This window comes from Crocodylus siamensis, chromosome 6 (assembly GCF_052110815.1).
Source record: "Crocodylus siamensis isolate JL-2025a chromosome 6, ASM5211081v1, whole genome shotgun sequence".
NCBI classification, from domain to species: Eukaryota; Metazoa; Chordata; order Crocodylia; family Crocodylidae; genus Crocodylus; species Crocodylus siamensis.
Window position 1 is genome coordinate 31,873,842 of NC_143400.1, and position 141,693 is coordinate 32,015,534.

General features: G+C 48.3%; 9 protein-coding genes and 2 pseudogenes across 15 annotated transcripts in view; 4 read left to right on the plus strand and 7 right to left on the minus strand.

Annotated features, from left to right (window-relative positions):
• The first annotated feature begins 1,915 nt into the window (after positions 1-1,915).
• LOC149862178 (uncharacterized) lies at positions 1,916-4,456 on the plus strand. Its single transcript, XM_090052771.1, has 2 exons — positions 1,916-2,059; positions 2,297-4,456. Exon 2 carries the CDS (start codon positions 2,303-2,305, stop codon positions 3,242-3,244), a length of 942 nt encoding a protein of 313 aa, XP_089908897.1. The 5' UTR covers positions 1,916-2,059; positions 2,297-2,302; the 3' UTR covers positions 3,245-4,456.
• Positions 4,457-5,692: 1,236 nt separating this feature from the next.
• Positions 5,693-15,055, plus strand: LOC149862179 (uncharacterized). Its single transcript, XM_090053865.1, has 3 exons — positions 5,693-5,965; positions 6,255-8,374; positions 14,922-15,055. The coding sequence occupies exons 1-2, from the start codon at positions 5,693-5,695 to the stop codon at positions 7,287-7,289; spliced, it is 1,308 nt and encodes a 435-aa protein (XP_089909991.1). The 3' UTR covers positions 7,290-8,374; positions 14,922-15,055.
• On the minus strand, positions 8,381-30,916 carry KHNYN (KH and NYN domain containing). Of its 7 annotated transcripts, none has more exons than XM_090051629.1 (8): positions 30,799-30,916; positions 26,458-26,749; positions 18,598-20,219; positions 16,345-16,475; positions 16,120-16,216; positions 15,232-15,339; positions 14,905-15,006; positions 8,381-14,619 (listed from the first exon to the last, which is right to left on the minus strand). In XM_090051629.1, the coding sequence occupies exons 2-8, from the start codon at positions 26,704-26,706 to the stop codon at positions 14,280-14,282; spliced, it is 2,649 nt and encodes an 882-aa protein (XP_089907755.1). In that variant the 5' UTR covers positions 26,707-26,749; positions 30,799-30,916; the 3' UTR covers positions 8,381-14,279. The 7 variants fall into 7 exon arrangements, with proteins under 7 accessions (XP_089907755.1, XP_089907754.1, XP_089907756.1 ...); XM_090051628.1 differs by lacking the exon at positions 30,799-30,916 and adding an exon at positions 30,647-30,734; XM_090051630.1 differs by lacking the exon at positions 30,799-30,916 and adding an exon at positions 29,509-29,523.
• Positions 30,917-33,349: 2,433 nt separating this feature from the next.
• Positions 33,350-38,352, minus strand: LOC149862181 (uncharacterized). Its single transcript, XM_090052894.1, has 2 exons — positions 38,290-38,352; positions 33,350-35,392 (listed from the first exon to the last, which is right to left on the minus strand). The coding sequence occupies exon 2, from the start codon at positions 35,377-35,379 to the stop codon at positions 34,348-34,350; it is 1,032 nt and encodes a 343-aa protein (XP_089909020.1). The 5' UTR covers positions 35,380-35,392; positions 38,290-38,352; the 3' UTR covers positions 33,350-34,347.
• A 25,549-nt stretch (positions 38,353-63,901) lies between these two features.
• Positions 63,902-65,788, plus strand: LOC149862182 (ribonuclease-like). The gene is made up of 2 exons (XM_090052707.1): positions 63,902-64,075; positions 65,000-65,788. Exons 1-2 carry the CDS (start codon positions 63,931-63,933, stop codon positions 65,467-65,469), a joined length of 615 nt encoding a protein of 204 aa, XP_089908833.1. The 5' UTR covers positions 63,902-63,930; the 3' UTR covers positions 65,470-65,788.
• Positions 65,789-88,042: 22,254 nt separating this feature from the next.
• On the minus strand, positions 88,043-88,975 carry LOC149862183 (olfactory receptor 13H1-like). The gene has a single exon (XM_090052933.1). The coding sequence runs from the start codon at positions 88,973-88,975 to the stop codon at positions 88,043-88,045; it is 933 nt and encodes a 310-aa protein (XP_089909059.1).
• A 7,270-nt stretch (positions 88,976-96,245) lies between these two features.
• On the minus strand, positions 96,246-97,178 carry LOC149862184 (olfactory receptor 13H1-like). The gene has a single exon (XM_090052716.1). The coding sequence runs from the start codon at positions 97,176-97,178 to the stop codon at positions 96,246-96,248; it is 933 nt and encodes a 310-aa protein (XP_089908842.1).
• Positions 97,179-114,960: 17,782 nt separating this feature from the next.
• LOC149862185 (olfactory receptor 13H1-like) lies at positions 114,961-115,893 on the plus strand (annotated as a pseudogene).
• Positions 115,894-119,551: 3,658 nt separating this feature from the next.
• On the minus strand, positions 119,552-120,493 carry LOC149862186 (olfactory receptor 13H1-like). Its single transcript, XM_090053866.1, has one exon. It carries the CDS (start codon positions 120,491-120,493, stop codon positions 119,552-119,554), a length of 942 nt encoding a protein of 313 aa, XP_089909992.1.
• Positions 120,494-130,331: 9,838 nt separating this feature from the next.
• On the minus strand, positions 130,332-131,262 carry LOC149862187 (olfactory receptor 13H1-like; annotated as a pseudogene).
• A 9,541-nt stretch (positions 131,263-140,803) lies between these two features.
• Positions 140,804-141,693, minus strand: part of LOC149862188 (olfactory receptor 13H1-like) — a 936-nt gene continuing 46 nt past the window's right edge. Inside the window, exon 1 of the mRNA XM_090052748.1 lies at positions 140,804-141,693. This exon is cut by the window's right edge and continues 46 nt beyond it. Within this exon, the coding sequence (XP_089908874.1) occupies positions 140,804-141,693 (890 nt within the window).

Genomic DNA, 141,693 nt, shown 5'->3' on the forward strand with positions numbered 1-141,693 from the left:
CTGGGGGACCCCACTGCCCACATCCCTCCAGGTTGAATAAGACCCATCCACCACCACTCTCTGGATGCAGGCCTCCAGCCAGTTAGTGACCCATCTGACTGTGCAGGTGTTGCCACAGTCTCCTAGTTTTTTAATGAGAACAGAGTGAGAGACAGTGTCGAAGGCCTTCCTAAAGTCCAGAAATACTATATTCACCATGACACTTGCATCCAGGGATTTTGTGGCCTGGTCACAGAAGGCCACCAGCTTGGTCTGACAGGACCTGCCTCTAATGAACCTGTGTTGGTTGCCCCTAAACATAATCTCCCCCGCAGGCCCCTCGCAGACACGTGCCAAGATAATTTTCTCAAGAAGCTTCCCCAGGACTGAGATAAGACTAACAGGCCTATAGTTTCCTGGGTCCTCCTTCCTCCCTTTTTATAATAATCAATACAATCAACTGCCTCAGTTTTGACCCTGCTGTGGCTTAACACATACATGTGACACAAGTTTTCCTATCAGGATTTTAGGGTACAGTTTCCCTAAACTCCCTGTACCTATCTCCTTGAAACTTAACAGGCTTTGTGGCCTCTACAGGGGCTAGCACACCTGCAGTTTTGACCCCCTGTGGCTCAACACATACATGGGACATGAGTTTTGCTTTCAGGATTTTGGGGTGCAATTTCTCCGACCCCCCTGCACCTATGTCCTTGAAATATGGCAGACTCTGTGGCCTCATCAGGGGTTAGCATGCCTGTAGTTTTGACACTGCTGTGGCTTAACACATACACATGACACAAATTTGGCTCTCAAGATTTTGGGGTACAGTTTCTCTACACCCTCTGCAGCTATATTCCTGAAACTTGGCATACTTTATTTCCTCAGAAGGGGCTACCGTTTCTGCAAGTTTTATCTAAATTTGTCCAGAAAGGACAAAGTTATAGGAGGTTTTGTCCTTCCCCATTATAGCTTATGGGCAAAACGTCGAAACAACATTGAAACAGCAAAACGTTTCAACTTGCCCCATTTCGTTTCAAGGCTGTTTTGACCATATCTGTTTCATTTTGATTTTGCTGTTTCGACCTTGAAACAGGTTGAAACAGTGTTGAAACAAAACTGGTGGCGAAATTTCGCACCACCCTATTATTAAATCCCCTCTCAGTCTTCTCTTATCCAGACAAAATAAACCCCGTTACCTCAGTCTCTCATCATAAACCATGTTCCCATCCCTCTAACCATTTTCATTGAACTCTCTATCATTCACATCCTTTTCATAGTGTGGGGCCCAAATCTGGACACAGTACTCCAGATGTGGCCTCACCAGTACCAAAGGGGCCAAAGGGAACTATTTCTTACTGGTGCAGCTGACCTTTTCATCCCCGCACATGGCATGAGGCTGAGTCATATGCAACCTGGAGACAGGGAGATGGAGTTGCAAGTAATTAGGATCTCCCTACCCTGTGGCTGGCTCAGAAATGGTCATAATTTGGAGAAGCGAGACCCACCCTACACCTCTCTGAGTCCGTTCATCCTGCTGCCCAATGGGTGCCTGGATCAGTGCCGGTACCTCTAGAGGAGAAAGGCCCCCTGCTTCAGTTTTCAGCTCCTTCAGAAACCAGAAAAATCTTCAAGCCTGATTCTGATCCCATGACTTGCAACTTATTTACAAGTGGCATTGGCCTGGGACAAGCTGATAGCAGCAGCTGTTGGCATGTGGGGAGGGCAGATAAAACCATGGGTGCAATGATGCTATCTATGTAAGAGGCAGGACAGAGGGGAGGGCGGTACTAGCTCTACATAGAGCTGGATGCAGATTTGTCTGAAGGGGAACAGGAGAAGGGCTGAAAAGCAGAAAGGGGGAAGGACTGAGAGAGAGAAGGCTACTGGAGGAGGTGAAATCAGTGAGAAAAGGGAGAGAAGTCATCAGTAGATAAGTAAACAACTTTAGTCACTCTCTTTCCTGAGGGTATCTGAGCTAGTTCATCTCTCAGGTCTGCTACCCCCGGGTGGATCTTCCCACAGAAAAGACATCTTTTTTTCTTGCAGGGCAAGAAATATCTTCAGAGGGCACCCCCCTGGGGTGAGTGGCAGGAGATCTGTGCTTGGGATGTGGTAGCACAATGCTGTGGGTTAAGAGTGACGGGCACTGGCAAAGCTTGGGTGTGAGGGGCTCTTGGATCACAGAATGAGATAGCAGGGGCCTGTGGGGAGGACAGGGGAGATGAAAAGGACTCGAGTTGGGTGGTCTGAGGACATTAGGCAAAGTTTTGATGGTTGGAAAATTCTTTCTCCCAAAATCTTTGTCTTCCACCCACAGGCAGCAATGGCATCCTTCACAACTGCCCCTGTAGTCCACATCTTCAGCAGCCCTGATGGGGACATCATCGTCCGCTCTGACCTTGGTTGCTACCTGTTCCTTTCTGCCCTCCCCACCTCACCCTGCATCAAGATGCACCCCTTGCACTCCTCCCTTCATGGCGGGGACTACTACTTTGGTTCCCATTGGCACCCCTACCTATATGTTATCCATGGCAATACGTATGTGAATGCCAGAGACCTGAGTGAGGGGCCAGTCACGCAGGCCCAGCAGCTCCACCCCACATGCTGTGGGGGGCACCGGTACTTTGCCATCCCTGAAGGGTTCCTCATTGCCTTCCCAAATACTTTGCGGGTTGTGAAGGACCTGAGAACTGGGCAGGCCCTGAAACTGCCCCACCCACCTGAAGAACATGGAGTCCAAACTTATCTTTACTTCTATCTCCCGGACCATGTTAACAACAGCTTCTTCTCTTTGAACCCAGACGTGAAGGACTTCCTCCCTGGGGGACTCGGCCGAGCCCAAGGCACCTGGGAGCTCATTGAGGTCCTCCACAATAACTCTAACTCCCTCATCAGCCAGTCTTTCAAGGTACTCTGCAAAGTGGGCTTCGCGCAGGAGATATTGGCTAAAGTTGGGCGTGACTGGCATATTTCTTTGCCAGGTTGTGATGAGCCAGAAGCCCTGAGCAGGATTCTGGCCAAAGCCCAATTTTCCTTGCCAGCTCAGTACGGTGGGTTGGGGCTCAACACAGAGCAAGAAGACTGGTCCCACCTTAGGGAGGAGGAAAAAATCCTTAAGCTTTCACTGAAACCCCAACAGAAGGCCTACATATGGCAGTATCAGCTCAGCCTGGGCAACAAAATCATTTTGTTCTGTCATGATCTCCAGGTGACCCATGATTCCAGAGCACCATTGGAGGTGCCCCTGCCTTCTTCATCTTCTTAGCCCCTCCCTGGGACCTCTTGGTGTGGCTTGAGTGACATTCAGCTGTGCCGTGTGAGAAGTAACACCTGTTGGTCATAACTTGAAAATTAGTCCTTAAGAAGCAAGCCTGGGAATCAGATCCTTCTGGGTTCTTTGGAAAGAGAAAAGCTCTTTGAGTGCAGGAGGAGCCTTTTCCTGCTACACATGGGTAGCCTTTCAGCTGGCATCATTGCTAACGTGTACCCTTTGCACTGTCATAGTTTGGAAAGCCAATAAGGAGGAGTTGGAGGCCACTTCAGAGCCACAAAATTGCCACACATTGACCCTAAGACTGGGTTATCCTTTATGAAACAGGGACAGTGTGTCCTGGACTCTGAATATCCCACTGTGGCTATTGCTATTACTCGCAGGACCATGTGACTGTGAAGCTCAGCTAGAACCAAATTAAATGACTTTTTTGCTACGCTTGCTTCATGGGCACACGCACTGGGCCAGGAACAAGGAGATGCGTGAGTTCTCAAACTACTTCTGTTTGTGGTGGTAACTCCGTGTAGTTTGTGCTCCCCACGTAGAGGTTGCAGGCGTTGAAACTGGTATTCTGAATACAAAAGCAGCCCCCGTGCCCCAAATCCCACCCAGGCTGCTTCTCAGACAAGGCTAGAGTTTCAAGCTGGAGAAGATAACAACATATTCCTGTTCTCACTTCTGTTAGCTCTGCCAGTCTGCACCATAGCAGGTGGGACAAGTTTTGAACATCTGTATTTCTACCACAGCTGGCACAATGAGCCTCTAGACTAGGTCTTGAGTCGTTACCATAATGCAAATCATGTGGAAAAATGATGAGTGAGGATTGAAGCCCTAAGCTAAAGGCATTGGTAGAGGACTGATGTGTTGGCAGAATTGAAACAAGGCCCCTGCGAGTTCCAAGCCATCCAAAGCTGAAACCAGCTTTCACCCTCAAGAAAAGCAGAATCACTGGACGGCCTTGAAAATCCCCAGTGTGCGATTGTAAATCCTGAGATTATATTCACTTTTGAAAACGATCATCATTAAATATCTCCAGACTGCATTTTTACATCAGCCGGTTATGTTTGAAAGTCCTGCGGGTGGGACTGATGAGCCCAACATTGTATTGGGCAAGTGAGACTTGCGTGTAACTCATTAGATTGGGTTTGCAACTTGTGAGATATTAAAAACAAAGCAAATCAAAATAAAGACACGTTGGCTTTGGGATTCTCTCTAGTTGCCTCTTGTTATTGTGCCTGTTGGTGGAGGGGGGTCACATCCTCCTTATTTCCATAAGGTCAGCAGGAGAGAGGTATAGAACTGCAGAGACACTGAAGGGGCTGCGGTTCTCTCCCCTTTTTAGACTTGAGGCACCGCACAAAAAGTCCAGCTCTGAAGTTGCACTTGGTTTTTGACTACAGGAAAGCAATAGAGCAATTCTTGTGTTGCAAAGAGCTCAGAAAGACCATCACAGGTCAGAATGTTTTTAATGCTATGACTTCCTATTTGACATATTTGGGTTTATCCTATGAATCATGCTTGCACACCTCTCACAGTGCTAACATTGTGTGGCACCCTTGAAAAGATCTTAAGACACCCTGATTGAGCATCGCTGGTATAGACAGAGCAGTAGCAGTACATGGACAAGGAGGTGGAGATGTTGGGAGGTAGATGTGGGGTGCAGGCCCATGGGAGAAGATGCTGGGGGAGCCCAAGGGGCCACATGGGACCATGTAAGGAGACATGCAGAAAGAGGATATGGGTAAAGGTGCAAGCACAGCATCGTCTTATTCCCCCCACCCCTGAAGCCCATTCTGCCCTCTCCATCCCCAGCATCCCTCACAACAGGGCTGTGGGAAGGGGCATCACCTCTGGACAAATCTGGAGGCTGGGGAATAAGGAACAGGACTAGAATACCTGGATCAAGGACCACTTCCACCAGAGCCAACATCATGGATGTTTCTCCAGGTGAGCTGCAGGACTACATGACGGACACACTTTCCTGGGGGACAGACACCCTCCTCCCCAACACACCCAGGCAGAAAGTCCCCATATATGTGAAGAGAGCGGGGGTGGGTTTTCTAGGTTCACAGTCACAGATACTAGGGGCAGCAGGGCCCTCCGTGGATCATCGAGTCCGACCCCCTGCTCTGGGCAGGAAAAAGTGCTGGGGTCAGGTGAACCCAACCAGGTGCTTGTCCAGGCCCTTCTTAAAAAACGCAAGGCACAGACCCCGGAGGGGTGAGGGGGTCCCTGCCCTAGTGGGCATTTCCCCTTCCCCTCTGGTGTCGGCAGCCAGGAAGTGAACCCAGGTCTGGTGTGGCAGAGAGAGGGCTGCCCCTGAACCACCAGCGCCTTGCAGCGGGGACGGGAGCCCCCCCAGGGGGCTGCTCACGGTAAGATGTTGGGCTGGGGGGGGGGGCTCCTGCAGCGGGAGCGGCCTCCAGGTCCCACGCGTAAGAGATGGGGGCCGAAGGGGGCTGGCTCCCAGCTGCCTACTCCAACGCCCTTCCCCGGGGCCGGGGAGACCCCAGGTGTCCCGACACTGCCCCCAGTCCCCCCCGGACCCAGAGAAAGCAAGAGCCGGGGGCTCCAAGCCCCACCGAGACCAGGCCCGCGCCCTTCCCAGAGCGAAACCAAGACAACCCCGAGCGGCCCCGCCCCTTCCGCTGCCGCTTCCGGGCGGGCGGGGAAGGGGCCAGGGCGCAGGCGCAGGCGCGGCGGAGCGCGGTTCAGGTGGGTCCGCGGCCGCGGCGGGAGGCGGGCGCCCCGGGTGGGTGCCGAGCGGCCCCCTGCCCTGCTGCCCGGGCTGGGCTAGAGGAGCGAGCAGACGGGTCCGGGTTGCCGCCGGCCCCCTCCCCTCCCCGCGCCCAGGCAGTGCCTGTATCATCCCCTGCCCCTCGGCTCCCCACGCCCCGCAGCTAGTCTTTTCTGCCGCCCCGCCCAGCTCGCCCCTCCTGCCCCGGAGCTGGTCCGGGCTCCACCGGGCCTCACTCCTAGTCTTTGGGTCTGTCTCTGTGCCCAGATGGCCGGGATCCCCCCACGGGCCCTTTCTCCCGGCACTGACGTCTTTGCCACCCGCCACGGCTGCTTCGTGGTCCGGTCCGACCTGGGCTGCTTCCTCCGGGCGTCCGACAGCCACGCGCCGGCGACCGTGGAGGTGGGGAGCCTGCACCCGGCGTGCCAGGGCGGGGAGCACTATCTAGGAGACCCCACCACGGGCTCCTCTGTCTGCATCGTCCGGGGAGATGTCGTCCACCGAGCTACAGACCTAAGCACAGCCCCTTCTCCCAACCCTCTCCCGCTCCATCCCAAGTGCAGTGGTGGGGACCACTATGCCTCTGGAGGAGGGCGCTTCTTCATCATCTTCCTTGCCCGTGGAGTGGTCTTATCTGTGGCTGACCTGACCACAGGGGCTGAGGCTAAGGAGTCGCCACTGCTGCCCGCAGCCCTCCGTGGGCTCTACTACTACGCCTCGGCTGAAGGCCTCCTGACTTTCCTAGATGTCGATGGGGAATGTGGGCTGTGCAGCCACCTCTTCTCCAATGCAGACTGCCACGAGGTCCTCCCTGTGCACCCAGATGTGACTAGCTTCTTTCCTGGTGGCTTGGCATTGGTCCATGGGCCTGCCTTTGGCGCCTGGGAATGTGTCAAGTTGATCCAGAATGACACCGATGTACCAGTCCCTGGGAGCCATGACATAACCCGGAAGGTGGGGCACATCCAGGAGAAGTTGGCCAACTGGACAGATTCCACTGCCAGTTTTGCTAGGGCCGCAGACCTCGCTGTAGCCTTGCTTCAGGCCCAGTTCTCTCTGCCCGCCACTTACGGTGGCTTGGGATTGCAGACAGAGCAGGAGGAGTGGGAGGCGGTAGCCGAGGAGGATGAGTCTCTTCGGGTCATCCTGCAGCCCAGGCAAAAGCTGTACTGGTGGCAGTATACCTTGGGTTTGGGCCACAAGTCCTTGCTCTTCTGCCGTTCCCTGAAGGTCACCCGAAGCCCTGCGCCACCCACTCATGTCCCGCTGCCCCAGGCAGATGTGAGGCCTCCTGGGATCTAACTGCAGAGGACAAGCAATGCAATGGTTTTGGCTGCTGTTGAATAATAAATGCTGATGTGTCTGCTGTGAAGGCTGCATCTGGGTGCAGGTGGACAGGCCTATGCAAGCTGGGGAATCTGAGGCACAGTGGTTGTCAGGCCTATAACCTAAGGTTTGGTCCTCCCCATGCTGATAGCAGCATGCCTGGCTGGAAGAGGCCCACCACTCCCACCCTCATGGGCTGTCAGGGCTGTTGAGAATCAGCTGCTGAGGCTGGGTCTCTGGGTCTACTCTTAAGCCCTTAAGACTTGGATGGTGTGTGAGGGTGGATCCATGCCCACAGTGTGTGATTGGTTCCTCATGCCAGGGATGTTTGGCTCCAAGAGTTTTGGCTCTAAACGCTAGATTCCCCATGTCCTTTCTCCAGCTGAGGATATCTTGTCTCCAGGCTTCTTCCCTAATCACTGGACTCCTGGCAGCCAAGCCTCATTTCCCTGCTCTTCAGCATAGACTTAGGAGCCCTGGCTTCTATCCATGTTTCCAGGGGGGCCTTCACACCCCTCATATTGGCCTCAGCAGGACTCCTAGGTCTGTGCTGCTCCAACCATAGTAGATGGATTCCTCTCTAGCCACTGGGCTGACCCAGTTCTAGGGCTGGTTTCTGGGGGAGGGGGCAAAGACAAAGGCAGGGGCCTTTTTTGGGAGGGATTGACCTTTGAGATGCTGGTTAGTGGTGCAACATAGTTCTGCTGGTGGAGACAGACACGGAGATCATGAGAGATCTGGTGTCTGGGTACTTCTGTTTTCTCCAAAGAACTGATCTAGGTGGATGTTGGAGCTGTCCTACTGCCTGCCTTCTCTAGGAGGATTCTGGTATCTGCTCTGGCCAGATCCTGGAGATGGAGGTGATCTGAGTCAGAGCTCCCCCATCCTTTAGGTGTTTCCATTCATGCTTCCACCAAGAACTGGGCTGAAAGGCGATGTTAAAGCCCCTGACACTACTCATCTCCCCTAGGTCTCACTAGTAGCGCTGGAGATGGAGAGGTGCAGATGCTGGGAGAGGCCCCACGTCCATCTTGTCCTGGTCCTTGCTGCAAGCTGTGGTGGTAATGCCTGCCTGGACTTGGCCGCTCCAGGGCTATCACTAGCCATGCATTTGTATCGTCAATTGTACTCGGCACTAACTAGTCAAAGATGCTTCTCCCCATCTTTGTGCTCCTAGCTGCCCTTCTTTGCATCTGTGCTTTGCATATTCTGAGCACCAGCAATTAAACTGGTTTCTGCCCAAAAAGATCTCCAGCTAGAGGCAAGCACCCCATCTTTCTACAAGGGTTGGGAGTCATGGGTTCCCTGCACGGGGTAATTGTCCTCCTCTGCCCTTCCAAATGCCTGGGTCTTACCTTTCCTGGTCTATCCCTTGACAGCTGGGAACTGTGGACCCCTTATCATCCCAGATGCCTAGATCTCGTTTCCTGTGCCAGCCTGGCTCTACACTGCGCTATGCAAACACTTTTTCAGGGTGGTGCCAGGGCTGCCCTGGCTCCTACATTAGGCAGGTGAATGATCTTGCGCTCCTGGTCTGCACCCAAGACAAAGGGGCTGATGTCAAGGAGGGGCCTACACCAGCACTACTCTCCTGGAGGATGGGTAAGGGCAGGGCCCAATCTGAGAGCCCTGGGCAGAGGCTCAGTTTCCTGAAGCTGGCTGCCTGTTGGCAGGGAGGAGGAGGTGGGGATGGTGGGAGAGGGGCATCAGCTGAGAACCTATAAGTTGGTATGGACCTCAAGACCCTTGGCTTTTCATTCCAGCTGTGGGAAAGGACCAAACTTGAGTGGATTGGGGAGGGGATGTATGTGGGTGGGAGGTTAGGGGACAGAAGTGGGTGCTATCCAGTGCTACCCCCCAGAGGTGCAGCACAGCTCCAAGCTAGAGGAAGGCATGGGTCTGTGAGAATAAGGAGCTGATACATCATCAGTGGGTTAAATGTGCTTTGTGGTCACAGCAAGGACAAGTTGGTAGTTTCATAGTTTCTAGGGTTGGAAGAGACCTGAGCAGATCATCTAGTCCAACCCCCTGCCATGGCAGGAAAGAGTACTGGGGTCAAATGACCCCAGCAAGGTGTTCATCTAACCTCCTCTTAAAGACCCCCAGGGTAGGAGCCTGCACCACTTCTCTTGGAAGTTGGTTCCAGACCCTAGCTGCCCTGACCGTGGTAGCTCAGGATGGGGCCCAAAAAGGGGAGTGGGAGTGGAAGGAGATGGCATGTGGACTCCTTAAGCAGTGTGCCACCAACGTCCAGTTCTCACAGGGTCTTCACTAGGCAGGTGGTGAAGAATGAAGCCAGCTCTCCCGGTGCCTCTATCCCCTGCTGTCCTAATACTTTCCCTCCTTCCCCTGGCCGAGCTGCATGTGCACTATGCCCAAAGCTCACAGGGTAAGTCAGACCACCTCATCTGCCACTTGGTAGCATTCTTGTAGGTGACATGGGAGCATCAGTGCCAGAGGACTGAGGTGCAGGAGACCAACAGGGGCTAGGCCCAAGAGGACCACACCTTCCAGATTTGAGTGAAGATTGAGATGGGGGGAAGGGAGCGGGGGCGGGGGCTGGCCCCATGGAGCACATATGCATGATGAGTTGCTGGACTGAGTACAGTTTATACTTTTGGGACAGCCAGGAAAGGCAGGTCTCTATGGCAGTGGCTGGATTTGATGCTGCTCTTGGCTGGGCTTTGCCTCAGAGCTGGTTGCATATTTTGAAAAAAACTCACAAAACAAAAAAACCTTTCTCTTTTTTCTCTGTAACTTAAGTTCCCCCATCTGTATGATGGGCACTATAACCCCATCTCACCCATGCACTTCCTTGTCTGCTGAAACAGGGGATTCTTAAGAGCAAGGGGCCATCTCTCACTGTGTGCGGCTGCCAGCACACTGAGGCTCCCAGTTTGGGTTTTGGGGTTCAAAGAATCATAGAAAATGAAGTTTGAAAGGGACTTCAGGAGGTCATCTAGTCCAACCCCCTGCTCAAAGCAGGACTGTACCGTTAGATCATCTCAGTCAAGGCTTTGTTTAGCTGGGTCTTAAACACCTCCAAGGATGGAGAGTCCACAACCTCCCTGGGTAACCTGTTCCAGCGCTTTACTACCCTCCTAGTGAGAGAGTTTTTCCTAATATCTGTACTTCCCTTGCTGCAACTTGAACCCATTGCTCCTTGTTTTGTTATCTGCCACCACTGAGAACAGTCCAGCTTAGGAGCTAGGATCTAAGAGTTCAAGAAGCTGAGAGTTTATTTACCTCTTTGTTTATCCCTGTGGTCCTCTTTGTCAGTCTATCTGTTTATCCATCCTTACGTACACATCTTTGGCCTTCCATCCATTCCTCCCAGTGCACAAATTCTTATCTCTGTGTCCATTTGTCTCCACTGGTATGTAACTATCCATCTACATGCATTTCCCTCTAATGTTCATCTATCCATCCCCATACTCATTCTCCTGCATCCAGCCATTCACTCTATATACATATTTTCCTCCATCTGTCCAACTATACGTCTTCTACTATCTATCCATCCATCCATTTGACTAGCCCCAGCTCATCAGTGCCCATCAGGAAGGAGCTGGGCTGGAGACCTTGTGCAAAGGGGCTTATGCTGTTTGCAGGCCCCTCACACTCCAGCTTCCACCAGGTGTCTGTCTACTTGGGACCCTTTGTTGCTGGGCTTCTGTTGAACACTGGTGTCCTCCTGTGTTGTAGGTTGTACCCATGCTGGTCTAAGGATATAGGTAGACAAGGTTCTTTGGGTAAATGTGACATCCAGCTAAATAGTTGGAAAAACTCTCTCCAATGCCTGCAGAAGGATGTTTGTTCCTGAAAGCTTGCAAAGAACAATTTTTCCAACTATTTAGTTGGTCTAATAAAAGATATCACATTTACTCTTGTGTACTGTGAAGGAGCAGAGCTGAGGGGTAGACTGAGGAGGGGCGGGGAAGGGGTTGAAGCTATCCAAAGGCATTTGAGGGGCACCATGGGTGGAAGAGGAGTCCTACAGATACCCCATCTGAAAGGGACACTGTAGGATGGGGGAAGTCTCATGGTGGGGAAAGGGGAAATATTTCCTGAAAAAAGGGGCTTAGGCCTCCAGGACAGCAACAGTGATTGATTCCTTAGCTTTTCTGCCACATCTAACTTCTATCTCTACGCCTGTCTTCCAGTCCCGGTAGACCTTTCTGGCACAGACAGGTCCAGGAACAACTCTTCCTTGGCAGGGCTGGGCAGAAGTGACAGGAGTATGTTGGCTTGCTAGTTCAGAATGGGGATGGATTTGGGTCCCAGTTCCCCAATGGGATCAGAGACTCTCCGTGATTGCAATAGGATCAAGACTGGATTCAGATCTCATCTCCCCTGGGGGAAGTCGGAAGTCACCCAATGCCTCTACATGGAGTAGAAGAGTCTGTGACAGGTGTTCTGATGTCAGCAATAGCGGACTGAGAGCCAGGAGCCCTCAGTTCCTCCTGATTACAGGAGGGGAGCAGGGATCTAATGGTGAGACCTAGAGGGCTGGGAGCGAGAACTGTGGCAAGCAAGAGTTACCCTGAATTCCCTCCCACAACCTTTTGGAGTTTGCAGGTTCTGGAGATCAGTGGACAGCGTATGGCAGGAACAAATGCGATTCTATCTCACCGGCCCTGCTATTTATTACCTTTGCTATAAAAATAATTTGTGCAGATGCCACAGTTCAATTTACAAAGGTAGGTAAGACTCAGTAAATGCCTGGGAAAGACCCACTGCTAAAGTGAGATGAACACAAGGAAGGGATTGGGAAGGGAAAAGGGAGAGCATTAGGGAAAACTGGAAGAGCAACTGGTTTGGCCTTTCAGATCAAAGATCTTGAGAGAGGAGTGAGGCTCATGGAGACTAACACTAATAAGGGAGGAGGCTTGGAAGGACCTTGTAAGGAAGGTGAAGACCAAGGAATTCAGTGGGATACTGAAGGAGCTGGAAACTCCATAGGGCAAGTGAGGTAGGTCAGGCAAAGATGCTGTCCCTCAGTGGGATTTTGGTCCAGTTGAAGGAGAGGTAGGAGACAGACAGAAGAAAGCTGGTGTAGTGAACAAGAGTTAAGGGAAGAGGAAGAGAAGGAGACTAGCAAAGAGAAAGTATAGGGTTCAAAGCAGAGGCAAAGGCTGTAATATGGAAGTCAGATGGGTGCCAAAGAAGGGGATAATCGTAAAGGAAGTGGGGTGGGATGCATAAAAATCTTGGAGGAGACACTAGGTTTACAGACATGGATGGCTGGAAGGATGATGGGGCTGCCAAGGGAGGGAGAGGTGGCCAGTGTGTGAGGTACAATACAAACTGTGCAGCGGTTTGTCCCCATCCAGTGGTGGACAAAGCCCCATACAGGGGGTTATGTATAGGATATGGCCAACAGAGCTGGCTAGGTCTTCCCCTGCAGCAGGATTTCAGATTTTAAACCCCTGAGTCAGATGCACTCAGGGCAGACCCTGGTCTCATTCTTGCTCTGGCTCATTCTAGAGACACTCCATGACTGATGCAAGTGCAGAAGCAGAATCTGTCCCTCAGTGGGAAGGCAGCAGCAGACTAGGCAGAGGTAGAAATTGGAGTCAAAGTGTCATGGACTTTGCCAGGGATCAAAGGAGAAACTCACAAGCTACAGAGGCTCCAGAAAATCTCTGAAACAGATGATGCAGCTGCTGGTGGAAGATTGTTGTCTTTTGCGGGGTGGTGCAGCAGAGGCCACAACTGATGTTGGGATGGGTGAGTGGTGAATGAAGGGGAAGGGACAACAGTGGATCTTGAGAAGTGTTATAAAACAAAGCTTCTCTAATCACTCCTTTCCAGCTGGTCACTTCTCTTTCCCCTCCCACCAAGGCTCCAAGGTGCAAGGCAGGATGAAGATAGCCCTCCTTTATTGTTTTCTATCTCCTTGACTCAGGCCTCAATATCCAGTTTGGAGACCAACAGTTTGTCCTAAGATCCAGCCAGTCACTGCAACAAATGTTTTGAACAGGGGCTATGAACCAGGCAATGCTTTTGCAGGGGGACACGTAGTGGCTCACCCCAGGTGTCCACACTCTCAGGAATGACATGGGCTTCACTAGAATAAAAAAAAAAATGCTGCCTCCCCCATCTTCATCATGGCATCCAAGAGATGGAGGATGGTGGGTGGGCTCTTCAACTACTACAGCAATTTCTTGCCCATAGCTGAAAGATGTCTCTCTATTTTGTAGGCCCAGTCCCAGGAGTTAGTGTTCCAGGGTGCAGAAGAGCAGAGCTTGGGAAGGGTTCAAGCTTATTGGGTTCAGTCTTGCTCAGATGCTGGATTTGATCTTAGAGTGGGTGGGGTGAGAGCGAGCTGTGGAGGGCTTGTTAGTGTTGTTGTTTTCTCTTTCTCATTCCCCGTCCTCTTGGTCTCATTTGCAAGTCTTCACTCCCACACCTCTTGACCTCACCCTGTGAGCCTTGCTCCCCCCGCATTACACCAGGGCTTGTTTTTCTCTTTCTCATGGGCCATGGCCCTTGCAACAATACAACAACCTGCTATCAGACAACAGTCCTGCAGCTCCAGGTATAGCTCAATCAGTGCTATTGGCACTGAAGGTCATGGATTCAGTCCCTGATAACAGGAGTTCAGTTAAATGCTGATCCCAAGAAAAGAGTACCAATGGGTACTGGCTAAAACAGTCCCACTTCTAACTTGGTCAAAGCTACCTCTGATTTCTTATTTTGAATGTCATAGGTTCAAGCTGAAACAGTGATCTGTGATGAGAAGTTGGTGGGCTCAGCTATATGGAAGAGCAGTTTGCTGTTACTGCTGTAAGCCAGTAGCACTATAGTTTAACTTATTAAGTGGCCCATGATATGTAACGCTGAAAGTGCCCCTGAAACACACATGGTATTATTCCTGCAGCTCACATGGAGAAACAACCATGATTTTGGCACTGGAGGTTATGGCACTCTTGGGCGTCAAAGCATAGATTTGCCTCCCCAGAAATCTCAGAAGTTGAGGCTCAGGAGGGCTTCAGAGAGCTTGTTGAGATCTCGGGTGCAGGGCTCCTTGTGGAGGATAAAATCCACCCTTTGGTACTGTCCTGTGAAGATCTCCAGGAGCTGCTGCCTCAGCCGCTCAGTTTCTGCTGGTTTCCGGGACATTTCTTCCTCCTCCCCTTCCTCCTGCTGCCATCTGCTATGCTGCTGCTGCTGCTGCTCTCTGGTAAGCCCTCCTGGGAGCTTCCTGTCCTTTAGCTGGAGAACCTCAGACTGAGGCGCCGAGGGGGGATGTTTGGCCAGGGGAGCTCCTCGGCCTGCAAAAGAGTGGTAATTCAAGGGCTTGGACCTGCAGGGGAAAATATTCACAAAATGTTAGCCTGAACTTCCAGACATCCTGGGTCCTTGCTGTACTTACTAAATGATGTACCCACAGTTCCCATGTCTGGTCACCAGGAGGAGGGAGGATAGCATTTTTTGTGGCCAGAATGTGGCAGCTAAAAAACCCACTCTTACTAAAAAGTGGGGTGGGGGAATCAAAATCCCCTTAAAGGGATTTCTGAACATATAGCATTTTTGCATATAAAGCCCTCCCAAAGCCAGCTGGCCTTGCCTGACCACTCCAGATAGATACCTATGGTTCTTTTTCAGGAATTCATCCAAGGTGGGACCCCCTCGGCCTAGTGGATCATCTGGAACCATAAAGATGTTGCCCACGAAAGTATACTGCAGCAGCCTGAAAACAGGGAAATAGAAGAACTTCTTAATCTCATTCTGGATCAGAGTCAGAGCTGGGCCCTGTGCCCCTTTCCCCACCCTTTGAACAGGTCAGTCCCTCATCTTGGGGCCAGTACCCCATAGACGGGACCGGCCACACATCCCAGTTCCCAGCCCTTGATCCAGCCAACTCCCACTGCCTGGTCCAGGTCCATACCCTGTTACCAACGTTCCCCCTCCTCACCTCTCTTTGATGATTCCTATCCATTTCTTAGATTCCTGCACAAAGTCCCGGAGTTGGTCATTGGTGACGATGATCCCATTGGTTTCCTCTGCCAGCTTGAGCATGAACCTAGCTCCACAGGCACAAAATGAGACCCCCAGGATGTTCTTGGGTACTTTTGGGAGTTAGGACAGATTCTTGTAGTGCTCGTAACTGAGCACGAGGTGGCAGCATGGCTGCACAGATGGTGGCCACAGTCTCCAAAGTACCATATTACAGGGATAGTAGGAGCCAAGGACAGTTCCCTTGTGTTACTCTGTCTCCATGATATAAGGGGAGAATTAAGGGGCAACAGCAGTGGGAAAACTGTATGTCCTATTACAGCCTCAGCTTCTGCACTGGGACCTAGAGATGTCCTTGAATTAACCCCAACCATTTCCTGCCTTCCAGACATCTGCTTATTGCTCATACAGCCAGGCAGGCCTTTGCATCACCTGACCCTTGTGGTTTGGAAACTCCAGTTTAGGGGATACCCTGGGAGTGCCCCAGGGTCTATATACCACAACTGAGTACTTGAGCTTCCTTTTAGACTATTCAGTCTGATTATTAACTGGCTGGGTGCCAACAAGCCCTGGGCTCAAGCAGGGGAGAGCACATTGATGTGAGGGTCCAGGGAGTGTGACATGGGATTCCCCAGTGGACTCAAGCTCTTCCCGGGCTCTTCCACCCTTCTCCCGCCTGAACCCTAGGCGCTGGTGGGACATCTCAGCCTCACTTCCTATGGGAAAGTCAGGCCTAGTCTTAAGGCCAAGTGCAGCTTTCATGCAAGTCAAATCTAGGGTCTAATCTGGCTTTGAGGTCTAGCGAGACCCTTGGTGAGAGCTGGGGTAGAAAGTGCACCTTCGTTACCTGTCATCGTAAGACACAATCCGCTTCCCAGCCACCTGCCGTGAGGGTGTTAGGGACAGCAGACTCAGGTCTCGGAGCTCAGTCAAAAAGTGCTGTTCTGTGCAGTGGGGACAGAGAAAGAAGAGAGATGGAGTCACCTGGAGCAGGGCTGAGTCCATGAGGGTGAGAAAGGAAAGCAAGCACCAAGGCATAGAGATATGCTTTTATCCCCATCCCCTGTCTCACCTTTCACCTTGGCATCCTTTTCCATCCTCCACTGTGGCACAAAGACTGTCACCTCCCGGTGTCCACGATCCCAGAAATATTGCACTGCCAGTGCAATTCCCCGACAGGAGAAGAACTGGTACAAGCCATGCCTGCAGGAGAGATGGAAAGGGATACTGAAACCACACCAGATCCCAGCAAGGACATGGGAAGGCCTAGTCGGGGCCTGAAAGCCTAAGTTAACTCCCAAATCAGGTTCAAGGACTAGAGAACTATCCTGTTCATGAAGTATGTTGAGTGTCATGGAGGTTCCCCAAAATAAAGTTACTTTGGGAGTTTACTGCATGGCACGCATGAATAGTGTCTCAAATCAGGTCCATTATTGGGGTAGTGGGTCTCTAATTGCAGTGAGTGCATACCTGTACTCGCTTCTACTGTGTTCTTGTTATAGTATTTGATACAAATGTAATTTCAGGGCATCTTTATATTTCAGCTGAAGTTGTTAGTGAGGTGATGACTAACTTGAATGGTCTACCTTTACTCTTAGAAGAGTCAATAGCTGAACATTAGCTTTTGACTTGGTTTGTGTAGTGGTCCTCCACAAGCCTTGTGTTGGACAGATAATGATGCATTTACTTTTTAAAGGAGCCTAACATCAAGCTGGTCAAACTACCATATCAGATTGATGAATATGCATGTCTAAAGATGCAAGACTGTGGTCTGGTAAACATGGCCCTTTGGGAGGTCAGGAAGTTACCGGACCAGTGTAAGCCCCTTCGAAATGAAGGGGTGACAAATGATAATAGCCAAACTGGCAAAGGTACTTAAGTCTGCCTATAGAGTATGGCTTTTGTCTCCAGTATTCCCAGGTATTTGGGAGTGGTTGAGTCCCCCAGCCAAGGGTTCTGCTAAAGCAAACTGAGAGGGGGATGCAAGAAACCCCGATGGGAAGTGCCAGAAGTTGCACTGAGACCCTTAAAGCTAGCTAAGGATTGCACCTTTGGATTTAAGAACAGGTCAATGTTCTGGTGTTTTCTTTGGTTTACTCTTATATTTCTGCCTGTCTCTCATCATATGGTTGCCAGTTTCTTATGCTTGTTCTGTTGTTATAAAACCTTTTTATTGTCCTTTTACTGGTTGCCTATGGAGGGAGTGACTTTTTGGCAGGTGATATCTAGGCTGACCCTCTCCATGGGAATGGGGACATATAATTTCTTTCATAACCTAAAAGTGAGGGGCTACCAAGGATCCCTCACTGCAGCTAGAGAGTCTAGGTACAAGGGTAGAGTATCTGAGGTGCTGAGATCAGGAGCTATTTCAGAGCAATCTCAGCCTGTGCCTTACGGCAAGTGGCAATACAACGGGGAGAAACTTGGGGCTTTTGGGGTCCCCTGTGGATGGATCTGTGACACTGATGTCTTTAGGAACCATCATCTTGATCTTGGTCCTCAGGGCCATGGGCAAGTCAACCTGAGTGCTATGGCCTAGTCTGGTGTCAAGGTCTACAAAGCGCTGTAATAAAATCAAGCAAAAGATTTTCAGGTCTAGTTTCATAGTTTCTAGGGTCGGAAGGGACCTGAGTAGATCATCGAGTCCAACCCCCTGCCATGGCAGGAAAGATTACTGGGCCAGGGTAGGGGCCAGCACCACTTCTCTTAGAAGTTGGTTCCAGACCCTAGCTGCTCTGACTGTGAAGTAGCGCCTCCTAATGTTGAAGGCCTATGGATAAGTCATTATTACAGTCTAAGGATCTTTTCTGGAGGACCCTAGATCAGACAAGTCAGACATACCATTTTGGGCCCGTTCAGTCTTGGAACCTACTGAGGCCTACAGAAGTGTCAAGCCCCTGGTTTTGGAACCCAGTTGTACTTGAGGCAAATGATCAAGGCAAGCCTAGATTCTCCAGGCCTCATCTAGCTTGGGGGGCTTATGGGAAGATCAAGCTTACTGTTCAAAGGTCAAATTTGGTCTTGAAGAGCTATTGACTAGCCAGCTTTAAGGTGTTGGGACCTTGTCTGGTCTTAAGGCCTATGAATAAATCAAGCACAGATTCTCTAGATTTATTCTGGCCTACATCTACAGGAAAATAAGGCTTACAGTCTTGGGGTCTACTTGAGTTTGAGGCTAGTACTAAGGCTTACCAGGAAGGCTGAAAGGTCCAAATCAAGGTAGTTAGTGGAGTTTCATTTCACTAAGCTTACTGGCTGCCCATCAAGACTCCCAAACTCCACAGCATGTGGGCTGAAAGGGCACACAGAACTGTCAGCTACTTACACCATGGCCACATTGCTGCCATCAATAATGATCCTACGAAGGTTTTTTTTCCCTGGTGTGTTGGCCAAGTTGAGCTTAAAGGGCTTCTGGATAGCCTCCATGAACCGCTGTGCTCCAGTTACCATTGGCACTTGGCCCGTAGGTGCCTCTGCCGGGCGTGGGTAAATGTCTTCAGCTGGCTGGTTCTCTAATATGGGGAGGTCAGCAGTGGATACCTCTGTAGGGAAAGCAGAGCCATCTGGGAGAGGAGGAGGGCCACGGACACCACTGCGGAAAGGAGATCTGTTGTGGGCTTTCCTCCCTGGCTGCCAATGATGCTGACCCCGGGGAGAGTCCTTGCCATTTGAAATAGCTGGTTCACTTTCACTGTGGCTGCTTCTATGCCCTGGTCCAGCTGCAGCCCCGGCTTCCTCTTTTTCATTGAGCTTCCTCAGCAAATCAGCCAAAGGGGCTCCCCGTGGGATTTCATCTGGGATCTCGCTGAGTGAGTGACCACAATTGGCTGCCGCTGCCTTAATGACCTCTACCAGGTACTCGTGTTCATCTTGGGTCATCTCCATCTGCGGAAGAGGCGATAACCCTCTTCCGCTGGCCTCCTGGAGAGTCATGGTATTATGTTCTTGCTGGGAGGAGGATGCTTGCTCTCTCTCAACCTTACCCAAGATCCTTGAAGGGGCTTCCTGCACCCCACCTTCCATCAAGACCTTCTTTACCACCTGCTCCTTGTAGCCCATGGTCTTGAAGAAGTTCAGCCTCATCTTGAACTCCTTCTCCGTCCACGATGACGACATGATACCAGTTGACAATTCCTTCTCCTCCTCGCTGGTTTCCCTGGGGTTCCTTTCCTTTAGGGATTCCTTCATGCCTGCTGCTAAGCCCAGGGGCCCAGGGGACAATGAATCTTCCTGACCCTGATGGGCAGCATTACAACTTAGGAAGGGTTGAGAAGACCTCTTGTGAAGTACTAGTTTCGGAGTGGTCTCTTCCTCAGGCCTACTGAGACTAACTGGAAAATGAGTTTGGTTAAATCCAGTGGATAGATCAAGCCTGGAGTCTTGTAGGCTAGTCTGGTCTTGTAGCCTACTGAGGTCTTTGGGAAAATCAAAGTGGTCCTGAGTGTTAGTCAAATCCTGAAGCCTAAAACCACCTGTCGTTTCAGCTTTCCCACCAAGTGGCCAGTCTTGTCTGAATGCCAGTGGGGTCCAGCCCCCATTCTTTTGTTCTCCTTGTTTGACTTCCTCCAGTGTTTCCCGCACCAGGCTGAGTAGCTCCTCTTTCACTGAGGTGGGCAAAATAAGCAGGTCCATGGCATGCTTGTCATTGTGGGACTCTACCAGTTCCCTGAAGGCCCTTTTGACCATAGTTTCCTGTTCTTCAGGAAGCTTGGGATTGTTTTGATACTTTTTCACAAACTCCTGGATGCGGCTCTGAGCCATCACAACGGCCTCAGCCAAGCCTGAGACCAACAGGGAGCCAGAGCTAAGGAGCAACAGGTTGGCTGAGGTCCCTTGGATGAGACAGCCCAAGAAAAGACCTTGAGCCCCTAAAAAGACGCACTGCATGTCCTTTGGATAGGAGACTTTCTCACTCAGTTCAGGGGTGCAGAGACCTTTGATATAATCCTGGAGGAGAAGACATAGGAACAAGTTTAGGACACATTTCACCACACTGAGGGAATGCAGATAGGTTACTGCCCTCTGCCAGGGCACTTGCTTACTATATGTCTATATAGACACTTGCTTACTTGCTTAAAACCACTTGCTTACTACATGTCTACACAGTGCTCAGTGGGATGCAGAGGCGTCCTGGATCCTGCCATAGGGGGTCTGCATAGTAGAGGCAGGAGCATGGAACTGCCATACCAGGAGGGACTAAAAAAGGCTAGGACTCTCCAAGCTGGAAAGAAGAAGGCTGAGAGGGGGATATGACAGAGGCCTATAAAATCATAAAGGGTGTGGACCAAGTAAACAGGGAACTAACATTCACCGAGCCCCAGAATATTACAAATAGGAGACACCCACTGAAATTACTAGGTGACAGGTTTAAAACTAACACGAGAAAGTCCTTTTTTATGCGCTGTGTAGTTAACTTATGGAATTCATTGCCACAGGAAATGGTGGAGACAGACAGCATAGCCAGGTTGAAAAAGGGAAGATATACATTCAAAGATGATACATCTGTTAATGGCTACTGAACAGAATGGTAAGAGATGTTTCTTGTGGCATGTCTAAGCCAATAATGGTATGGTGGATGCCAGGGAGGGTATTGAATAAGGTATGAATTACTTTAGATGTATCTAGTTCAAGGCTGTTCCCGTATGTAATTCTGCCACTGTCGGAGACAGGATACTAGGTTAGAAAGACCATTGGTCTGACACAGCACGGCACTTACTATGTTTTGTGTTTTTAAGTACATGGCAAGATAGCGGAACCTCAACTGTAGGCAGGCTACACAGACACCCCCATGATGGCAGGAGCCCCCAGCTTTGTTCAGGGATTTGATGCAGCACCTGACAGTGATGGAGTGGTCTGCACAGAGCCCAGCAACACTCAGGGAGGGGAGGTTCTGGTTTTGATTGCGGGGAGGGGGCATCCTGCCTGGATTGATGAAAGTTATCCTCAATTTCAGTTGAGGCATTTGACCAGCTCCTTATGGACCCCTACGGGCCTTGATCTTGGCTGATGCCTGGAGGTACTAACAATACAGAATATCCATGTATAAAATCCTTGGTTAAATGAAAGTTATGTTGGTTATAGCATCTAGCACAGAACAAGGAAACGAGCCAGGACTGACGATGCCTCAGTCACTTTAACACTGTCTCTTTGCAAAGATACAGCTTGATATAGTCTTTAACTAGATATGTGATCACAGACTGTTTGTTACCATGGGATCTCAGCCTCCTAGGCAAATAATTGCAGGCAGCCTAAACACGATGTTCATCGCTATTTCCCCTTTTACTAAAACTGGTTGTAAAAGGTATGAGATGATACTCTTCCAGTCCTGATCTGCAGTTCCCTGCTAACCCAGTCCTGACCTTACTCTCAACCTCTGCTGTGAACCCTTGCTCACAGCCTCCTGTGATTCCCCTATTTAGGCTGTCTTTTACCAGACCCTCTACACTCCCAACTTACAGCCTCCTCCTAATATCCCAGCCCTGGGTGCCCCACATCTTCCTATACAATCTAAATAAGTGAATGCAGCAGTAATCAACAGGTGGGCATGAATTAAGTGGTAGGAAAGGGGTACTTTGGGGGCTCTCAAAGCTACCTTTCTCCTACTGTCAGCTTCACATCCATGACAGAAAAAAAAAAAGGAAAAAATCTGCAGCATAAAATTCCCATCATTGATGCTGGTTGGAATCGAAAGTAAAAGCTCCAAGGGGAGTGTCCTGAAATGCATCAGCTTCCTGGTATGATATCACCATGCCAGGGCAAGGCTGGTAGTGGGGAAAGCCACAGAACAGAAGAGGAAAGAGGCAGAAGCAAGGGTGGGGGAAAAACCCAGGGCCAGTTCCTTGATAGGTGCACACCACAGAGCTGGACCCACTGATTGCAATGTGCTGAGGAGCCATTTTGTACTAGCAACAGGGGAGTTGGCTCTATTGATTTCAAGTTGCTCTGTGGCATACTGATATGCAGACGAGTAAGGTAAACATTGTTCCCAGTCCTAATCTCAGCTGTCCTGGAGTCATTCCCTCCTGGCTTCCTCCTCCCCCGCAACTGCAATGGATCAGGACCACATCCTGACTTCCCTTGGAGTAAATCTGGAATCCCCGCTCTTCCTTCCTGAATTCTAATCTCAGCTCCCCATCCTCCACCCTCTGGCATGAATCTGGAATCAGCTGCAGTGGAAACAGGGAACTTATGACAACCAGAACCACAGGATTGTGTTGTAATAGGGCAGTGAGGGATTAAAAAAGCCCAGGGATGTATGCAAGCAAAACCACGTGGGTAAAAAGTACTTGTGTGCATTTTGCAATATATATTTTGCAGCTGCAGTGCATGTACACACGGCTGTGGTGTGCATGCACGGAAGCGCACACAAAGCACAAGGACAAAAAAAAGAACATGATACGCATATATTCAGGCACAATTGTAAGATACACCCACAGACACTCCATGGATTATGATACACATACACACAAGGTTGTCACACTGGAACACACACAACAGATTGTGAGTGTAGGCCTCACTGGAGCATGGATTGCACATATAGAAATCATACAGGGCCTGTTAACAGCATGAGTTGAAGTAGGCCCTAGTAATAGCATAAGCAATAGACCTTGGTGACCAGAAAGTAGATCCCATATGGCCTAAGCGGAAACTCTGGGAAAGTTAGAAGTGTTAGCTTTTGGGCACCTCAGAAAGACAACGGATGGAAAACAATGGATAAGATAGTTACAAAACACCCAAAAACCTCCCCACAGGTTCCCCAATCTAGTGGGAAGCTGAGAACTGGATGGAAAAGATGTCACCTGAAGAGGTTTTAGTGTTTGGTGAGAACTAGGAAGTGAATGCTGTAAACATGGAGTTGTTTCAATCAATGTATAAAAAGGGGCCTGGGAACCCTGAAGACTTTGCATTGATCTAGGGCTTGTTTCATGAAGATGCCATGTTTGCAAATAACCAGGCTAGCAACATGCCTGAATGGATTATGGCTGTTAATGTCTAGGCTTATTTGTAGGCAATAAACCCAGAAGAGTCTTTGTTACTAGGAACCAAAACCGGTGGTCTACAAGGTCATTAGGAGTGGTATACAGCATTACAGACAATACCAAGAGAGAGCCTTCACTGTCCATCCAAGCTGAGGGAGCCTAGCATGACTGGTACTAATACTTCACCCTCGACAGCATATAAGAGTCTAACACTGGTGAGCCTGACCACTGATCTCAGTAAGTAAGAAAATACCCTCTCTGAAAGGCAAACAGTCATACCCTGAATACAAGCAATCGGGGACAGACTGCAGGGGAAGTGTAGTGCTGTACAAGTTGCAGGGGAAGTGTTATGTTCGCTAAGGCAAGTGGTCAAGCAGCTTTGGAAGGAAATTAATACCTAGTGGTACTATGTGGTAAAAAGGTAAAAGGATGAAAAGAGACAACAAAGGATGTAAACCCTCCAGACCTGGCAGGTAGCATTCATTAAAGGTGAATTGTACAGGATGAATGGTAACAGCATGTCAGTGAAGGTGTGAGTTAAGTAGAAATTGTATATGTGGGATACATAAGAAAATACAGTACTAGTGCATATTGAAAAATCACTCTAACATTTGCATGCATAATAAATGCTAGTATTTACTAGTCCTGTTACAGGAAGGGAAAACATATCACCAAAAGCTACTTTTATAATTTAAGGTTAATTCAAGACTATATAACTCATTGTTAAAATGTTTTAAATGGAAATTTGATGTTACAATATATACTTTATATGTGTATTCTTCTACTAAACTTATCTATTGGATTCATTAATAAATGAAGTTAAAAAAAAGTTTTTAAAAAACCCAAAACTTGTTATCTATACAGTTTTCAAAACAATTATCTTCTCAAAGTTAAACCAGACATATACAGAGATGGAATCCTGCTAAGGTTGGATAAAGAAGCTATCACTGGAATAGAAGCAAAACTTTGAATCCAGGGTTTTCCTGTATAACTAAGTGACCCTCAAGATGCTGCAGGAACATGGACAAACATTCCTAAAATTGGTCAGCAGGATAGTTCATCCAACCATAGGATCATAGGCAAGTGGGGCTGAAAGAAATCTCATAGGGCGTTTTTACACATACAAGTGCCGGGCAATTTGAAAAGTGCCTGGCACTGCATCACTTGCAGTTGTATAAGCAGCGATATGTGCATCAGCATGTAGAAAATGCAAGCAGTCCGCTTTTGAACTAAAGCACATAGAAGGTGTTTTAGTTCAAAAGCGCGCTACCACCATTTTCTCCGCGCTGAGGCACATTTCACTGCTTATACAACTGTAAGTGATGCAGTGCTGTGCATATCAGCTTGCTAGTGGAGCAGACACAATTAACTGAGTCTGCTCTGACATGTGGATCTTCGGTGTGTCTAGGCACAAAAATGTATGTGTATAAATGTCCATAAGGTCTGGTCTAGCCATCTTCTCAAAGCAGGATCTGACTAAAGTATCCCAGCCAAGTGTCTGTTTAAGCTACTTTAAATAAGTTTCCAAGGATGGAGATTCCACAACTTCACTAGGTAGTGTGTCTCAATGCCAGACCACCCTCACAGTCACTTTACTCAAGGACTCTAAATGCACAGACAAGAATGTTCTACATGTAACATGAGTATCATAATACTGTACAGGTTTATAAAGAGTTTAGGCAATAACCGAGTTAACATTTGTAGAAAGTAGTGTTAAATATTGTAAAAGTTTGGTTAGCTAATATGAACTAGGGAAACTAACTGTAAGATCATAGATGATTGGAGCAAGACCTGGAACAGCTTACAAGTAAATAATCAATATACAATCCAGTAATGTAGCTATGTAGCAGTAACAGTTTATGTATCTTCCTCTTTTTAGGTGCTTCATATATTTTTCTATGTACTTACATAAGCATAACCTTTTTATATTCTGCTTTGTAACAGTCTCATATATTGGAACAGGGGTCAGCAACACTTTCTAGTGGGGTGCCAAAATGAGCCAGCTTAGGTTGGAGATGGGTCGACGCTAGGACCCAGCCACTGCTCATCCCTGCTCCCTGATCGTGGCACAGCATGGGCAGAGTTGCAGTGTGGTGCAGACAGAGCACCCTGCCGCCAAAGCCACAGCTTTTCAGGTCAGATTTGCAGGCCCGTGAGCCGTAGGTTGCTAACACCTTTACTGTAAAATTAGAATATCCCAGCCTATTAGCAAATAAATATTTAGCCTGAGCATCAAGTTTGCCAACTACATAATATATGCACCATATACTCCACTGTTAACTATCTTCAAGTAGGCTGCACCTCTCAACTTGAGTCTGAGACCTAATATTCCCAGGCCTGCTACATGGGCCTGAAAATAAATTGGTTAAACTTGTCTTTTTTACAAGGAAAAAAGTAGATAGAAATGGGGCATGAGTGTGGGGATAGGCATAGTACAATGGCCATACATCAATGTCTAGCCCACTTGTCATCTGCCGTCTACACTTTATGCTTTTCTAGGATGGTGGGTAGACCTCCTCACCTTAACAAAGACAAAAAAGAGGGCAATATGGTCCTTGCTGGAGGGTTGTAACACAGATATAGCACTCAACGGGTTATGATATACAGACACACAAGGTTTTCACACAGGCAGACACACAAAAGACTGTGAGATAGACAGTTGTGGAACAAGAGGATGCTGATGTACAGATACAGACAAAGTTATACATAAGCATATTTGTAAGACCCACAAATGATTCTGCTCAAAGACTTGACAATTTTGGGCATTGCAAAGTGCTTAGAAACCACAGGACAGAGGTGGAAGGAGGGAAAGAAGGCATGTATGGCTGGAAGAGCATGTATGGGGATGGATGGGTTATATGGAGACAGAAGAAGAGAAAGGTGCGAATAGGAATGGGTGGACATGATGGATGAATGGAGGGGTGGATGCATGTGTACAGGGAGGGAGAGATGGATGAATTGTTGGTGCGGATTTGGGGATGGATGCATCATAATAGAGGAAGAGATGGATGGATGGGTACTATGGCGATGAATGGATGGGTAAATGTGTATGGGGTCAGATGGATGGAAGAATGTGCATGTATGGTGTTGGATGGATTGATGAATCTTGTGTGGATTTGGTTGGCAGGTTGGAGAGGGAAGGAAGAAGTTTGGTTGGCAGGTTGGAGAAGGAAGGAAGAAGTGATCCTGCAAGCCCCTTCAGTTACCTTTGCTCTCTGCAGACTCTCCTTGGATCCCTTCAGCTCCAGCCAGATCTTCCTGGCACCTAGGGTGGTGTCTTCAGCATTTTGCTTGGTCCCCAGCACTCCTAGTATGTTGAGCTCCACACCAAACAGCTGCTCAATGTGAGGCCGCTGCTCTGTAACCAAGAACTGAGCCTCCTCAGGAACTGTAAACTCATCCAGGGCCCCGGACCTCATTGTCCTGGTAGCTGTAGGCCAGGCTTCCACCTCCATGGTGACTTTCCGTCTGTGTTCACCTCACGCCTCACTTGGTGACCTGAGGGATGGAGAGGAAGAGATGTGGGGTTAGCGAACATGCATTTTTGATGACTATGACCCATGAAAACTAGAATGAGGAAGGACAAGAGCAGGCCAGTGACCACAAGGTAGGGAAGGGCATGTATGAATAATAAGTGTGCAACAGGAAGTAGGCAGTAACACCTTGTGCAAAGGCACCAGAATGGGCCCCCAGATACACACAAATTTATACACACCACACACACACACACATATATATACACTCATATACATATATACATGGATGCATGTGTGTATTATATATATAATCACTGTCCTTGGCATAAAGTGGGAGGATGGTTGCACAAATGAAAATAGCCTCACTGACACTAATGCCACCAGTTTGGAAGTGCTAATTATTCAACGTCATCTACAGCAGAGAGAGTACGGTGTGTGCAGGTCCGAAGTACATTTACCAAAACAACTGCTCTACTCCCAAGCCAGCCAAGGACAAACAACATGCGGGGGCCAGAGGAAATGGTTGAAGGCCACCCTCAAGGCAAACATGAAAAAATGTGGCATTGACATCACAAGTTGGGAAAAACTAGCCCAGGACAGGGCAATATGGCAATGCCTTGTGAGAGAAGGTACATCTTACTTTGAGGAAAACCATCTTGCCCTGAAGAAAGAAAAATGACAGAAATGGAAGGAAATGAAACAAGGCAGAGAAATCTACGGTTCATCCCTCCCTTTAATCACCGCCTGTGGTGTTTGCCAAGATCTCGACAGCTCTAGGCCTTCTCAGCCATCAAGGGACATATTTACAACCCTTTCATTGCCATAGTACCCATCCATCTATCTCTTCCTTTATTATGATCCATCCCTCCACTCATCCATCCATCCCCAAATCCACACCACCAACCATTCACCCATCTCTCCCTCCCTGTACACATGCATCTACCCCTCCATTCAACCATCACCATGTCCACCTATTCATATACACATCCTTCTCTTCCTCTGTCCTGTGGGAGTGGTCATCCTTGACCCTGAGGGATCACCACATGTGAGTAAATATATATCTATCTTTGTACATACACGCATTTCTGAGGTATACACTGCATTTGAAAGCAGTAAAGAGCAAGAAGGCAATGATGACTAACTGCTGCTATCAGCAACACTGAAAAGAAAGGAGGGAGTAGTGGCAGGTGATAGACTATATCGGTATGTAATAACTCATGGGATGGCGCTGTTAGTTGTAGTTGTGATGGTCTAAGGACAGGGGCAAACAAGGTTCTTCAGGCAAATATGGTATTTTTTATTAGACCAACTAAATAGTTGGAAAAAGTAAAAAGACCAACGAAATAGTTGGAAAATAGTATCTGTGGTGTGTCCCCTGGAGAGTTTCCACCCCAGGTTGTTTGGGTGAATGTGATCTCTTTTATTAGACCAATAAAATAGTTGGAAAAACTGTTCTGTGCAAGCTTTTGGGTACAAACACCTTTTTTCAGGAAGAGGGACAGTCTCTACTTTCTGCCCTGTGAGAATCACTGCCTAAGGAAGGGTGTTGTTCCTAAAAGCCTGCAAACATGGGCAACTGGTGCCTCCTGAGTCGGGGGGGGGCAGGCACTTGCGTCCTCCACTGACAGATCACGCTGACTGGGGGGTTCACCAGCCCTCTTGCCTTCCCCCCTGCCCATCGCCTAAGCAGGCAGCGCGGCCTGGGAGGGGGGCACGTCACCCCGGTGCGCCCCCTCCACATTGCCACTGCTTGCAAAGAACAATTTTTGCCAACTATTTTGTTGGCCGACTAAAAGAGATCACATCCACCCAAACAACTGTGCGGACTCCTGGGGTGGGGACCCTCCATGGGGCTGCCCGGGGCCACCACAGCGACTCTTTCCCAACTATTTGGGACTGTTCCCAACGTTTTCCTCTATTTAGTTTATTCACTAGTATTTCGTTGGTCTAATAAAGCGATGACATTTCCTGAAAGCAGCTTGTCTGTCCCTGTCCAGAACTGCAGCCACAGCGGCGGCCACGGGCGCGGGGTCCGACACGGGGACGCGAGTCGCGGGGGGAGGGGGGGACAGGCCCCCCCGGTGTCGCTCGGGCGCTGACGTCACAGCGCCCCGTCATGTCAGGCGGCTGCACCTTACGCAGCAGGTCCCGGCGCTGCCCTCGGAGCCCGGCGCGCGGGGAAACTGAGGCACCGGCGGGGGGGGCGGACACGATCCGGCGTCTCGCGCTGCACCGGCCCCGGCCCCGGCCTGGGGGAAACTGAGGCACGGGGTGCGCGGGGACCCCCCCCCCCATGCCCCAGGCCCGGTGCTCGCGGCCCCGCAGGGAGGCCGCCCCGGCCCCCCCGGTACCCACTGACCGTGCGCGGCCCCCCGCGGCAGGCTCGTCCGCCCTGCTCCGGCGCCGCCCCGCTGGCTCCGCCGCCGCTTTCACTTCCTGCCCGGGCAGCGTCACTGCCTCCGCCGCCGCGCCCGCCCCCGGCTGCCGCCGGCCCGGCCCGCGCCCCGGCTGCCCGCCGCGGCCCGCGGGCTGGGAGGGAGACCTCTCACCGCACCGCCTGCGCGGCCGCGGGGGGTAAAGGTGCCCCCCGGGCCTGCCCTCCCTTGCCCATCGCCCCCACCCACCCGTGCTCCCGGTGATTTCGTTACTCTGATCAAAGACATCACGTCCACCCCAAAAGCCGGAGTGACTGGGATAAAGTTAGACCCGCTTCCGGACGCCAGGCCTTCTCCCCCAGGCCCCCAGGCTTTGCCCTCCCTTATCGGTGCTGGCTCTCCATACCGCCCCATCCAGTTTTCCCAGTGACTGAGTTAGTCTCCCACAAGATATAGCATCTTGTCTGCCTGTGTCCTTAGACCAACAGGGCTACAACCAGCACCCCTCCCCGCGCCCAAGCACTGCCCCGTCGCTGCTGGCGGCTGTGCTGCGCGTCCCTCCGCGTCCCCCCGAGAGGTGCCCGCCTTCCTGCCCCGGCCTGGCCCCGAGCTGGGGAATTCCAGCTGGTGACATGGGGCCGATGGAGACCGGCCCTGCCAGGCTGGGGGAGGGCTCCCGGCCTCTGCAGAGGCAAGGATTTCTTAGTGGGGTATCTTTTATGGGACTGACTACATAGCTGGGGTAAAATTAGACAAGCGGGGTTGTTTGTCTCTGATTGCAGGAGCTCTGAAGAAGAAAGTGGGGGAAGCCTTTGCCAACGGGCTCCTTTCCTGCTCAGCTCTCCCTAGCCCATTCCTATACACTTACCCCCCATTGTCCCAGGCACTGCTCAGCCACCCCCCTCGACCAAGACTGGGGCCCCGGGACAAATATTGGGTTCCCCATTGAGCCGGATATTATTATATCGCCCCTCACAGAGACTGGAGGGCCCACGGCGCTGGACACAGCATAGACCCATCCCCACATCAAGATCAGGGTCCTTACTGTGTCACACCAGGATCCCCAGTGTGTCAGGCACTGCCCAGAGCCCCCATGCAGCTGAGGTCAGGGTTTCCAGTGTAGTGCGTGCTTCACAGGCTCACCTGCCCCACAACTGAAATCGTCCCCAGTGCGCTGGGTGCTGCATAGGTCCAGCATCCCCCTCTGACACCTGGGATCAGGGTCCCCAGTGTGCTGGGTGCTATGCAGATCAACAGACTGAAAGAAAGCCCCTGCCCCTAAGTGCTGGCTGTTTAAATAGACAGATGAGGGGAGAAGAAACCAGGTCACAAAGAGGTAAGGTGACTTTCCCAAATCACATAGGCAACCAGTGGCAGAGCCGAGAGCAGAACCCAGGTGTCCAGGGTCCTGATAGATTTCCCCCCTCCCACTGCTTCCCTCTCTAGCTGTTGGTCTATTTATTTTCATCTCCGTCCTACCGAAACTGTACCCTATTCCTCCTCCTGCCCTGCCTTAACCTCAGTGAGAAACTTATCTCCATTACCTTCATGGAAATGCAGCCAGCTTGGGGGTGGGGCAACTGGGAGAGAGTCTCTCACTGAAGTGGTGGCTTGCCCAATGATGAAAAACAGCCAGCTTTGGGGAGGGACAGGCGAGTACTAGCTGTGCAAGCATGCGTGTTTTGGGATGACTTACCCAACCCTGAGATGCAACTGGTTCCGGGATGGAGCTGTGGGGTTTTCACAGCACCAGTTCACAAAGTTTGGTCATCTGGTGAATAAATGCAGCTGTCTCTGGGGTGGTGTAGCTGCCCGGCAACTTGAGGTGAGAGGGGTTGGAGGATTCTGTAGCCCACTGAAACTGCTGTGGGGCTTAAGGAGGTGGAAAGCAATCTCTGGAGGAAGGATCTTGGTTAAAAGAGTCCCAGTGAAAATACTGAGGTCCGTGCTGACTGAAATGGGGGTAGGGGGCACTGCTGAACCACCTGACCTACTCTCTGCAGCGTCATATACCCCATCAAGCCCCCTATTCAGTCCCAGTGTCCTCTGCTTGACCCTCTTCCTCACAGCACAGTGCCCCTTCCTGAGACCCTATATCCTGCCCAGCACCAAACCTAGATTCCTAGCAGCTTGGGGTGAACTTTTAGTGTTGAGCCCCCCTTTGCCACAGATGATAATAATAATTGGACAACGGGAAAAATAATTACCATTTTGAGACCCCTTTCTTTTTGGGCCCCAGGTGGCCTGGTTTACCCATGCCTGTGTCTGGCCCTTATCCTTTCCTCTGTAGCACTGTCCTCCCTACAGAGCCCTACCCCTTGCAGTGTCACAGCACACTGAAGCCCTCCACATTCTCCCTGTACCCTCTATTGAGACCCTGCCCTGTATCTGCAGCATGGCAGCCTCTAAGAACAACACAAGTTTTTATTGTTGACTTCCCCATTTCTTCCCTTGATGTATGCCTTGGAAGCTAGCGCCATCTCCTGAGCACTAACTGCAAGCCTTGAGCTGGGTCCAAAACCAGGCACTGGAGGCTTTGAGCTGAATGCTGGTTGACAGGCATGGAACTGGTGGGCAGGAAACTAGGGTAGATGGGCCTATTACTTGCATTTGATACACGAAAACTTCTTTTCCCTGTTTGTAAGTATATATTTTATTATTCTTCACTTATTTCCTACATATTTTCCTGTTTTCTGGCAGATCAACATGCTTCTGGTGATACATTTCCTCCCGACATGAAGCAGTAGAGCAGGAAGGGACTGTTTGTATTTAAATATGAGTTTATTTCAGAATCTGGGCCAAACTAGAGACAGTTGTTGCCCCTTGCTCCTCAGGATAAGCCAGTAGGAACCATGCCATCCTGGTGCCCCCTTGACTTTCTGAATCAAAATCAAATTGGCCAAGTAATCAAACAAACAAACACAAACACTGAAAAACTTAGAACTGGGGAAAATATATCATGGCATAACATTTTGAGGATCAATACTGAAAATGGAACTTTTTTCTTCTTGTAACACCTCTGCCATTTTAATAGCCGGCCAGCTTTTCCAAATGGCCTTATGTCTCTGCAACTTCTCATCAGGAATAGGAAGCTCCTGTTTTAACATATAAAATAGAGGTTTAACGTCTACAATGGAACAAGGAAATAAACCAAGACACAGACTAATTTTTTTCTCTGAGAACTAGGAATAGCACCAAGAAGACCTGACTCCTACCCCACCCCAGGTCTAACCCACACTGCTGGATCCCACTCCCCTCTAAGAAGAGGATAGAACTAGTTGGAAAAGAAAAGAAAAATGTTGTAAGCATAACTGTCTTTTCCCTTCAATGTATCCTCATGGAATTGGGAAATGCTGCTACTCCTTTTATACCTACAGGGAAACTGAAGCACAGAAAAATGATGGGTGGATACTGCCAAGGTCCCCAAGTGACTTAGAAGCCTAAGGTTGTAGACAGCCATAACAGTTAAACTGGTGTTAAATTATACCGGTGTAAGCTGGTCTGATAGAACTGTTATGTTGTCTGGTTTTATGTCAGCAATCATAGAGTGAAACTGCTGTAATTGTAGCTGTGTTTCATTCAGGACTGAAGCTTCAGGAGTTTAACTCATTTAGACTAGTATACAAGTGGAAAACTGGAGTTGGAGCAGCTTATGCATGCTTTCTCAGGGCAATACTCCTTTCTCTTTCAAAATGGTTTAAAGTTCATAGTCAAAGTTCCAGTTCTAATAGCATCTTGGACACTTAAAGGTTTTTCATAGGATTGAGATTCCTAAGTCACTTAGGAGCTTTTTACATAAATGATTAAGAATTCTCTATGCCCTCAGTTTCCCTAATTTGTCTGTAAATGACTGGACCAAATGATGTGTATGTCATTTTTGGTTTGTTTCACAACTGCCTCCTTGAGTGCTGAGTTGCATCCAGTGGTCTAACTATGACAGCATCCTCCCTTGTCCTCGATAACGTAGGCTGAGATTTTCAAAAGTAGGCTACCCAAGACAGGTTATTTGGGTAAATCCAATATCTTTTATTAGATCAACTCAAATAGTTGGAAAAATTCTTCTTTGCAAGCTTTTGGATACAAACACCCGTCATCAGGCTGAGGAAGAGTGCTCTTCCTGGATGAAACAGAATAGAAGCCGGAGGCCAGTATGCATGTGAGAGTGCCAGGCAGTAAAAATGCAAATTGAGGCCATCAATAGGTGAGGAACAGGTGTGGTGGTGGCCGGGGGGGGGGGGGGCGGGGGGCAGGGGAATGTAGACCCGGTGATAAGAATATAGCTGGTTAATAGAGAGGTTACCTGGGGTATCAGATGTTAGGAGGTTATAATGTGTCATAAATCCAATGTCTATATTTAGTCCATGATTTTTTGTATGCAGGAGGTTTCATAGTTTCATAGTTAGTAGGGTCGGAAGGGACCTGAGGAGATCATCGAGTCCGACCCCCTGCCATGGCAGGAAAGAGTACTGGGGTCAAACGCCCCCAGCAAGGTGCTCATCCAGCCTCCTCTTAAAGACCCCCAGGGTAGGAGCCAGCACCACTTCTCTTGGAAGTTGTTTCCAGATCCTAGCCGCCCTGACGGTGAAGTAGCGCCTCCTGATATCTAGCCTAAACCTATCCTCTGCCAGCTTGTGACCATTATTCCTAGTCACTCCTGGTAGTGCTTGGGGGATGAAGTGAAGTTTGTAGGCTTGTCTGTGAAAGCTATTTTGTAAATTCCCTTTGAGGATTAGAACTGAGAGACTGGAGAGAAAATGGTTATCTTGTGAGAAGTGTGCCCCCACAGGTCATTGGGTGTTCTTGTCTTTGATAGATTTTCAGTGTGCATTCATTCTGGTGTGCAGTTGTTGTTTGATTTCTCCTACGTATTTTCCATCAAGGCATTTAGTGTGCTGGATGAGATATATTATATTTTTGGAGGTGCAGGTGTAAGATCCAGGAATACTGATGGTTCTGTTGTGGGGTGTATTTATTGTGGGGGTGGTAGAGATATGGTGACAGGTTCCCATCCCACCTAGTTTCTGGCAGCTAAGTTGCACCTGCAGTAGAAGTACTATAATAGCTATCAGCATTAAGGATTGAACCCAAGTCCCTGAGATCTTAGAATAACCTAAAAAGAAACAATGCAAGTAGCTATGCTGTAGTCAGCACAGGTCTCGCCTAACCCCCATAACAGAGTCTAAGCAGCTGGGGAGTTATATAAGAATATCATGGCTAACTGTGGTGGATCCATTTCAAGATACTCTTAAGAGCAGTAAGGCAGTGGATTGATGGTGGGTGGCATAGGGTCCCTGGTGAACTTGATGTCCCGGCAGAACAAGACTGGCTCCGGACCCAGGCTGAGGCGGTACTGCCATACATAGAGGTTCTGCTTGGGCTGCAGGGTGGCCTGAAGGGTCTCTTCCTCCTCCTGGGCTTCAGTCCAGTCTTCCTGCTCTGTCTTTACATTGCTACCACCATACTGGCCTGAGAGGGCGAACTGGGCCTTGATGATGGCTGCTGTGAGCTCCCCGGTCTTGAGTGCAGCAGAGGTACAGACCTGCCAGTTGCGCTCAATGCTGGATACCTTCTCCTTGGCAAAGCCTACCTTTCGGGTGATGATGTGGGTCCAGGAAACAGGGACATCAGAGTCATTGGAGAGGGTCTTGATGCACTGCCAGCTGCCAGAAGAGGAGCCCTTGGTCAGAGCCAGCCCCCCAGTTAAGAAGTTCAGGACACTGGGGTGGATGGAGTATACTGTGGCCAGAGTGGCAGTCGTCATATTCTTGTACAGGTAAAACTGGGTGCCCCATCTCTCGTCCGTCTTGATGAAGGCCCTGAAGTTCCCAATGCCGAAGTAGTAGATGCCCAGGCGGCACTGGGGATGGAGAGGGACATCTTCGCCCTCATAGTCTGTGCTCAGGTCACCTACACCTCTCATCACTCCCCGCTCACAGAACAGAATGAGGAAGAAGTTGGAACACTTCATGTAATGGTCCCCACCCTGGCAGTTGGGGTGCAGTTCATAGACCTTGGCCATCTGGTCCGTACTCAAGTCCTGCACCACCCTGTAGGAGTCTCTTTTGATGATATAGATGTTGGGGTCCCTCTCAGAGCCTAGGTAGTGCTCTCCATCTCGGCACGATGGATGCAGGTCCCGAATCTCAGTGCTATGGCCGGTCTCCAGAAACCGAGTGCGGAGATAGCAGCCCAGGTCTGAGCGGATGATATCGTCTCCATCGCTCTTCCGAAAGACTCCAGTGCCCAGGGCCTCCTTCCGGGGAACAATTTCAGGCATTGGTTCTCAGCATCTGGAAAGGATAGATCAGGGGGGATGAGGGAAAGTTAACAGGACACTAGTATGGGCTGGTGCCTGCTGGCTTAGCCTTGGGGAGCAAGTGACAATACTATTTCTGGTTCAGCCCAGATGACGCTGAGACTGGCTAGACCAGGGGTGTCCAAACTTTTTGAATGTGGGGCCAGATCATGAACTTTTTATCACCCAGTGGGCTGGCGAGCCATATTCAAAGACCTCATAGGAAGTGGTATCACATCAGGAAGTGATGTCACGTGACCTTTGACACCAATGAAGTTGCAGGAAGTGACAATGAAATGGGTCTAACCAGTTCAAAACTCTCCCTCTATAGCATCCACCTCTGCCACTGTTCGGGACAAGATACTGAGCTAGATGCACCATGGGGCTGACCAAACATGGCACTTTTTATGCTCTTATGTTAAGAAGCTCTTATGTTCTTTGGCTGAGCTTCCAAATTATGGCTAAGATGTGCAAAAAGGGGTAGATAGGCACGTTACAAAGTTGTCATAAAAGATTTGGAGCCCTCTAAATCCCATTCATTTTAATGAAAGTTGGCCTTTTGACTCAGCTTGGAAAATCTCAGCCAAGACTGCCAACCAAATAAGTCAAAATATATTTTGCATTTCTATGCAGTGCGTCTATGTGGAACTCTCCAAGCATTTTAGAAACATTAAATGAACCTAGGATATCCCTGCTTTTCAGAAGAAATGTGGTGGTGAGGACAGGCTGGGAACATCCCTCACTCTCTGAGTGTGATCTGCTTCTACTGTCCTTGGACCACTCTAGAAGGGCCCTCACTGCCTCATTTCCAGTTCAGAGCAGGTAAAGTATAACTGGGTAGGAAGGGCTTATTTTTTTGGCAGCAGGTTTGAGTGGCTTGAAGCTAGTGAAGATGTACCCACAATTAGTCACTGACCAGAGTGGGAACACAGTTGTCCTCACTTATTAACATGTCTCCAAGGCCCTGCACTGTCTCTGCCTACATGTTGCTCTCATGTCCTATTGCTTTCCTAAATCTCATGAGAGTTGAGAATTCCCATCATGCCTACTGGACTACCATCACTGGGTAGATGTCCTGGTTCTAAGGTTGTGCTTCTTTTCCTTCCTGCCCATTTTGCTGAATTCTGATTATTCCCATGGGGCATGAATGCAGTTCAGTGGCCATGATTCTGCTTTCTCATAAAGAGGCAATGACTCTCACAAAGTATGGCATATTTTAGTAGGCTAAAAACATTTTGAAGGCCACACAGAAAGCAATAAGCAGTCTTTACTCACATGAGCTTACCAGGTATCAACCATCTTCTACTTGGGTTCCTGGTAGGGACAGACACTAGTTTATTAGCACGTTGTTCCAGAGTGAGTCTCTGTGCCATAGCCTACATGAGGTCTCAGATCTAGGGAGTCTGAACCCTCCCCAGCCATAGGCTTGTCACAGTATACCAATCTGCTGGCCAGTGCAGATGCAGCTGGGCTCCTCCCATACCCAGCAGCATGTGGGAAGCCAGCTTCAGCTGCATCCCACTTTTCCTGGCCAGTGCCGACCTGGCCAGGCTCCTCCCATCCCCAGCAGCACATGGGAATCTGGTTTCAGCTGCACGCTGCTCTGGATGGGATGGACCCACGTGGGTCAGCACCAGCCAGCCGAAGTGGCAGCAGAGCTGTGTGCCACTTGGGACTGACCAGCGCAGGCAGGGGGAAAGTGCAGCTGAGCTCCTGCTGCTCCGGCTGGGCTCATCCTGTCCCGAGCGGCACACGGTTACTCCTCTTCCCACACCACCGCGTTGGCAACGTCAAGCTGAGGCGGTGTGTGTGGGCACCTTATCCCTTCAGCAGCCATTAGGGAGCTGCTGAGGGTCTGGGGGAGGGACAAGGGGAGGAATGAAAGTTTCATAGTTTCATAGTTTCATAGTAGCTAGTAGCTAGAGTCGGAAGGGACCTAGGTAGATCATCTAGTAACAGTGTTTACTTTAGTTTCCCATCGCAGCACCGCGGGCCCCAGAAAACGGCTTGGCGGGCCGCATGTTGGACAAGCCTGGGCTAGACCCAGGACAGACACTTCCTTCCTGCTCTCTCAGTTCCCATTGGGAGAGACCAGGGGAGACAGGAGGTGGGATTTATAACTGAAAATGCATTAATCTGATGGGAAACATCTGCAAGGTGCAATACAAACTAGGGCCATGTGAAGTTCTGGTTGGTGATTTGATTTGGAGGAGATTCGGCCTGATTTGGTGGCTGAATCTCTCAATCCGAAATGAATCGGGACCAATTTAAGGGTCCAAATTGATTCAAAGCTTCAGCTGACTCCACACTGGTAAGTACTAGGGGCTCGGGAGGGAGGAGGGGCCATGGGGGGACCCCTGCCAGCCCCCCGACCCCTACCCGCTCCCCCAACCCCCACATGGCTGCCCCACCCACCCCAGCTCCCAATATTTTTTAAGAAGCCCCAGTACTTACTGGGTGCTGCCAGGCAGGGGGCAATCCCTGCTGCCCCACTGCCCCGCACTGTATGGGAGGTTCTGCCACAAGCCCCCCGACCTGCCCTCACTCCCCCAGCCCCCCCATGGGTGCCCTGCCCAAGCCAGCTCTAGCCCTTTAAGAAAAAAAAAGCCGAGAAAAGGCCCGGGGGGGGTCATTTTTTTTTTCTTTCATGCAGCGTGGGGCAGTAGGGGGCAGCAGGGATTGCTCCTCCGCTCGGCCGCACCCAGTGAGCCAGAGCTTTTTGTTAACAAGTGCCGGGAGCTGGGGTGGGGGATGGGCTGATTCAGCTGAATCGAATCGGGACAGTGATGCGAATCACCGAATTGAATTGTTGTCCCCCCCAATCGGCCGAATCCAAATCCAAAGCAAATATTAGCTGCTTCGCACAGGCCCAATACAAAGCCAATAATTCACCTGAAATAAGAGAGTTAGCTGCCTCCCGTTGGCTGCTCCCTGGCGCTGTTTCCTCATAGTACCGCATCCTGTAACAGGAAATAGTCAAAGCCTCATGTCAGCCAGTTGTAGCAAGGGGAAGAGTGCTCACTCATCCTAGCTTGGAAGGTATCATATAAATACAGCAGTCAGACGCTGAGCTTTCAGCTGGGGTGGGGAACGGGGTGGGGAACGAGGCCCAGAGGAAGTGCAAACAGCTTCATTATAAACATCAGCCGACAGCAGCCACAGAACACGGGGCTTGAGAACAGGCCACCTATTTTTTCCTCCAGGCTCGGGCACCGTCCCGTTGTGAGACCTGAAGGAAATCACTTCCTCTGTCCGTGCCTTAGTTTCCCCCCAGTTTCACCCTTGGTCTTGTCTACATACTTTGTAAATTTGGGGGGACCAGATGTTTCTCTTGCTATGTGTGGACAGTGGCAAGAGCAGTGGGGTTCTGGCCCTTTTTGGTGCTTTTTGTAATGAAATAACTGAATGAATCCAGATTGTTCTCTTCCTGAGCCATGGAGAAGAGGCTAGCTTGGTTTCCATCCCTAGAGATGCAGGCACCTACCCTGGAGATGTTCAAAAGGAGACTGGATGCATACCTTGCTGGGGTTATTTGACCCCACCAGTCTTTCCTGCCCAAAACAGGGACCGGGATATCGCACCTACCAGAGGTAGGGACAGTCTTGGGGATAGCTCTGTCATGCCTTCAGTCAGCACAGATGTAGTTAGAGGTCTTCTGGAAGGCCTAGACATTTTTAAATCTGCAGGTCCAGATGCCCTCCACCCAAGGGTATTGAGGGAGCTGGTAGGGGTCATCGTGGAGCTCTTGGCCTGGCTGTATGAGCATTCGTGGTCGTCTGGCCAGGTGCCAGGGGATTGGAAACTGTCTAATGTGGTCCCAATTTTCAAGAAAGGGAGGAGGGAGGACCCAAGTAACTATAGGCCTGTAAGCCTCACCTCGGTGCTCGGGAAGATCTTGGAGAGAATCATCAAGGAGCACATCTGTGGGGGGCAGCAGGGGAGATCATGCTCAGGGGCAATCAGCATGGGTTCATCAAAGGCAGGTCCTGCCTAGCCAACTTGGTTGCCTTTTATGACTAGATGACTAAATCCTTGGATGATGGTGTCACCATGGACATAGTCTTTATGAACTTTAAAAAGGCCTTTGACACTGTCTCTCACCCCATCCTCATCAATAAATTAAGCGACTGTGGCATTGATGCCTGCACAGTTGGATGGGTAAAAAATTGGCTGATGGGGCGCACCCAGAGAGTATTGGTGGACGGGTTGTACTCATCCTGGTGAGATGTGAGCAGTGGGGTACCCCAGGGCACAGTCCTCAGGCCTGCACTGTTTAACATCTTCATCAGCAACTTGGACAAAGGGCTGGAAAGCACGCTGTCCAAGTTTGCTGATGACACTAAGATGTGGGGTGAGGTGGACACACTTGAAGGGAGAGAGAGGCTGCAACTAGATTTAGACAGACTACAAAAGTGGGCAGATGAGAATAGGATGGGGTTCAGCATAGACAAATGCAGGGTGCTGCACCTTGGAAGAAGGAATCCACAGCACACACACAGGCTGGGGAGTTCCTGTCTTGAAAGCACAGAGGCGGAAAGGGATCTTGGAGTCATTATTGACTCCAAGATGAACATGAGCCGCCAATGCCAGACTGCAGCTAGCAAGGCTAGCCATACCTTGTCATGCATCCAAAGGTGCATCTCAAGCTGGTCCAGAGAGGTGATACTCCCCCTCTACGTGACTTTGGTCAAGCCGCAGTTGAAGTACTGCGTCCAGTACTAGGTGCTGCATTTCAGAATGGATGTGGCCAGCCTGGACAGGGTTCAGAGGAGGGCCACCCGCTTGGTGAGAGGGTAGCAGGAGACTGAGGGACCTGAACCTGTTCAGCCTCAGCAAAAGGAGGCTGAGGGGGGACCTGGTGGCTGCCTACAAACTCATCAGTGAGCTTTGGCTGTTCTCCCTGAGACCATCCTGGCCTAGTGGGGGCAATGCTGTGATGGTCTTGGTCTTGGTCTAAGTTGAGAGTGTCTACATCCTTTGGGCACCTGTGAAAATCTCAGTTAAAACCTGCATTTGGTTTTTCTTCTTGATAAAGGAGATGAATCATCTATTTAAAAAAATGATAATTTTCTGCAGGTTTCCACACTCCCCACTGTGAATCTTCTTGAACATACTGCTTGGAGGGTACCTTTAGGAGGGGGCATGCATGTATCTCCCCATCTAACGTGAAAGAAGTGAATCCTACTGCAGCTTTGGATGCCTTTTTAATTCATTAGGATGTCTTTGTCCACCAGCATTAGTGTCCACCAAGCTATTCTGCAATTAGATACTTTCCCTTCATAAAGTCATAGAAAAGCAGGGGTAGAAGAGACTTTAAGAGGTCATCTTGTCCAACACCTCCACCTCAGGTAGGATCATCCCTATCCAAACCATCCTATACACATCCATTGTCTAACCTATTAACAAAATTGTGCAGTCAACCCTGACACAAATCACAAGACATAACACCCCAATGCGCAACACAAGTAAAGCAAGGGGACCGTGACAGCCAACATCACATTGCTACAGCAGGTTGTTAATATATGGTCATGAGAGCCACAGCCCTCTCTACAGAAGAAGACATACCCCCTCGGACAGACCACACTAATCTGACCAGGGATATAATTCTTTCCTGATCCTAAATATGGCGATTGGTCCAACCCTGAGCAGGGGGACAAAACCCTCTAGCCAGGGACCTCTGGGTTTCAGTCCCAGCAAAATCCCTGGAAGGCCCTAGTCAGAAGTCTCCCCCGGTCCCATGCTGCAACCAGCAAAACCCAGAAGCATGGGAAATACCTAGTAGAACATAGGCATAGCTGTGCCCAGATCATCCTTGACCTTGCAGGCAGACAGGGGTTGTGCCAGGTATGCCTAGATTATTCTTGCCCAGAGCAGGGAGGGGGTTGGACTCGATGAACCTCAGGATCCCTTCCAGACCTAATTTCTATGATTTCTATGACCAATGGTTGTCCAACCCCTTTTGAACACCTCTAGTGTTGGAGAATCCACAACTTCCTTAGGCAGCCTATCCCACTGCCTCACACTCTTAACAATAAGGAAGGTTTTCTGGATATCCAATCAAAACCTACTTCGCCGAAACTTCAAGCCATTGGTCCATGTCCTACTCTCTACAGCAAGAGAGAAAAGGTGTTTTCCCTCTCCTTTATAACAGCACTTTCTTTATTTGAAGACTAGGTTCATGTTGCCCTTTAAGTGCCTTTTCTGCAAGCTGAACATGCCTGTTTCCTTCAGCCTCTCCTTGTATGATTTGCCTTCCAAGCCCTTTTATCATTTCTGGTGCCCAAATACACTGAATTCCTTGGAAAGTAAATGCTAATTTCCACTGGTTCTGTTACTAGAATGACCAAAACCCATTTCCAGCATCACCAGTGGAAAATACATTTGTCTCCATGGTAATCTTTTCAATCAAATCCTAATATGAAGCTACAATAGGAGCTAATAATAGTATGCCTTTATTAAGAGCTCTGAAATCCAGCACAAATAGAATCATAGATTCATAGATGCTAGGGTCGGAAGGGACCTCAATAGATCATCGAGTCCGACCCCCTGCATAAGCAGGAAAGAGTGCTGGGCCTACATTACCCCAGCTAGATACACATCCAACCTTCTCTTGAATACCCCCAGGGTAGGGGAGAGCACCACCTCCCTTGGGAGCCCGTTCCAGACCTTGGCCACTCGAACTGTGAAGAAGTTCCTCCTAATATCCAATCTAAATCTGCTCTCTTCTAGCTTGTGGCCATTATTTCTTGTAACCCCCGGGGGGGCCTTGGTGAATAAATACTCACCAATTCCCTTCTGTGCCCCCCTGACGAACTTATAGGCAGCCACCAGGTCGCCTCTCAACCTTCTCTTGCGGAGGCTGAAAAGGTCCAGTTTCTCTAGTCTCTCCTCGTAGTGCTTGGCCTGCAGGCCCTTAACCATACGAGTGGCCCTTCTCTGGACCCTCTCCAGGTTATCCGCATCCTTCTTGAAGTGCGGCGCCCAGAATTGCACGCAGTACTCCAGCTGCGGTCTGACCAGCGCCCGATAGAGGGGAAATATCACCTCCTTGGACCTATTTGTCATGCATCTGCTGATGCACGATAAAGTGCCATTGGCTTTTCTGATGGTTTCGTCACACTGCCGACTCATGTTCATCTTGGAGTCCACTAGGACTCCAAGATCCCTTTCCACTTCCGTGCCACCCAGCAGGTCATTTCCTAGGCTGTAGGTGTGCTGGACATTTTTCCTCCCTAGATGCAGCACTTTGCATTTCTCCTTGTTGAACTGCATTCTGTTGTTTTCTGCCCACTTGTCTAACCTGTCCAGGTCTGCTTGCAGCTGTTCCCTGCCCTCCGGCGTGTCCACTTCGCCCCATAGCTTAGTGTCATCTGCAAACTTGGACAGAGTACATTTCACCCCCTCGTCCAAGTCGCTGATGAAGACATTAAAGAGTATCGGTCCAAGCACCAAGCCCTGCGGGACCCCACTGCCCACACTCTTCCAGGTCGAAACCGACCCATCCACCACGACTCTCTGGGTGCGACCCTCCAGCCAATTCTCCACCCACCGGACTGTGCAGTCATCCAAGTCACAGCCCCTTAACTTGTTCACCAGTATGGGGTGGGATACCGTGTCAAAGGCCTTCCTGAAGTCCAAGTATACGACATCCACCCCTCCTCCTGCGTCGAGGCGTTTTGTGACCTGGTCATAAAAAGAGACTAGATTGGTCAGGCACGATCTACCTGACACGAACCCGTGCTGGTTTCCCCTCAGCATAATTTGTCCTGCCGGGCTCTCACAAATGTGAGTCTTGATGATTTTCTCAAAGATTTTGCCAAGGATGGAGGTGAGACTGACTGGCCTATAGTTACCCGGGTCCTCCTTCCTCCCCTTCTTGAAAATGGGAACCACATTGGCCCTTTTCCAGTCCTCCGGGACTTGACCCGTGCACCACGAGCGTTCAAATATTCCCGCCAGTGGCTCTGCAATGATGTCGGCCAGTGCCTTCAGTACCCTCGGATGGAGCTCATCCGGGCCTGCCGACTTAAAGGCATCCAGTTCTTCTAAGTGACCCTGCACCACCTCAGGGTCCACGCATGGAAGTCTAGTGCCTTGCTGCTGCCTCCCTACACTCCCAGTGAGAGACTTGTCATGCCTCTCGCTTAGGAACACTGAGGCGAAGAACTCGTTGAGGAGTTCAGCCTTGTCTCCTCTGTCCGTCACCAATTGTTTCTGCCCATTTAGCAGAGGTCCTATTCCTCCCTGGGCCTTCCTTTTACTCCCTATATATCTAAAAAACAATTTCTTATTGTCTTTTACTTGGGCTGCCATCCTCAGCTCCATGGTAGCTTTGGCCTGTCTAACTGCCTCCCTACAAGCACGAGCAGAAGAGGTATATTCCTCTTTGGTGATCTCTCCCTGTTTCCACTTTTTATGTGCTCCCCTTTTGGCCCTTAGTCTGCCCTGGATTTCTCTGGTCAGCCAGGGAAGCCTCCTGGCCCCTTTCCCTCTTTTACCTCGCGCGGGGATCGTCTCACTTTGTGCTCGAAGGATAGCTTCCTTAAGGCACAGCCACCCTTCTTGGGCTCCCATCATTTCAAAACTACTACTCTGCAGTGCGTCCTTCACTAATCGCCTGAGTTCGCTGAAATCAGCTTTCCTAAAGTCCAGCACGTTCACCCTACTGGTTACCTTACCCACTCGACGCCTTATGTTGAACTGTACTTTTAGGTGATCACTGTCCCCCAGATGGCTACCGATCTGTAGGTCCCCTACTATATCATCCCCCGTTGCCAATACCAGATCCAGTAAGGCATTCCCCCTAGTGGGACCATGTACCTCCTGCGTCAGGTGGAGGTCCTGTACACAGGTTAGAAACCTGCGTGAGCGGTGGGACTTTGCTGTCTGTGTCTCCCAGACTTTCTTAACAATTCCCTGTTTTTTCCCAAATCTACTGTGATCTTTCCACCACCCCTGCTCCATGGACTATTTCTCCATCCTCCCAAACTCTACTGCCCAGAGGGTGGCACAAGCCCCGAGCAGGCAGGGCCCTGGCCATGCCAGGGCTGCCACAGCCAGGCCCCCTGCGCAGCACAGCACAGCACAGCACAGCACAGCAGTCCCAAGCTGAGCAGGGAGACAGCAGCACAGCTGTCCATAGCTCCATGCTCCCACCATCTCCTGGTTTCTGACTCCGTTTGGCTCTCTTCCTGAATACTGACTTTCTAGATTTCCCCTTGGATGTAGTAACCTAGTAGGTGACTCCTGAACTCTAACCCTACCTGTGTTTTGGGCTCTGCCTCTGGATTTGATAAACTGATCTCTGATTCCTGGCATCTGGTACAGCCTATGGTTTAACTCCTGCCCTGCCGCAGTTGTAGCCTAACCACTAAAAGCCCTCTACAACCCAGTCCCTTACACTGGGCCACAAGCTGGAGCAAGGTGGTCATGAAGCTGGGGGATTTATGGGGATGGAGGTTTGGCATGAAGCCTGCTGAGCAGGGTTGCCTCATGATCTCCCAGTGGCAGTAGGTAACACTGAAGTTGTCCTTCCTTGGAGTCTTTAGGGAAGGTGAAACCTATAATCTTACAAAGCCAACCATTTCCATCCCTTGAGCAGGGAAAATGAATAAAATAAGTTATTGTGTACAAAGGGCATTTCCTTCCCTCTCCCTCTCCCCCTCCTCCTATCCCGCCCCTCTCATCATCTCCTCCCCTCCCCAGAGAGAGCAGCACATACAGTCCCAGACAGTTTGCACTTGCAGCTGTTTATTGGACAAAGCAGGGGGTTGGGAGGGGGAGCTAAGGCGCATGGTAGACAGCCCAAAGGTTACAAGTTTGAGGCCACAACAAAAGTGCTCATGATGCAGCCCTGTCAGATTCCAGGAACCTTGTGAATTCTGCTAAATACCTTGTCACAAGAACATGAAAAAGGAATTGCAAAAAGCAGCAAGACACCTATGCTGTATAATAATTAGGTGGATTTTGAACTGAGATGGGGCAGTGGTGCTCAGAGCCAGGCTCACCACAGGGGGGCATGATGGATGCAATTTGCTGGTGAAGCATAGTGCACTGGCTTCTCACGATTACAAGAAATGCAAATCCGCATTCTCCTGACATGTCCAGTGTATTTACAATCAGGTTGTGAGGACTCAAGTTTGCACTCAGTGATGTTAAAGCAATGAAAGCTGTAATAATAATTTCTATGTATTTTGTTTTCTTTACAGATGGCATTTATCTCTGACATATCAGAATGGATAAAGGTGTTGATTTTCTTGCAGCTGTAAGTCTGCAAGAAGTCATATGAATATGAAGTCATATTCCTCTACTTCATCATTTCATTGCAGTAGCGGTTGGGGTCTAAACACTGTGGGTCGTTATCGATGTGCTGCCTCTTGAACTTCTCTTCGGGTGTTTCCTTCTTATCTACAGCCAGCCAAGATGATGTCAGGGTCAGCAGGAGGAACAGCAGCAGCAGGGTGGCATGGGGTCCCCTTGGAGACATGGCTCCTTCAGATCCACTCAATCCTTCTGCAGTGGCAGACAGGCAGGGGAGATGGGTGGAGACAGTTACCAGAGTCGGGGACTAACCCCCACTCCATGCTCTGGCACTAACCCAAAGACCCTCCACCTGTTACCTCTTCCCACCCCCATGAGTGCATCTAGGATTTTCGCAAGTGGGGTGTGGAGCAGGACGGAGTGAAGTGGCGAAGGAGTAAGACACAAGTGGGGAAGGAGTAAGACACAAGTGAACCCCTCCCGGGCTGTGCAGCTTAATATGGTACGTGAGGATGCAAAGTCCTTAATTCAGCAGCAACTGCAGAGCTGCGCTACTGGGAGGAGGAATCAAAGGGGAAGGGGTGCAACCATACTACTACACAACCCCTGGTTCTGCCCCAAATCTCCCTCCCATCACCCATTCCCTGCCCCCCATCAATACCCCAATGCTCATTCTCTTCCCCAAATCTACTAACACCACATAGAGATCCTCCTCACCTAGAAACAGGAGAATTGTTATGGGCATTGACATTCCCACCTCAATGACCTGGCTGAGATGGGGCCTAATGACAACCAGGCAGTGGACTGACTCTGTCTGAGACAAGACCCCGTCTGTGCTGGGTGCTGCACGTACCCCACTGGATCAGGGTCCTATTGTATTGGTCACTGCACAGACACCTGTTCCTCGATCTCATACTGCACAGGCACGAGACACGCAAAGAAATCAGGCCTTGATTGCACATAGGGAAACTGAGGCACAGAGAAGTCCAGCTGCATTTCTCAGCAGGACCTGAGAAAACCAAAATGCCCTGTTGCATTTTGGATCTGGTTTGCAAATTCCCATGCCTGAGGAAGGGGAAGGGAGCCCAGCCCCGACAATCCCATTGAGCACCTGAACCACAGCACCAGACTGCCACGAAGTCTGACTTAGAGAGTCTTGGTCTTCTTTCTTTAACGACAGACACCCTTGCTCTGCTTGTCTCAGGGTGGGCAGGGCTACATCCCGGACTCAGCTCTCTCTCAGCATTTCCCCTGAGGCTGGCTCAGTACAGCAGTGTGTCCCCAAGCTTACCCAAGTTCCGATGCTGGGGATCCTGTCACAGCCAGGTCCAGCTGCCTGCGAGGCTGAGTCTCAGTCTGAGTCTCAGTCCCCTTTGCTGCTTTTTACATATGTTCCAGAAATGGGACAGGAAGGGGTAAAACAGCTTGTGTCTGACCACCAGTTCCTCCCACTCATGTGCCCAGAGACACAGGATACAGCGAGAGTCTGCAAAGAGATGCAGCATTTGGGGGACCAGGGAGTCCCGATACTGGGGGCTACAACAGCCAGAACCAGGCTTCCTCAGTGGCATCACCTCTGAGTAACCCTCAGTACAGCCCTCCCCCTCTGCCCCCAAACTAGAGCTAGAACTCAGGAGTCCTGAATCCCAGCACCATGTCCCTGAACCAACTGGACCCAAATCCCGTCCTGGAGCTGGGGACAGAGCCCAGGAGTTCACAGTCCCGACCTCCGCTGCTGTAACCCACTAAACCCCACTCCCCTCTCAGGGCTGCAGGTAGAATCCAAGAGTCCTGGCTTGCAGGATCCCTCCACCTCCCCCCTAGCCCAGTAAACTCCCTGCCCTCCCAAACCAGGCAGAGAACCCAGCACCCTGGCTCCCAACCCCACCAGGCAATAGCCAACCAAACCTCTATGCTTTGCCAAGGGTAGGGATAGATTCAGGGAGTCCTGGCTCCTTGCTCTTACCCAATAGACCCCATGGCCTTCCCACAAGTTAGGTCAGAGCCCAAGAAAAATCTTTCAAAGTTCCCAGCAGCTGCATTTCTGATGTCTTGGTGAGTCTAGCCCTGTAGCAGCTGCTGTCCTTATTGGATTCCCTGAGTTTTCCAGAAGCCCGACTCCCTCCTTGGTCCCCTCATTCCTAACCTTTATCCCCTGCCCAGGTCACTGCACACTGGGATGGGCCCTGTCTCCAGCCAGGGGGAAGGCCAGCTCAAGCTGCTGGAGCCCAGCACATGCCCAGCAGAGTCAGTGGGAAGCAGGATGTTTTGCCTGCCTCCACCTGCCTTAGCCTCGCTGTGACTCATTTGAATGCTCACTCTCCTCTGGCTCTTTTGCCTCACAGTTAAAACATGCCTTAGTCTCTCCCATCCTTTGTCCCAGCTCCTCTCCAGTACTGTCTACCTCCCTTCTCCTTGCACTTCCCAGCACATGGACCACACGTCAGCAGTTGCCACCTGCACTTCCCTCCTCCAGCTCCTTGCAAGATCCTCTCCAGTCCAACCTTCAAGTGCTCACCCCTGTCTCCAGCCCTCTCAGACCCAGGGCTCCAGCCTCCTCTTTAACCTGTTGACCATGCTCTTCTAGCAATCTTCATCAGTCAGTCAGGGACCTCATGGAAAAATAAACAGCACACATTTTAAGCAAGTGACTCATGTCACAATCAACCATAATAACCCACAGCAGTCAAACCTGGCCTTTCTCAGAAGTAAACCAGATACTACTAGATCAGTGGTTTTCAACCTGTGATCTGCAGAGCCCTGCATGTGGGCTTGAGACAAGCTTGAACCTGAGGTTTGTGCAGGTCTCAGGGAGATGTGACACCCTGCCCTGCTCCCCCGGGGCTTTGCACATGTCACTCTGGGCCTCCTGAAGGCCTCGCCTTTTCCATTCCCTGCCCATCCGCAGCTGAAGCTGAAGACCCAACATGGACATACCGGCCAGCCCTGTACTGGAGCACTTTGTATGAAGAAAATTTTCAGCTGTGGTCTCCCCCAGCCTCACCCAACACATCCTTGCATGGAGGAACAAAGGGACGCTTGGACCAGGCACCAGACAGCAATCACTGCAACAACCCTTGAACAGACAAGGGGGAGATAACCCACACAGCCAGGTGAGAGGCAAACTGTGAGCTGCCACAGCTCAGGTCCAGATGTGCCCGGCTGGCTTGTCTGGTTGTTCCTGCTGCACTCAGGCTGAACACTGCATGTGCAGGCCCTGGTGCCATGCTGCATAGCTCCAGGCACTGCTTGTACTGGGTGTGCATAGCTGTGGGGAATGCCTCGGACAGGGTACGACCACTGGAGGATGTGCCAGAGCCCTGGCTTGTGAGACTGAGATTTCACCACATCGCTGAAATTTCAGCTGAATGGGACCTCATGCCTGGCCACCATTCACTCCCCTGCTGCCCTGTCTGGATATCCTTCTAGAGCTTATTCTTGAAAGGCCTAGGGGCAATATGACTGCAACTTAAGACTGAGTCAGCTGTGGATGGGAGAATAGGTGGGTACAACTGAAACTTCCCTCTTCTGCCTCTGCCGGAGGATGCAACGGGGACTTTTTAAAATGACAGTGGTACAATATGGCTATGATCAGCCACGGTTTCAAGTTCCCCAAACTAGTACCTTGGCCCAGTGAGCCCAGACAGCCAGCACTGCATGCAGTGGAGTGTATCCGGTGAGAACTGGCCTCCACGATGTGCTGCATGCACTTGTCTAGCACCTGTAAGGGCACTAAGTGAACCAACAAAGAGGCTACTCCAGGTATGCGTGGCCTGCTCCTGCACAATCCCAGAGCAGAGCCCATCATGACCCTTTCTCCAAGATGGATTTCTGCAGGGAAAAGATGGTTTCCTCAGAATGAAAACACTCTGAAGAGCATGGACATTCTTCCAGAGAAAAGCGACCTAGGCAGTTTTGATCACGTAAAGCATGGACATTTCCAGAGGAGAAGGTTCCAAAGACATTGCAGGAGAAAACACTAACAAAATACATTTATAATAAAATTAGAAAAAAGTACCTTAAAAGTTAAAGAAGGTCAACATTTGAATTAAATCTTTCAACTTAACTGAAGCAAAACTTATCCATTATTCAAATCACAGAATCATGAAAAATTGAGGTTGGAAGGGACCTTAGGAGGTCACATCTAGTCCAACCCCTGCTCAAAGCAGGACTATCCCCAACTACCTCACTCCAGCCAAGGTTTTGTCTACCGAGGTCTTAACAGTCTCCAAGGATGGAGATCCCACAGCTTCTCTAGGTAAGCTGTTCCAGTGCTTTACTACCCTCCTAGTGAGAAAGTGTTTCCTAATATCTAACCTAAACTTCCCTTGCTGCAACTGGATCCCATTGCTCCTTGTTCTGTCATCTGCCACCACAGAGACCATCCTCCATCCTCTTTTGAACTCCATTCCAGACTGCTCTGGGATTGTTACAGGTTGGGGAACTCCCCTCTTGCCAGCACGGAGACGGAAAAGGATCTTGGAGTCGTCATTGACTCCACGATGAACATGGGCCGGCAGTGTGGGGAGGCAGTCAAGAAGGCCAATCGTACCCTGTCATGCATCCACAGATGCATCTCGAGCAGGTCCAGGGAGGTGATCCTCCCCCTCTATGCGGCACTGGTCAGGCCGCAGCTGGAGTACTGAGTCCAGTTCTGGGCGCCACACTTCAATAGGGACGTGGACAATATGGAAAGAGTTCAGAGGAGGGCCACTCGTATGATCAGGGGTCAGCAGGGCAGGCCTTATGAGGATAGGCTACGGGACCTGAACCTGTTTAGCCTCCACAAGAGAAGGTTAAGGGGGGACCTTGTGGCCTGCTACAAACTGGTCAGGGGGGATCAGCAGGTATTGGGGGAGTCCCTGTTCCCCCGTGCGCTGCCAGGAGTGACCAGGAATAACGGTCACAAACTGGCGGAGGGTAAGTTTAGATTAGATATTAGGAGGCGCTACTTCACAGTCAGGGTGGCTAGGGCCTGGAACCAGCTTCCAGGGGAAGTGGTGCAGGCTCCTAGCCTGGGGATTTTTAAAAGGAAGTTAGATGAGCACCTTGCCGGGGTCATCTGACCCCGGTGCTCTTTCCTGCTAAGGCAGGGGGTCGGACTAGATGATCTACCTAGGTCCCTTCCGACTCTAGCTACTATGAAACTATGAAACTATAAATAAGACCTGTTCCCTCACCCTTTCCTCAGAAGTCATGTGCCCCAGCCCCATAACCATTTTCATTGCCACAGGAAAAACAGAGTCTTTTTCAGTGTGGGCACTAGCATGGAAAAGGAGACTTGTTCTCCCCCTTTGGCCTGGATTCCCTTTTGGCTGGGGTAGCTCTTGATGCATTTGGTATAGATTAATGCAGGGGTAGGCAAAATATGGCCTGTGGACCACATCCAGCTTGCCAAGCACTTTCATTTGGCCTGTGGTGCCAAGCAACAAATTGCACCACACCCAGCTCTTCCACCCATTCTCATGGGTGGAAGAGCTCAGCCCAGACAGTGTGCAGTTTCTGTGTGGGGCTACTGCTGAAGCCCCCGGGGATCTGCTCCACTTCCCCAGTCTCCTGCTGGCTCCAGGCAGCAAGTTGGGAAGTGGGAGGGGCAGTGCTTCAGCTGGATAGAAGCAGGGAGCTGGGGCTGGCAGCAGCATGGACCCAGGGGGGCCCTGTCTACTGCTGCACCATGGGGGAAGTGCAGGGGTGGTCCCCACACCCCCCACCCTCCCTCACACCCCACAAACCCCACACCCACACCTGCCACCAAATCCCCACATATACACAACCCCCAACATACCCTATGCCCCATCCACACACAGCCTCACCCCCTCACAAACCCTCACACCCTACCATTCACACATCCCACCACACATACACACACACACATCCACACCCCATCACACCCCCCACACCCCACACCATACACGCTCCACCACACATACCCATACCTACATTTTCAACCCACACCCACCACATGCACCCACCCCATACCCCACTACATACATACCCCACCACACCCTAAACCCCCCCCACCACCCTCCCCACAATATACAAGACTAAGAACTTATTTTTGAGTTAAGTAATCCCCTCTATCTGCAGTATGCAAACAACAGTCATGACAAAAATATTTTTCGTAATAAAATTAAAATATGCTATAGTAGGTGTTTGACATTTTGTGTACACTTTGGTTTTTTTTCAGGTTCTGACAACCCCCACCTCCCCAAAGGACTATTTCCGCGGGCGGGGGGGCAAGAGGAAGGACTTCTAGTTGCAAAGGTCAGGGTTTAGAGGTGGGACTTCCAGTCCTAAAATGACAAGTGGGCGGGGCTACCCATGCAGCCCTCAACAGCTTGCCAAAACTTGTTAAATGGCCCACCACCCAAAATAATTGCCTGCCCCTGGATTAATGAAAGGGCTAAACCCTTTTAAACCTAAGCAGTAGATGATGTGGTGGGGTGGTGACTAGAAGACAGCAGACAGACTCCTTTGAGTCCCATGATGTGTATACAGCCAGCTGGTACTGTGGACTGATCACCCTTTCTTTCCCCAACCACCTTGGTCCATTGCTGTTGCAGAGGTATGGGGCAGATGGAAAAGCAGATTCCCATGAAGCTCATCGCCATTAATCAAGTAGTAGGCACAGGGTTGTGGGGCCTGGGGCTGATATCAAGTGGGGAGGAGATCCAGAAGCCTCTGAACACCCTGTGCCCCTCTTCCCTCTCCACCCTGATACACAAAAATCAAATAGGAAGAAAAATAAAGCTTCTTTGGCATTGCATGAGAAATGGCATCACGAGCAGTTGCCCCACACCCCTTCTGCAAAGGGGGCTTCTCCTACTGCACCCCACCCCATGTAAATCTGTCCCACACTTCATCATGTGCCATTAACCACCCCATCCTGCCCTGCTGTGTACCAATCTCTCCATCCACCTCCGCTGCAGGCCATGTTCTTTCACTCCCTCCCCCATCTCACCCTAGATGAGGTGCTGGAGTTGTCCTGAGTGTGACCTCCTGCCTGTACTGTCATCTCTCCAGTTGTCCCTTGCTGGGCTAATACTACTTTGTGTCAGTCATGGGACTTCAACCACCCCTGCCACTTCTGAGAGGCAGGGCAGCAACCAACCCGCATGTAAAGGAGAAAATGGGAAAGCAAGAGACATGTCTAGCAGTGGAAAGGTTGCAGCAGTAGGATATAAGGAGGTGCCCCCCACTGTGCTGCTCTTCATGCATGCAGTGGGACAGGCTCCACATTTATGTCTGCTGCTGCGTTGGTCACCCTCCCTCACTTTCACTACTGAGACACAGGCATCATCAGGCCTTTTTTGAAGATGGGGAGATGAAGCATAGACAGTTCATGCTTCACTGTTGAGTGATACCGAAGAGAGTCCAGATGCTGTATCTTGGGACTTATTCTTTCAACTCTCATCCAGGAATCAGAAAATGAAGATTGGCTTCTCTGAAAAACCTTTGGTTCCCCTAAACTACAGGACCAGCCTGACATGATCCTAACAGATCTCCGATGATCACATCCTCTGATGATACATGTGACACATCCTGTTCTGCTCTGACTCCTATGTTCCTGCTCCTGGACATGGCCAAGGTCTCCTGACCATGGTCTGGAGCAAGGTGGTTGTGGAGCTGGGTGGAGATGTGGAATGGAGTCTGCTGAGCAGGGTCGACTCAAGAGCTGTCAAGGCAGCAGGAAGTGTTAAGCTAAGCCTTCCCTTCCGTCTTCAAGGAAGGGGGAACCCTCAGTGTGGGAAGAGAAATGAATTATTGTTTACTGTGCACCCTGCCCTTCTCCACACACACACACACAGATAAAAGGAGCATCCAGGGCAGCTTGCACTTGCAGCTGTCTATTGAAAAAAGCAGCAAGAAGGTTTAACTCAGTAACAGACCTAAGGACTCATCAGGATGCTGGAGTTCTGGGGACACATTCCTGCTGCCTCCGAATATGGGATGGGAGGAGAGATGCTGTTCTGCATATTGGGCCCTAGGGGCCAGAAGAGGAGGATGGATGGGCGGGGAGTGCCTGTTCTGTATACTAGGTGCTGGTTCAGACAGATGAGGTGAACCCACAGGTGACTGGGGGTGGGGAGCACAGGGGGCACATGCCCCCACCCTTAAATTATCCCCTGACTCAGCATCACTCAGGTTGGGGCTGGTTTTTTGCCATGAGGGCCAGCAGTATGTTGCAGGGCAAGGGGCACTAAGCTGAAGCACAGAAGTATAGGAGTGGATTTGGGGCTTTTGGCTTGCCCCTGGGCCTGGCCACAAATTGTGCCCCCCCCAGACTGAGGAGGCACCAGTCACCCCGTGAACCTTGGACAATGTAACCAGTAGCGTGAGTAATGAGGGGAGATGGGCAGCAGCCCCATATGTTAACTTTGGACAGGGGAACCACAGCAGCTGCCAAAGCCATGCAACCATATCAAGGGCACTCGCAGCTAGAAGTGACTGTTTCCCCACTGCATTGTCCCTGCCCTGTGAGCCCAGCTACTCTGTTGCACCTCTGAATGAAACTAGTGAATGGGGGGGGATTCGGGGCCTCTGTGCTTTTGCTCCACGTGAAAGCTGAGGGATGCAGTGGGGTCAAGGTCTGCCCCACACTGGCTACTAGGGGAAGCACTCTTTGTATTTGCCATAATGGACAGGCACCAATCCAGGTCCCTGGACTTGCTCACAAGTTATGCAGATCCTCCGGGAGACAGTGTGGCATGGTACACACAGCCTCGGTTCTTTCTTGCAAGTTTGTAGTCGGTGACATATGGACATCTGGGCTGGGTTTGTGGCCATAGAAAACAAATGCCAGTCTGCCAGGAATCTGTGCAAATCCTGGTTCCTCCTCAGAGTCAAAAGCTGCTTTATTGCTTCTTGCCAGTGACCCAGCTAGAGGTATTCAAGGACAGCTTGAACAGCCATTGTTTCGGGGCTATTTTGGGTTAGCTGTACCTATGTTCCATTGCGGGTATTTCCCATGCTTCTGGGCTCTGCTCATTGCTCTCTTCCCCTTTTCCACTACATGTGTCAGGATGTTTCTAAGCTTTCCTCAGAAGCACTTGAGTATTGGCTGCAGATTTTGACTGGGGTGTGCCAATGCTGGTAGCCCCTGGCTAGAGGACCTTGCCCGTCCACTCAGCATCACACCGACAGCCAAATTTGGGGTCAGGAAGGAATTTTACCCTATGGTCAGATTGGTCTGGACCGTGAGGGGTTTTGCCTTCCTTTGTAGTGGGATGCCACGGCCCTCTCCCTGGGATCTCTCTCTCTTTGGGAAGGCTTTCCCAAAGTGAATCAGTGATGGGAGAGAGGTCCTGCTAGTGAGTCTTTTACACCCTTACCACAGCTTTGGGAGCACAAGTTTGTAATGAGCTCTAATAAGGAACAGCCTCCTCTCTAGACAAATCCTACCTCCCTGCAAGGGACATAGCTTAGCATCAGCACACTGGGAGTAGCCTTTGCACCCCATGAGCTCAGCTCCGTCCTTTTTTAAGTGGGAAAGTTTTACAAAACAGGTCTGAAGGGTGTGAAGCCCCTGTTTAACTTAAATCCATGCAGCATCTGGGACTTGTGTCCCTGCCCTGTCCATTTTCCCCACTCCGGCATTCCCAGGTCCCACCTCTGGGTGGTTTGCACCCTACTCTTTAGTCCCTTTGACAAGAAATCTGAAAATCTCTGAGATCATCTCCACACACTGCTCCTGATATGCTGAGTCCAGCTATATCCTCTACACAGCAGTAGAACTGATCTCAGGGGACTGGTGCACTTCCTAGAGCTAACAGCAAATGCATGCACCTAGCCACCATGCTGTTACAGAATGGCTGGCAAGACCCACTGCCATCACTAGCTCACGTGGGGAAAACCATCCTCCTCTAATCCTTAGCCATCACCCTGGGAGCTTGATTGTCCCATACAACCCCATCCAGGTTAAAGCCACTGCTCCCCAGGATGGAGTCCCCTTCCAGTCAGCATTGCAGCAGTCCTTGCCCCTAAACAGGAGACTTTACATGCATCTGCATCCAAATGCACTTTCTCTCCTTGTGCCTAGATTATCGAGCAGTGCAGAGTGCTCTGTGTCAGTGCCAGGCCTCTGCATTACTGACCACTGACACCATTTCTGTGTCATCTGCAAACCATCTCAGAGACCAGTTTCTGTTTTCTGGGTGGGGACGGCAAGAGTTCAGGGCTGAGAGCCTTTAACAACTTCCCTCTGAGATCTAGGGCTGGGGTAGGACCATGGAGGGGTGGCTTTCTTAGCCACATGTTGTCTCAAGGCAGGTGAGTTTACCCCTTCCTGTCTTTATGCAGGGCAAGATCATTGGGGGAGATGAAGCTGAAAATTACTCCCATCCCTACATAGCCTCTCTGAACATGGAAATATCTGGGGAAGTAAGAAGGAGATGTGCAGGATTTCTGATCCAGGAGGACGTGGTCATCATGGCAGCTCAATGTTATATCAGATGCAGGTGAGAAATCCCACCTGATCTCCAAGGGATCAGTCCAAGAAGAAAACACCCAGTTCCTATTGGTGAAATGACCACCCTGTTCCTTGGAGTCCAACAAGGGCCCTCAAGCAGCTGGAAGCCACTACACTGCCACCTGTCCAGTGACACTGGTCCCCAGGCAGCACAGAGCCAGCTGACTGCTCCTGTCATACCACACGCCAGGACATGGCAGACCTGCACTGAAGTGAGGTTGATCTCAGGCACAAGTTTCTCTGATCAGCCTCAGCAGTGTGGCTCTCAATCTCAGCCTACTACAGAGGAAAACAAAAACATTGCAACCCCTGAGTCACCAGAACCCCTGCCCTGGCTCTGGATCAAGGATGGTGTCCCCTATAGGGGTGGACCCGGGGCAGGGGGGTGCAGTAGTGCAGCTGCACTCTTCTTTGACTCCTGATCAACCCGAATTTTATATTCCACTGCCTGACCGTGGTAGCAGCATTTTTATTTAGGCAGTGCTGAAAGAGTCAATTGACTTCATGGCTCATTGACCTCTCCTTGATTCCTACTAATCTCTCTGCACTCCACATGTGCTAACAACCTGCTCTCTTTTTTAATGGTCTTAGTTTCATACTTTCTAGGGTCGGAAGAGACTTCCCCCAAACCACAGGGGCTCTGAGGGGACTTGAACCATGTCAGGAATGTCCCCGCTGCCAGCTGACAACAGCAGGAGAGCAGGGCCTGGCCCAAGGCAGAATGAGTCCTCGCACCTTGCCATTTGCCAGGGTTGGGATTAAGCTCATCCTTGACTGAAGGGTTAGTCCACGAGTGCTAGCTCTGGGCCTTGTTTTGGAGGAGGGTCATGTCTGCCTGAGCTTATTCAGGGAAGGGGACTAGCTGGGATGTCCATTCACAGGGGTCCTAGATCATTATGGGCAGACACGTGACTGCTCATGTGTACCCATACTCAACCCTATTCCTACAGATGCACGCAGACTGCCATCCATCTCCACTGTGCACATCCACATATCCCCACACACACCTACGTATGTTCATACCCTCCCATGTCACTACACCACTGCAGCACAGCCCCTGGAGCAGGGACTTGAGCCCACCCTGACGAGCCATAACTGGGTTCACTGGCTCAGAAGACCCATCAGGTTGTGTGCAATGGAAGGGAAAATAGCCTCTGGTTTCTGGTAGTTACTGTGCAATTTACCAGCAGAATCATTTCGGGAGGGGGGGCAGTAAGATTGACAAGGTTTTCAGTGCTCATAACAGCTGAGTGCACGTGGTGTGTGTGGGGAGCTGCTGGCAGGCTTAACAGGCTGGTGCTTTTAACATTGTCCACGCTGAGTGGAAAAAACAATCCTTGGCATGTTCACACCTATTCTGATTATCCCAGTCCCTCTTACCTGCCTTCAGTGCTGTAGCTTTTAGCTAAGACCAGCATTGCTGCATGTGTGCACCTGCCCTCTGCCCTGCTGCTGAGGGGGTAAAATGCAGCAGTCCTGGTTTTTAGTTCCCCAGGTCCAACTGTTTAACCCAATGACCTTACCACTACTATGAACAGAGCCCACATGTCAGAAATCCCGTCTGCTTGTTACCACCGGACACTGCTCCCTCCCTGAGCAAAGAACAAAGCCCAGGAGTCCTGACTTTCAACTACTTCTTCACTAGCCACTAAACCTGCACCCCTTTGCTGAGTAGAAAATGAACTCAGGAGTCCAGGCTCCAGGACCCTTTTGCTCTAACCCCAAAGACCTTTTAGCCTCTCAAATCCAGGCAGAGAACCCAGGAGCCTTGACATCCAAGCCTTCCTTCTCTAACCACTGGGGCCTACCCCTGTCACTGAATAGGGAACACATCTGAATTGCAACTATCCCTGCCTTCCTCCTTCTCAACCCCCAACCACCCTCCCAGAACCAGGATAGAGCCCCCAAATCCCAACTCTCAGTCTCATCTGCTTTTACCAACAGAGAGGTCACACTTAGCACATGAACTGCTCCACCTCCTCTCCTAGAGCTCTGGGATTTTATGCTCAAAGGGTTTGGTCTGTCCACAAACCAACTGTGGCTCAATATCTCCAGGCTATTCAGCAGCTGGATGTGGCTACTTGCAGAGCTGACAGCAACTCTGACTTGACCTCTCCCTTTCTGGGGGCTGGTTACATGGAGCAGCCTGGGGTGAGAGGAGGGGTTCCCAGGCTCAGCTCACAACATGGAAGGGGCAGCAGTAGGAAATCAGGGTGGATGAAGTCCAAGCCAGGGCAGGAATCCCAGTTCCACAAGCAGCTGCTGGAATGGAAACAGGCCCCATTGCCTCCAGCACAGCCCTGGGAGCCAACACACACCAGGCTCCTAAATGTGCCTTGAACAAGACCATCTGCATCCTTCCAGTCCACCTTGCCCAGTCCAATTCTGCCTGAAGTGCACCACAAACTCACAGGGGAAAGAGTGGAGCAAAAAGAGAGAAATCTCCTTTACTGTTTTTATGGGTTTTTTTGGTCTGAGATATTCCAGGAGCAAGAAGCCTGATTCCCACAAAGCTGCACAAAGGTCCTTGCTACGGTGTCTTGACACACATTGGAGACAGGACATTTTACTCCTTAGGACTTGAGGCAAAAGTGCCCAGAGCCAGCCAGAGCGGGTGTGATCATCCCATCAGGGAGCTGGGCCATCACATCCTCTTGGGGGAAAAGAAGGGAATAGAAATGATTCCCAGCTCTTGCTTACTGGAGGTTTTGTTTGGGTTTGTTGGGTTTTTATTGCTTTTCCCCTTCTATGGTCATTTGGCTGCACTGCATCACAGGAAGCAGAAGGACTGGGGGGTCAGGTCTGAGGAAACTACCTCGACTCTGATGCCTGTTTCAGGTGGACACACTGATTTTTCAAGTGACGTTTGTGCATGTGTGTTAGAGGGTACAGGTAAAGGGGGTGCATGCTGCAGTTTTTGGAGCACAGACTGAAATGCCTGGTTCAAGTGAGATCATCCGGGAAGAAGAGATACTTTACTTCCCTATCTGGACTCTGCTCAGCCCAAGGAGCAGATGCAGCAGACTTGCCCTCCCAACCCACGAGGAGTAATGCCAACATGGACCTACCTGTAGCCCTTGCAGTAGGTGCTAGGGGAGGTGTTTTGGCATGAGCAGGTGCTTGTATGGAAAGAGATGTAACTTCTCCAGGCAATCCCATAGCGCAGCACCCTACCGTGGGACTGCAGATTTGCTGGAAGTCCCTGGGGGAAGCCTGCATGACTGTATGGGAGATCTCAGCAGGCTGGGGACTGGGGCTCTTCCACCCCACCATGCTCACATTAGCACCTGTCCACAAGATAGCTCATGTGCTCCAACACCAGCCTCTTTAAGCAGAACTTCTGGCGCTGGCAGGAAGGCCCTGCCTTCAGCATCATGTTTGGTGACAGATGCATTGGTCGAGGAGCAATGTGATGGAGTGGTGGGCGCCTGTTATAATAAGCATGGGCGACCGGGAGGGCGCAGAGAGACTGGGAGAATTCCACACTGAACAATTTCTCAGTGTGGGTGACTGGGAAATGAGGACAGGAGGAGCCAGAGACTCATTTTCAATCAAATTTTCACACATGGCAACCTGCAGCCCCTGCGCACTCCAACCCTGCACTCCCACAAGCTCCACTTGTTCAATTGGCTCCCACAGCACCCTCTGCATTTCTTTGCTTTGCTTTTCTTCTGCAAATAAGGTCAGGGACATCATATGTCAATATGGAGCCTGGTGATGAGGTTGAGAGATCAAACCCACAGCACAAGGGAGGTTTTAATAGCAAGGAGCTCTGAGTGGAGAGCATCAACCTGTATCTGAGCAAGTAACAATCACGTGTATACCAGTAAGATTTTGTTGATACTGCCATTTGCTAAGCTATATTGAATCTTGATCAAACTTCACCTTGCCACTTCTGCTGTTAATGATCAATCTCCAGCTCTTGCTGTTTGGCAGTGAAAGGGACACCAGAATCTAAAGCAAGACTGCAGATATCGTGGCCTCGTTTCTCTAAGCCATGTTATCCAACTTCAGCATTGCCTTCCTAAGACGGAATATTTGCAGGCAGCTTCTTTTAGTATAAAGTCTGGGTCAGGTTTGACCCTGACACCTAATCTAGATTCTTGAGTCTTGAACCTTAAAAGCCCGTTTTGGCTTGCTTTGAGCTTGCATTTGAATATTAAAGGAACCAAATATGAGAGAGAGACCCAAATATGAGAGAGAGAGAGAGAGAGGTCACTTATTTTCTGCTCTATAACTGGGAGGTAAAAGTCTCTGAAAATGACAATATTTCTGGCAGCATTTACCTTGGAAATCACATTAAAAATGTCTTATCCACAGCCACATATGGCATCTCTCCAAGAGCATGTACTGTCAAATCTGTATTCCTCTGAAGGTGATTTCATTTCACAATATATGTGAGAGCACTTTGCTGTGTTTCTAACAGCTTCCATCTCTTGTTACCCAGCCAAGTGCCTTTGGGCAAACAAACCGGGGTGTATGCCAAGGAGAGCCCTGGAGAGATGCCAGGGTGAAATCATTAAAAATAATGGCCAAATCCAGGAGTAACCCCTCTCTTGTTGAACAGACAGAGACTGTTGCAGCCTGTAGACTCACCTGTCATGATTTGCCACCCTGGATAGATGTTTTTGTAGCAAAGAGGGCAAAATGTGCGCTTTGTAACTGAGCTGTGGCATCCCGGTCCCTCCTTGCCCTGAGTTGCTGGTTCAAGCATCCCTTCCCAGAAAGGGAAAGTGTGCTAAAGCATGCAGGAGGATTAATTCTATGGGCCATGCTAGGTTGTCTTCTGAGGGGCCGTAGGCCTCCCCATTCTCAGCCAGAAGTTTGCTGATGAAGGTGCACAGTGCTCAGCAAGCCATTTGGAGGGCTGGCATTGGTCTGTTGGCCTAGGAAGTGGAAGAGCTGATGCCCTGTGATCTCAGAGGCCTCTCTGGAGCTTGTCTCTGCTAAGGACTTCCCAGACTAAAAAGTTTTTCAGCCTGGGCAGTAGCAGCAACTGGGGGCAGTGGCAGTGGCCAGGTTGGCAACAGTCGCCATTCCAGTGCCCCTTGTATGTGGACGCGGGACATGCCGTGGGTGTGCATGCTTATCTGTGTGGGCATGTTGGCTAAGGGTGAAGGGCATGGAGGGGTCCAGGGTGAAGGAAATCAGCACAACTCCATTCTTGTGTACCTGAAAGAGGGAGAGGAATGACTGCCCATAGTGAAGCCATTTCCAAACTTCATCTTGCATGAACCCAGGCTCTGGCATTGCTAGCAGACAATTTCAGCAGCAAGGGCAAATGCTCCCTCCACTGCAGCAAGAAATGAGCAACAATGTTAATTATGCCCCAAAAGTAGACTTGGAAATTAGTTAAGTCAGACACCGCTGGGAGATATCACCGGGGCGCGCACACAGTGTCATAATATTACAACAGCGTGTTCAGACGGCACTTTCTCTCTCCAAGTCACTAGCTATCCCCATGTCCTGCTTTCTCCCATTCCTTACACCAGTGCAGGCCTTGCTGGAACATGGATCAGTCTATACTGCTCCCACAAAGGTTTTGCTAGCATTGACCAGAGTAAGCCTAACCAGTAAACCTGACCCAACCATGAACTTCTTACATAAGCAAAACTTGGCATGTGGGACAGATGGGCACTTCTGCCAGGAGATGGGAAGGGGAGATGAGTGTACAAGGTGTAGCAGAGTCCAGTACCAGGATGAAAAGGCTGGAACGGGAACACCCAGATCAAGGCATGGAACAAGCCCATGGTACAGGGCACCTTAAAATATTCAAGATACTGGTAGAACGTAAAACATCATTTGTTGTAACCACTGTATAAAAGGAGAATTGGAAAGTATGGGGCCTTGGTATTAGTCTAGGGGGGCCTATGGAGTGTTGTGGCAATACCTTGGCACAGGCTATATGCATTAACACCTTATCTGTCAGATCACAAGTGTGGCAGCACTATACCTCGTAGACAATAAATCTAGTCAAGCTTTTGCCAGTGACCTGAGCATGGGGTTATTTTTTAAGACAAGATTACTGTTTGGATCTCCTGGCTGCAACTTTTTTGCTGGCACTGCAGTTCCTGAGACTTCAGCACTGACAGCACATCAAGAACACCTGATGAGGACAGCAGTGAGAGCCAGGGTACATTTGACAGCCCAGAAAAGAGAAAGAGTGGAACAGAAACAGGGCCTTGTTACACGTGAATTTTAGGCAACTCAGGGAGCTCTTAAACCCTGGGTTGTCCGCACATCAACACCTGGAACTAGTTTTAAGTACACTTTAGGTGGCTTCAAGTTGTGCCACTCCCGGGCATGTTTATCTCTGATCCGTGTTATTCAGCTCACAGACCATGAATGTGTGGCCACTCCACATAGATAAGGTGCCCAAGTTTGCAGCCCTCCAGCATCCCGGGATGCAGTGTCCTCTCCCCCACCCTTCTGTTCTGTGTGGCCAAACTTTCCATCGCCTGAACTCTACTGCCCAAAGAGGTGATTCTGGCACAAAGCCCAATGCCCCTTCCCACCCCAGGTTTGCAACCCTATGCAAACAGGCTGCAGAGTGCATGCTAGCTAGCCAGGTAGCAGGGCATGGAGGGGTCCAGGAGATGGGGGTACAAGTTGGGCAGGCAAATCAGATCCCCATGATCCGGGGCTTCCTTCCTGGGGCAGAGGCAGTAGGTCTCCCAGTAGCACCTCCCCTCACTGCTCCTACCTACCAGGCAATCTAAGAAGCAGAACCAGCACCCCCCAATCCCAATTTATTAAACATGAGATCTTATTTCATTTCTTTCTTTCTTTTTAAAATCTTTTAAAAAAATTATTTCTGTTTATTTTATCCTTCAGTGGCTGACTTCCTTCATTTCAGATGCCCCAATCTCTTCCACATCCCCACCTCAGGCAGGGATAAAAGCCTGTCCTGGCTCACCAGCCCCTGATTGCCAGCCATCTAGTGGCAAGTCAAAGCTCTGCAGGTGGGGGCCAGTCAGAGAAGGTTTTTCACCTCAAGGTATGACTGCTTCAAATGCAAGCACCTCACAATGAATGCTCACACAGCAGCTGTGCCCCAGGCACCCAGCTATGCCCATGTTGCTAAGATTTGGGCTCCAAGATCTGTTGTATCAAGGCTGCTTCTCTAAGTCGTCCTGAAACCGAACTCCAGCTCAACCTCCTGTGAGGTGAAGAGCGACTATAAATTCAGAAAGTTCAGAATAGAAAGATGGAGCTAGAGCAAAGTAAACAGCTCACTGATACCACCCTGGGACTGTGTGGAGACCTACTTGGGGAGGAGAGTTGACAACGTTAAAGCTTATTGGCGGCACCAAGCTAGCTTAGCAGTCGGAGGAAGAGATCCCACCTCAAGCTGGCTTAGCTGTCACCCCACCAGCCCCAGCATGGACACAGTGGTGCATGACTCCCAGAGACATCAGGCCTGTCACATCCCCTCCCAGGCCCCATCAAAGGCCATGGCCCAGCTGGCAGCTCCTCCTGCCCAGCTCTTTCCATTTGTGCTGTCTGTCTACCCATGAAAGAGAAATCCTTAATGGAGCTCCCCCAAGACCGGTTGGCTATTAACACTAGCTGGAAATCAGGCCTTAAACAGGGAGCTGGAGCCTCCTGTTATGCAAACGGAGAAGACCGATCAGAACGGCTGCTCTGGGAGCAAAGAAGCAGCCAAGGGAAGGGTTGCAAGCCTGAGATTAGGCCAACTCGGGAGGGAGGGGCCCGAAATCAACTGTAAACAAGGAAGACTAAAACTCAGGAAGCCAGTTAAAGTCACCTGATGCAAGTGATAATCGAAGAGGTTAAGTAAGAGCATGCGCAGGAGAGTTGGCAGCAACCAGGGAGGAAAACACAGAAAAGACCAGCAACTGGAGGAAGCTCCCCCAGGACCCGCACCCCAAACACAGAAGGAGCAAGCGTGGGAGAGCTCGAGCAATAGACAGAGCCTTTGGGAGCAGGGTGAGAGACCTGGGTCGGGGAGTGCCCCGACTGAGATTCGTTCACTCTGAACAAGAAGGATTTTGTTGTGTTAAGGCAATGACTCATTTTCTTGTTTGCTCATTTCTCGTGTTTCTGCCCTGGTGGGGCTGCCTCTGTTAGAGAGACAGCATGCCGTTTTTGTTCTTTCGTAAGCTTAATCAGCATGCGGGGGTGGGGAACGGGGTGGTGGGGTTGAGTTAAGATATGAACCTGCCTCTCTGTTTCTTCTATAACCAGTGGTTTGGGCTGGGACAAAAGGGCAGCATGAGGTCCCAGTGCTGCTCAGAGCAGGGTGGAGACTGTGCCCAGTACAGAGCAGGGCAGAGATGGAGCCCAAAGAGGGAGAGACCAGAGGCTGGGGGCCCACAGCCCTAAAGTGCAGCCTAAAGACTGGGGTTGGGTCCCAAGGTTGAGAAGGACAAGGCAAGGGCTAATGCCCAATAAGCCAAGGTCCAGTGCAATAGGCCTAAGCAAAAGGGGCCAGGTAGAGTGGCGGGGTGGATACGGAGGAGGCTGAGATCCCAACTAGGGAAAAGGACCAAACAGTAACACCTGTGTGTCATGGACATGGCTGTAGAGGCAGTTTGTGGCCATGGATGCAGCCTGCTGCTCTGGAGATCTCCCAGAGGCTCCTTGCACTGGCTCTGGCTGCAGATCAGATGAGAGATCAGATCAGCCCATCTCCCGGTCACATCTGTCATTGCAGGGCCAAGCCCACTGTGCTCATCAGTGACCTCACCCATTAAAAGAGCCAGTTCCTGCCTGGAGGAGCTGGCGTGGTGGGGCGCTTGGGCAGGGAAGGGTCTTTGGAGCTGCGTGGGGTAGGAGAGAGTAGCAGGAGGGTTGTGAGAGGGAAAGGGCAAGAGGGAGTAGTTATCCTTTCTCCTTGTTGGCTCCATCCAGGTACTTGGAGCAAACCCAAGGAAGCCATGTCTCCAAGAGATGCCTGCCCTGCCCTGCTGCTCCTCCTGCTGACCCTGCTGTCAGCCTGGCCAACTGTGGTCAGCGGGGAAACAGCAAACCAGAAGTTTCAGAGGCAGCACGTCGACCCGGTTACTGGCCCTCCACACAATGCCATCTACTGCAATCAGAGGATGAAGGCCCAGGGAATGACCTCGGGCATCTGCAAGACCAAGAACACCTTCATCCATGCAAGCCTATCATCAATAAATAGCATCTGCACATGGGCTGGGAGCAACCGACATGGCAACTATTACTATAGCAACAACAACTTCCTTGTCACCGAGTGCACGTTTGTAAGAGGCTCCCCACCGAATGGCTGTGTGTACAGGGCCATGTCCTACAACCAGAGGATTTGCATTGCCTGCACTGGAAACCTGCCTGTGCACTACAGCCCAGCGAACTACTGCTAGCCATGAATCCCGCACGGCCCCGCAGCTTTTGCTCGCAGTGGGGGCCCCCACTGCCAAAGCCTCTCAGCTTGGCCCTCTCCCTTCTCCCCCCTAGACCATGAATCCAGATCATTTGGTGCCAAATCTTAGTGTCCAAATTCCAGCTCTTCCGCTGCCATCAATGCCTGTTGTGCACTACACCCACCCCTTCCACCTCATGCACCCACAGGAGGGGCTGGACCTTGGTGCAGAGCAATTGCCTTCCTGCTGCCGCATCCTCAGTGCTGTTACTGAGCTGAATTCCTTGCTGCTCTCTGCAATAAATTTTGGCAACTGCAAATTCACCTGACCATTTGTGGGGGCTCGGGGCAGAACAAATTACTTACTTGGTCTCCAGGAGCTTGTGGGGAGCATAAATCACAGGGTGGTATCAGGGCCCTTTCCTATTTAGGGTGGTGTTCCCTTTCCCTGCGGCCCCAAGGAGAAGGAGGGGGTTCATCCCCTCCTGGCCAGTGCCAGGCCAGTGCCACAGGCTGCAGCTTACTTTTCTTCCTCCCAGCAATAGTCCAGCATGGTGAAGCACGGGCTGGGAGATGCTTCCCGGGCTTCAGAGCAAAAGGGCTGTGTCCTGCTCTGTGCTGCGCCTGAGCAATACCTGCCTCAACCCTGAGTGCGAGAGTCCTTCGTGTGCAGCAGGGAATGACCTGGGTCCCATCACAGCTGGAGCTGGCAGGCCAGCCTGAGGAACCCAGGTGTCCAGGCAGGGCACAGGATGATCCAAAGCACCAGGGATCCTTTATGACCCTACAGCTGTGAGTGCATCATGCTGGGATCGTTCCAGAGTCTGGGCCAGGCAACACCAAGAGCAAGACTTAATGGGACAGACAGCACCACATCGGTGGGTTGAGGGGGAGGCCCCGATGCTCTCCCCAGACACTCAAGCCTTGTACAGGCTTGGGTTGCTTGATGCATCATAGCTGACCATTAGCATTGGGTTGGGCAGTCACCCACAGCAGGACTCATTCAACAGCTGCATGCATGGTTGGTCAGCTTCATTTCCATCCATGGGAAGATAAGAACAGCTGAACACTTGGTTACAGTGAGCAGGCCCCAGGCTGGACCCCGGTATAGGATATGAGGGAACAGGGAAGCAGAGCAGGGCTAAAGGGTGGCAGAATTGCAAAATGGGCACTGTGGTAGTAGTGGAGTTGGAGGGAGGCAGGAGTAAAGGTGGGGGAAGAGGCACGTGCCTGCTCTGCTTCAGAGGGCTCAGATCCATCCCTTGGTGTAATGAACAGGCCAGCTGTGATCACAGCAGCTGGTGATGCTTCAAGGGGGGGCTGTAAGTGAACAGCTTTCTCTTGCGGTTGCCCAGGACTTTGCTGCCAGCAACACTGGGCTGCTGCTTGCTGTGGCACAAGCTCCTGCTATTGCCTTCTCCATCGCCACACACAACTTTGATCTTGTTCTTGGTGGCATGGAGGAGAGTGTTGCTCTCCTTGCTCTTGTCCTTGTTGATGCCCATCTTCCTCATCCTGCCTTTGCGCTACCTTCCCTTGGTCTTGGCCCTGGGAAGGAGGTAACACTGCTTCAGGAACTTCATAGTTTCCTAGTTTGTAGGGTCGGAAGGGACCTGAGCAGATCATCGAGTCTGACCCCCTTCCATGGCAGGAAAGAGTGCTGGGGTCAAGCGACCCCAGCAAGGTGTTCATCTAGCCTCCTCTTAAAGACCCCCAGGGTAGGAGCCAGAGACCCCCAGGGTAGGAGCCAGAACTTCTCCCACCTGGGCTTGTTATGCCCAAAGGTTTGCAGTGCATGGCCCCCACTAGGCCAGGGTGGCCTCCGGGAGAACAGCAAAAGTGCGCTGCAGGCCTCCCATTTACTCTGCCACCCCCTGCCTGTGCCCTGGACGGGGGATGGCACATGGAGCAGGACCACTTAGCCGCTTCTCATCTGGCTGTGTTAAAATGCTGGCCCAGCCCTGGCCCTGGATCCCAGAGGGAATTTAAACACTATTAGCCCCAGACTCACTCCTCCCCCACGCCTAGAAAATAGACATTAGCACAGATCCATTTGTACTGCGTGGTATGCTGGGCACAAGGAGAGAACAAGCATTTTAATGCCGGCAGATGGGAAATCACATGTCTAAGAGCAAAGAATGCATCAACCATTGCACCACCCCACCCCGGATCCACACCTGGTGCTGACCCAGATTTCTGTCCCCAGCTCACTGGATTTCTGACTTATAGCTCTGCAAGTGTGCAATGTTCAGCCATTGGGCACTCTCTGGGCTGCTGTACTCCAGAATGATGCCTAGACACGTAACAGGGAGGACAGATCAGCTTGTGCCAGGCAGGACGCAAGGACAACTCAGCCCAGAGGCAAATCTTTGGTTCCCCTGTGCCGTGTTTGACATCACAGGCGGTTATGACCAACACACTCCCTGCACACTGTGGCGCAGGAGGCTCCTGCCCCTTCCCATCTACCTTCCCCATTAAGTGGCGCTAAGCAATCCTGAGCCGTGCTGGGCAACCACATCCCAGACAAGTCTCCATCACTCAGGATGACTGAATCACAGCCCAGGGCTTCTCTGCCACCACCCCCAGCCATGCTGTCTTGTTGACTCCACACCAGACTTACAACACTGGGAGAATCATGCTTTCCAAACCCTTTCTGCCAACACTCAGTTGCTTGGAGGCGGCAACTCTCATCTCATGGGGCACAAGCTCCATGTCTCCAGCCCCACACAACCCTGCAGCTTCAGCCTGGAAAGTTCCCCCTCCACAGATGCATCTCAAGCAGGTCCAAGGAGGTGATCCTCCCCCTCTATCTGGCACTGCTCAGGCCGCAGCTGGAGTACAGCGTCCAGTTCTGGGCGCCGCACTTCAAGAGGGACGTGGACAGCATCGAGAGGGTCCAGAGGAGGCCACTCACATGATCGGAGGCAACAGGGCAGGCCTTATGAGAAGAGGCAATGGGACCTGAACCTGTTCAGCCTCCACAAGAGAAGGCTGAGGGGGATCTAGTGGCCTGTTACAAAGTAGTCAGAGGGGACCAGCAGGCACTGGGGGGGTGAGTCTCTGTTCCCCCGAGCATGACCAGGAGTGACCAGGAATAACAGTCACAAGCTGGCAGGGGGGAGATTCAGGCTAGACATGAGGAGGTGCTACTTCACAGCTCAGGGTGGCTAGGATCTGGAACCAACTTCCAAGAGAAGTGGTGCTGGCTCTTACCCTGGGGGTCTTCAAGAGACGCTGGATGAACACCTTGCTGGGGTCATTTGACCCCAGTACTCTTTCCTGCCATGGCAGGAGGTTGGATTCGATGATCTGCTCAGGTCCCTTCCAACCCTAGAAACTATGAAACTATGAAACCGATGCTGCCATTCTTTCTCATGCCTTTGTCACCTGACAGGGACAGGGAGGGCTGGGCCTTGCATGCATCAATGCTGGAAGCCAGAAGGAAAGCGTGGGGGCTCTCCCAAGCCAAATGTACTCTGGGCAGCAGTGTGCAGCCACTTTTCTCTCCCTATAAGGACAAAGGCCACATGTAGATCATGGGAACATGCGGAAGTCACATACCCTGGTCCCAAGACCTGGGAGCACAGCGTGTGCTGGTCACTGATGGAGACTCTGATGCCTGCTCTCAGAGCCCCTGGTTGAAACTGCCTGGCCTGCCCTGAGGAGCTCAGAAAGGAGGATCAAATAGGCTCTCTCCAGCCCTTGGCAGACAAGCCCCCGTTTCTTTCAGCTGCCAGGACCAAGACAGCTCAGCTCAGCACAGCCCTTGGCAAGGGCAAGATCACCCTGCAGGCAGCAGGCCTGAAGTGAGACCAAACCTGTGAAAGCAGTGTCAGCCTGCTCGTCACCTGCAAGGGTTGCCCACTACGTGCAGGTGGCCCTCTGTCAGCTGCCTGCTGCATGTGCTCCCACTGGGCACTGGCATTTTTTGCCCTACAGTGTGACTCACTTGTTCCACAAGAGGACACAGCATGCACCCAGCATGCAGTGGTCAGTAATGGGCCAGACTTCAGGGTGCTGATAATTTCCAAAGCAGCAGAGGTTGCCTTAAGGGAGAGAGAGGACTAGAGTCAGCCTGGGGAAGACAGCTGGAAATCCATAACTCCAAGTCCAAAGGTCCCTTCCTCACATCCAGGAGAGCACAGGACAGCTCTGGGAGCAGCTTTCTTAGCACTTGGCTCTCCTCCCAGTCACATCCCTTCCCAGTCACATCCGTGGACTCTTGCCTGGGAAGTGCAGGAGCACCAGCAGCCTGAATGGAGAGCTGCAAAGCAGAAGAAGCCTCTCAGTTACAGGAGTTTCTAGTACAGGAGTTGCAAAGTTTCATGGAGTCCATCAGCCACGGAGCATGAAGCCTCTCTGTTTCTGCTACTGACCGCAGAGCGGGGATGACTGGTGGGCAGGAGAACAGGGGAGAAAAGCTCACCTCACAGACTGAGGACCTACCTAAAGCTCTCCAGAACCAGGATGCTAGCCCTCAAGGGGGAACTGGCACACCTGGGCCTGGGCCGTCACTTACTGCCAGGGGTCCAAAGGGCGCAATGTCCTCAGCTGAGCTGCTGTCTGTGTCAGCTGGACATTGCATCTTGCTCATGAGCAACTGCAGCAGATGGTGGGTGAAGTCACCATCTCCACTGAAGGCCCTCTACAATTCAGAGGTGTCACTGCAATTTAATACAAATTACATATGAGCTGTGGATACTCTGGCGATGTCATGAGGCAATAGCGCATTAAAGCAAAGGCCAAGGGCTCTGCTGGTCTAGGACGGGTTGGGTCACAGTGATTCCTCTGCCAATGCCATTAGGCACAAACCTGGCGTTTTCTATGCAAATGTGCTAGGACATTGGCTCTTAGGAAGTCATCCCAAAGGATCTGCACCTGTCTGGAAACTCTATGGTACAAAAGATAGGAAGTGGCAAGTACCTGTCCATGGGCAGAGATTTACTAAGGAGGCTGCTGGGCACTGCCTCTAGGGGAAGCCAGCAAGGATGGACACACCTTCCAGCAGGAAGCATCTCCCAGACCCTTCCTGGATAGTTGACATCTGGATAAATATGGTGCCCAGGATATCTGGCACCTGGACAGAAAATAATAAGAACAAGGGCCCCTTGCTTATTCAGCCAGCACAATACAAACCAATCCCTCCCACAGTTGGGAAAGAAGCTGCCATCTTAGATATTCCTTGCTTTAAGGGACCAGTGCTGCCTCAGGGTGATCCTTAGAAATGAGCATGTCCCTATGCCCCTGCTCGGGGTGAAAGTGGACACTGCTACATGTGTGCAGACACCCACCAACCCACAACCCTCAGCTACTCACCCACCCATGGACACACCCCTACAATTTAATTGCATGTGCCACCTTGGACTTATTTCTGCCTGACATTAACCAATGTGCTTGCATAAACACCCCAACACATATCAATATCTGGGAGCTGATTTTAAAAAGCTAATTTGTCCTGTGCCTGTGTGGATGCTCAGGTCAGGATCGACAAGCACCACCAACTTCGGAACCCCTGTAAGAATCCCTGGGACCGTGAGCAAGATGATAGTGATTGAAATTTTTCCAGGTGAACCCAGCTGTGCTGGAACTGCGTATTGGAGGTCACACTCCTCGTTACTTGTGCCCTGTTCCCAAACTCGTGGAGAGAAGCAGGAGTGAAGGAGCATTTCAGATAGTCTTTACCAAGGCTGGGAAATGTCTGAGGACAGAACTATCTCTAGCTCATGCCTTGCCATGGCCCCTGCATGGTGTGGCGCTAAGGGAAGTGGGCATCTGTTCCTCATGCCTAAGCGTGGTGTTCCAGTACAGCCAAAGCCCGGTGCCTCAGGCTTCTTGTCACCCTTTCCTGCTGTATTTGCCCCAGAGTCTATGTTGTCAAACCTTTCAGAGATGAAAGCTCTTAACAATAACCTAGATTACTGAATCCCCATCTTGCCTTCCTGTGAGCTTTTGGCTGCAGCTGATCTACTCTTATCCATCTCAGGCTAGTAAAGGAAATGGAACTTGCTTCATGTCCAGGGATCAGCAGTAAGGTTGATGTTCACTCCACATGAAAGCAGCATTTGAAAAGCATAAAGCAATGCAGAAAGCCTCCTCAGCTTCAGTTTTACCTCATCCAGAAGGGCCTCTCCATGCTCCCTAAGGATGTCCAGGAATCAATGTCCTGCTGCTGAGGCACGCATATACACAGAGTCCCAGAATATAGAAAAAAAATCACAGGGGAAGAAGACAGACAGATATCTACAGAAGAACAAGACACAGATAATATATTGAGAGACAGGAAGACACACAAATAATTTGATTCAAAGCACAAGACAGACACAGATATTTGCAGGAGAACAAGACAGACAGATATACAAAAGGATTCACATGCACACAGAGACCTTTTGCAGCACAGGAAAGATCAATATGAAGCGTGCTGGAAAGGCAGGTGCCAGGTCTTCTGGCAGGGGAGGGAGAGGGGGAAGGGGGAGAACTAGAGCTGCAACCCGCCCCCCTCTCCCCCCAAACATAGACTCATTCTCTTCCCGAGCAGCCATGGCATCAGTGCTGCCAGTGGAAGCCAGGAGGTGGGAGCAGTGTCTGCACCTGACATCCCTGCACCTGCACCACTTCTGCTCAGTCCAGAAGTGGGCTGTCTCCTCCACCCCAATTTCAGCTCTCAGTGTGAGCCTCCCACTGCCAGAGGAGGAGCTGGAGCTGGAACCAGGGATGCTGAACGCGGTGACTCAGGCAATTCTGGGGACTGAGGGGGAATCAGAGTTTGTGCTCCACACCATCAAATTTCCTCTAGACCCAGGTCCCCTCCAGAAAGCAGCACCTTGGAGGAGGCTGAGGATTTGGAAGCAAGTGGCTCAGCTGAGGCAGCTCCTCCTGCTGTTGAGCCTCAGCCTGCTGTGGAGTGGGATAAGGCAGGATCCTCACCCTCAACCCAGAAGCGGGCAGGTAGCGTAGTGTGGGAGCATTTTCAGCTGGCTGGTGATCCCAGGTTTGCCAGCTGCCAGCACTGCTGAAGGCACATGAACCGTGGTAAGGACATAAGACACTTCTCCACCATGGCCTTGCTGCTGCATCTGAGGGGGCAGCACCCCCTCCCCTTCTTCCTGCTCAGCCTGGCACCAGTGTGAGCATGCTGAAAGGGAAGTTCCCTGCTTTCTCCAAAGTCCCCTTCCCCCAAAGCAGAGGCAGGCCACCCTGGACCAGTTGGGGAAAGGTGGACAGAAAGGGGGGTGTATTCCCAAGGCACGCGAGATCACCCAGACCGTTGGGGAGATACGTGGTCTGGATAGCCAGCCCTTCTCCCTAGTTGAGCGACCAGGGTTCAGGCAGTTCGTAGCACTTCTGGCCCCATTTTACAAAGTGCCTGCATGCACCACCTTTAGCAGGGCGGTGGTGTCCTCCCTGTATGAGGCATGCAGGTAGTACTTGAGGGAGGAGCTGCACAAGGCAGGGCTGCAGGTAGGCTTCACCTCCGACATCTGGAGCAGTCGGGGTGGCGATGATGTCTACCCCTTCCTCACAGGGCACTGGTGCGATCAGTCAGGCCATTGGTGTTCTCTACTGCCAAGGTGCTGGATGAGTCCCACATGGCAAGGGAGATCATGGGGGCCATGAACCGCATGGTGCAGGGGTGGCTTGTTGGGCAGGCTGAGCTCACCTGCGGGTTCATGGTCACTGACCACGGGGCCAATATGGTGAAGGCTGTCCATGATGCCAACTTTGTTGGCATCTGCTGTGTGGCACAGAGGCTGCACGTAATAGTGAAGGATGCTTTGGAGGGAGACAGGACTGATGGTGCCAGCACCACTGCTGCTACAAGCCAGTTGATTTTGAAATGCAGGAAGTGACGGGCTACTTCCACTGCAGCATCAAGGGGAACAAGATGCTGTGGGAGAAACAGGCAGAGCTGAGCATCCCACAGCACAGAATCATGCAGGATGTGGAGACTCAGTGGAACTCCACATACCTGATGCTCCAAAGGCTGGTGGAGCAAGAGAAGGTCATCCATGAGATGGCCTTGCTTGGGGAGATCGGGATCAGAGGCCCCCTGAACAGACCTGAGTGGGGTACCATCTCCCAGATCTTGGTGGTCCTCAAGCCCTTCCTCGAGGCCATCAAGACCCATAGCACTGGCGATGCCCTCCTCAGCCAGGTGATCCCCCTAGTGAGGGAACTGGAGAACCAAATGGAGAAGTTCCAGGGGATCAGTGTTCCTGGCTGGGGCAAGCCACTGTCACCAGATGTGCAGGCATTGGTCAGGTGGCTGAAGGAGGGCATCAGGAGATGGCTGGATCCCTTGCGGTCCAGTACAGTCCACATGATGGTGGGTATGTGTGACCCAAGGGTGAAGAGGAGCATGTGCACTGGCAGCACCAAAACCCTCGATCACTGGACACAGGTGCTGGTGAACAAAGTCAGGCAGGATGAAGTGCAGAGGCAAGGGGATGTGGAAGAAGAGGATCCACTTTCCCGTGCCAGCACTCCCAGCACCAGTCAGTCTCCTCCATGCCAGCCACTGCCAATGTGGGCCATGGGCATGGCTTCAATGCTGGGGTCCAAAGGCACCAGACCCCAGCCTCAGGGAGGTAGTGCTGAGGCTTTGGTGGCTATCTAACTCGCTGAGGATGTGGAGCCACTGGACTGCAAACCCTTGGCCTACTGGGCAAACCTCAGCCAGATGTGGCAGGATCTGGCCACGGTTGCCCAGCAACACCTGTCCTGTCCACTGACCAGTGTGCCAAGTGAGAGGGTGTTCAGCATTGCTGCGGATGTTGTGACACCCCACCGCACCTGCTTGGATCCTGCTTTGGTGGAGCAGCTGGTGTTCCTAAAGGTGAACCTCTCGCTGCTGGGGTTCCCCAAGCTCCACCTGCAGACAGGCTGAGTGCTGCCCTCCTCACTCTGTCTGCACCTATTTCCTTTTTTGAGGTTTTGAAAAGCCGAGTAATGCCCTGCTCTCAGCTGGAGGGAGCACTAACTGCATCACCAGCCAGCTGGGGAAGAACATGTCCCTGCTGAGCTCATTCCCCTGCCAGGACAAACTTGAAGGTATGGGATTGGGGCTATGGGTAAGAAGGAGGCCCCAGGTCCTGGGCATGACCACTAACACTGCACCCTACCAGGGTAGGGAGGCCTGGTGGGACTGCTGGCAGCATGGTAACCCCATAAATACCAGGATCAATCCCCTGGTGAAAGGAGGGTAGGAGGCACCATAAACTCCAGTTAATGCACACACACACAAAGTCCTGGCTGGGGAACGCCCAGACCTGTCACATCTTTGACAGGCCTGACACTTGCTGGTTGCAGTGCAGTTGTGAGGTTCCCAGTGAGCTCAGCTTAGCTACCCGGGATGTCAGCTTTATGGTTGAAAACCCCTTTGTCAGGCTGAGGAAGTACCTGCAGGTGGTCCTGGATGGAAGGAATAGCAAAGAAGCCAGAGGCTGGCCTGGCCTGCAATGCAGGCAAGAAAACCAGTCAGTGAAACTGGAAATGGAGGTGTCAGGGGGTGAGGGACAGGCTGGAGTTGGGGGTAGGGAGGAAAGGGGGATGTAACAGCACAGTAAAAGTGCAGAGGTGTCTGGGGTGTCAGATGTCCATCCAGTCACAGTGTGCCAGAGCTCCACTGTCTAGATTGAGTCCATGAGTTTCTGTACCTACTCCCTAGGAGGCTGATGAAGTGCAGTTCATAGGCCCAGCTCTGAAAAGTGTTTTGCACTGTAATTTGTTCCCTCTCAGGATCAGGCCTAAGAGACTGTGTTTTTTTGGTGAGGAATGTGTCCACACAGGTAGTTGGGTTTTGTTGTCTTTGATAGATTCTGGTGTGCAGTTTGTGGGAGTACTAGAGATAGTTGACAGGTTTTGTGTTTTGAGCTGCAGGAAGTTGGCTTCAGTTCTGGTGATCAGGTTGGGTAGGTGCTTGTTTGAATGTAGAAACCACTTTTGTTTGAATGTACAAACCTAGCTCCTGCTGAAGCCATGAAGCCTACCGGCTGTCAAGGAGATCAGTGCAGGAGTTGTGGGTTCTGGGACCCTGCACCCCTAGCTGCTGACAGGCAAAACTCATGACAAGGGTGCTTGTGCAACTGTGTCTGTCTTGGGGCATGGGGGGAAACTACTGCAGGCCTGGATGCTAAGCCATGCTGTGGCTACAAAGCCTGCCAGCTGTTAAGGAGATCGGTGCACTGGGGTTCTGGGCCCTAGCTGCTGACAGGCAAAACTGGACTAGTAGGGCACCCCTAGCTGCTGACAGGCAAAACTCATGACATGGGTGCTTGTGGGTAGTTGATTGTCTGTATTGATTCTTTCCTGTCCTTAGTCTCTGGTTTTGTAGATGTTAATCCTTGCTCGTTAACACATTACATTAGCCAGCTACTATGTATTGAGCTGGTCCCTGAGTGAGTCATGACTGATTGGTAACAGTAGGTTAGCAGCCAGGTCTGTAGTAGTCTGTCCATCCTGTCCCTCTGCCCCCCACCGCCCAAGCATGCCCCAAGACAGTCAGTTGCACAAGCACCCATGTCACGAGTTTTGCCTGTCAGCAGCGAAGGGTGCAGGGCCCCAGAACCCAGAAGCCCTGCACCTATCTCCTTGACAGCTGGCAGACTTCGTAGCTGCAGCAGGGACCAGCAGGCCTGCAGCTTTCAACCTGCTGTGCCTTAACACACACACAGAGTCACCCATGACATGAGTTTTGCTTGTCCACAGCTTGAGATGTAGTTTCCCCCAAACTCCTGCACCTATCTCCTTGAAACTGGCAGGCTTTGTGGCCTCACCCGGGGCCACCACCCCAGCAGTTTTCACCCCCCTGTAGCTTAACACACACGTGACATGAGTTTTGCTTTCAGAATGTTGGGGTGCAGTTTCCCAGAAACCCCTAAATCTATCACCTTGAAACTTGGCAAGCTTCATGCTCTCAGTAGAGGCTACCAGTCCTGCAAAGTTTTATCTGAATCAGCCAAAAGACAACAAAGTTACAGATATTTCATTGATTCTCATTATAGCCTATGGCCGAATCTCCGAATCTTTTCTGAATTGATTTGGAAGCTCTAAATCAATTTAGAAAGCCTAAAGCTTCCTGCAATTCAATTCAGATTAATAGATTCAGCCTCTGAATCATCCAAATCATCTCCAAATCCAAATCATGATCTGAAGCTTTCCTCAGCCCTATAGTATATCTGGGACTGACATGTGGCCCAGACCAAACTGACTCTGGAAGAGATAAAGGCTCTGTTTGGGCTCTATGAACACCTGAAGTGTTTCTCCTTCCTCCTGGACCAAACTGAAGTCTTCCCTCTCGACTCAAAGACTGATCCCAACCTACTCATCTGGGAGAGTAAATGAGACTTTGACAGGGCCTCTGCTGGGCATGCCCAACTGGAACGGAGCACAGATCTTCCCGGTTCTCTCCATAACAGACATTTCCTTCACATAACCCATCTCTAGGCACAAGGTACCATTTTCCAGGCTTGGAAAAGAAGCAGATACAAGTATATTGCCCACTTCTCTTGAGTGACCACTTTAATATACATGATGGGGTTACATAGAACCCATTGTTGCACCTGGTGTTTAGCTTAGGCTGTATCTGCTTTTTTTTGGACCTGAGAAAGGGCATTTTTGCCCCAAAAGTTGTCTTCAAACTGTGTAATTGGCCCAATAAAAGATATTACTAAACAAATCTTGCTTCTCGGAAATCTGTTCCATTGTCAGAATGAGCCAATGGCTTCCCTTGCACTACCAGAAGGCAAAACAAGGGAGCAGGGGGGCTAGAATTTGTCCTTGCTGTGTATAGCCATGCCCAACAGTGTGGAACTGGACTGGATTACCTAAGCAGCCTTTCCAGTCCTCTGTTCTCTGGTGGTCAAAGCACTTTTCTATTATCTCTTCTTAGTGCTCAACTGAATACATCGCTGATCTCAATATCTGTGCTGCGACTTGTGTGGTTCAATAATTAGTGTGTAGGGGATGTCATAGGGCTAGGATTTATCAATTTATTAATCAAAGAGAAATCAGCACAGAATTGAAAGTTTACCTGTAGCATGAGGGGAAGAGTGAGAGATGTACAGCTATCCTGCGGGCTATAATCTGATCCCTTTCTCAGAGCCTCTACAACTTCCCTTATGATCTCCCTAGCACAGTCATCTGTAGTGGAGTGGAGGACCAGGACTCTGATCGCTCCACATAGCCCCTTTTTTACAAAGAAAAAAATTACTTTACAGCTTATTATAAATGATTAACAATAAACTATAACAATGTATACTGCTATACTAATCTAACATCTAAAAATCAAGTCTCTGAAGGGGTCTGCTCAGTCTGTCAGACCTGTTCTAACTTTTGTAGTTTCCTTTCCCAACTGAGTTTTCCTGCAGACTTTTCCTGAGAAGATGCATTTTCATTTTCTGACAATTTACACGTCAGCATGTGATCTTGTTGTTCCAGCTCTTGTTTTTGAGGTAGAAGATATTGAAGTTGAAATCTACTCCTCTGGAGAAGGCCTTTGGCATCTTCACTAAGAAAAATCTAGGTGAGCTAAACTTTGTCCCCTACCAAAACTTCTGAGCACATCTACAGGCACCCATTGGCAACAGATGTCATAAAATGAGCATTTCTGGAGTCTTCTAAGTAGTGTATGGCATTGCAATTTTTGGAGTGGATCCAGAGTCAAACCCCCACCTTGACATACAGGAAGACAGGTTTTTCTTTGAACCAACTTTCATTTTAAGTACCTTCTTAAGTGCCTTCTTAAGAAAACCCTGGGCAGGGGACTCCACTCCCAGTTGACAACCCCTGCTTTAAGGATAAGGAAAATATTTTAATATAAAGGTTATTAAAAGCATTTTTATTTGAAGTGAAATACATACAAAAGTTAAAGACTCTTGCACATTAAGGAATTATGGGTGGTGGGAGAGTGCTGGGCTCTGCTGTGTCTTCTAGCTGAGCTCAGCCAGCTGGCCCTGTATCAGCCTGCTCCAGTGTGCCCCCTGACACTACTCTCCCTGAGGGGGCTGGGTTTGGGTCAGAGGCAGGCTCATGGGGGATAGTTGGGGCATGGGTAGAGTTTTGGAATCCCAGTGGGAAAAAAAAAAACAAAGAAAAAAGGAAAAAGAAAAGCATTTGGAGCACTGGACTGGAATCAGCAAAGTAGTAATTTCCATTCAAAACTCTGTCACAGGGTACTGAGGTAAGAAGGAGCTGAGTGGGGAGAGCACTCCCTGGGGAGCTCCCCTGCCCCACGCTCAGCAGCACGGTCCTGCATTGAGCCCCTGCCTTAATTGCTGCAGCAGAGGTACTTGCTATTGACTACACTTTGCTGCTGCTCCTATGTGAAACTCCCTTAAAAATGTCTTTCTCCTATTCATGTCTTAAATAATAGCACCATCTCCTGGACAATGACTGCAAGACCTCTGATTAGCTGTGGTTCTCAAAATTTTTAAGAATCACAACACCCCTTGTAAGACTCAAAGAACCCCTTGATGAATGCTTTCTTAGCAGTCCACTCATTTGTGGACTATGGAAATATAATAGAGAAATTCTTCTATTGCAAAAAACTCAGGAAGTCCGCAATGGATCAGAAATATTTTTGACACTATGGATTCTTCTTTGAAATATTTTTGGGTTCATCTTGTGACTCATACCAAGACAACTGCACACTTAACACTGTTTATATTGCATAACATTCCCTTACCCCCTTAAAAGGATCTCATGGCGCCCAAGGGTGTTGCAACACCTGGTGACAATCACGGAGGTAGTATAGTCCAATATCAAAATGTAGCATGTGCCAGCATGTGCAAATATACTGGTGTATGTCTACAAGACTCCAACATGTCTTGAACCATCAGCGCTTATTGGGGTTGGAAGGAACCACAGGAGGTCATCTAGTCCAACCTCCTGCTCAAAGCAAGACCGTCCCTAGTTACTTCATTCCAGCCAAGGCTTTGTCTAACCCAGCTGTAAAAACCTCTAGGTATGGAGAGTCCACAACCTCTCAGGGTAACCTGTTCCAGTGCTTCACTACCCTCTTCCTGAGAATGTTTTTCCGAATATCTAACCTAAACCTCCCTTCCTGCACCTCGAGACCATTGCTCCTTTTTCTGTCATCTGCCACCACTGAGAACAGTTCAGCTCCATCCTCTTTGGATGGCTATTATGAAATCCTCCTTCAGTCTTCTCTTTTCCAGACTAAATAAACCCAATGTTTTGGGGGTTTTTTCCATTGGGATACCAAAGCTCTACCCATGCCTCAACTACCCCCAATAAGCTTTTGCCTATGCTAATACTTCTTACAAACTTCATACATGCTTACATATTTCCATTGGTGAAGTTTAGGGGGTGTATACAGGTGCATGTACACCCCCTGAGATTGGTGGTGCACCCCCTGAGACTGGCCGCTGCCAGTGGCATCTGTGGGTGGTCGCTGATCACCGGTTGGCAATCGCCATCCTCCCCCCACACCGCCACATGGCTGCCTGCGGGAGCTCCCCACTCACTGCTGCCATTCTCCTGCCACCGGCACGGCCGCCACCACCTGCGGGTGGTCACTGTGCCCCCCCAGCCTCAGGAGGCATGCAACATTCATGCATATTTCTCTGTCTCTTTATTCATTTGGTGCCAGTACAATATTTTTCTGGTTCTCCTTTCACACTTTTCTATGCCCATATTGCCATCATGTATTTCCTGAAACATGCCAGGTGGTTACACCTTTTGCATCACAATCCTATTACCTTTAAATGTTAAGTCATCCATTAAAGAAAAGCTCTGATTTGAACTGATAATATGCACTAAGTATGTGATGTCCTGGCCATTTTAATGACTTTCTGTAATATTTTACTTTTGCTGTGATTTCTGCAGATTCATTCCACTTTGGTTTTGGTGCAGTAGTGCAACCGGGGGGTGCAAGACAGAGGCATCCATGCTGGGCACCAACATAGAAAGGGCACTGAAATCATCCCACACCTCTGAAGAGTTTGTCTCTAGCAGCATACCCATGCCAGGTAGCCCAAAACAGTCCCTGGATGGAACTCAGCATGGACTGTTTAGGACAGTGATTCTCAACCACTTTGCCATGGCAGCTTGCGTGCCTTAAGATACTTTCAAGGGTGTTACAGAGTGCCACATAAGGTTACTAGTATTAGGTGTGCAAACGTGATTCACAAGATAAACCCAGAGCTTTCAAACAGGAATTCATGATGTTAAAATGATTCTGCCCTATTGTGGTTTTTCTGTTTTCATCGCAACAGGAGAATTATTCTATTATATTTCTGTAGTAAAAGGTGGTTGAAAATGAAGAGTTCCTATTTTCTAAAGGGTGGCTTGGGCCTATGGAGGGGTGCCTTGAGCCTAACAAAGGTTTAAGAGTTCCCGGAAGGGTAAGACTGCTCTGCCTTCCACTAGGGCTGTGAGAAATGTCAGCAGCTGTTTCATTTTGGAGGTGTTTTGAGCCATGTTGGTACCCAGAACACCGAATCCAAATTGAAACAGAAGGCTCAGAAACATCTCCGAAACAAAATGAGGCATCCAAAACATTTCGGAAATGTTTCGGAAAATTCTGGAGTTTTGGAGCCAGGCTTGCAGGGAAACAAACGTATGCTGCTGTCCTGCCTAGCAACTCGGCTCCACAGGGAGCAGAGATCCATGCCAGGGTCTCCTTGCCGCCACTGCCCGCCCCATGCAGAGCCGAATCCCCCAAACAGATTTGAATGAAACAAAACAGGACAGTGATCCTAAACATTGAAATGAATCATTGTCCTCTGATTCTGCTGCAGGCAACCCAGGCTTGACCGCAGCTACTGGCCCCGCTCTCCCCAAGACAAAGCGTAAGGTGTTTGTTGTGGGAGACTCCATCCTGCGGGGCACTGAGGGGGCAAGCTGCCGCCCCAACCCCTTAGCCCGGGAAGTCTGCTGCTTCCCGGGGGCCCGCATCTGAGACATTGCGGAGAGGATCCCGCAGCTCCTCCGGCCCACAGACCACTACCTCATGCTCCTTATTCATGTGGGCACCAATGACACGGCTCGGAGCACCCCCAGCCAGGTCATGAGGCACTACAGGGAGTTGGGAGTGGGTCTTAGGGGTCTGGGAGCTCAGGTGGTGTTTTCGTCGATCCTCCCAGTCTCGGGCTATGGGCTGAGGAGGGAGAGGAGGATCCACACGGTGAACCAAAGACTGCGGCGCTGGTGCTATCAGGAAGGCTTTGGCTTCCATGACCGCTCTTTGGAGAGAGAGGCAGCAAGCTGCTGGGAAGAGATGGCCTCCACCTCTCTCCCCTGGGGAGGAAGCTCTTCTCAGCCAGGCTGGCTGACCTGCTCCACCGGGCTTTAAACTAAGCCCACTGGGGGATGGGGGGACTACTGCCCCTGCTGACCTGCTGAACAGCCCTTGCAAAGCCAGTGGACCAAGGAACTTAAGGGGACACTTAAGGGAGCCCACCCCTGCCCCAGCCCTGCCTGTACACTAATGCCAGGAGCCTGGGCAACAAGCAGGACGAGCTCGTCCTCCTGCTCAGTGCAAAGAAATATGATGTCATTGGGATAACGGAGACCTGGTGGGACTCCACCCATGACTGGACCACAGTTATAGAGGGCTATACCCTATACAGGAGGAATCGTGTTGACAAAAGGGGCGGGGGTGTAGCTCTCTATGTGAAGGAAAGCTACATGTCCCTGCAAGCTGAAGTTGGCAACCGGCATAGACAGCTAGAGACCCTCTGGGTAAAAATTCGTGGGGAATTCGGCACAGGGGACACAATGGTGGGAGTCTACTACAGACCTCCCACTCAAAGTCCCGAGCTTGACCAGGAGTTCGCCCGGGAACTGACTGAGGCCGCTTGCTCCAGGACCTTGGTTGTCATGGGTGACTTCAATTACCCGGACATCTCATGGGAAGATCACTCAGCTAAATCTGAGCGGGCACAAAGCTTTCTCTTGTGCATGGATGACCTCTACCTGACTCAAGAAGTCTATGGGCCAATGAGAGGCAAAGCGCTGCTTGACCTGGTACTGGCTATGGGGGATGACCTAATCGGCGACCTAGTGATTGATGGGAAGTTGGGTGACAGCGACCACGAACTGATCACCTTCACCATCCGCCGTAAAGCTGGCAAGTCAGTCAGCAACACAGAAGTCCTTGACTTCAGAAAAGCCGACTTTGATAAGCTCAAGAGGCTAGTCAGTCAGGCCCTCAGGGACCATGACCCCAGGGAGATGGGAGTTCAAGAAGAGTGGTTGCTTCTCAAGGAAGCGATCCTCAGTGCACAAGCTAAATCTATTCCAACACGGAGGAAAGGCAGCAAGAAGGCACAGCAGCCCCCCTGGCTCTCCAGGGACCTAGCGGACCTACTGTGGCTAAAAAGGAAAGCCTACAAAGGATGGAGGACGGGATTCACCTCCAAGGAGGATTACGCCGCGCTGGTCCGGTCCTGCAGGGACCAAACCAGGAAAGCCAAGGCTGCAACTGAACTCCAAATAGCTTCAGGCATCAAGGACAACAAAAAGTCCTTTTTCAGATATGTGGGGAGCGGGAGGAAAAGCAAGGGCAATGTTGGACCCCTGCTAAACCAGATGGGGCAACTGACAACTGACGCCCAGGAAAAAGCCAACCTATTAAATAGGTACTTTGCGTCAGTCTTTCATCAGTCACAGGGGATGCCCATGCCTGCTATGGGACAGGGAAATCTGGGTGAGGGGGATCCCCTACGCTCCATCAATGCTGACCTCGTGAAGGAACACCTTGAGAAGCTGGATACCTTCAAGTCAGCCGGCCCTGATAATCTGCACCCCAGGGTACTCAAGGAGCTGGCAAGCGTCATAGCCCAGCCCCTGGCATGGATCTTTGAAAACTCCTGGCGCTCTGGTGTAGTGCCAGAAGACTGGAAGAAGGCCAATGTGGTGCCGATCTTCAAGAAAGGGAGGAGAGTGGATCCGGCTAACTACAGGCCCATTAGCCTTACTTCTATCCGGGGAAGATCCTAGAAAAGTTTATTAAGGAGGCCATCCTTGAGGGACTGGCCCAGGCTAACATTCTAAGGGACAGCCAGCACGGGTTTGTTGCGGGTAGGTCTTGTTTGACCAATCTCATTTCCTTCTATGACCAGGTGACCTATCACCTGGACAAGGGAGAAGAGATTGATGTCATATATCTTGACTTCAAAAAAGCTTTTGATCTGGTATCCCATGATCACCTCTTGGCCAAACTGCCCAGTTGTGGCCTTGGCTCCACCACGATCCACTGGCTGGGAAATTGGCTTTGTGGTCAGACCCAGAGGGTTGTGATTGATGGCAGTCACTCATCGTGGTACCCTGTGAACAGTGGGGTCCCTCAAGGCTCTGTCCTGGGACCCATACTGTTCAACATCTTCATTAACGATGTGGACACTGGAGTCAGGAGTGGACTGGCCAAGTTCGCCGATGACACCAAACTTTGGGGCAAAGCATCCACGCCAGAAGATAGGCGGGTGATGCAGGCTGACCTGGACAAGCTCAGCAAATGGGCAGACGAGAACCTCATGGTGTTTAACACCGATAAATGCAAGGTTCTCCACCTTGGGAGGAAAAACCTGCAGCATCCTTATAGGCTCGGCAGTGCTACGTTGGTTAGCACTACAGAAGAAAGAGACTTGGGGGTCATCATTGACCACAAGATGAACATGAGCCTGCAATGCGATGCTGCGGCTAGTAAAGTGACCAAAATGCTGGCGTGCATCCATAGATGCTTTTCGAGCAAATCCTGGGATGTCATTCTCCCCTTGTACTCGGCCTTGGTGAGGCCGCAGCTGGAGTACTGTGTCCAGTTTTGGGCTCCACAATTCAAAAAGGATGTGGAGAAGCTTGAGAGAGTCCAGAGGAGAGCCACGTGCATGATCAGAGGTCAGGAAAACAGATCTTACGATGACAGGCTGAGAGCCATGGGACTCTTTAGCCTGGAAAAGCGCAGGCTCAGGGGTGATCTGATGACCACCTATAAGTTTATCAGGGGTGACCACCAGGATCTGGGGGAACGTCTGTTCACCAGAGCGCCCCAAGGGATGACGAGGTCGAACGGTCACAAACTCCTGCAAGACCGTTTCAGGCTGGACATAAGGAAGAATTTCTTTACTGTCCGAGCCCCCAAGGTCTGGAACAGTCTGCCAGTGGAGGTGGTTCAAGCACCTACATTGAACACCTTCAAGAGAAAATTGGATGCTTATCTTGCTGGGATCCTATGACCCCAGCTGACTTCCTGCCCTTTGGGCAGGGTGCTGGACTCGATGATCTCCTGAGGTCCCTTCCAGCCCTAATGTCTATGAAATCTATGAAAATCTATGAAATCTATGAAACAGCTGAATCTGAAACTATATCAAAACACAGCTGTTTCACACAGCCCTACCTCCCACCGCACTCTCAGAATGATGTGCCCACCTCCCTCCTGTCCTGCAGGGTCTGCCCCGGGTGCCAACTCTGCCTGTTATGGTGCTATTCTGGTGGCACAATTTCCTATTCAGTGGTATGCTTATTGTGAGGGGGCCAGGACCCCAAGGGGCCAGGCCCAAACAGGGAATATAGGGGTTCCACCCAGCTTACGGGGCCAGACCCGGAAGTCGGGCCGGAAACATAAAGTTTCCCGGAACTTTAACCGGGCCGGCGCGAGACCGGCCCGGGAAGATAAAAGGAGGACACCTACCCCAAGTCAAGGTGGACGGAGGCTCCAGCTGGAGCCTACTCCAGGAGCCGCGGGGCCGGGAGCTGCAGAGCCGGGCGCGGAGGAGCCAGGAGCGGCGGAGCCGGGAGCGTTCGATCTGGGAGCGGCGGAGCCACGTGCGGCGAGGCCGGGAGCCACGAGGCGGGAGCCGGCGGCGGTGGAGCCGGGAGCCGCGGATCCGGAGGCGGTGAATCCGGGAGCAGCGGAGCCGGGAGCCACGGAGCCGGAGGCGGTGAGTCCGGGAGCAGCGGAGCCGGGAGCCCCGCGGTGGGAGCCGGCGGCTGCGAAGCCGGCGGAGGCGGATCCGGGAGCCGCGTGGCGGGAGGCAGCGGCGGCGTCCCGGAGGGCTGGGAAGCCCCACACGGCCCCACAGGGACCAGCGAGACAGGGAACTGCGGAGCCAGGGACCTCAGGAACCCACGACAGCCCGAAGGTAACCCAGGCACCGGCGGCCGCCGTGCTGAGGGCAACCGGGAAGGGGGGCACCGACGGAGGAACCCTTCTACGGCAACTTCGGGCCACGTGGTCGCGGAAGACGACCCTTGGACGGGGGGGGTAGGCTGTGTAAGCCCCCTCCAGGCGGGAGAGTTAAGCACAGGGGTCAGGATAACCCCAGACTACAGGAGCCAGCAGCACCAGGGGGACTAGGTGCCGCGGGGACACCTGGTGAGGGTCCGGCTGTGAGAGGAACCCCCCCCCCGCCGGACTGGGACTCAGACAAGGGAGCCCCTCACGGAGGCTCAACCCAGAGGCCCAGGCGAGGGTGTAGGGGAGGAGGAGCCCTCAGGACCCCAGGACCTTGGAGTTGCGGTACCCCTTTTTGGACCGCCAGCACCCCCCCGCACGGGTGAACCCCCCATTATCCAACAAGTCGTGGCAGGCGAGATCGGTGGAGGCCTGAGCGGTCCAGCGCATGCCCCTCCTCTCCAGGGGCCTTCTGGGGATAGGGGAACTCACGCTAGGGTGACGCACCCCATTCCCCCACACTCATCTATGGTGTCAAAGACTTCTTGGTACCAATCTTTAATGCTTATAGAAACATAGGACTGAAAGGGGTCTTCTAAGCCATAAAGCAGCTCCCTCCATTCAGGCTAGACATCAGGAGGCTCTACTTCACTGTCAGGGAGGCTAGGATCTGGAACCAACTTCCAAGGGAAGCGGTGCTGGCTCCTACTCTGGGGGTCTTTAAGAGAAGGCTAGATGTACGCCTTGCCAGGGTCGTTTGACCCCAGTACTCTTTCCTGCCATGGCAGGGGGTCGGAGTCAATGATCTGCTCAGGTACCTTCTGACCCTAGAAACTATGAAACTATCAACTATGAAACAAGCAATCATACACCCATTTGGAACCTCCAAAAATCATCACTTCAAACTTTTGCTTACATCTATGAGGCACAATAGCTAGAATACCAGGAACACCCTTGAGTATTTCATAGGTAAATACAATGGAGACACAGGTACTAACCATGCCATGCCTCTGCAAAAACAGGGAATTGAGTGGTTTATATACTATATTTTCTGGTTTACAAGGTCCCTGGCAGACATTCAATTAAATGCACAATAGGATCTGATGAACAATGGTTGCAGGGGGTACAACAATTGCACCCCCTGCAATGCTACATGTGCATGGCAGGAGGCGTGACAGTGGGATCAAAGATCAGGCTCCAATCATGCACTACTGTTGAGGCATGGGGAGCCCAGGATCATGATCCCAGACACTGCCTAAATTTGCAGTGGGTGCCTGCTACATCCAGCTTGGAATACCAGTCAGCCTTGGGACCACGCTGGAGCCCTTCAAGACCCCAGTGTACTCCTGAGCCTGGGAATGCCGATCAACTCACATCCCTCCTAGCTGCAAAGAGCACACTGGAGCAAGGGGCTCCCAAGCACTCCTTCAGTTGGGAGCAATGATCAGCTAAGTGGCATTCCCAACTGCAGGAGGTGTTTAAGGGTCCCAATGTCAGCTCATGAGCTCATAGGTGGTAGCCACACCTCCAGTTTAAGGCACAATATTTTTTTTGTGTAATAACTTTGTGTCTTATTCCTAGTTTTATCATACCATTTATTACATGCATGTGTGCCATATTAGTGTAACATCTGCTAGGGGCCCAAGATGAACACTCACAACAAAAATGTTAAAATTGTGCCTTCACAGCTCCACCCAGCCCCCTACCTTGTACAGCAGCCTCTGGAGGGTAATCTCTTAAGAGCTAGTCCCAGGTACCAAATAAAGGACTACAATGGGATGCTATGGATCCTTCCTTTCCCCACTGCTTTCCCAGCTGTCATATGGCTACATGGTGGGCTCTTATACATGTTTATACCTGCAACATGTGGAGTAGGGTGCTGTCTCTCATCTTCAAAGTACCTGTATCTAATTTCAATTACCAGTAATTTCCCTTCTGCAGGTGGACAAGAATTCTTTAAAGGCTCCTTTTCCAGTGGAAAAAAGTGTTTTATGAATTAGAAAATAAACTCATAAAAACTTAGGAATAAGACGATGCTCCATGTTATAGAAGAAGGCAAAACCAAACAACCAGACAAAAACCAAAGCCCAATCTAAACGGGGAAAAAATTCCTTCTGCATGTGAAATTTGGCAATGAGTTGGACCCTTAGTAGAGCAGCAGGACCTTCTAGCTACAGATCTCTGGGTTTTTTCAGCAATGGCAGTAACATCAGCAAAGCTTACTAACTAATAAAACATCTGCTAGTACATTATTAAATAAAAACAAATACTCAATAAAAGGAATTTTCCTGTAAAAAGGTAATACATTTTTACTTAGAAAAAAGACATTGTTCACTGAGAGCCTCCCAAAAGAAAGACCAAGTGGCTTTAGTTTAGTCATTTAAGAGTTTCCTGTAGACACTCTAGAAATGGATTTAAATAATGAAAAAACCCTCAGATCAGTCTATAACTTTCCTTTCTTCTCAGCCATTCTCCTCAGGGCCCCTTTCACCTCCTGGTTTCGTAGTGTGTAGATTAGAGGGTTTAACATGGGAGTCAAGACCCCATAGAACACAGAAATGAATTTGTCCTGCACTTGGGATGACTTGGACTGGGGTCTGAGGTACATGAATATGGCTGTCCCATAGAAGAGAGTCACCACCATCAGGTGGGAACCACAGGTGGAGAAAGCCTTGGACCTGCCATCCACTGAGCGGATCCGCAAGATGGTTATGATGATGCGCATGTAAGATAAAATGATGAAGAAGAAAGGGGCAAGGAGGGTAAATGATGCACTGGCAAACATGAAGACTTGATTCTTGGAGGTGTCTGAGCAAACCAGCTTCATTAGAGCAAGGACTTCACATGTGAAATGGTCTATTTCATTTTTCCCACAGAACCGTGATGGCATGAGGAAAAAGGGGAGGACTGTCAGCAGGAAGGCAACTGTCCAGGACATCAGGGCCAAGTGGATGCGACGTGACTTGCTCATGATGAGTGCATAACGCAGTGGATTGGAGATGGCAACGAAACGATCATAAGCCATGACTGCCAAAAGGAGACACTCGGTGGATCCTAAGAAAAGTGTGCTTAACATCTGGCAGAAGCACCTGACTAAGGAAATGGTGGGTTTTTTCACCAAAAAATTTATCAGCATTTGAGGGGTGGTGCTTGAGGTATAGCAGATGTCCAGGAAGGACAAATTGCAAAGGAAGAAGTACATGGGGGTGTGAAGATGTGAATCACACGTGGTTATAAGGATGATGAGGCCGTTTCCAATCAATGTTACAAGGTAGACCATTAGGAAGAAGCTCAATAATGACATCCTTGTTACTGGGAGAACTGGATACCCAGTGAAGATGAACTCTGCTACCAGGGTCTGGTTCTCTTCACCCATGTCCTAAACCTAGCATTATCTGTAATCAGCAGTATAATGTAAAATTAATAATTTTAAAAGTGCTAATAAAAATTAGATGCAGTGAATTCAATGTTTCCAACCTTCGCTTCAGTTTCAAAGATAGATATGTAGGTAGGTACACAGAGAGACACATCAATGCACAAGTGAATATATAGCACAAAAGGATACAGTATTTTATAAAGGCATGTTAACACTCTTTAATCCTGTGAATGATTAATTTGTACAATATATTAATTACATTTTTGCCCATATTTTTGTGTTCTGACAAGATTATACCACAGGAACCATTACCCTGAAGGTTTTTTTAACGTTGTTTTTGCTTGCTCCACACATATTGTTACTGTCTCTGTGGAACCACTGAGTTTTAGTCCCTGTGATCGGTTCCTCCGTTTTATTTAGATTTATTAAATTTGCATGTTGCCCTCCGCAGAAGAACCTCAGAGAAGTTTTTAATAAGAACCAGATAAAGTAGAGATAGAGAAAAATAATATAATCTGTGATAGAACAAACTCACTTACAATGCCTCCAAACTTTACCTCATCTTCTGAAGGCTTGCCCAGGTACAAAGGTCTTACAGTGCTTTAGGAAGATATATTTGAGCTCTACTTTTGATTGTCAGAACCATTATACTTATTTCTATATTGTACAGCTACAACTTTGGCTGGCTGGATAATAAAAAAAATAAGCAGGCAAAACTATTCAGATGTCATTATAATAATTATGAATATAACAGGATTATTATAATATGATATCATATAATAATTATAGATATATGGTTCTATAAACATCTGAAAATGTATTTAATAAATCTAACATTAGATAATATACACAGATATATTAATATAATACACAAGGAGAAATATTAATATATATTAATACAACATGTAATATTTTGTATTATATGTGTATATGCATATTTGTGTGTATGTATATGCATATGGGTATGTAATGGGAGTAAGATTTATTTACACTAGCTCCAGAAATGGTCCCATTGACTGTAGTAAACCGGTAGATTATTTGCACCAGCTTGATATTGGGCTCCATCAACTCCAAAGAGATAATGGACATTTTTCACTACATAGAGTTCTGAGTCTGTCTGTCTGCGTGTCTTCAAAATACAGATATTTTGCAGTGAAGGAAATAAACAAGCAGATTAATACTCACTTATATCCTTCTTCCTAAAATGAGTGAAATCACTAAGACACTCTTCCCAGTAGTCATGGATCATCCAGTTAAGAAAGAAGGAATCCCCACAATTCTTCACCAATACTTGAAAATATCTGGCATATCTGTTTTAAATAATACTAATAAATAATGATAAGTACATCAAACATCCCAGTGGTTCTGATCGTGAAAGTTTGCCTACAAAATTGATTCAAATGCCTGGATGTGAAAAAGAGTTGCTGTAACTACACTGATGTTTTTTTAAAAAAAAATCGAATTCAGTAACAAAATCAAATATCAACTGTTGCATAGAGTTTAAAGGATTTTTGCATAATAATTTCTACCAGAATAAAAAAAAAAATCCAGAATATATATGTATACCTTCTGTATGTTTAATAAAGAAACAATTTAAAAGGAGAGAACGGTATTTTTTTTGAGAGGGAGAGGAAAGAAAGACAACTCAAAACTCTCTCATTCATTTGCTTGAAAAGGTGGTAGATAATTAGTCTCAGGCTAACTCTTTTACCTTAACAAGTAATCAGCAGTCCATAACCAATTTAAGAGGATCCCTTAAATAATACCGAGAAGTGTAACAAAGTTTTGTTTCCTTTAATTAAAGCGAAGGAAAATGCTGTTGGTTAACTAATTGTGTAACCCCTCTAGGAATTATGACCTAATTTGTTAATTTAGAGTATTCAAAGGGGCTGATTTTTCTCATATACTGTACTGTGAATCAGGGATTACTTCATAGGAATCAAAATAGTAATCTGAGTTTTTCTCTTGTTACACATTGCTCCTAGGCTGTACTGAGTTTTGTGAAAGTTAAGCAAAAGTAATTAAGGCTGAATGCTCTCTCTGTCTCGCCCAACTGTGACTTGTCACTAGAGGGCTGGTAATCAGGGGTGTCACTGGGAAACCTCACCTTCCTGGTGATTTGCATGGGTTGGTTGTGGAGACAAGGGCACAAATGAACATTGAATGCAACCTCAGCACCTAGGCTAGCATCCAAAGGCATCCTCAAGCCATAAAACACCCCAGAACCTAGAGCCCTGAGGCACCCCCAAACTGTAAGACACTCCTGAACACCAAGTCTCCCCCAAGCCATGTGACATTCCCCTCAATCCCAGAATCTCAACCATACCACCACCCACCCTTTCCCTTAGAGGGCAGCCCAGAATTACTGAGATTTATCAACTATGGGTCCCAGGTTCTCCATCCCCCAGATCAAGGAAGATTTCATAGTTTCATAGTAGGCAAGGTTGGAAGGGACCTGAGCAAATCATCAAGTTCAGCCCCCTGCCATGGGCAGGAAAAAGTGCTGGGATCAAATAACCCTGGCTAGGTGATTATCTAGCCTCCTTTTGAAGACCCCCAAGGTAGGAGCGAGCACCACTTTCCTTAGAAGTTGATTCCAGATCCTAGCCACGCTGATTATGAAGTAATGCCTCCTGATATCTAGCCTGAACCTACTCTCAGTCAACTTATGGCCATTATTCCTTGTTACTCTCAGTAGTGCTTGGGGGAACAGGGACCTGCTGGTCCCCCTTGGCCAGTTTATAGATGGCCACCAGATCCCCCCTCAGCCTTCTCTTGTGGAGGCTGAACAGGTTCAGGTCCCGTAGCCTGTTCTCATAGGGCCTGCCCTGCTGCCCCCGGATCATGTGAGTGGCCCTCCTCTGGACCCTCTCCATGCTGTCCACATCCCTCCTGAAGTGCGGCGCCCAGAACTGGACGCAGTACTCCAGCTGCGGCCTGACCAGTGCCGCATAGAGGGGGATGATCAGGTGTCATCAGAGCTGTCCCAATCTTTTCCCTGAGTCTGAATTTGGGTTGAAGTCACAGAGTTTAGGGTCATTTCACTGTACTGGTGCACGAAGTGGTAGGGACTGATCCTTCTCAAGGATCTGGGTCAGCTCTTCACAGTACAGGATGATGATTCTTGCTACACCCAAGACCTTGCTAGCATCCCTGCCTCTTACATAATGTGATATCAGGGACCAAATTTTGGTCCAGATATGAAGATATTCCTGATGGTGTTTCTAAGCCACTGTCTGAGCTGCAATCCTTTCATAGATTGCCTGTTTCTGCTTGTTGCCTTTTATGTCCTTGGCAGCAGTGGTGATAGTCCTTGCCTCACCCCAGATTACACCTCAACAGGACTTCACTACAATGCCTGCCTAATGCAGCCCTGAAGCGACATCCTTTGAGTCATTCTCTGCCTCTAGTTGATGAAATTAGGTAGGTAATAACTGGCTGCTTGCACTGATGACTGGTTTCAGATTAACGTGGGAAGGGAGGGAAGGGATGTGGGAAGGAACGTGGGAAGGGAGTTGGCTTGGTGCCAGTACAACCCCCTGGGCAGTAGTTTGGGGGCTAGAAAATTTGTCCACAGAGAAGGAGCTGGGGGGCCTGGGGGTGGGGGGAGAGGACAGTGCATCTTGGGATTTTGGGAGCACTGAAAATTGATAATTTTATATCCATGGAGCAGTCATATATTACTGTAGCACGAGCTTGGTAACACAGCTGAAAGATAAAATTATGCCAGTTAGGGCAAGGTTTAAGGTGCTTGGAGAGTGTTAGCACTAGTTTTTGTGCTTTAATATGTGGACAGTCTTGTATTAAGCATTCTTAGTAAAGCCTAAGGGTAATGTGTAACAACACCCTCACTCTACTTGGTTTAAGGCAGGTTTAATTGCACTGGAGCAAAGGTGTTTAATACTTTCTCACTCTCCTCAGCAAAAAACAGGTTTAATTCCACAGCAGCCACTCAGAGTGACTGTATTTTCACTCCTTCATGTTGCACTTCGCTACTCACAGTAATCAGTGTTTGTTTGTTTTTTAATGAAATGTAAATATATATTTTACTTAGACACAAACAACAAGAGTATTGCCATCCTATAGGAGGTTTCAGGTTTGAATTAAAAATTAAGACTGGTAGGGTGTCAGGTACTTAGACATAGGTGGTATGACTGGTGATTCACTATTAGCTGAAGGTGCGAGGGATAGCCAGAGGGTAAGAATCCATGCCAGGACCAAAATGCTAGGCAAAGCAAAATCAGGGAGCAAGTCAGGTCAAATATCCGTGAGAGCCAAGTTCCCACAACCCAATATGTGAGGCAGAGGTTGAAGCTCAAGCAGAATCAGCAATGGGTGGTCAGATCTAGAATCAGAGCACAGAGGCAAGGAAACAACGGGCAATTCAAGGGTAGCAGAAGCCTTGGTGTTAAGACAGCTTCCCCAGGAAATAGGAAGTCTTATATAAGTGGAAGCATCCAGTCAGGGACCAGAAGTCCTGGGCCAGACAGGAGCCAGCAGTAGGTGGCCATTTCCTGATGGGGCCTCTTCCCTTGCCAGTCTGCCTTCTTCCATAAGCTGTCACCTTATGGAGGGCTGAACTGAGCCCATGTGCCCTGAGGTGTGGAGTTCAGGATCAGGCCCTGATACAGAGCTAGAAGGGACCTCAGGAGATCATTTAGTCTAACCCCCTGCTCCAAGCAGTATCATTACGCTCTAAACCAGTGCTGCTCAACCCCTCGTCTGCTGGACAAATCTGTCTCCCAGAGCCATGGAATCTGTCCCATGAGGCTTCCCTTTGGTTGGAACATTTGGCACTGGAGAGTGGTTGCTATCACTCCCCCATTGCTAAATCTCCAAGCCTCTTGCAGTTGGACCAGGTCTGAGCTATTGCCATGGATCTGGACTGTTGCAGCAGCATGGGATTGGGACCAGCTTGTTACTGCACAGCTATATCAGGCCCAAGCCATTGCTACGCAGACAGATCAGGCCCTGGCTATTCCTGCCCTATGTGTTGGATCAGGACCCTGCTGCACCTGCCCTGGGATGACCGCCGAGCTGTTGAAAGCCATAATTACCAGCAGGAAGCACCGGCTGGCTTCTATGGGGAGTGTGCTTAACGTCTGTCTGATGTATCTGGTTAAGGGTGGGTCTGTCAGCTGAAAAGTTTACTAATGCCTGTGGGAGGGTGCTTGATGAACAGCAGACATTCAGGAGAAAAAAAACTGGTGAGGAAGAAGCACATTAGCCTTTGGGTTTGGAAAGCCATGGGTTTACCTCCACTAAATCCCATTCTTGTTCCCTGATTGCAATATGAATTATGCAAGAAACTTAAAGCCATTCCACTGCATTTTTAGATTAAAAAATAAACCCTGAAATGCACTTACCCTTGCATTTTCTACAGTTATCTCTGTTCTAATGTCCTCAACTCTTCCCCAAGTCAAGTCTAAAATATCATTGTGTCTTGGTGGTCCAGTGATGATTTAGGAGAAGGAATCTCTTGGATACGCCATCCAGTAGTATTATTTATATTGCATCATTTTTGTTAGCATTTGTTCTGTAGTCTGTATCTAGAACCATTTTGACTTGTATTTCACTTTGGGTCCTGGGGTATGCAGTCCAAGAACAACCAAGAAAGGGTTCAGGACCCTAGAGGCTATGAGATGATTCGAACCCATGGTCTGGGCAGCAAGTCCCTGAAGGAGCTCAAGGCTAATTCAGCTAAGAAGTACTGATCTTGTTGGGCCCCAAGAGGATGACACAGAGTTCTGGATGCCTCCAGACTTCTGCCATAGGCTGATACTGCTATAAGTAGATTCAATTACTACACCTCTCTAAAGTTTGGTGTGGCTGGTACAGGTGGGCTTGAGTCTACAACCTGAGAAAGGCTGCATTCCTGGTGTCCAGGATCTGATCTTCCCCATGGCCTAGGCCAGGGGCCTGATAAGCCTGTGTTTAGGGCTCACATCCCAGAGTTAAGGCTCACTTTGGGCAGCTGGAAGGTGAAACCATGGGATGCAGGAGAATTTCCTTTCTCCCTCTTTATCCTCCACCATCCAGCCTTCCCTAGCTGTGGTTTAGATCTAAGTGGGGCCTGAGTAGATGTGTTTCCAGTGGTCAGAACTTCTTCCATGCCAGAATGAACAGGGCCTAGAGAACAGGAGTGATCTGGAAACTGTGGGGGGGAGGAGGGAGTGAGGGCAAATACAATTGGTAGGAAGGGGGTGCACCCCACCCTGTAGCCCCATGCTGCAGCCAGTGGGCACTGCTCATGCGCCCCTGTGCCAGCTCCCCACACACCCACATGCCATGCCCGCTGAGCCCTGCACCCCCCATAGCCACAGCCAGCAGGCACTCCCCATGCAGGGCAGGTGTGGCATGCTGCTGTGGGATGCTGTGTGGGGAGCAGGGGCAGGGGGTGTGCTATGCCCCACAGCTGCATGCTGCAGCCAGCATGGGGGGTGTGATATGTGGTAGGTGTGGCGGGCATGGTGTGCGGCTGTAGGGGGCTGGCTCCCCACACCCCTCCCACAGCACCCTGCATGGCCTGCAGCCAGTGGGCCCTTCCTGTGTGCAGGGCCATGGCTTGCAGCTGTGGGTTGTGTGCCGCTCTATGTGGCCATGTGCTGCAGCCGGTGGGAGTGGCCTGCACCCACTGCGCCGGCTCTCCATGGGGCCAGAAGCCATGTTCCCCCCACGTGCCCTGCACTACACCCCCTCCATGCTCCCTGCACACCCCATGGCTGCAGCTGGCAAGTGATCCCTGCATGGGGGGGGCAGTGTGCAAGTTACGTGGGGAGTGGGGGCGCGGCCTGCCCTGCGGCCACGTGCTGCAGCCAACGAGCTCTCTCCACACACCTCACACCCATTCCCAGCGCTGCACCCTGAGGCCACGTGAGAGGACCCACGTCACTTGCCATGCCCCCACACAGCCACGCACCATGCCCCACCTTCTTGTCTCTGCCTCCCTCATGACAGAGCACATCCTGGCCCCCTCTGCCTGTGTGTCTATCTGTCAGTAAGGCTCCGGATGGTGCATGCACAGTTGGCCCAGAGCATTATGGGCAGACAGACACAGTCAGAAGTGTTATATTACACAGCTGCCTTTTATTATATTACAATACTTGTCATTCATTAAATATTAATATACTGCATAAATAATACTAAGGGAAAACATTTTTCCTTTTAATTCAGATAAAAGTCCAATCTCTATTTTTAGAGATGTCATATAAATGTCTCAGTCAACACACCATAAACATATGAGAAGGAATACAAAAATATAAAATTCACTCTATGGATCTCCCTTCCTGTGAAGCACTCTTCTCAGAGCCTCTTTCACCTCCTCATTTCTCAGTGTATAGATTAGTGGGTTTAACATGGGAGTCATAATTCCATAAAACACAGAAATGATTTTATCCTGCTCTTGAGAAGACTTGGACTGGGGTCTGAGGTACATGAACATGGCTGTGCCATAAAAAATGATCACCACAGTCAGATGGGAGCTACAGGTAGAGAAGGCCTTGGACCTGCCATCCACTGAGTGGATCCATAAGATGGTTGTGATGATACGCATGTAAGAGAAAATGATGAAGAAGAAAGGGGCAAGGAGGGTAAATGATGCACTGGCAAACATGAATATTTGATTCTTGAAGGTATCTGAGCAAACCAGCTTCATTACAGCAAGGACTTCACAAGTGAAGTGATCAATTTCATTCTTCCCACAGAACCGTAATTGCATGAAGAAAAATGGGATGACCGTCAGCAGGAAGGCAATTGACCATGACCCCAAAGTCATATGAATGCAGCATGTCTTACTCATGATGAGTGTATAACGCAGTGGGCTGGAGATGGCAACATAGCGGTCATAAGCCATGACTGCAAGCAGAAGGCATTCAGTAGATCCAAAGAAGAGTGTGCTTAACATCTGGCAGGAACACCGGGCATAGGAAATGATGGGTCTCTTTACTAAGCAGTTTACTAGTGCTTGTGGGACAGTGCTTGTTGAATAGCAGATGTCAAGGAGGGACAAATTACTGAGGAAGAAGTACATGGGGATGTGAAGGCGTGGATCAGAAAAGGTTAGGATGAAGATTAGGCCATTTCCGAACAAGGTTACCAAATAGACTACAAGGAAGAATCCAGTTAATACCATCCTTGTTGTGGGGTGATTGGAGAAGCCAGTGAAGATGAATTCAGTCACCATGGTTTCATTCTCTTCTCCCATGTCCTGGTCTAATTATTATTTGCAAAAAGCAAAAGAATGGGAAAAAAAGACTTTGCATAAAGTCAAGGATAACATTTATACACTAGGTATCATGACTAGAACCATTGTTTCATATACAAAGATGGATAGATATTTGTAAAAATCAGGAGACATAGGTAGAGATGAAAGTGGAAATCAGGACAACTGGAAAAACATCTAAAATTGTTCTGTACAGAAATTTTTAATTGAATCTCAAATCTTTATTTACAGTTGTATACTATTTATGAAAGGTGTCAAAATTAAAAGGCTCTGAAGTGATCTATACATAGGTTGACAGATAGAGAAAAGATTTTAGGATAGAAATTTATAGGTAGGTAAAAAAAGTAGAAATAGCTAAGAATGGTAAAATACACAAATGGTGGGGTTTTTTTTTAAATTTCTATGTCAAATCTTAATTTACTATAGCATATTGTATAAAAAAATCCCCAAATTTAAAATATTTGCAAGTTGTTCTAGATTATCAATGTAACAAAGATTGTTACATCCTTTCATATAGTTTACCTACCTCTCCTTTAAAATTCAGTGTTGTGTATTAGCTGCTACTTAGCTAGCCAGAAATTTAAGGAAAACAAATCCCACAGATCTAGTACTCCTCTCTTGTTATTGATAAATTGGCAATGGAACAGTAGGTGCATCTGCACGTGAGCATTACCGCATATTAACCAAAATGACCGAGCAGTATGGGTGCTGTGTACACATGCACACCCATACCAGGTAGTAAATATGCTGATTTATGCCAACTTGTGCATAAATTTTATACCTGCATCATGCAGGTATCAAATTTATGCCTGATTAGTTACTGTGCAGTAAAGCACATGTAAATACCTTACTGCACAGTAACAGTGTGTGTGTGTGGACTGACTTGGGACTAACTTTAGTCCCAAATTAGTCCACACACAGTTTGATTGCACTTTAATGCCTGCACTTGTAGATACCACCCTGTTCCCACTTACTGTGCAGTAATTTGCTGCACAGTAAATTTAAGCCAGCATAAATGTACATGCAGAAACACTCAGTGTGTAAAAACTTCTTTTAGGACTATTTCTTCAGCTTTCACTTAGTATTTGCTGTTGCAGGAAACCACAAGGCAGGGAGAGATCTGGGGGGAGTGAGGGGTCAGTGGTGTAGTTATAACCCTACCCCTTTAATTCCTGCCCCATCCAAACTTTAAAACCAACTGTTTAGAAAGGGCAGTGGCATTTCTATTCAGGCAAGCCAGAGGGGGGTCAAATGACTTCATGGATCATTTTAATCTACCTGATCCCTGCTCATATCTTTTCATTCCACAGGCACTAACAACACTTTGTCCTTTTTAATGGTCTTCATGGTTCATTAATCAACCTGTTCTTCTGGAATGTTGCTATCTGTTAGCCATTCCTGGTAATAGCTCTCTTCTAGTGCACAGGCCTGAATTTTTAGTTCTTGCTAAGAACTTTATCTCAGCTGTGGTAATATTATGTGAACATTAACTCAGGATTTGGAAATGACTGACTGAAATTTTGGATGCACTGTGAAGACACATAAGGCTAGATTTTGTTTTATAAGTCTAAATAAGAGATGCACATTTAACTATAATGACCACAGAACTAATACAAAAAATATTTTGACTATTTTTTCCTACTTTGTTGCATTTTTAAAAAACCTTATATATAATCTAGCCAATTAATATGCATTTCTATAAAATTATGTTTGTTTTTGCCTTGATCTTAAACTGAATAATGCAGCACTAGGCCCCTGCCATATTCTAGTTTCAGTCTGACTGGAGAAAAGTATGCATTGTGTCATGGGTGATTGGTACCTTCTGAGTCAGCGGGGGCATTTGCCCCCCACCCCAGCTGCCAGTCAGTGACCAGGGGCCATTCATGCCGACCCAGAAGTAGCATTCGCTCTAAGCTGGTTCTAAGAGGGAATGCTGCCTGGGAGTGCTAGTGGCATGCCTGGAAGGGCCAGGGATGCACCTAGAAGTGCCAGTGGCACTTCTTCTGGCACCCCACTACCCAGCTGGTGCTCTCAGGGGGGACATCACCACTCCCACCACTTCCTGCCACCTAAGAGGGGGATGCTGGCTGTGAAGGGGTGCACCAGTGCTCTTAGGGGGTGCATGTGCAACCCTATGCACCCCTATGCATTGCCACTGCATTGTGTTATATGTGATGATGCACCATACCACTTTCCAAAAGTCTAGATCCACCTTTCCCAGGAGGATCAATCCAGTCACTGCAAAATCATCTTCAACAGTCCAATACCACAGTTATGCTCACGCTGAAGGAGGCTTTTACTTCCCTGGAAGCAAAATCCATTTCTGTATGCCCTTGTATCAAAAATGATGTCAAGAAATTATTCCTGTCTCTAAGCAGTTGCCATTTGAAACCTACCTGAGTTCACTGACAACAGCGTGGTATAGAGCATGAGGCCAGGTAATCAACTGGTGTTAATAAAAAATATAGGTATGGTAGAAAAATGGGCCAGAAAAGGGTGACAACTGGTTTTGGCATGCCTAGAGTCAATGGGCCACGTTCCCAGAGTGTGAATTGGGGTCAGCTCCATGACATGTTTGAAAGTCTCAGTATTCTTTGCCTCTCAGTTCATCCAGTTTTCAGCCAGCTCAAGTTAGTGTTCTATGATATAAAAAATAATCTGTATGGCTCCCAACTGTAGCACTCATATAATCAGAACAATAGCTGTGATGCTTAAAGAACTGACTTGAAAAAAAATCCACACTTAGTAGTAGAGTGACTTGTCTTGTGTAAATGAAAGGTATATAATAAAGGCTAGGAACAGGCATTGCATTTGTCCTGGGAAAAAGCTATGCTTGTGTTTGTCCTGGAACAGAAAAGTCCCTATATTGGGATATATGCACATCACCCTTCCAGCTGGGGTTTAGTTAGTGACTGAATGCACTGCTGCTTTTCTGCCATTGTTTTCAAGATCCAATCCCAGGACAACCCTACAGATGCACTTTGTGAAGTCCTGGTACAAACTGTTAGCATTTACTTCCTATCTCATGAACTTTTTTAGGATTTACCCTGGGACAACAGACATGGATGTATGGACAATTACACTTTGTCCCAGAAGAAAATGACTTCTCACAGGACAAATGTTATACTTGTAACTAGCTGGACAAAGGGTATTTATACCCAAAAGCTTGGAAAGAAGAATTTTCCCAACTAGTTGTGTTGGTCTAGTAAAAGATATCAGATTTACCCAGCAACCTTGTCTGCCTATGTCCTTAGATCAACACAGCTACAACCTGCATACAGTAGCTATATTGTCAATAAGGGGTTGCTTGTGGAATAACTGATTCTCTACTGTAATACTTCACTGTGTGCCAATATATAAATCAGTTGAAACCATACGGCTCAAATGACAAGTGGAAATTGTTAAATCTATTCATAAATTTAATGTAATGGAGATTTTGTAAAGTAATAGTTAGTACCCTCCCTCTATTTCCCTGTCTCAGAAATGATCAGTGGCAGATGTATAGGCAAAGCAGTATTAGATAAAATAGGGGTTATCAGTTCTCATTCAAATATAAGAGCTTAAGCTACAAAAAGTTAGTATTAGGGGAAGGCAAAAGTAAATAATCATTTAGTCAAGAAAGAAAGCATACAAACAACTTAGTAAATACTCACTTCTTTCCTTCCTGTAGGTGCAAAGTGAAGTTTCAAAAAAATTACATATCTTCCCATACACTAAAATCTGGAACCCAAATAAAGAATCTCACTAAGTCTTTATTTGTAATAATATAGCATTATTAATTTTAGTAATAAGCCATTTCCTTAAAATATTTCAACAGCTGTGGTTAAGGAAATCCCCACCCCCATCCAAATGTCTAATAAAAAATGTGAGAAGGAGTTATGAGCTGATGGTGGCCTTGTTAAAATATATATAAACAATATATAGACATTGGATTTATGACACATTATATCCTGCCTAACATCTGATTCCCTAAGTACCTCTCCACTATTTACATTTTTCCCTTCCCCCAACCTGTTTCTCACCCATTGTCTCCTCAACTTACATTTTCACCGACTGCCTTGCTTGAATGCATACCAGCCTCTGGCTTCTTTACTATTCATTCCATACAGGAAGAGAACACACCACCTGCAGATGCTTCTTTAACCTGAAGAAGGGTATTTGTACCCTAAAGCTTGCAAAGGAGAATTTTTCCAATTACTTGAATGGTATAATAAAGGATATCAGATTTACCCAAAGAACCTTGTCTGCCTGTTAAAAATAAGCGTTCCAATTCAGTGCTCAATTTAAAAAAAAAATATTTCAGTGTCTATTTATGGACTATTGGGAAGAAAATGGTATCAATTTAAAAAAGAAATCCAAAATGTGTATCAATTCCTGGTATATACTGTATTTAAGAATTTGGGCTTTCTTAAGAATGAACAAATTATTCTTAATTTCTTAAGAGAAGACAAAGATTTAATTAGGGAAGACTAAGAAAGAGATCAAGGAAGCAGACTCTTTAAAATTGGGTTCCCCCCCCCACAAGACTGTAAATTTTTAGATTATAAATATTTCTAACACTTGTACTATCATAGCCAATGAAATAGCTATCACTAAGATAGAAAATCTTATATATTCTGAAAATTTGTACGTGAGCTTTGTTTCCTGATTAAGGAAAACAAAAAGAAGTGAGAAAAACTGTTCATAAAATAACTGTGCATAGTCCTACAGGGAGTTATGACCTAATCTATTTACTGGAATTAGACAACGTGACTGATTCTCCATTCCCTCATCCCAGTGTCAGTCAAGAACAAATTTCCTGAGTGTCCAAGGGGCAGGTTTTTTATCCAAGTGGAAATCAGGAATTACTGGTTTGGAGTAAGCAAGTCTGATTCTTTTCTCTCTCTTTTTGGTGTCAATCAAGGCTAAAAGCACAGGAATCCACTTACAACTACATTTTCATTTCTGGAATGGTTCTTACCCAGGGAGATCAAAGTCTTCCTGGTAACTGGGACTTCCATCCCATGGGAAATTTCAGTAGTCTCAAAATTTAATGTAGATTCAGGAAGAGAAATTCTATCATTTAGACATTTGCTGGTTGCAAATGGAAATTTAAAAACAAATTCTGGTGTAATCAACTAAATGTAAGGTCAGTCAAAAAACTTTGTTTGCACCTGAACACATATTCCATTCTCTTTTTGCAGACAAGGTACTTTGGGTAAGTCTGATATCTTTTATTAGACCAATTCAGATAGCTAGCTGAAAAGAATTTTTCCAACTATCAGGCACAAAAGCCCTTCGTCGGGCTGAGGAAGCATCAGCAGATAGTGTGTGCTCTTCCTCAAGGGAGTGGTAAAGCAGCCAGAGGCCAGTACATATGCAAGAAAGCCAATTTTTCTAACTATTAGAGTTGGTCTAATAAAAGATATCAGAATTACCCAAAGAACCTTGTCTATGTCCTTAGACTAACACAGCTACAACCTACACCCCATTCTCTTTTTGACTTTTAAACACATATAAAAATGAAAAAAAAACCCCAACCCTTAGAAATGTGAAATGAGTCACCATATAGTTTGTCCTGATGAGTTCTTGTTTAGATAAAACCTAAGCATGTGTTTCTGACTTTGACTTTATAAAATATTAAGTAAAAATATATAAAATGGCAAAAGCATCCATACAAGGTAAAGAAACATTCCTTATTTTGAGAAATGTCATAATTTTCATCCCCACTTTGAACTGAAGAAAAATAATGAAAAGAAAACATGTAAAAGGAAATACATTTTGAAAAGAAGAATTTAAAAATATTATATTACAGCATGTTAATGTATTACAAGGCTTTTCACAGATGCATAGAGTCATAGATTGTGGGGCTGGAAGGGACCTTGCAAGATCATTGGATCCACCCCCCTGCACTAGGCAGGAAAAACAACTGGGGTCCCCCACCAAGGTGACTGTCCCATCTCTTCTTGAAGATTTCCAGGGTGGGTGATTGCACCACCTTTGTGGGGAGTTTATGCCACAGTCTAGGAACCCTGACCATGAAGAAGTTTTTCCTAGAGTTGAGCCTGAAGCTGTCTTCCAGGAGTCTTGGTTTTCTCTGAGCTCTTGATGCGTTCTCCTGATGTAGCGGTAAGATGCTACCAAGTCCCCTCTTAGCCTTCTCTTTTTTAAGCTGAAGAGGCCCAAGTCCCTCAGCCTCTCCTTATTTGGTCTGCCTTGCAAGTCCCTGATCATACAAGTGGCTCTTCTCTGGACTCTCTCAAGTTTTCCACTTCCTTGTTGATGTGCAGCGCCCAGAACTGGACGCAGTACTCCAGCTGTGATCTCACCAATGCTGAGTACAGTGGAAGAATCAGTTCCTTGGTTTTACATGAGATGCATCCGTTGACGCATGCCAGAGTATTGTTTGCCTGCTGGCTACAGCATCGCACTGACAGCTCATGTTTATGCAATAGTCGATTATTACCCCTAGGTCCCTTTTGGTTGTGGTGCTAGTCAAATTGGTACTACCTAGCCTGTAGGTATGTTGGGGATTATTTGCCCCCAAATGGAGCACTTTACACTTCCCAGTGTGAACTTCATCTGGTTCTGATTCACTCAACTCTCCAACCTATCCAGGCTGCAGATTCAGGCAGACCTATCTTCAGGCGTGACTACCCTCCCCCATAACTTGGTGTCATCTGTGACCTTGACCAGTGAGCTCTTCACCCCCACATCCAAATCATTGATTGAGATGTTGAAAAGTAGTGGATCAAGCACAGTGGTCCCCTAAGGGACACCACTGGCCACTCTGCCAGGACAACACAGATCCATTCATAAGAATTCTCTGGGTCCTACCTCACAACCAGTTTCAAACACACTTTGCTTCCAGTTTCCTCTAAACTCAGTTACTGATGGACAGTTATGCTGGTAGTGAAGTTATAGATCAGCTATCCTTTAAAGACATCATTCTAGAGTCTGACCTCAGTACCTCTAACAACATATTCATGTTAAAGTTGCCCACCACCTCAAATCATCCCTTAGTGCTTCTATAGAAAGACAGGTGTCATGGGCTGGGGTTCTTCAGGTTGGCTGTGATCTCGCCAAGGCCCCTTTACCATGCCAAGTTGGCCCAGTGGGAACCCTCTGTTCTCATCCGCACGTCTTTGATGCAATGATTAATAGGGAGGCTGCCTTTAAGTCCTCTCGGACAAGGCTTGGATTGATTCTCTGGACTCCATGGGTTCCCGGACCCCTGGTGCATCCCGCTTCAAAATAGATGTCATGATGGGTGTTTCAGGGCATCCTACCCTTATGGGCTATGTGTGGTTCAAACCACCCCTTTACCACACCCCAAGCCTCACATATGGTACTGACGTTGTCTGGTCTGGGCCTTGTTGTAATTTGACCCCCTTGTCCTCCCTGGGCTCTCTGCAGCCCTGTCTTGCTCTGCGCCTCACTGGCGCCTGGGCTCTCCACAGCCCTGTCTCGCTCTGCACCTCACTGGCCCCCGGACTCTCCGCAGCCCTGTCAAATGCCAAGCCCTTTCTGGCACCAGGGTCCTCATGCTGCTGCGGGCCCCCAATGAGGCCTCCTCCTTCCCCTAACAGCCTCACCCAAACCACTGGTTTTATACAACAGCAAAAAAACCACCAGCCCCTGAGCTATAACATAAATTCAAGCTGCCTGGCTATAACATCATTCAAATCCCGGGCAGGGCCCCCCTGGCCTGAGAAGCCAGTGTTCCCCGACGGCAGGCCCACTGTGCATGCGCGTAGTTTAAAAGGGCCCGCCAAACAGGGGGATAAAAAAAAAAAAACAAAAACCCCACACTCAGGTAGGCTCTGGAGCGGTGAGAGACACGTGGGTGAAGCCCGCTGTGCCCCCACTCCCCCGAAGCCCCCAAGACACCCCCTCAGCAGCCGCCGAGCCCCCTGCCGACCCCCAGCACAGCCGGAGGTAAGCGGGCTCGTGGTGGGAAGGGGTTAACTCCTCGCTTGCTCGGAGGAGGCCACTGCCTGGTGCCAGGCCGGGTCAAGCCCCCACCCAGGCCCCTACTTGGCCCAGCCCCGCAGGGAGCCCCGCGACCGGAGCCGCGCGAACAGGCTGCGTAAACAGGCGCTTGAGTTAGCACAGAGTTCGCACAGGGGAGGGCGTGGGAGGGCATGAGACCCTGCCTGCGACCCCCCCCCAGAGTAGTCAGCCCCAGCCGTAGCCAGCCTACCAGAGGCATGACACGGATGGGCACGCACCGCACCCTGAGGGTCCCCTCAGGCTCTGCGGCCCCTCCACTGGGCACCTCAGAGACGGCCACCCAGACGGAGCCCATGGTTCCGGGCTCCACGCAGTCGGAGCCCCTGGCTCTTGGCTGCGGGGGCTGCCTGTCCCTTTTTCAGGCTCTGGGGCCCGGGAGCATGGCCACCTCCCCTTGTGGGGTCTGCTCCCTACTGGGGTCTCTGGCGTGCCAGCTGGAGGAGCTCCAGGCCACAGTCGAGAGACTGCGTGCCATCAGGGACTGCGAGCAGGAGATAGACTCCTACTGCCAGGCCCTTCTCCCCCGGGAGCCACAGGGGAGAGCTCTGTCTCACTCCATGACTAAGGAGGACTCTGGGACCTCCCGCTCTGCACAGTCAGGGGCATGGACCAAGGTGGTCAAGGGCCCCAAGGCCCGCCGCACCAAGGCCCCTGCCCCGCGGGAGCTTAGCAACAGGTTTGCACCTCTTGCAGCCCCAGCAGAGCCCATGCAGTTGCCAGCTCCCGCAGGCAACCCAGGCTTGACCGCAGCTACTGGCCCCGCTCTCCCCAAGACAAAACGTAAGGTGTTTGTTGTGGGAGACTCCATCCTGCGGGGCACTGAGGGGGCAATCTGCCGCCCCGACCCCTTAGCCCGGGAAGTCTGCTGCTTCCCGGGGGCCCGCATCCGAGACATTGCGGAGAGGATCCCGCAGCTCCTCCGGCCTACAGACCACTACCCCACGCTTCTGATTCATGTGGGCACCAATGACACGGCTCGGAGCACCCCCAGCCAGGTCATGAGGTGCTATAGGGAGTTGGGAGCGGGGCTTAGGGGTCTGGGAGCTCAGGTGGTGTTTTCGTCGATCCTCCCAGTCTCAGGCTATGGGCTGAGGAGGGAGAGGAGGATCCATGCGGTGAACCAAAGACTGCGGCGCTGGTGTTATCGGGAAGGCTTTGGCTTCCATGACCACAGCCCGCTCTTTGGAGAGAGAGGCAGCGAGCTGCTGGGAAGAGATGGCCTCCACCTCTCTCCCCTGGGGAGGAGGCTCTTCTCAGCCAGGCTGGCTGACCTGCTCCACCGGGCTTTAAACTAAGCCTGCTGGGGATTGGGGGGACTACTGCCCTTGCTGGCCCACTGAATGGCCCTTGCAAAGCCAGAGGACCAAGGAACTTAAAGGGGCACTTAAGGGAGCCCACCCCTGCCCCAGCCCTGGCACAATCTGTGGGCAAGGCAAGAGCCCCCAAGGGCACACTTGCCTGCCTGTACACTAATGCCAGGAGCCTGGGCAACAAGCAGGACGAGCTCGTCCTCCTGCTCAGTGCAAAGAAATATGATGTCATTGGGATAACGGAGACCTGGTGGGACTCCACCCATGACTGGACCACGGGTATATAGGGCTATACCCTGTACAGGAGGGATCGTGTTGACAAAAGGGGCGGGGGTGTAGCTCTCTATGTGAAGGAAAGCTACATGTCCCTGCAAGCTGATGTTGGCGACCGGCATGGACAGCTAGAGACCCTCTGGGTAAAAATCCATGGGGAATTTGGCACAGGGGACACAACAGTGGGAGTCTACTACAGACCTCCCACTCAAAGTCCCGAGCTTGACCAGGAGTTCGCCCGGGAACTGACTGAGGCCGCTTGCTCCAGGATCTTGGTTGTCATGGGTGACTTCAATTACCCGGACATCTCGTGGGAGGATCACTCAGCTAAATCTGAGCGGGCGCAAAGCTTTCTCTCGTGCGTGGATGACCTCTACCTGACTCAAGAAGTCTATGGGCCAACGAGAGGCAAAGCACTGCTTGACCTGGTAGCGGCTACGGGGGACGACCTAATCGGCGACCTAGTGATTGATGGGAAGTTGGGTGACAGCGACCACGAGCTGATCACCTTCACCATCCACCGTAAAGCTGGCAAGTCAGTCAGCAACACAGAAGTCCTTGACTTCAGAAAAGCCGACTTTGATAAGCTCAAGAGGCTAGTCAGTCAGGCCCTCAGGGACCATGACCCCAGGGAGATGGGAGTTCAAGAAGAGTGGTTGCTTATCAAGGAAGCAATCCTCAGTGCACAAGCTAAATCTATTCCAACACGGAGGAAAGGCAGCAAGAAGGCACAGCAGCCCCCCTGGCTCTCCAGAGACCTAGCGGACCTACTGTGGCTAAAAAGGAAAGCCTACAAAGGATGGAGGACGGGATTCACCTCCAAGGAGGATTACTCCGCGCTGGTCCGGTCCTGCAGGGACCAAACCAGGAAAGCCAAGGCTGCAACTGAACTCCAACTAGCTTCAGGCATCAAGGACAACAAAAAGTCCTTTTTCAGATACGTGGGGAGCCGGAGGAAAAGCAAGGGCAATGTTGGACCCCTGCTAAACCAGATGGGGCAACTGACAACTGATGCCCAGGAAAAAGCCAACCTATTAAATAGGTACTTTGCGTCAGTCTTTCATCAGTCACACGGGATGCCCATGCCTGCTATGGGACAGGGAAATCTGGGTGAGGGGGATCCCCTACCCTCCATCAATGCTGACCTCGTGAAGGAACACCTTGAGAAGCTGGATACCTTCAAGTCAGCCGGCCCTGATAATCTGCACCCCAGGGTACTCAAGGAGCTGGCGAGCGTCATAGCCCAGCCTCTGGCACAGATCTTTGAAAACTCCTGGCGCTCTGGTGTAGTGCCCGAAGACTGGAAGAAGGCCAATGTGGTGCCAATCTTCAAGAAAGGGAGGAGAGTGGATCTGGCTAACTACAGGCCCATTAGCCTGACTTCTATCCTGGGGAAGATCCTAGAAAAGTTTATTAAGGAGGCCATCCTTGAGGGACTGGCCCAGGCTAACATCCTAAGGGACAGGCAGCACGGGTTTGTTGCGGGTAGGTCTTGTTTGACCAATCTCATTTTCTTCTATGACCAGGTGACCTATCACCTGGACAAGGGAGAAGAGGTTGATGTCATATATCTTGACTTCAAAAAAGCTTTTGATCTGGTATCCCATGATCACCTCTTGGCCAAACTGCCCAGTTGTGGCCTTGGCTCCACCACGATCCGCTGGCTGGGAAATTGGCTTTGTGGTCGGACCCAGAGGGTTGTGATTGATGGCAGTCACTCATCATGGTGCCCTGTGACCAGTGGGGTCCCTCAAGGCTCTGTCCTGGGACCCATACTGTTCAACATCTTCATTAACGATGTGGACATTGGAGTCAGGAGTGGACTGGCCAAGTTCGCCGATGACACCAAACTTTGGGGCAAAGCATCCACACCAGAAGATAGGCGGGTGATGCAGGCTGACCTGGACAAGCTCAGCAAATGGGCAGACGAGAACCTCATGGTGTTTAACACCGATAAATGCAAGGTTCTCCACCTTGGGAGGAAAAACCTGCAGCATCCTTATAGGCTCGGCAGTGCTACGTTGGTTAGCACTACAGAAGAAAAAGACTTGGGGGTCATCATTGACCACAAGATGAACATGAGCCTCCAATGTGATGCTGCGGCTAGTAAAGCAACCAAAATGCTGGCGTGCATCCATAGATGCTTCTCAAGCAAATCCCGGGACGTCATTCTCCCCTTGTACTCGGCCTTGGTGAGGCCGCAGCTGGAGTACTGCGTCCAGTTTTGGGCTCCACAATTCAAAAAGGATGTGGAGAAGCTTGAGAGAGTCCAGAGGAGAGCCACGCGCATGATCAGAGGTCAGGAAAACAGATCTTACGATGACAGGCTGAGAGCCATGGGACTCTTTAGCCTGGAAAAGCGCAGGCTCAGGGGTGATTTGATGGCCACCTATAAGTTTATCAGGGGTGACCACCAGGATCTGGGGGAACATCTGTTCACCAGAGTGCCCCAAGGGATGACGAGGTCGAACGGTCACAAACTCCTGCAAGACCGTTTCAGGCTGGACATAAGGAAGAATTTCTTTACTGTCCGAGCCCCCAAGGTCTGGAACAGTCTGCCAGCGGAGGTGGTTCAAGCACCTACATTGAACACCTTCAAGAGTAAATTGGATGCTTATCTTGCTGGGATCCTATGACCCCAGCTGACTTCCTGCCCTTTGGGCAGGAGGCTGGACTCGATGATCTCCCGAGGTCCCTTCCAGCCCTAATGTCTATGAAAAATCTATGAAACCACACCGGGGGGGCTCTGTCCTTCACCAGTATCAGAAACTGTACCTGCAGTCAGGCCTCTCCTCTTTGCTTGCTCTGGGAGAGCTCCTTCCCCCTTGGTTGTTGGCAGGGTACTGTCCTGCTGGCCTCAGCGCTGGGGTTTATAGATAAGCCAGGCCCTGCCCCTTCTGGTCAGCTGACCACTAGCAGGTGTGGGCCACTAGCTTATTCTGGATACCCTGGGAACCAGCAGCCAGGGCTTCCAACTCACTGCTAGGGCTCTTCCCCTAGCAGTTTCAGCTCTTTAAAGGAGCAGGGCACCCGAGTGCCCTGCGACAACAGGCATCAGGTTAATTGACCCAAGAAAATGGGCATCATCTAAACTTTCAACAGAACCTGGAAGCTCAAACTCAGTTTAAACAATAAAAAAATGAATGGATGAATGGAAATATAAATCTTAAAATACTGAAGTAGATAAAAATTAAAAGTAAAACAACAAACATTTGACATTGAAATGAAAGGCACTGGATGGCAGTCAATGGGACTTGTCCCCCTCATTTGATGACAAGTCTTTTGTTCATAAAATTAAACATTTTAATTCAGAAGAATAAAAGATACAACATGTGAAGTGAAGTATTTGTTTTGGATGAAACTTTAATCTGTCAATCTGAAAAGGAATTTTAAGAATCAAATTCAATTTAAAAAATATCAGAACTGTTAATCTATAGTAAATACTCCACCGGTTCAAATATCACATGCCCTGAATAATACGCACATCTGACTTTGGGGACGGGAGGAAAGCAGGAGAGGGGAGAAAATACTTCCTTGGGGAATAAATAAAACAACGAACAAAAAAATATACAAACAAAAATGTGGGGATGTGGGCAGAATATTAGTTGCTGCTCCTGGGGTTTACCCAAGGGCTGCAGGGTCCTGCTGTGTACAGTGGGCCACAGTCTTCATTCTCTCTCCCCTATGGGAGACAGTACTACTGCAACAGCCATAGGGTATACCCTATCACAGCTGCAGCCTAATGGTTTACCCTGCCCCAGAGACCTGGTGGAAGTCTATGGGCAGCACTTCAACTCCTTATGGGCTGGATGCAGGCTATGAGCTGCCATTGAAAGCCATGATCTAAGTAAAACTTTGACACAAAACCATAAAATTCTTGATTCCTTTAATTGACTTTTATTCCTTCTAAAAAACCAAAGTTGGAACTGTTTACATCAAGGGTGTCAATTATATGGTCCATGAGCCAGATGTGTTGGCTCTGGATTTGGGACCTAGAGGCTTTGTTCTAGAGGGCTGTCATCAAAGTACATCTGGCCAGGATGCAAACTTCACTCTGAGGATCTTTCTTAGGTGTCAGATGTCAGCAGCCTGGAGGTGGGATGCCGAGGCCCACACCCTCTCTCCAGTGGGGTGGATGAGACAGACTGGTGGTGTGCTCTCTGTCCATGGTGGTCCTGGGAACCCTTTCTGGTATATGGGGTCCTCTTTTGGAGAGGGGAATGGGGAGGGGGAAGAGGAGTAGGAGGGATGGGAAGGAAGAGAAGGAGAGACCCACTGTTACTCTCAAGTCTCTCTTTTGTATACCTCTTCCCTCCTGATGACTCGCCATCCATGGATATCATTGTTTGGTCTCTCTGCGTGGTCAGATGTCCACGTAGCTTTCTGGGCCTTCTCCTGATTTGGTCTGTTCTCCCAAAACCAGCAATCAGCTGCACCCTGATCTTGGGCCTTGTTAGCTGCTGCCACTTTATCTCATGTTATGGGCAGTGTAGTACATATTCCCTCTGTTGGTCCAGTTTTCCAGACTATGTGTCCTTGTTGGCCTTGTTCTGCTAGACAGATTGTCTGCTTCCAAGGCTGAGAACTTGTGACTTGTGACCTCGACTCTTAAAAATCAGTAAACCCCTGCTGCCCATCCTGAACCATTCTAATGCACATACCTATACCTATAAGCCAATTCCCAAAAAGCAAACCTTTAAATACCTTTTTTAAACTAACAAGGCGAAGCCCATGGAACCATTCCATCCAGCCTGTTGGTAGTGCAGTGGGCTTCTGGGATGCGGGTGGTGCTGCCTGCCACAGAATCTGGGGTCCCTGAACCCTGATGGACATGGTCATTGGTGGCAGTTCCCTAGACCGGTGCTTGCTGCCCGAATGCAGCCCTATGTTCCCAGCACTGTGCTGCCCCACAAGCACAGTGCCTAAACACTGTTCCACTGCAATTGCTGCTGGGCCTACAGATCTGGCCTGGGAGGAGCTCTTGTGGTCTGTATCTGGCCAAGAGCCTGGCATGTTTGACACCTCTGATTTACACTGATTTAAACAAACCATTTAATTGCCTTCACCTGATGGTTGTTGTGGTCCCTCCCTGCTCTCCCTATGTTTAAGTTAATGCTAAATTTAAATGTTTAATTCTCATTTCCATCTGGCACAAGAAGACATTGAATTTTCATCTTTCCCATATGGATCATAGATGAGCTAAAATGTCCAGTTCTGAAAATTTCCCTTTAAATCCCCTTCAAAATTCCTTTTCTTGTTTGGTTGGATCTACTGATCAGATTTACTCTTTCTGGAACAAAGAATACTGGCATTGCAGGCTCAGGCTCCATCTGAGTGAGGGGGAACATTGGCAACCCACAGGCAGTTACTTCTGAGTTAGTCCAAGAAGTACCAATGAAGAATACGGTGCATGGATTCCAGTGGAGTTATGCTTAATTTACACTATGATCAAAGAAGAAAACAATTTAACTCTATGACTCCCGATTTACATTGGGATGAACGTTAAAGGAGAGTCATCTGTGCTGATTCTCTTGAGTCAACAAACCTGGTCACAATTCCCAGTGGAGTTGCAACCAGCTATTTAATAAACAGAGTTTTCCTCAATTTTAATTAAAGGAGACAGATCTGTGTAATAAATCTCCAGATCACAAAAGAAATCTCTTTTTGTTCAGGGAAGGAAACTACACATTTGTAAGGAAACAAGAATTAGACTGAGACCAATGATCTGAAATCACCTCTCCCAGTCTTGAAGCAAGTTTTAATCTTTTTTTCTGCTTGCTTTCTTAAGTTTGTACTTTCATTCCTTCAGTGTTTCTTCTTACGTGTACTTTGGACTGTTTCCTTATAGAATTAGGTACAAAAAAGTGTGGGCACTACAAAAAAAAAAAAAAAAGGAAATAATTCATTACTTAGATTTCTTTTTTTTTATAGTGTGAGCATTGACTTTCTCATACCTTGATTGAAACAATCTTGAAGGCTAAATTTCATAATTACACCTGTTGTAGTTTTTTAAGGAACTGACTTTTTATTTTATTGGATTCTTTCAAGACGTTGTGAGCTTATGATTATATGACTGGATAATCCCTGCATGTTGGGAAGAATGTGATATTCTTATTACTTCGCTTACTTCATAGGGAAGGATAGAAAGTGAGTATATATTTAACTCATGCCTGCATGTTACATTTGTACATTTCAGTAAAATGAAACCTCAGTATTAAGATAGTTGGGTCTGTCTTTTGATCTGAGTCTCTCAAAGACAGATGGATGGATAGATAGATGGAATAAAACAAAAATATGCTTCAACAAAACACATAGGCCACATTATTCAATCCAGTGGAAAATAAATTTCACAAGTAGGTCAACTTCATTTTTGCCCTGTGTAGTTGGTTATGGGAACACAGAAAAAATGCTGCAATACAGGGTCAAAGGGTCCTCCTGCCCTTCAGAACCCACGTGGCAAATATGGTTAAGATACTGAGGGAACTGGTGTATCCTATCCAGTTGCCTTTGACATCTTAGCCCAAATGGTCAGGTTCCCTTTCATAGTTTCATAGTTGTTAGGGGCTGGAAGGGACCTTACAGATCATCTTACTGTTGAGTTAACTGTCCTGAAGACAAGGCTATGGGTAAACTCATACTAATACCACTGGGGCTATGGCCATGTAACAACTGCAGCACCAAAATTATTATTTCACAATCAACCCCTTACAAATGCTGTTTAACATAACTGTCACTCAGTGACAAGCTCGTGCTGTAGAATTTCCTTGTAGTTATTCTGTCACGATATTGCTCTAGCATACTTAGATTGTACTTGTGACTGTCATGTTTCATTAGTCTTATTAGAGCATGTATATTAATGGTTAGGGCTAACTGAAACATAAATAAACCAATACAAAAAATGAGGTTTTAGTAGACATGTTAGGGCTAAGACTAATTTATAATTTCAGTAATGCCAATGGCAAAGTTACAGCAGTTGGAGTCCGGACTATTTACTTTAGGTGATCCCTAGGCACTATACATGTTGGAAAGACCTGAGGCAATTTTTCTTGCTTTCAGTTGAACCAAAAAGATGCATTTTGAATGGACTGGATTTACTCTTCTGGATTATGCACTAATAGTGATTTAGTGAAAAATGGATAAGTATGCAAAAAATAAAATAAATGTCCTTAATCAAAAAACAGTTTATGCATGGATTGAGAATATTTATAGAACTGTAAGATTTAGAAATATGGCTTTGTTGATTTGCAACTAATAGGCTGTTACCAACAAAAACAAACCCAACAGAAAATCAACTATATGACTGCATAACTGAAATTGTAATACAGATGTAATAAATTATGTTATTCTGAAGTCAGACAGAAGATAAGGCAGGGTAGCACCTTATAGACTAACTGACATGAACTTTTGTAGATAACAACCTACTTCATCAGATACTATGGAAGGAGTTACAGCTTTGGACAAAATAAATTGTTGCTGACAAAAAATCATGGGTCTCTTAACCAGCTAGTCTCTAAAGTGCTGTCATGGTCTACCTTTTGGTAAAATTATAGTAATTTTTCTACTCAAAATAGTTTATATTTCCACATAGATCTGTATCCATCCATGCCTCCTTTCATCAGCCCATCCATTTCTGAAGATTTGGTTCCCATGCTGGTCCATGCTGCCCAATGTGTCTCTTCTTTATTTGAAGTTCATGAAAGATTTCTTTCTTGTATCAGTTCAGTTCCACTCGTCTGTATTGATCTTTCATTTTTTGTTGACCTGTTTACTGGGATCTGCTTCTGTTTAGGCCCTATTATTTATATCTTTCAAAACTACACTATCATCTTCAAGCTTGTCCTCCTTTCTTGCTTTTCCTTCAATGTTCAGCTCAATCATTATTGTCTTGAGAGTAATTTTAGGCTGCAGGAAATATTTTTTTAAAATATTGCTTTATCTGATTAGCAACAAAATAGTGCATAACTGGAATTTTAGATGTATTGCAGTCATACAGATTTGTATTTCCACATCTGCCAATTTACTTCTGTCCTCAATCCTCTGTCTGTTTGGCTTCTCTCCCTAAGTATGTCTTCATATATGAAACAGTGACTGTTACCATCCTATCCAATGCGTTAATACTTTTCTTGCAGGATATTCAGTATCTATTTTTCCATTGTTTTGCTACTTACACACAATGCTTGAAGCAAGACATGGGAGAGGAGAATCAAACCATGGTAGCTGAATTCATATTCACTGGATTTTCCAATCAGCTCATAACAAGGATAATATTAACTGGATTCTTCCTTTTGATCTACTTGGTAACCCTGATTGGAAATGGCCTAATCATCCTTCTCACCATATGTGAACCTCACCTTCAAACCTCCATGTACTTCTTCCTCAACAATTTGTCCCTCCTGGACATCTGCTATTCATCAAGCATCATCCCACAAGCACTGGTAAATTTCTCAGTTGAGAGACCAACCATTTCCTTAGCCAGGTGTTTCTGTCAGATGCTCATCTCACTCTTTTTAGGATCCACAGAGTGTTTCCTGCTGGCAGTCATGGCTTATGACCGCTATGTTGCCATCTCCAACCCACTGTGTTACACAGTTATAATGAACAAGACACATTGCATCCACCTGACACTGGTGTCCTGGATAGTCACAATCCTGCTGACCATTGTCCCTTTTTTTGTGATGCCATTGCAATTCTGTGGAAAGAATTAGATTGACCATTTCACATGTGAAGTCCTTGCTGTAATGAAGCTGGTTTGCTCAGACACCTCCAAGAACCAAATCTTAATCTTTGCCAGTGCATCATTTACCCTCTTAGCTCCTTTTTTCTTCATTCTGTTCTCTTACATGCGCATCATCATGACCGTCTTAAGGATTCACTCAGTGGATGGCAGGTCCAAGGCTTTTTCCACCTGTGGCTCCCACCTGGCTGTGGTGACTATATTCTATGGAACAGCCATGTTCATGTACCTCAAACCCCAGTCCAAGTCATCGCAAGAGCAGGACAAGATAATAACTGTGTTTTATGGGATTGTGACACCCATGTTAAACCCTCTAATCTACACACTGAGAAACCAGGAAGTGAAAGCGGCCCTGCGGAGACTCACTGGGAGGAAAAGACATTCATAGAGTGATTTCTGTACGGTCTTTCCCCAACCCTTTAATCCTTTGATACATTGTCCACTCTAAGGCACTTTTATGGCATACTCAAGAAAAGATACAGAACCTGTTTTTTTACGTGACAAATGATGTTTTTCTAAGTAAATATTTTAAACTTTTTTTTGCCATGACAGGAACATTTATTATTTGGTTTATTCATATTTAGTGATTGACTAACACAAAAAATGGTAATATGATGCTCTAAACACTAGCTGCTATATATGTCTGGGGTATTGTAAGAGAGCTCCACCTTCACTTTGGTTCAACAGGAAAACTACTTATTTTTCAAATGATGGCTTCCTAAGGGCTGAAACACTCAATATGATTATATAGGTCATTTATAGTTTAGTGGGCTTCATCCAAGTGCAGACTAGGACTGGGGTGCCAGATTTGGGGCCATTTCAGGAGAAGTTAAGGGCAAGAACTTATGGTTGAATAATTCTACCAGTTTTTTCTGTACCTCAAGTGTTTGGATCATACTACATGTGCTCCTGTTTGCTCAATGTTTGCCCTGATTTATGCTACTGCATGGTTTTCATATATATCCCCTGGTGGAACAAATATAGCCAAAGAAAAAAATCAGCACAGACTTGTGTTCTCAGAATCAGAAGGAATATAACACTTGTGAGGTGTTAGGATCACACTCTTCCAGAGTCAAATGAGTAAACACAAAAAGTTTCTTAGTGTGCATGTGATCATGTGAGTGGGGTTGTGCAAGAAAATATGTAGTAAGAAACAGACATGCCCTACACCAATAGGCACCAACCTTTTTGGTAGGCATGCCATACATTTGCTCCTAATGATCCCTGTGTGCCATTCTGATTCCCTTTCCCTTCCCAGGTTGCTCCTTGTCCTGTGGTCCCTTCCTGATTTGCTGCTCTGCTTTCTTCTCCCTGTCCTGTTTGATTCTGCATTGCCTGTCCCTTCCCCAATCTTCAACATGCCAAATAGAGGCTGTTGATGCTGTTTGCAGCATTCATGCTGCAGCTTGGCCACCCCTGGCCTACACCAAAACTGTGACAGTGTCAATATGATCCTTAACAGAATCATGGAAAATAAAAGCTTACGCACATTGACACACTCTTCTCTTGTTTGATATTTTGTTTCCAGTTATTTGTGAGAAATGTAATCTTAGAAGATGCTCCAACTGTTTCCAAAAGCCAATTATACATGCAAGTGTGTGTTGCTAAGAGAAGATAGGATGGAGGATGAATGAACAGGGTTTGGGGAGAGAGGGCATGAAGAGAAGGAATTTTTGGTTACTTTTTGGTGCTGGGGGGCAGGTAATGTCATTAAAAGGGGGTGGTAAAGTCAGGCTATAGCCTTGAACCTGGGTCTGGATTTGCCCCTGTATTAGGGTGACATCCTCAGTGTCTTATAAGTGAACTGAAGTAGGACCACTAGGGGTGATAAACTCTTGGCCTGAGGGTTACATACACTCAAGCTGTGGCATTTATGCACTTTTAAGGCATACAGGTGATGTAGAGTATGGCTTAGGGAATGACACAACCCAAATCTTTGTGCATGATGCACACAGAGACCTAGGGGTGACACACAATGAAGCAAAAGGTAACACATGCTGTCCAGAGTAATTCTTGGAAGTGTTGCACAGGGTGGCCCAGGGGTGATACACAAATTGCCTCTTGGGGTCCTGTTGGGACGTGCAATGTGACTTTAGATGAATGCATGGGGAATACCAGCGTCATGGGTTTCTCAGGTCCTTCTTGATCCTCAGGTGACTTGTATCCCTGAAGGAGTTATGAGCCCACAGCTCATATAGATGGTTCTTTCAGTCCCCAGGTTCCTATACCCAGTCCCTGTCAAATGTTAATTCTAAGCCATTACTGCTTTCTGAAGTGTGAATAAGTGAGACTCCTTAAGTAAATCACTGTCTTACTAAAACAGCCTTGGCTATAATTTAACGATATGTCAGAATTACATTTGTATTGATACTACAATATATAGAAGCATAAGGACAATGAAGTTACATACAGCTTGATGTTACCTTTACACTGAGACTACACAGGCAAAATTAGTAAAATAAACTAAAGAAATAATGCAAGACACCCCATGAACCCCCAGTTTGTAACAAACTGAGTCCCCATTTTTCTTCTACCAAAAGATCAGGGAATGCCACATGCTCACAAAGTAGGGCACTCATTGGTTGAACAAGAGGCGCATGGATGGCATGGGCAAACCTAGGATTTTGAAAAGAGGGGTACAGATAGTGAAGGACATCATTGCATATAAGACAATACACGTTTTTCTTTAGTGAAAAAGAAACTGGAAGTTTTATTAGTATTCAGGGAGCCTTGGGCTGTGTTGTTCAGTTTATGATCTAAGCAAAAACAAATACAATTTCATTGGAACGTGCATTAATTTGCTATAGTATACATTATATACAAAAACAAAGTAAAGTAGACAAAAATAAACAAAAGTTTTTGCTTCTTTTGTCCTGTAGTAAGGGACAGATCCAGAATTTCTCAAAGGAGGTGCAGCAGCAGCCACCCCACTGCAGGGGTGGTTGCATCTCCTGCTCCCAGGATTTTCTTCCCTACCAGTGTGAGGAGGCCACACTGTGGAACACTATAGGGAGTTTTTAAAACCCTAAAACAGGTCAAAATACCCCCTCCCTTCTTCCTGCTCAGAGATAGCCCCCTTCCCTCCTCTGCCCCTCCCCATCCCCACCTGTCCCTGTTGCACTCTGCCTACAAGTACATTGGGCCAAGCACCAAGATTTAGGTGAGCAACTCTTCAGGAAGGCACCTCAAGGGAGGACAAGGACTAATGGGCACAAGCTAATAGAGGGAAAATTTAGGCTGGACATAAGAAAAAACTATTTTTCTGTGTGGGTTACCAGAATCTGGAACACACTCCCAGCAGAGGTGGTGCAGTCACCATCCTTGGAGGTGTTCAAGATGAGGCTGGATAGGCACCTTGTTGGGCTCGTTCAAGCTCAATAACTTCCTGCCCATGGCAGGGGACCAGACTTGATGATCTTTCAGGTCCCTTCCAGTCCTTTGTTTCTATGATTTTATGAAGTTCTAGATCTAGCTGGGCTGAGCAGAGGTTGAGCTAAGCTGGGGACAGGACAGTGGCAATGGAGCCACTGTAGAGTTCCTAGATTGTTCTCTCCATTGTGCCCAGGCACAGCGTAGGGAAGGGGAACCCTTTTCCATCCCTGCTGCCCTTGTCCCCATCCCACAGCAGGCAGGCTCTGGTCCTTCTCTGTCCTCAGGGAAGAGTAGATGGAAGAGGAAAAGGATGGGCAGGGAAGGGGTGGAGAAGAGGCATTTTTTTGGATCAGGAAGGGGCAGGGAGGGAGTATTTTTACCTGCTTTACAAATTTAAAAAAATCCCTGGAGGCTCCCACGGTGTGGTCTAGTTCAAAGGTGGTGCTGTCTTTCAGCGCACAAGTCTCATGGAGCAGCATGCCCATGAAGAATAACTTCAACCTTTATTAAAACATCTACAGGTCATGTTCATATTAAAGTAAAATAAATTCCTATAGAAAAAAATACCAAGTTTCATTGAACAAAAGTTCTGTTCCTGTTGCTGGGAAAGTCCTACACATTCCTCAGAGCTGCCACATCATCAATGGATGTGAGGGAATGCAAAAAATATATAATTAATTCTGTGAATCTCCCTTCCTGCCAATCATTTTCCTCAGGGCCCCTATGACTTCCTGATTTCTCAGTGTGTAGATTAGAGGATTTAACATTGGTGTCACTACTAAGTAGAAAACAGAAATAATTTTATCCTGCCTGTGGAATGACTTACCTTGGGGTTTGAGGTACTTGAATATTACTGTGCTATAGAAGACAGTTACCACAGTCAGGTGGGAGCCACAGGTTGAAAAGGCCTTGGACCGGCCAGCCACTGAGTGGATCTGCAAGATGGTTAGGATGATGCGCATGTAAGAGAAAAGGATGAAGGAGAAAGGGATAAGGAGAGAGAGTGAGCCAGTGATAAACATGACAATTTGACTCTTGGAAGTGTCAGAGCAAACCAGCTTCATCAGAGCTGAGAGTTCACATGCAAAATGGTCAATCTCATTCTTCCCACAGACAGAAGAGGGCATGAGGATAACCGGGACTACGGTCAGCAGGAAGGCAACTGTCCATGAACCCAATGCCAGGTTGATGCACTCTGTCTTGCTCATAATAAGTGTATAATGCAGCGGGTTGGCAATAGCAACATAGCGGTCATATGCCATGACTGCTAGCAGGAGACACTCAGTGCATCCTAAGTAAAGTGAAGTCAACAACTGGCAGGAACACCGTACATAGGAAATGGTGGGTCTGTCAACTGAAAAATTTACTAATGCCTGTGGGATGGTAGTTGTAGAATAGCAGATATCCAGGAAGGACAGATTGCTGAGGAAGAAGTACATGGGGGTGTGAAGGTGTGTATCATGCACAGTTAGGAGAATGATGAGTCCATTTCCAACTAGGGTTACCAAGTAGGCCACAAGGAAGAACCCAGTTAACATCATCCTTCTGGTCGGGTGATTGGAGAAGCCAGTGAAGATGAATTCAGCCACCATAGTTTGATTCGCCTCCTCTTCCATGTCATGCTCCAAGCATTGCCTGTAGGAATCAAAATAATGTAAAACAGACTTTGCATAAAGTGCAAGAGAGGTGTTGGAACACTGTGCATCATGACTGAAAGCACTCCTCCATTTATAGAGTGATGGACAGATAGATGTTCATGTTTAGAGATTTATAATTAGAGGATAGAATCACAGAAAAGTAGGGCTGGAAGGGACCCCTGGAAGTCATCTTGCCAAACTTCCTGCTTGGTACAGGATCATTTCTACCCAATGGGTGTGTCTACACATGCAAATGATGATGGATGGGTTTACTCCAGGAATTTAGTCCAGAATAAACCCACCCTGGACAGGCATCTAAACATGTGTGCATTTGGGAGAAGATTTGGTCCCAATGGCTGCGTCCAGATGTGTGTAGAAGTTTGTTTCCCCAGGGACAATTAATGCAAATGCACCTTGTGCCACCGCTAGTTGTCCCCAGGGAACGCCTGTGCCACATGCACTCTGGTGCACAGCAAGTTACCCCAGGAAGGGTAGAGGAGAATGGGGCCAACACTGGGCTGGCTCCAGCAGGCTTATCTGGGTTCCTGGGGGACTCCCAAGAATACAGCAGGGATGATTCTGCTGTGCAGAGCCTGTCTGCAGTGGAGCATAGCTCTGGCCAGCCAGGGTCTGGCTTTGGGCAGCACACATTGCCGCCAAGTACGCCACTCTGCTTTTTTTACTGTAGGTTTTTTTGACCTCTGAATAGCTAAGTGTCAAAAAACACCTCTGTACTTCTCTCTTGGAGTGGGGAGAACAGCTGAATGTGTGTTATGTGGTACTGCTGACATGTCTGCAGCACCACATACTGCATGGCCACGCTCCACTGGACATGCCCAATGAGAGCAGCCAGGAGGGGGCTGCTCCCACCCTGCTCTGGCACTATGCAGTATCCAGGGGGAGCTCCAGGTTCCCCTGGGTGCTAGGCCAGGGGCTGGCAGGGAGCACAGAGCCAGGAGACAGGGGCTGGAAGATTGCCCTCTGCCCCTAGAAGCTGCCTGCTGCCAGGGTGGTCTCTAGTGGTGGGACCTGCCCTTCCCCCACAGCTCTTTCCAAGCCCCCTGGCCTGATTGCTCAGTCAGGGCACAGGGTTGGCAAAGCTTCAAGGCTGGGACCTGCTCCAGACTGGGGTAGTTCCCAGCCAGTTCCAGGCTGCATGGGGAAGTTTGCATATGCAGGCTGGAGCTGGCTGGGAACTGCCCAAAATGGGATAGTTCCCAGTCAACTCAGCTGCACGTGCACACTTCCCCACATAGCCTGGGGCTGGCTTGGAACTGGCCCAGTCTAGAGCAGGTCCCAGCCAGTGCCAGGCTGGGCGGGGAACTCTCCCCATGCTGGGAGCTCCCAGCCCCAGTTTCACAATTGGAGTGGGGGCTGGAAGATTGCTCCCTGCTGCCAGAGCAGCCTCCAGTGGTAATCTCTTTCTTACATTTTATAATTTCCACCTGTCCCGGCATCAGGGAGCTCTCGGCCCCCACTCCATGATCATGTAGCAGGGGCTGGGAGCTCCCTGCTGCCAGGGCAGAGAGACATTGTCCCCGCCCAGGTTCCACCACCGGGGCCTGCATTGGCATCAGGGAGCCATAATCTCCCATCCCCTGCTCCCTAGCTGACCGAGAGCAAATTTATGCCCAGTCATCTGTCTACATGTGACTTACCCTGCAGTAACTACTCATCAGTTAATTTTCTACTTGCATTTGCAGGTAGCAAATGAATTGCTGAGTAGAGTAAATTACTGCACAGTGGGGGTCTGCATGTGTAGACAGTGATGCTCACTGAAGAGTAATTTGCTCCACTGTGCAGTAAAGCATCTTGTGTAGATGCACCCAGTCTATTGCATACAAAATCCTTGTCTAGCCTGTTCCTAAAACTACACAATTGAGATTACTATGACTATATCTCAATATTGTAGTATCTGTTGTTATTGTTACTCATCTCAAATCTTAATTGAAATAGCATATTATTTTAGACAAAATATCTGTGGCATTTAAATTGCCTTCAGGTGACCTATAGATTGTTAGTGCAATGAATAATGGCAAGTTCCTACATTTCGTTTTATTTAGCTTTCTTTCAACCTTTAGTATGGTATACTAGTTGCTAGTTAGCTATGCAGAAATTTAAGGGTAAAAAAATACTAAACCCATCCACAGTACATGTCACCCAACACATTAGGACCTTGCTTATCCTGGTTTTTAGGCTTTTAGTTCTGTGGAAGCAAGAAAAAACAAGCATTGGAAAACACTTGAGAGAAAGAAGTTTTCCTTTTAAACAGTTCCCACTCACTAAACCCTTGTGTTTGCTGACAAAAGCTAGATATAGAGCATGCATCTTATAGACTAATTAAATCTACATACATTTTTGTGAGCCTGAGCTCCCATGAGGTCAGACCTTCACTTGGTGCTAATCAGTCATAGAGATATGGTAGAAACTCCACCAGAACTGTAAAAGTGACCTTGGCTTTCCTGGATGCAATGGACTACAGTCCCAGAGAGTGTCACTGGGATGCTTCGTGATAAGCTGATGCCCCATGACAGATATGAAAATCACAGCATTTTTGGTCTCTCAGTGTATTCAGTTTTTAGCCAACTCAAGTACTTTTTCTACACTATATAGAATGAGCCATATGATATTGGATATTCCCAACTGCAGTGCCAAAACACCAGAACAACAGCAGTGCTGCTTAAAGAACTGACTAGTAAGAAATTTCTCCAGCAGTAATAGTTACCTGTCTCGAATACAGGAAAGGCAGATGATATAGAATCAGCAAGATGATGACTGTGGAATAATTATTTTTGTATAACTATGCTTCCTTGTGTTCTGATAAATGGGCAAATATGGATGAAGTAGACCAGCTGCAAATATCATGTAGAAATGTTTGATATTTTCCATCTCTCCCTTAAACAGCCCTCTCACACCCTTTTCCACTTTCTTCCTCACTCTTGCAACTGAATTACAGATGAGCAAATGGACAAATCAGGATCTCCTAACAGGAATAGTGATAAGACCTCATTCAAATGTAAATGCTTAGAGTGTAAAACTTCAGTATTATTAAAGATGAATCATTCAATCGATTAATCAAACATATAAATAAAAATACTCACTCCTGGATCATCCCCTGGAAGTACAGTGAGCTCCAAGATTACACTCCTTCCAAGATACCAGCAATTGTATTCAGTGATCAATTAAAAAAAAATCTTTGCTAACATATTTATGGGATTTTGCTGACAAAACTTGGTTAATTAAAAAAAATAAAAAATCTGTATCAATTCTACCTTCATTAACTAAGAAATTAATTAAAAGGCAGGAAAGAATAAGAGAAAAGGTGAAAAGATACTTATTTTTTTTTTCCCAAAGAGAATGAAACAATTTTAGATTACTAGTTTGTTTAACTTCTGTACCTTCATTGGAAGTGACTGCCTGTAGCTAAGATGAAAAGCCATCGTATATATTCTGAAGACTTCTAATAGCGCAGTGCTTTCTGGCTAAGGAAAGAAAAAGTCTATTAAAAAAATAACAATGGATGTTCCTATAGGGAATTACAAAATCACCTGCTGCCTCAAAGTACACAGTGGGGCTGATTCTCCTACTCATTCAAGTGTCAACCAGGAGCAAGATCCCTGGGAGTCCAAGGAGCTGGTTCTTATCTTACTCTAATGGAAAGCAACAATTCTGATTCTCTCTCCTCTTGGTGGCAATCAAGGTTAAACACACTGGGGTTTTTGCAATGACCATAGTTTCTACCTAGGAAGATCAAAGTCCTTTTTCAAGAAAGGGTAAATGCTTTTCTTAACTCTAACCACAGACTGGGATTTCCATCTCCTGGGGAAATGTCAAGAGTCTCAGAACTGGTTACAGTGGAAATCTTTCTGAGAAAAACAAATTTTATTATTTTGAATTTTTTTTGGCTGAAAATTAGAACGCTTATTTTTTCTTATTTCCTAGGGGAAAAAAGATGTTCTTGTATTGTCAAATGGTCCATTCTCATTTTAGCTTGCTAAGAAGAATTTTCCCAACTATTTGAGTTGGTTTAATAAAAGATATCGGATTTACCCGAAGAACCCTGTTTGCTTGTGTCCTTAGACTAACATGGCTACAACCTACACCCCTCATTCTCATTTTGACATTTGAATACATTTAAAAATGAAAAGGTTGACAATCTGCAATGAGTCACTGGAAATGTTTTTACTGATTAATCATTGTTTGGATAACATCTAAAATTTTTTTGACTTTCTAAACAACAAGTTATATTAATATAATATTTCAGATAAAGACATATACCTTGTCTTAGCAAACTGGCCCTTAACCGCCCCCCATTAGTATAAAAGAAAACATATTTAAAGATAAATTTATTCATAATAAATCCTGATCTATTATGTTCCAGTATTGTAAGAAGGGAGTATGTTGATATTCTCATTGGGAGGGTGTGGGCAGCGGAGTCACCCAGGGCTCAGTCCTTGGGCCGGTGCTGTTCAACATCTTCATTAGTGACCTGGACAAGGGTGTGGACAGCACCCTGTTCAAGTTCACTGATGACACCAAGCTGTGGGGTAAAGTGAATACACCGGCAGGCAGGGACCGCATCCAGGCAGACCTGGATAGGTTAGAGAAGTGGGCGGATCTGAACAGGATGCGGTTCAACAAGGGGAAGTGCAGGGTGCTGCACCTGGGGAGAGGGAACCAGCATTATGGTTATAGGTTAGGGGCTGACCCTCTCAGCAGCACAGAGGCAGACAGAGATCTTGGAGTCTGGATTGACTCCAAGCTGAATATGAGTTGCCAATGCCACGAAGCAATAGGCAGAGCTAACTGCACCCTGTCATACATCAACAAGGGCATCACTAACAGGTCCAGAGAGGTCTTGCTCCCCCTCTATGCAGCGCTGGTCAGGCCGCAGCTGGAGTACTGTGTCCAGTTCTAGGCGCCGCACTTCAACAGGGATGTGGAGAACCTGGAGAGGGTCCAGAGGAGGCCACTTGCATAGTTGAGGGCCTCCGTGGCCAGCCCTATGAGGAGAGGCTGAGGGACCTGAATTTCTTCAGTCTCCACCAGAGGAGACTAAGGGGGGATCTTGTGACTGCCTACAACTTTATCCGGGCTACCAGCAGGGACTTGGGGAAAGTCTGTTCATCAGGGCCCCGCTTGGAGTCACCAGAAACAATGGCCACAAGCTGAGGGAGGATAGGTTTAGGTTAGATATTAGGAAGAACTACTTCACGGTAAGGGTGGCCAGAGCCTGGAATAGGCTCCCCAGAGAGGTGGTGCTCTCACCTTCCCTGGAGATCTTCAAGAGGAGACTGGATAGGTACTTGGCTGGGGTCTTATGACCCCTGCCACCCCCAGTGCTCCTTCCTGCCCATGGCAGGGGGTCGGACTAGATGATCTGTCCAGGTCCCTTCTGACTCATTGATTCTATGATTCTGTGATTCTATGATTCATAAGGCTTTGCTTTCGTTTTCCTCTTAAGTCATCCAAAAGCTCTGAAGCTATTTGGCAATGGACAGTTGATGGTGGTTTTGGCTTCAGTCAGAACACTGGCATGTATTCGTTTGTCCCTCCAATTTATATGGAAGATATTTCAAGGACATTAATATCGGTGATGTTCCAAAGCTTTCAGGTGTTTCTGATATGATGTCCAAGTTTCATACGTATACAACAGGGTGGGAATGACAACAGGCTGGTAGATAAGGACCAAAACAAACTTCCAATGTCATGATCATCAAATACATGATTTCACAGGTGCCCAAAGGCAGTACTACTGGTAATTTTTTTATCTGGTATTCAAAGAGTCTATGCTTACTTTGGGAAAGATGGTAGGGGAAACGCTCAACAATCTCTAAAGACAGCCCTCTAATTTTAATGTGTGGAGGAGAAGCTGGTTGGTTTAGGGTGGCTTGGTAAAGGAACCTGGTTTTCATGAAGGTGACAGTGGGTGCCTATTAGCTGTGTGTGAAGCAGCTAGTATTCACTTCAGATTCGGATTTGGCTGATTCAGGGGCAGTGATTTGATTTGGTGATTTGAATCACTGTCCCAAATCGATTTGGTTGAATCTCTGAATCAGCCAGGCCCATCCCCTGCCTGCTCTCCCAGCCCAGCAATGGCTGCCCCACCCGACCCAGCTCCTGGCACTTTGGAAAAAATGACCCGGGCTCATCGGGCACTGCTGGGTGAGGGGGGTGATCTCTGCTGCCCCACACTGCCTGGGTGGGCTCTACACGAGCCCCCCAACTCCCTCATCCTATGGCTGCCCTGCCCACCATGGCTCTAGCCCTTTAAGAAAAAAAACAACAACCAGAAAAACCCTGAACTCACCATTCCTGCCAGGTGGTGGGGATCCCCGCTGCCCCCCTGCTGCCCAGTGCCATATGGGGGGCTCTTCCACATGGGGATACCACCAAAGCCCTGCAGCTGCTGCAGGAGTGCTGAGTCCTGGGGTTTTCTCATTTTTTTTTTTAAAAGGCCAGATCTGGAGTGGGTGGGGCAGCCATGCAGGGGCTGGGGGAGCAAGCTTGGCAGAGCCCCCCATGCAGCATGGGTCAGTGGGGGAAACAGGGATCACCCCCACCCCCAGCAGCACACAGTGAGTCAGGGCTTTTTTTTAAAGCACTGGGAGCTGTGGGAGGGGGGTCAGCCGTAGGGGTGGGACTGGGGGAGCAGGCAGGATGGGGCCTGGCAGGGGTCCCCCCATGGTCCCTTTCCCTCTCCCCCAGCCTCCCCCACTACTTACCAGCTCCTAGTCCAGCTGCAGCTGCCTGCTGCAGGCACCAGGGACTGTCTGAATCATCAAAGCTCTCCAAATCTTTTCCGAAGATTTGGAGACGTTTGAATTGACTCAGACCTTTTAATTGGTCTCCTGATTCAATTTGGCTTCAGAGATTCGGCCACGAAATTGGGCCAAATGTTCTTCAGACTGAATCACCACCCAAAGCTTTGCACAGCCCTAGTGTCTATACATGTGCTCTAGTGTCCTAGTATAGTGTCCTATACATGTGCTCTAGCCCTAGTGTCTATACATGTGGGGGGGTGGGGGGGAAGACATTTTAATTAGAGAGACTCTCAGACTACCACTCTAATTAAACCACCACACTGTCATGTGTATTCTGTATCCCACATTTCAAAAGGGCTGCTTTAACTAAAGCTTGTTTGACAAGGGATTAGTTAAAGCATCCCTGTTGCCATGCTGAATGCACTTGATGGTGAGGCATGCTACAGCCTTCTAATTAGAAGGCTCCAGAAGACTTGGTTAATCGAGTCTGCTCTGACACAGTCTAATTTGAACACACTGGAGTAGGTGTATAGGCCCCCAGTAAGTCCAAACATTTTTTATGGTTCAGGGAAGCAATCAAGAGTGACCTAGAGATCTTCTATTGAGTGGGCATACAACAATCATCAGCATACAGAATATCAGTAATGGAAGAGTTGGTATCATGGAGTTGGATCGTAACCAGCTAATGTTAAGGAGATTCCCTGTCAGCAATGAGAGGCAGAATAGTGATACAGATGTGGAAAAGTGCTGGTGCAATCACATACCCTTGCTTGATGCTAGTTCTGATAATGAAGGTGTCTATTTCTGATTGTAAGCCTCCTGGGCACAGAAAAAGCTGTTGTTTTTAAGCAGTCAGCCACTCCCATGAAGTTAAGTGGGACCAAGTGGGGGTAGTTAGGCCATTGGCATCCAGGTCCATGTAGGCAACCAGGGGCATCTGAGGACAATTTACCCTTCTTGCTGCTCTGATTGCTGACAATTCAGCTCAGAGCACACAAGTGGAAGATTTATAATGTAATTATTGGAGGATTCTCTTTAATACATTCCCCACACTGCTATGGGGGGGCAGGTGGTACGGGGAGGTCAAGTAGCTTGCTCTCTGCTTGTGTCTGTCCTCTTGACACCTCTGCCCCCTACCGGTCCCCCCTTGTGTTCCCCCACTTTCCCTTCTGTTTCCCCTTGCCCCTCCTCCCCAGTCTCTGCTCCCCTTCCCCCTCTCCCCAACCTCTACTTCCTCCTTTCTGCCTCCCCCTTTAGTCTCTCCTTCCCTCTTCCTCACCAGCCTCTACTCCCTGCTTCCTTCTTTTGCTTTTCCTTTCTCCTTTCCAGCAGGCTCCATTCTCATGCTAGCCTGGGACACTGAGCACAACCCCAACCTAGCCTCCATAGCACCTAGGAAGCAAGGGAAGGAAGCAGAGGCTGGTGAGGGAAAGGGGAGAAAAGACTAGATGGGGAGATGGAAAGGGGGAAGCAGAGGCTGCACACCAGTGCTATGGGGGATTGTAGGGGAGATGAGGGGAAGAAGCTTCAGGGAGGAGATGGCAGGGTGCAAAAGTGTTGGGTGGGGAGAAGAGGGGGCAGGTAGTAGCTGTGAATATGGCCTGGACCCTGCGCAGTGTCTGGAGCCTTAGCTGCAGCATCTGCCTTCCCCCTTACTACCCTCATACTCTATTCTAAAATAAGGGGCTCCCCCATGTTAGATAGGGGGAATAAAACTGTGTCTTAGCATCAAGTAAATACAGAAGCTCATTGATGTCCCCAGATGGTAGCTAGGCAAAATCCAGCAGTAAGTATAATGTGTTAGAGGCCAAGAAGGATAAGGCCATCCCATGACCCATTCTATCCCTGCCAGATGGTTTGATATTAATAATTAATAATTTTCTCTGTATAGGCTTTAATTTTTAAGTAAAACATGGAATACAATATTTGGATTTGAGAGGGAAAAATATTTTACTCAGAAGTTCATTTCCCTTTATTACATGTTTTGGAAGTGGTGGTTTTATTACTTTAATTTGATTTCTTCAGAAAGTTGAAGTCTGAATGAGAAGCTCAAATCTGACTAAGCAACACTTAATCTAAATGAAGCACTTGGACAGTAACGTAACATTCTTTATTTTTAACTGTATTTTATTTTATTTTTTTAAAAATTCAAAGTTGAAACTAAACAGTTTTTATGTCTCAAAGCAAACAATTGCAATTCAGCCAAAATGGTTGGGTTTTTGTTCATCTGAGCCAATGCTAAGTTTAACTTTTAATTCTCATTTCTATCTGGCACAAGAAGAAATTGCATGATGGAATTTCCCATACTGATTGTGGATGGAATAAAATGTTGAATTCTGAATATTTCCCTTTAGAAACCCTTCCATACTTATTCTCCTCCTCCTCCTTTTCCTCCTCCTCCTAATAACTGGATCTACTGTTCAGATTTCCTTTTTCTGGAAAAAGGATACTGGCATTGCAGGGTTAGACGTTGTCTGAATGAGTGAGGATATCATCATCCCACAGGTCCCACTTCAGTTAATTCTGATTTAGTCAAAAGGTTTCTAGAGAAGAATATGGTACATTGTTTGGAATGGTGTTATACCATATATATGCTAGGATAAAGAGGAGAACAGAATCAGACCCTATAATCCCTATTTTATCCTAGTATAAGTGTGAGAGGAGAATCATCCATGATGATTACCTGGAATAAAAAAAAATTAGGTTAGAAGTCCCAGTGGAGTTGCAGTTGGCAACTTAATGAACAAAGTTTTCTTGTATTTTAATTAAATGGAAGAGGTCTTTATTAGAAGTCCTCAAACCACTGATCAAGTCTCTTCCACTTAAGCGAACAGGGCTATCTGTGACAATACAGAAATTAGGCACGGCTAATTATTTAATCTCATCTCAAACACAGTTTTGGAAAAAATAAAATTTTAAATTTTCTCTCTCTTCCTTCTGTTTATTCATTCACTCATACTTTTTAACCACCATTTCATGTGGTGATATGTGTTTATATCCTAAGGATCCCACAGTCAATGGATAAAAATAATGAAAAAAAAATTAAAATCACTTTATGAAGTTCCCTTCCCGCTGATCATTCTTTGCAAAGCCTCTTTCACCTCCTGGTTTCACAGTGTGTAGATTAGAGGGTTTAACATGGGTGTCACAGCTGTATAGAACACAGGAATGATTTTGTCTTGCTTTTGGGATGACTTGGACTGGGGCCTGAGGTACATGAACATGGCCGTTTCATAGAAAAGAGTCACCACAGTCAGGTGGGAACCACAGGTAGAGAAAGCCCTGGATCTGCCATCCACTGAGCAGATCCTTAAGATAGCTTTGATGATACGCATGCAAGAGAAAAGGATGAAGGAGAACGGGGCAAGGAGAGTGAGTGACCCACTGGCAAACATAACAGTTTGACTCTTGGAGGTATCTGAGCAAGCCAGCTTCAAGAGAGCTAGAAGATCACAGGCAAAATGATCGATTTCGTTCTTCCCACAGAGGTGAGAGGGCATGAGGATAATGGGGACTGTGGACAACAGGAAGGTAAGTGCCCATGAACCCAGTGCTAGGTGGCTGCATCGTGTCTTGCTCATGATGACTGTATACCGCAGTGGGTTGGAGATGGAAATGTAGTGGTCATAAACCATGACTGCCAACAGGAGGCGCTCAGTGGAACCTAAGAAAAGTGAAATTAGTAACTGGGAGGAACACCATGCACAGGAAATTGTGACTCTCTCAACTAAGAAGTTTACTAGTGCTTGTGGGACAGCGCTTGTTGAATAGCAGATATCCAGGAGGGACAAATTGGTAAGGAAGAAGTACATGGGGGTTTGAAGGTGCGGATCACCGAAGGTTAGGAGGATGATGAGGCCATTTCCAGTCAGAGTTACCAAATAGGCCACAAGGAAAAATCCTTAGTATTAGCTTTGTTGTGGGGTGGTTGGGGAAGCCAGTGAAGTTGAATTCAGCCCTGCTAGTTTCATTCTCTTCTCCCATGCCTTACTCTAAGAATTGTCTGTAAGAAGTAAAATATTTGAAAACAGACTTCACATAGAGTGCAAAGGGAATATTAATATGCTGGACATCAGGACTGGAACTATGCAAAGATAGATAATATTTGGGTACAAAGATGGATAGGTGGATAAATAAATAGAAATTAATCTGATTGGGAAAAAAAATAGCTAAATGGTATATTAAACAGTGAGGGATTTTTAAAGTTTCATATCAAATCTTATTCACAATAGCATATTATTTCAGGAAAAAAATCCTGAGAATTTAAAATCCCCTCCATTGACATTTGTATTTTTAATTGAATAAATATCAGCGCATTATTCAATTTATCTTTACCCAGCTTCCCTTAAACTTTGTAGTATGGCATATTAGTTGCTACTTATCTCTGCCAAAATTTAGGGGAAAAAATATCCACCAAATTACAAATCATTCCTAGTGATCTATATACATTGTGAATGGAAAACTGACAGTGAAATTCTGACTTATTGTTTACTACAATGAGAGATCAGAGGGATCAGTCCAACTGCAATGAATGTTACCTTCAACAATCTCAGACCATACTCATCCAGATGCCAAAGAATCCCTTTAATTCCCATTCAGCCAAACCAAGTCACTGTTTTACAATATAAAGAATGAGCTTTATGATATAGGATACTTCCCGCTGTGTGCTGATAAATTAGCTCATATTGATAGACTAGACTGACCACACCTCACATAAACATTTTCTATTTACCCTTCACTGAAGTAAACCTTTGATTATGGACCCCCGCCTCCCAAGTCATTATTCTCTTCTCTCTCTCTTGCTCTCTCTTTCTGAGTCAGCCCTGGTCCCCGGCACAGGCACATAATTGGAGATGAGCAAATAGATTGCTATAAAAACATAAAGATGTAAAATTTAAATTTTTGTGAAATCCCAAGCTAAACAATCAGTGAGTCAAGCAAGTAATTAAGCAAATAAATAAATACTTACTTCTTTCCCTTCTCCAGGTACTAAAGCGAAGTTGCAAGAAAATTACATTTCTGCCAATTCACTGGGTTTCTGAATCTCAGAATCCAAGAAAAGAATCCCACTAGGTCTTTTTCAGTAGTTGCAATAACCTAATACAATTATTTAGGTAATGGGTCAATTAAAAAAAAGTCCAACAGCTATGACTGAGAAACTTTCCCATCATGGATGTCTTGACAAAACTCATGGAGAAACAGAGTTGATGTTATGATGGCATTGTTAAAACAAGCATTCTAATTCAATGATCAGTTAAAAACTCTTCTTTAGCTGTACGTTTAGGAATATGTCGCTCTGAAATTTTTAAAAAGTATATCAATTCTTGCTTGGTTAAACAAGAAATTAGCTAAAAGGGAGGAAAGAATAAAAGAGAGAATGAGAAAAATACCTTAACCCTTTTTTTCCCCCCCAAGTGTCTGTGAGAGGATTTTAGATTATTAGTCTCTCCCTCATTCTTGTTATCTTTGTTTGAAATGAGCTGCCTACAGTTCAGATGAAAAGTCATTTTATATATTCCAGAGATGTGGAAGAGCCATTTGTTTCCTGGTTAGAAAATAAAGAATGAAAGAAAAAGTCTGTACTTAAAATAACCGCATGTGTTCCTACAGGGAATTATGACCTAATCCACTGACTCAAAGTAGACAATGAAAGTGATTCTCCTCTTGCTCATCATAGTGTCAATCACAAACCTGAAACTTCCCCTGGAGGGGCAGGTTCTTTTCTCCTTTACCCTAGTGGAAATCACAAGTAACAGTTAGAGGTCAACCCTCTGAGTTTTGTAGAGTTATAGATTCATAGATGTTAGGGGCTGGAAGGGACCTCGAGATCATTTGGTGTAGCCCCCCTGCACTTAGGCAGGAAATATTGCTAGGGTTAGGTGACCCCAGCAAGGTGTGCATCAAGTAATTTTTTAAAAAAATCTCCAGGGTAGGTGACTGTACCACCTCTGGGGGAAGTCTGTTCCAGATCCTTGGCACTTGAATCATAAAGAAGATCTCTTTATGTCCAATCTGCAGCGATGTTCAAGCAGTTTGTGTCCATTGTTTATTGTCTTTCCATGAGGTGCCTTGGTGAACAGATCCTCCTCCAGGCCCTGATGTCTGCCCCTTATATACTTACAGGCTGCGAGCAAGTCCCTTCTAGGTCTTCTTTTCTCCAGGCTGAACAGTCCCATGTCTTTCAGCCTCTTCTCATATGACCTGCTCTCCAGACTTCTAATCATGCACATGGCCCTCCTTTGGACTCTTTTTTTCCCCTCTTACTCCCTATGGGCGTGTCTGGATGATTGCGATGCCGCAAACTGAATGTAATGTATGTGCACTCATTCCCCACGCTGCAAATTTGCAGTATGGTAGGTTTTTTTGACACCAGGAAATCCCTGTGTCAAAAAAAAAAACGGTGGCAAAAAAGGTGGCACGGCACACGTGGCAGGAGTGTGCGCTACCAAACTGGGAGCCTGGCCAGCCCCTGCTACCAGATTGCTGCTGCTGCTGCCTCAGGAGGCCCCCAGGACCCCAAGTAAGGCTTCCCAGCCTCTCCTACCCCACCCAGACCATTTTTTTCCCATGGCTAACTGCATGTGGAGGGATGTGTGCCAGGGAAAAAAGCAGCATCATGAATTTGTGCCACTGCATGCGGCCCTTAGTGTCAATCAGGGTTAAACACTTAGAATGTGTTTTTTCAAGAAAGCATAGAAGTTTTTCTTGGATCTAACTATAGACTCAGACTGCCATCTCATGAGACATTTCAGCAGTCTCACAATCAGAACGGTAATTTTTATTATTTGGAATTTTGCTGGTTGAAAATTGGACTTTTCTTCTTTGTTCCCTATGGACTTCATTTTGAAATTGTTTGGCATATCAAAAGCTTTCCTCCTGTTTTAAGGAAATGTTTCATTCTCCTTTTTGATTTTAAACAAATATAAACATGAAAAGCCTAAAAATATACGAGTCACCAGAAATATTTGTGCTGGTAAAGTGTTGTTTAGAAACATTTTCTTTCTTTCTTTTTTTTTTTTTTAAAGAACAAAATAATTTGGCAACAACAAAAGAGAAGATTTTAGATAAGGAAAAATGCCTTGTTTTCAGGAAATCAGTTTTCAGTCCCACACTGAACTTAAGAAAAATAGACATAAGAGGAAACGTTTTTAAAGAGAAATGTATTTATAGAAGAAGTACTTCAATATTACATTCCAATATGGTCAGAAAGGTGTAGGCTGACATTCTCATAAGGGTTTGCTGCCTTTTTCCTCCAAACACTCTGATTGCATTTGCTGATGGACAGTTACTGTGGTCAAAATGTCTTGTACCAACTCTCCTTGAAAGACACTGTGTTAGAGTCTGACCTCAGCTCCTCCAACACCATCATTACTCTAAAGTTGCCCCTTCAAGCTTTTGTAAACTGGAATGTGTCAGGTTACTAAATCAGAATTAACAGATAAAATTTAAAGTATGCTTTTGAGAAGGAGTTTTTAAAAATGGGTTTTAATTAAAAAATCCAAAGTTGCAAAACAGTTAGGTTTCAGTTAAAAATAGCTTTCTTTTGATAAAATCTTTGGTCTTTTTTCCACATAGATGGTCTGCATTTCCTAAAAATTTATATATATTAATGGTAGTCAGAACAGTACAGTTACCATTCTGATTTGGAGATTGCTGAAATTTCCCATGGGATGGCAGTCCCAGTCTCTAGTTAGATCCAAGAAAAACATTTACCCTTTCTTGAAACAGCATCTACCCTTTCTCCAAATCAGAACAGAAATGGTCATCTTTTTTGCTGATGCTTTTTTTTGTGACTTAGCTCATCACTAAGGTTAAAGGTGTTGGAGGGATCTATCCAGAGGTATTTAACATGTTGAAGCCAAAATTATTATTAAAAAAAAAAAAAAAAAGTTAAATAAAATAACGTTAAGAAAAACAGTCACAGTGACTTCCAGACCAAGGGCAGATTGCCATGAAAGGAAAAGAAAAACATGTGTGCCTTTAAAAGTCAGTTCCATTTAATTTCTAAGTGTGAATATTAAATGCTACAGTCATACCAGTAGGGGCATTAAATGACCTTTGCAAGAAGTGCTACGTTGATTAGAGAAACCATATATGTTGAACTAAAAAGCTCAGTACTGGATGAACTCGTAGCTCATCAGGGAATTCACCTTGCAGTCAAACAGCAGGCATGAAATTGAGGTTACCGTCTTTCCACCTGTATGTTCATGAAGAATTCAAAGGTGAATACCTGCAAGACAACTAAAGTATTGTCCTATCAGTCTTGATACAATGCGTGAGTGACATAGAGAGAAAGAAATATTAAAGGAATTAGGCAATTATCCATACAAGCACTGAAAATTCATCATTCAGTTTAAAGGTAAAGGCAAATCAAACTTCTAGTTTGAAATATAAAAATGAGACATCTACACAGTTTTGTTTCTTCCTACTCAGAGAGAAGAAGGACAGAAAAGATGACCAAAAATCCAAAAATGATAAACTAGACGGAGGATGTAATGATCCAAAAATCAAAGCATCACAAACCTAAGAAATTCCCAAGTTAAGGTGTAACTTTAAACTAAAATCAAACTGGTTAAGTGGACTTGCATAGTGAAAACGCTCAAACCATCTTCAACCTCCCGGATAAGAGAGTAGGTCAATACCCTATTCAGTTAACACACATGAAGACACTGTAAATGCTCAATTTGATTTCAAATAAAACAATGGTCATGTTCCTTTTCCCCCAAATCTGTGAATGTAACTGAAGGTTTTTTCCTTGAACAGGAACTTAATTTTTGCTTGGATGGCAAGATAGAAAAAGAAAAAATTCTGACAAACTTCATTTTAGGGATAAATCCTATCCCACTTCTCATGCCTAAATGGCACAGTCACAGCTTGAAAAATATTTTAGTTTAGTTTATGTCATTACACACAGCTTATACTGGCTACAATATGCATGAGGCATTCATGAGGATGTTCAGTAGGGCTGAACTCCACAGTGAGAGTTGCTTATCCAGGCCTTCACATGGAGGTGTTTATCCCAAAATGGTAGATGTGTTTGCTTTTACCTTCTTAAACTAGGCACATCTGGGAGCCAGGGAGGTTCCACAGGAAGCAGGATCCACTAGCCACAATGGCACACAGGCCTTCAAACCACGGATGTCCAAATGGGTTCTAGCATCTTGATGCAGAGACATTGTGACAGAAAACCTGAGGCAACTAAGGGAAAGCTCAGATACCTTTATGGGAATGTCAGAAGCATGGGAAATAAACAGGAGGAACTGGCACTCCTTTTGGCTGATGAGGAATTTGACTTGATTGGGTTGACAGAGACCAGGTGGGATGATATTGTAGCAGGGTGGGGTCCCTAGGGGTGGCTGTGTTACCCCTCGGCTCCTTAACTGTGCCAGTCTTGCCCCACAGGCACCCCCTATCTTGCCCACCATGTCTTGTTGTTTATAACTGGCATAGGAAGGCTGCCCTTGATTTTTGGGTTTAGACATGGTCTAGCTAGATCTTACTGAACCCTGTGGTTCATAGACCCCTTGGTGTCCCACATTATGGTGGATGGTTCCTGAGTCTTTCAGCCTTATGGACTATATGCATGTCTCCAACCACCCCTTTACCACGACCCAAGCCTCACAGATGGCATTGACGTCCGGTCTAGGCCTTGCTGTGATTTGGCCCCCTTGTCCTTTCTGGGCTCTCTGTAGCCCTGTCTCCGTGCCTCACTGGTGCCGGGGCTGTCCACGGCCCTGTCTCTGTGCCTCTTCCTTGCTGGCACTGGGGTCTATACACCGCAAATACTGAGCCCTCTCTGGTGTCAGGGTCCCCACACTGTAGTGGGCCCCCAATAAAAGGCCTCTTCCTTCCCCAAACAGCTTCACCCAAACCACCAGTGTTATCAGACAGCAAACAAACAACAGCAATCAAACATGAGCCCCTGGGCTATAATGTAATACGGAGTTCGAGGCATGCTCTGCCCCTTTAAAAGGGTAAAACTTCTTCTCTAAAATTGGGTGCCTGTAGGCGAGGGTACCTTAAAGGCTCCTGGAGCCCCATTAGCCCTAAGCGTATCATATCTGACGGCTGTAGCTTCTCTGAGACCTTCTTTCCTGAAGGCTCTTTCTCCTTTGGCTACTGGCAGGGAACTGAACTGCCTGGTCCCAGCCCTAGGGTTTATATGGGCCTAGGGCCCTGCCTCTTCCAGCCAGCTAACCAGATGCTGGTGTGGCCAATTCCCTGATTAGCCAGTTGTCATGGCAACCTGCACCTGGGCTCTTATCTGGTTCTTTGTGTTCCCTCCCTGGGGAATCTCTGCTCTAAGACAGATGACAATATGCATAACTGGGCAGTTAATATTGAGGGTTACAGGCTTCATAGGAAGGATTGGATTGGGAAGAAGGGAGGATGTGTGGACCTCTATGTGAAAGAGCAGTACCCATCCCTGCAGGTCACCTTTGACAGCAGGAGAGGGTCCCTTGAGACCCTCTAGGTCAGGATACAAGGGGGACTGGGAGTAACAAGGAATAATGCCCATAAGTTGATGGACCTTTAATGGCTGTTAGTTGACAGAGAGTAGATTCAGGCTAGATATCAGGAGGCACTACTTCACAGTCAGGATGGCTAGGATCTGGAACCAACTTCCAAGGAAAGTGGTGCTCGCTCCTACCCTGGGGGTCTTCAAAAGAAGGCTTGATAGACACCTTGCCGAGGTTGTTTGACACCAGCATCCTTTCCTGCTCATGGCAGAGGGTTCAACTTGATGATCTGCTCAGGCCCCTTCTGACTATACCAGCTATGAAACTAGGGAGACCTAATGGTGGAAGTTTATTACAGGCCTCCCTTCCAAGATGAGGTGAGTGATCAGGTATTCTCAGGAGAACTGACTAGTGACATGATCATCATGGGTGACTTCAACTATCCAGACATCTGTTGGAAAGACCATTTGGCTGCCTCCAGCAGGTCAGCCAACTTCCTGGTGACAATAGATGATCTATTCCTGACATAGGTTGTGGAAGAGCCTACCAGGGGCAAGGCCACTCTGGACTTAGTGCTGGCCAAAGGGGAGCACATCATAGGTGACCTGAAGATTGGTGGTACTCTGGGTGACAATGACCATGACCTGATAAGATTTACCATCCACCATAAGATTGGGAAGTTAGTCACCAGAACAGAAGTCCTGAATTTCAAGAAGGCAAAGTTTGGTAAACTCAGGAGGATCACTGGAGAGGCCCTCTGCAACTGGCATTTGGACTCTCTGGTTGTGCAGGAACTATGGTGCTTCCTTAAGCATGGCTCAAAAACAGGCCATCCCCATGCAGCCCAAAAGTGGGAAGAGAGCCAGAAGACCTGCTTGGTTCACCAGCGATATTAGGGAGCTATTGAAAAAGAAAAAAGAAGTGTACATGCAATAGAGGAATGGCTCAGCAACCAGGAAAAAATACACTCATATGGCCAGGGCCTGCAGTTATGAGACATGGAAAGCTAAGGCAAGTCTGGAGATCAAACTAGGAACCGGTATAAAGGACAACAGAAAGTTCTTCTACAGATACATAGGGAGCAAAAAAATATCGGGCTTCATTGTGGGACCTCTACTGAATACCCAGGGTCAACCCACAGTCAATACACACAAAAAGGCAGAACTCCTGAATACATACTTTGCGTCAGTAAAAGTACTGCTCGTCTGACCAGAGGCCCAGGGAACAAGGGGAAGGTAACAACCGACATGAAATCATCCCAGAACAGGTGAAGCATCTTTTACAATGCTTGGGCATCTTCACGTCCACTGGACCAGATGATCTGCAACCAAGAGTCCTGAAATAACTGGCTGAACATATAGCAGAATCATTGGCCAAGCTATCTGAAGAGTCGTGGAACTCAGGAGTGGGCCCAGATGACTGAAAGAGGGCCAACAGGGTTCCCACGTTTAGGAAAGGAAAGAGGGGTAACCCCACAAACTACAGATCAGTCAGTGTGACCTCGGTCCTAGGTAAAATCTTTGAAAAGTTGGTAAAGGAGGCCATCAACTACAAGCTGGTAATGGATGGGGTGCTAAACAGCAATCAGCATGGCTTTGTCAAGGGCAGATCATGCCTGATGAACCTTGTGTCCTTCTACAACCAGGTCACTAACCATCTGGACGAAGGACACAAGGTTGATGCCATCTACTTAGACTACACTAAAGCATTTGACTCTGTCTGCCATGGGATTCTTTCTAACAAACTGGAGAGTACTGGGATGGACCAGTCTAGAGTGAGGTGGGTGGACAACTGGCTCAAAGGCCACTCCCAGAGAGTGGTGATCGATAGGCCTCATCCTGGAGGGCCATCTCCAGTGGGCTTCCCCAGGGATTGGAGCTCTGAACTGTGCTATTCAATATATTCATTAACAATTTGTATGAAGGGGTAGAAAGTACAATGATTAAGTCTGCAGATGATACCACACCGTGAGGAAATACGGACACACCAGAGGATAGGTCAAAGATCCAGGAGGACCTTGACAGACTGGACTTATGGGCGGAACAAAATCAGATGAAGTTTAAATGGGAAATGTTCAAGGTCCTTCACATGGGTAGGAAGAACCCTCACCACAACTATACAATGGGTGGTGGCCTATTGGCTGGCACAACATTTGAACAAGACCTGGGCGTCACGATTGACTGGAAGATATTTATGACCCAACAGTGTGATGAGGCTGCCAAAAGGGCAAATAAAACTCTGGCAGGCATCAGCCACTGTGTAGCCAATAGATCAAGGGAGGTACTCTTCCCTCTCTATTCAGCATTGGTGAGGCCTCAGCTGGAATACTGTGCCCAGTTCTGGGCACCACACTTCCAGAAGGATATGGATAAGCTCAAGAGTGTACAGAGAAGGACCATCTGTTTGTTTAAGGGCATGAAGGGTAGACCCTATGAGAAGAGACTCCAGGAACTGGGCCTGTTCAGCCTGAGGAAGAGAAGGCTGAAAGGTGACTTGATAACTTCCTACAGATACCTTGGGTGGCGGGGGGGAGCACCAAGAACTAGAAGAAAATCTATTCAGGAGGGTCCTTCAGGGGAAGATGGGGACCAGTAGGCATAAATTAATAGAGGGTAAATTCAGGTTGGATATAAGAATAAAATTCTCTGCAAGGGTCACCAGAATCTAGAACATACTCCCAGCGGTGCAGTCACCCTCTTTGGATGTGTCCAAGACAAGGGTGGACAGGCACCTTGCCAAGCTCATCTGAGCCCAATACTTCCTGCTCATGGCAGGGGACCAAATTTAATGATCGTACAGATCCATTTCAGTAACTATGATTCTATCGTTCTTGCATGGCTCCTGTCTCAGAGTGCAGCAAGTCCATGAAGGATAACCTCACTCCTTATTAAAACATCTACTAATCAAAATTCCATTTTCACATGAAAAGATACAAAATGTTGAAAAGGGAAAAACAGTACTTTTAATTGGAAAAAAAACAGTGTTTGTTCCTGTTACTGGGGATGTCATATACCTCAGGGTCAACACACCATCCCTGGATATGAAGGAGCCACAAAATATAAAATTCACTCTGAGTCTCCCTTTATACCAGTCACTTTCCTCAGGGCTTCTTTCACCTCTTTGTTTCTCAGTGTGTAGATTAGAGGATTTAACATAGGAGTCACAACTGCATAGAAAACAGAAACGATTTTGTCCTCCTGTTGGAATGACTTGGACTGTGGTTTGAGGTACATGCATATGGCTGTACCATAGAAGATGGTCACCACAGTGAGATGGGACCCACAGGTGGAGAAAGCTTTGGATTTGCCTTCCATCGAGCGGATGCGCAAGATCGTCATGATGATACGCATGTAAGAGAAAAGGATGAAGGAGAAAGGGGCAAGGAGGTTGAACGTTCCACTGGCAAACATAAAGATTTGATTCTTGGAGGTATCTGAACAAACCACCTTCATTACAGCAAGGATTTCACACATGAAATGGTCAATCTCATTCTTCCCACAGAACCATGATGGCATGCAGAAAAACGGGACTATAGTTAGGAGGAAGGTGATGGAGCAGGACCCCACTGCCAAGTGGATACATCGTGTCTTGCTCATGATGAGCGTATAATGCAGTGGGTTGGTGATGGCAATGTAGCGGTCATAAGCCATGACTGCCAGCAAAAGGCACTCAGTGGATCCTAAGAAGAGTGTGCTTAACATCTGGGAAAAACATCTAGTGTAGGAAATAGTGGGTCTGTCAACTGAAAAATTTATTAGTGCTTGTGGGATGGTGCTTGATGAATAGCAGATGTCGAGGAAGGACAAATTACTGAGGAAGAAGTACATGGGGGTGTGAAGGTGCAGATCACACAGGGTTAAGAGGATGATGAGGCCATTTCCAGTTAGGGTTACTAAATATACTATAAGGAAGAATGCAGTTAGCATCATCCTTGTCGTGGGGTGACTGGAGAAGC

Coding starts and splice junctions, on each gene's coding strand:
- KHNYN (XM_090051629.1), bottom strand. CDS start 26,706: ATGGAGGTGGAAGCCTGGCCTACAGCTACCAGGACAATGAGGTCCGGG. Junction 16,217..16,344: donor AAAGGATGCCAAGGTGAAAG/GTGAGACAGGGG, acceptor CCCACTGCACAG/AACAGCACTTTTTGACTGAG. Junction 15,007..15,231: donor ATAGGAATCATCAAAGAGAG/GTGAGGAGGGGG, acceptor CCCTGTTTTCAG/GCTGCTGCAGTATACTTTCG.
- LOC149862181 (XM_090052894.1), bottom strand. CDS start 35,379: ATGCCTGAAATTGTTCCCCGGAAGGAGGCCCTGGGCACTGGAGTCTTT.
- LOC149862182 (XM_090052707.1), top strand. CDS start 63,931: ATGCGCAGGAGAGTTGGCAGCAACCAGGGAGGAAAACACAGAAAAGAC. Junction 64,076..64,999: donor ACAGAGCCTTTGGGAGCAGG/GTGAGAGACCTG, acceptor GGCTCCATCCAG/GTACTTGGAGCAAACCCAAG.
- LOC149862186 (XM_090053866.1), bottom strand. CDS start 120,493: ATGGAAGAGGAGGCGAATCAAACTATGGTGGCTGAATTCATCTTCACT.
- LOC149862183 (XM_090052933.1), bottom strand. CDS start 88,975: ATGGGTGAAGAGAACCAGACCCTGGTAGCAGAGTTCATCTTCACTGGG.
- LOC149862184 (XM_090052716.1), bottom strand. CDS start 97,178: ATGGGAGAAGAGAATGAAACCATGGTGACTGAATTCATCTTCACTGGC.
- LOC149862178 (XM_090052771.1), top strand. CDS start 2,303: ATGGCATCCTTCACAACTGCCCCTGTAGTCCACATCTTCAGCAGCCCT.
- LOC149862179 (XM_090053865.1), top strand. CDS start 5,693: ATGGGGGCCGAAGGGGGCTGGCTCCCAGCTGCCTACTCCAACGCCCTT. Junction 5,966..6,254: donor CGCGGCGGAGCGCGGTTCAG/GTGGGTCCGCGG, acceptor CTCTGTGCCCAG/ATGGCCGGGATCCCCCCACG.